Below are 112,202 nucleotides of genomic sequence, written 5' to 3'. Positions count from 1 at the left end.
CACAGGTGGTGGAATAGGCATGGCACAGATGGTATAGGCATGGCACAGGTGATGGAATAGGCATGGCACAGATGGTACAGGCATGGCGCAGGTGATGGAATAGGCATGGCACAGATGGTACAGGCATGGCACAGGTGATGGAATAGGCATGGCACAGGTGATGGTATAGGCATGGCACAGGTGATGGTATAGGCATGGCACAGGTGATGGTACAGGCATTGCACAGGTGATGGTACAGGCATGGCACAGGTGATGGAATAGGCATGGCACAGATGGTATAGGCATGGCACAGGTGATGGAATAGGCATGGCACAGATGGTACAGGCATGGCACAGGTGATGGTACAGGCATGGCACAGGTGATGGTATAGGCAGGGCACAAATGGTACAGGCATGGCACAGGTGATGGAATAGGCATGGCACAGATGGTATAGGCATGGCACAGGTGATGGAATAGGCATGGCACAGATGGTACAGGCATGGCACAGGTGATGGTACAGGCATGGCACAGGTGATGGAATAGGCATTGCACAGGTGATGGTACAGGCATTGCACAGGTGATGGTATAGGCATGGCACAGGTGATGGAGTAGGCATTGCACAGGTGATGGTACAGGCATTGCACGGGTGATGGTACAGACATGGCACAGGTGATGGAATAGGCATGGCACAGATGGTATAGGCATGGCACAGGTGATGGAATAGGCATGGCACAAATTGTACAGGCATGGCACAGGTGATGGTACAGGCATGGCACAGGTGATGGTATAGGCAGGGCACAGATGGTACAGGCATGGCACAGGTGATGGAATAGGCATGGCACAGATGGTATAGGCATGGCACAGGTGATGGAATAGGCATGGCACAGATGGTATAGGCATGGCACAGATGGTACAGGCATGGCACAGGCGATGGTAAGGTCATGGCACAGGTGATGGAATAGGCATGGCACAGATGGTATAGGCATGGCACAGGTGATGGAATAGGCATGACACAGATGATGGTATAGGCATGGCACAGGTGGTGGAATAGGCATGGAACAGATGGTATAGGCATGGCACAGGTGGTGGAATAGGCATGGCACAGATGGTATAGGCATGGCACAGGTGATGGAATAGGCATGGCACAGATGATACATGCATGGCGCAGGTGATGGAATAGGCATGGCACAGATGGTACAGGCATGGCACAGGTGATGGAATAGGCATGGCACAGGTGATGGTATAGGCATGGCACAGGTGATGGTATAGGCATGGCACAGGTGATGGTACAGGCATTGCAGAGGTGATGGTATAGGCATGGCACAGGTGATGGAATAGGCATGGCACAGATGGTATAGGCATGGCACAGGTGATGGAATAGGCATGGCACAGATGGTACAGGCATGGCACAGGTGATGGTACAGGCATGGCACAGGTGATGGTATAGGCAGGGCACAGATGGTACAGGCATGGCACAGGTGATGGAATAGGCATGGCACAGATGGTATAGGCATGGCACAGGTGATGGAATAGGCATGGGACAGATGGTACAGGCATGGCACAGGTGGTGGAATAGGCATGGCACAGATGGTACAGGCATGGCGCAGGTGATGGAATAGGCATGGCACAGATGGTACAGGCATGGCACAGGTGATGGAATAGGCATGACACAGGTGATGGTAAGGTCATGGCACAGGTGGTGGAAAAGGCATGGCGCAGGTGGTGGAATAGGCATGGCACAGATGGTACAGGCATGGCACAGGTGATGGAATAGGCATGGCACAGATGGTACAGGCATGGCACAGGTGATGGAATAGGCATGACACAGGTGATGGTAAGGTCATGGCACAGGTGGTGGAATAGGCATGGCACAGGTGATGGTACAGGCATGGCACAGGTGATGGAATAGGCATGGCACAGGTGATGGAATAGGCATGGCACAGGTGATGGTAAGGTCATGGCACAGGTGGTGGAATAGGCATGGCACAGATGGTACAGGCATGGCGCAGGTGATGGAATAGGCATGGCACAGGTGATGGAATAGGCATGGCACAGGTGATGGTAAGGTCATGGCACAGGTGGTGGAATAGGCATGGCGCAGGTGGTGGAATAGGCACGGCACAGGTGATGGTACAGGCATTGCACAGGTGATGGTACAGGCATGGCACAGGTGATGGAATAGGCATGGGACAGATGGTATAGGCATGGCACAGGTGATGGTAAGGTCATGGCACAGGTGGTGGAATAGGCATGGCACAGATGGTACAGGCATGGCGCAGGTGGTGGAATAGGCATGGCACACATGGTACAGGCATGGCGCAGGTGGTGGAATAGGCATGGCGCAGGTGGTGGAATAGGCATGGCACAGATGGTACAGGCATGGCGCAGGTGGTGGAATAGGCATGGCACAGGCATGGCACAGGTGATGGAATAGGCATGGCACAGATGGTACAGGCATGGCACAGGTGGTGGAATAGGCATGGCACAGATGGTACAGGCATGGCGCAGGTGGTGGAATAGGCATGGCACAGATGGTACAGGCATGGCGCAGGTGGTGGAATAGGCATGGCACAGGCATGGCGCAGGTGGTGGAATAGGCATGGCACAGATGGTACAGGCATGGCGCAGGTGGTGGAATAGGCATGGCACAGATGGTACAGGCATGGCGCAGGTGGTGGAATAGGCATGGCACAGGTGATGGAATAGGCATGGCACAGATGGTACAGGCATGGCGCAGGTGGTGGAATAGGCTTTGCACAGATGGTACAGGCATGGCGCAGGTGGTGGAATAGGCATGGCACAGATGATGGTATAGGCATGGCACAGGTGATGGAATAGGCATGGCACAGATGGTACAGGCATGGCGCAGGTGATGGAATAGGCATGGCACAGATGGTACAGGCATGGCGCAGGTGGTGGAATAGGCATGGCACAGATGGTGCAGGCATGGCGCAGGTGGTAGAATAGGCATGGCACAGATGGTACAGGCATGGCGCAGGTGGTGGAATAGGCATGGCACAGATGGTACAGGCATGGCGCAGGTGGTGGAATAGGCATGGCACAGGTGATGGAATAGGCATGGCACAGATGGTACAGGCATGGCGCAGGTGGTGGAATAGGCATGGCACAGATGGTACAGGCATGGCGCAGGTGGTGGAATAGGCATGGCACAGATGGTACAGGCATGGCGCAGGTGGTGGAATAGGCATGGCACAGGTGATGGAATAGGCATGGCACAGATGGTACAGGCATGGCGCAGGTGGTGGAATAGGTATGGCACAGATGGTACAGGCATGGCGCAGGTGGTGGAATAGGCATGGCACAGATGGTACAGGCATGGCGCAGGTGGTGGAATAGGCATGGCACAGGTGATGGAATAGGCATGGCACAGATGGTACAGGCATGGCGCAGGTGGTGGAATAGGCATGGCACAGGTGATGGAATAGGCATGGCACAGATGGTACAGGCATGGCGCAGGTGGTGGAATAGGCATGGCACAGATGGTACAGGCATGGCGCAGGTGGTGGAATAGGAATGGAACGGTTGATGGAATAGGCATGGCACAGATGGTACAGGCATGGCGCAGGTGGTGGAATAGGTATGGCACAGGTGATGGAATAGGCATGGCACAGATGGTACAGGCATGGCGCAGGTGGTGGAATAGGCATGGCACAGGTGGTGGAATAGGCATGGCACAGATGGTACAGGCATGGCGCAGGTGGTGGAATAGGCATGGCACAGGTGATGGAATAGGCATGGCACAGATGGTACAGGCATGGCGCAGGTGGTGGAATAGGTATGGCACAGGTGATGGAATAGGCACTTACCTGGTGACGGCTCGGATCCCGGCGGCGGCTTCTCCCCTCCTCGCGACTCCGACGTCCGTCCTCTTCTGCTCGGCTCCTGGCGGCGGCTTCTCCCCTCCTCGCGACTCCTCTTCTGCGGCGGGAAAGTGACCGGGCGGTGACGGTGAGTGACTGATGCACGCACCGGCACCGCCCCCAACGAGGTCACCATGGATGTCCTGAATCATGATTGGTCCAGGCTGGAGTCTGGACCAATCATGATCCAAGACATCACAAAAGGGGGTGGTGTAGCGCATTGCTCTGCGCTACAGTTACGCCCCAGAAGGCCGCCAATTGGCGCCTCTGCTGGTGGAAAACCCCACCCCCCATCGGCACCAATGCGGCGGACGCGAAAAGGGGGGTGGTGTAGCCCAGAGTTCTGAGCTACAGTTACGCCCCAGAAGGCCGTCTATCGGTGCCTCTGCGGGTGGAAAACCCCACCCCCATAGGCACCAATGAGACGGGCGCCCCTTGTGGGCAAAAACATTTTTTTTTTTAAATCTTTTTTTTTCTTTTTCTTTTTTTTTTGGGGGGGGGGGGGCGGTGCCCCTGCGCCCCCTATGGGCCGGCCGCCACTGCTTTTCTGCTATCTCATGTTATTGTTATTGCCACCTGGTGGCTATAATGCAATATTTGTTTTTAAATACCTCAATCTATTAAAAAAAAAGGAATTTTGGCCATTAGATGGTGCTTACTCCCCTCTCCACTCTGGAGATATGGCCGGCTGGTGAATTTTTTGAATTCACTTCCTAAACCCATACGGAATGATTCGGACCTTAATCCGGTGGAAGAAATACTTCAGGCCCAACAGCCACTTAAACATGCCATATCAGTTTTTTATAACGTATTATTGAATATGTACTATCCCGAGGAGCCAAGTTATTTGGCCAAATGGGAAAAGGATCTGGGGAGTTCCTTAACGGAATGTCAGAGGAGGAGAATTCTCCAGGTGGCCCTGTCCTCATCACTATCTTCTAAAATAGCCAAGGTTAATTATAAACTCTTGACAAGATGGCACTACACACCATCAAAATTACATGCGATGTTCCCTCTCCGATCAGCCCTCTGCTGGAGGAAATGTGGTCAAGTGGCAACACATGCCCATATTTGGTGGACTTGGCCGGCTATAGAATCGTATTGGGAAAAAATATTATTTACTATAAATAAGATAACGAGCTCTAATTTAACACGAGACCCCTGGAGTGTTCTCTTTCACTGTACTACAAAGCCTCTGAAGGCATATAAACGCTCTATTATACCGCACCTTTTAAACGCGGCAAAAGCGGTAATCCCAGCTAGATGGGGAGAATCAGAACCACCTACTTTTAAAGAGTGGTGTATCAAAGTGAATTCTATAGCGCTTATGGAGGATCTTACTTATATCTCTAAGGGGCGGATAGATAAAGGATATAAAATATGGGATGTTTGGAAAAAATTTAAGACAGAATGTAACCCGATCTGATCTGACAAGTAATAATTTTAGCTTGAGGGGTGTGAGTTATGGAGATACGATTTAGTGAAATAAGAAGAAATTGATAAATGTTTAGTAAAATTTTTGGTAATACCACTCCGCCAGGTGGGTTTTTTTTTTTTTTTTTTTTTTTTAGATGTGAGGGTTTTTTATGTTATGTTCTGTATGTTTTTTTTTTTTTTTGGCTTTGTTATTTGTATATTATTGGAAAATTAATAAAAAGTTATTAAAGAAAAAAGAAAGATGGTGCTTACAATCACATGAAATAGTTCAGTAACGCAGAACATGCTCAGATTTAGTTGGAACTTTGTGAATTTGTGAGAAATGTGAATGTGGGTAAATGTGCAGTGTTTATGTAACAAAAAAATATCAATAAAAATTCATATGGTATATTCCAGAATAGCAGCTGAAAGTGAAGAGACCATATGAGGAGTGCTGGGAGCAGTGTGAGTACTGAGGAGTACTGGGAGCAGTGTGAGTACTGAGGAGTACTGGGAGCAGTGTGAGTACTGAGGAGTACGTGGAGCAGTGTGAGTACTGAGGAGTACGTGGAGCAGTGTGAGTACTGAGGAGTACGGGGAGCAGTGTGAGTAATGAGGAGTATTGGGAGCAGTGTGAGTACTGAAGAGTATGGGGAGCAGTGTGAGTACTGAAGAGTACGGGGAGCAGTGTGAGCACTGAGGAGTACAGGAAACAGTGTGAGTACTGAGGAGTACGGGGAGCAATGTGAGTACTGAGGAGTACGGGGAGCAGTGTGAGTACTGAGGAGTACGTGGAGCAGTGTGAGTACTGAGGAGTACGGGGAGCAGTGTGAGTAATGAGGAGTATTGGGAGCAGTGTGAGTACTGAAGAGTACGGGGAGCAGTGTGAGTACTGAAGAGTACGGGGAGCAGTGTGAGCACTGAGGAGTACAGGAAACAGTGTGAGTACTGAGGAGTACGGGGAGCAGTGTGAGTACTGAAGAGTACGGGGAGCAGTGTGAGCACTGAGGAGTACAGGAAACAGTGTGAGTACTGAGGAGTACGGGGAGCAATGTGAGTACTGAGGAGTACGGGGAGCAGTGTGAGTACTGAGGAGTACGTGGAGCAGTGTGAGTACTGAGGAGTACGGGGAGCAGTGTGAGTACTGAAGAGTACGGGGAGCAGTGTGAGCACTGAGGAGTACAGGAAACAGTGTGAGTACTGAAGAGTACGGGGAGCAGTGTGAGCACTGAGGAGTACGGGAAACAGTGTGAGTACTGAGGAGTACGGGGAGCAATGTGAGTACTGAGGAGTACGGGGAGCAGTGTGAGTACTGAGGAGTACGTGGAGCAATGTGAGTACTGAGGAGTACGGGGAGCAGTGTGAGTACTGAGGAGTACGTGGAGCAGTGTCAGTACTGAGGAGTACGGGGAGCAGTGTGAGTAATGGGGAGCAGTGTGAGTACTGAAGAGTACGGGGAGCAGTGTGAGCACTGAGGAGTACAGGAAACAGTGTGAGTACTGAGGAGTACGGGGAGCAGTGTGAGTACTGAGGAGTACGGGGAGCAGTGTGAGTACTGAGGAGTACGGGGAGCAGTGTGAGTACTGAGGAGTACGGGGAGCAGTGAAAGTACTGAGGAGTCAAAATATAAAGGCACCTCCTCTCGGAGGGAAGTGATCAGACTATTATATGCATTCCTAATATAAAGGTGGCTGTCACAATAGTGCCCTCTAGTGGTAATTTAAAGCGGTATGAAAGATTTTGCTTTTAAAGAAACAAAAAACAATCGTGTCATACTTACTTGCTCTGTACAATGGTTTTGCACAGGTCAACTCTAATCCTCTTCTTCTCGAGTCCCCGGCTGGCGCTCCTGGCTCTTCCTCCTTGACCAGTGCCCCAATTAGCAAGCCAAAATTTTTTTATCATGAGGTTTTTTTTTTTTTTTATCCTATTTCTGACAGGTACTTGCTCCACTTACCCCCGGATACCCTAGGCGATCTGAGCAGAAGTTCGTCCCACCTCCTCCTGTCTCCAAGCTTCTGGGGCACATCATGGGTCTATTGAGAAAGTGCAGCACTACTCACGTGTACAGTGGGAAGCACCAGAAAATGACAGCTGTCTTTCCACTTCCAAGCTGGCAGCCAGACCTGAAGACCGGTGAAGAACCGTCCTGCGTGAGGGCAACATTGGTTCCCTGGACTGGTAAATGTCCTTTTAACAACAAGCTGTTTGGTTGGCCTTTAAGTGCCACATCCCTAGTTCAAATATTAGAGTTCAAAAAGTGTTAAAAAAAAAAAACCATAGGTATGGTAGGGATTTTAACGGCACACTGAAGAAATTACACTTTGCTACAATGTAAAGTTGTGAGTGTACAGCTTGTATAACAGTGTAAATTTGCTGTCCCCTCAAAATAACTCAACACACAGCCATTAACGTCTAAACCGCTGGCAGCAAAAGTGAGTACACCCCTAATTGAAAATATCCAAATTGGGCCCAAAGTGTCCACATTTTGTGTGGCCACCATTATTTTCCAGCACTGCCTTAAACCTCTTGGGCGCACTGGAGTCCTCTTCCACTCCTCCATGACGACATAACTGAGCTGGTGGATGTTAGAGACCTTACACTCCTCCACCTTCCGTTTGAGGATGCCCCACAGATGCTCAATAGGGTTTAGGTCTGGAGACATGCTTGGCCAGTCCATCCCCTTTACCCTCAGCTTCTTTAGCAAGGCAGTGGTCATCTTGGACGTGTGTTTGGGGTCATTATCATGTTGGAATACTGCCCTGTGGCCCAGTCTCCGAAGGGAGGGGATCATGCTCTGCTTCAGTATGTCACAGTACATGTTGGCATTCATGGTTCCCTCAATAAACTGTAGCTCCCCAGTGCTGGCAGCACTCATGCAGCCCCAGACCATGACACTCCCACCACTATGCTTGACTGTAGGCAAGACACACTTGTCTTTGTACTCCTCACCTGGTTCCCGCCACACGCTTGACACCAACTGAACCAAATAAGTTTATCTTGATCTCAACAGACCACAGGACATGGTTCCAGTAATCCATGTCCTTAGTCTGCTTGTCTTCAGCAAACTGTTTGCGGGCTTTCTTGTGCATCATCTTTAGAAGAGGCTTCCTTCTGGGATGACAGCCATGCAGACCAATTTGATGCAGTGTGCGGCGTATGGTCTGAGCACTGACAGGCTGACCCCCCATTCCCTTCAACCTCTGCAGCAATGCTGCCAGCACTCATACATCTATTTCCCAAAGACAACCTCTGTATATGACGCTGAGCATGTGCACTCAACTTCTTTGGTCGACCATGGCAAGGCCTGTTATGAGTGGAACCTGTCCTGTTAAATTGCTGTATGGTCTTCGCCACTGTGCTGCAGCTCAGTTTCAGGGTCTTGGCAATCTTCTTATTGCCTAGGCCATCTTTATGTAGAGCAACAATTCTTTTTTATACATCCTCAGAGTTCTTTGCCATGTGGTGCCATGTTGAACTTCCAGTGACTAGTATGAGTGAAAGCGATAACACCAAATCTAACACACCTGCTCCCCATTCACATCTTAGACCTTGTAACACTAACGAGTTACATGACACCAGGAAGGGAAAATGGCTAATTGGTCCCAATTTGGACATTGTCACTTAGGGGCGTACTCACTTTTGTTGCCAGTGGTTTAGACAATAATGGCTGTGTGTTGAGTTATTTTGAGGGGACAGCAAATTTACACTGTTATACAAGCTGTACACTCACTACTTTACATTGTAGCAAAGTGTCATTTCTTCAGTGTTGTCACATGAAAAGATATAATAAAATATTTAAAAAAATGTGAAGGGTGTACTCACTTTTGTGAGATACTGTATATTCATGTACAAGCTATTTTTTTACCTGGATAGGACTGGGTACGTGAAGAGCCAGGCCTAATGCTCCTAGGGGGACAAAACAGGTTTACCCCAGAACTGGAGAAATGAAGATCCACACAGCTGTTTATATATAAAAGATTTATAAATTGTTTTTATGATATGTGATTCACATAGAGTAAAGCATCTGTAAACAAGAAAAATGGGGGGGAAATAAGCAAAGCTAATGAGTTGAAAGCGCTAAGGCAATGCCTATGATATACTAATACTGATATAACATTCAGACCTATGAATCACAGCCCATATCACCGCCCACAAAATCACAATCAAATCACAGCCCACAAGCAGTAGGTAGAAAGGAACAAAAGCAAGATCTATTTATTAAACAGGCCAAGCCAATAGCTGGAGTAGTAAATGGCCATTCCTTTAGCAGTGTTTTATCTAAAAATGAAATTCAGTCCCGCATTTCCTTAGTACTCTGTTTAAATATTTACCTCCCTGTTACTTCGTTAGTATATCCTATCAAAACCAGAAATAAGGAAAGGGTACAATATATATTCCTTTACCTGATGTATTATTGCGTGTGCCAAACAAATGTGCATTAATTCACATAGCGTGTCATTAGAGGGCCTTTAACCTAAACGAAGAGATAGACTAATACAGTATGCACATAGGAATAGTAGCATAGGCCAAAATGGACTTACAACAAACGTAACAGGACTTAAATATAAATGGTCAAAGAGTACCTACCCTCCTTAGATGTTTAGAAAGTCATATGTACCTCGTGCAAGAGTGCAGCCAGAGACTCTACATTCTATGATTTTCCCCAGCACCAAAATCTCCATCCTGGGTCACCTATTTATATATCTCCCTGATTGGTCGCCCATTGGGGCCCTCTGGGTTGGGGGCCGATGATGCAAGCACTACCACTGACCCCAAATTTTAGTGCGTTTGTGGAGGGGGGGGGGTGTTCTCTGGCTTTCACTACCACGGGGAGTGGGGTGGGGAAGGGTTAAATTGTAATGATATCAGGGGTGTTATTGTTGCACTCACCGACACCAGTGTTGGGGGTTGTTTTTGCATCTACTGACACCAATGCTGAGGGTTTATGGCTGCACTCCCTGACACCAATACCGGAGATTATTGTACTCCAACTTCATTGTGCACTGTGATACACTTTATAAAATGCAGCAGGACTAACATTTTTGGGCACTGACGTACGAAAATGTGCTGCTATTGTGCGGCCCGCCTCTGGAGGTGTCAAGGGCTGCACTTCAAGAACTCAGGTTTCAGGCTAACCACCACTGGTTTAGATATACTTTAATATTCATCTTTACCTCTCCATCCATCAGTACAATATGCGCCAGCTAAAAATCGATCGACAAAGACCGCGCATGCTCAGAAACACTAAAATAGCACGGAAAAAGCTTGGCTGCCATTGTTTTTGTTTTGCACCATCTGATACGTAGCTAAGCTACCAGGAAGCTTTTCCCGAATCGTAGGACAAAAATCATACGGTTTGTATGCATTGTTGAATTCGATGTTAGTATCATGCAACAAAATGCGAATGATAAGTCGTCCGATTATCTGAACGTGTGTACGGAGCTTTAGTGTCAGTGTGAATTTGCTATTCTACCTCCTCTTTGTGCAAGGGCCACTCCCCACACGGATTTGGGCCAGCAAGAATCCCCTGCGTTTTAAGTACAGTTGTCCTTTTAGTGGGTCTCTATCCTGTTTCATCTTTCATGCATTGGGGAGAGAAATATAAAAAATCGCATCCAGACATAAAGGAACATACCCAAAAGAGGAGCTGGGAATAATGCAGAGAGAACCACTAGGAGGACATCTGTACTCAAAACGCAGGGGGTCCTTGCTGGCCCGAACCTGTCTGGGGAGTAGCCCTTGCACACAGAGGAGGAGGAATAGCAAATTCACACTGACACTAATGCCCCATACACACGATCCGAAAATCGGACGATGTTTCGTCCGTTTTTGCTTGGTTGCTAGTACACTCTCAATTATATTGCAAATGGGAGAGGTTACTTACAATACGAATTTTCTCGTACGATGCCCCAAAAGCTTCCGGTATGCGTAACCACGCCGTAGCGTGTGAGGGGAAATGATGTAATGTGCATGTGACCCCTCTAGCCACGCCTTGAGCGCCTTTGTGCCGAGCTGTTTGGAATTTTCGTGTCTGGTCACGTTTATTCTTCACTAAAAATAACTTTGCAGTTTTCAGTACTGCCACACCATAGAACATATAACATCATTAACATAGAGGTATAAAGTAAAAATTTAAGGCAAAAATGAACATTATTATCATAATTTTGTATGAAACGTTACAAAATCACAGAACAGAAAAGAACAGAAAACCTCCTAATTTACTCCTATAAAATGTAATTTTGTGTTTTAAACTTATTTTTCTGCTTTCCCTGGTTTTTCCGGGTCGTTCTTTCATTTCCACTCATGCGCTGTCTATTGCTCACCATTTTTTTTGTACGAACAACATACTGATAATACGATTATCGTACGATGTGTTATAATACGATCCAAATTTTTTTGCTCGCACGATCGATTAATATCGGGCGAAATATCGTGTACTAACGATCCGATTATCGTCCGATCTTTTCCAAAGTGTTATTTTTTGTCCAATTTTCGGATCATGTGTACGGGACATTAGGGTGAATAAACTGATTGCTGAGACAAGCACTGCATCTATGTGTAGGCATTTTTGTCTATCAGTACCTAAATGATGTACAATTTCTTTAGTATATTATTTTTTGTCAGTGTGCTCCCTTACATAAAGTGTCCCCATCAGAGTGCCCCCATACCTTTTACTCCCAGGGCAGCAGAGAGCTGAAACCAGAATGTAGGGCAGGCTACAGATCTGGGTGGAGGAAGTCCCATTTCCGCCCTACTGTGATGCTTGGAGCTCAGCATGCACATGACATGATTGGGTGTTAGGACGACGCACGGTCCTAAGAAGCAATCACCGCAGAAGAGGTGGGGAACCTGCAACCATTGCGTGATGTCTGGTGTAGAGTATTGGAAGCAGACGAGTTGCCTGGGTTAAAGCACAGCACTGTTCTGTGTGTTCATAGTTCATATTCCCCATTAAGTTTTTAAAGCGTGAACTTATAGTACTTGGGGCAGAAATACATTTTGAGACATCACTTTGTGTACGACAAAGCTGAGACATTAAGCAACAAAAATCCAATTGCTTGCTAATTGAGGCTCAGTGGTGGAATATTTCCTGTAATCCATAAACAGTTATTGAAACAATAATTCATTGCTAAGCATATTTGTCTTTCGGGTCTTATAATGTTAAGCAGGTGTACAGTAAACACAATGCAATACAGGCAATATTATATTGCCTGTTTAAAAAAAATAAACATTTATATTCACCTAGGTGGTTGCAGCATCGATCAGATCCTGCATCTGTCCTCCACCAACTCTGCAGTGAGAACTGAGCGATCAAGCACCGTTGATCGCTCCGTTCTCCTCCTTCGCTCTGAGCAGAGGGCTGTCAGTTTTTGAAAATATTTTATTTTATCTTTTCATGTGACAATACTAAAGAAATGACACTTTGCTACAATGTAAAGTTGTGAGTGTACAGCTTGTATAACAGTGGTAATTTTCTGTCCCTGAAAACTGAGCTGCAGCATGGTGGCCAAGACCATACAGGTGTTTAACAGGAGGTTCAGCATCATATTCAGAGGTTGTCTTTGGGAAATAGACCTATGAGTGCTGCCAGCATTGCTGCAAAGGTTGAAAGAGTGGGGGGGGGGGGGGGGGGGGGTCAGCCTGTCAGTGCTCAGACCATAGGCCGTACACTGCATCAAATTGGTCTGCATGGCTGTCATTGGCTGTCATGGCTGTCATCCCAGAAGGAAGCCTCTTCTAAAGATGATGCACAAGAAAGCCCACAAACAGTTTGCTGAAGACAGACTAAGGACATGGATTACTGAAACCAAGATAAACTTATTTGGTTCAGATGGTGTCAAGCGTGTGTCGCAGCAACCAGGTGAGGAGTACAAAGACAAGTGTGTCTTGCCTACAATCAAGCATGGTGGTGGGAGTGTCATGGTCTGGCGCTACATGAGTGCTGCAGGCACTGGGGAGCTACAGTTTATTGAGGGAACCATGAATGCTGACATGTACTGTGACATACTGGAGCAAAGCATGATCCCCTCCCTTCAGAGACTGAGCTGCAGTGCATTATTCCAACATAACGACCCCAAACACACCTCCAAGACGACCACTGCCTTGCTTAAGAAGCTGGGGGTAAAGTTGATGGACTGGCCAAGCATGTCTCCAGACCTAAACCCTATTGAGCATCTGTGGGACATCCTCAAACGGAAGGTGGAGGAGCACATGGTCTCTGACAACCACCAGCTCCATAAAATCGTCATGTAGAAGTAAAAGAGGACTCCAGTGGCAACCTGTGAAGCTCTGGAGAACTTCATGCCCAAGAGGATTAAGGCAGTGCTTGAAAATAATGGTGGCCACACTAAATATTGACACTTTGGGCCCAATTTGGACATATTCATTTAGGGGTGTACTCACTTTTGCTGCCAGCGGTTTAGACATTAATGGATGTGTGTTGAGTTATTTTGAGGGGACAGCAAATTTACACTGTTATACAAGCTGTACACTCACTACTTTATATTGTAGCAAAGTGTAATTTCCTCAGTGTTGTCACATGAAAAGATATAATAAAATATTTACAAAAATGTGAGGGGTGTACTCACTTTTGGGAGATACTATGTGTGTGTGTGTGTGTGTATGTGTGTGTGTATATATATATATATATATATATATATACAGTATATATACAAGCCCAATTCCAAAAAAGTTGGGACACAACAAATTGTGAATAAAAACAGAATGCAATAATGTGGAAGTTTCAAATTTCAGTATTTTATTCAGAATACAACATAGATGACATATCAAATGTTTAAACTGAGAAAATTTATCATTTTAAGGGAAAAATAAGTTGATTTTAAATTTCATGGCATCAACACATCTCAAAAAAGTTGGGACAAGGCCATGTTTACCACTGTGTGGCATCCCCTCTTCTTTTAATAACAGCCTGCAAACGTCTAGGGACTGAAGTTGCTCAACTTTAGGAATAGGAATGTTGTTCCATTATTGTCTAATACAGATTGTTCCAGATTCTCTGAATATTATGCACTGTAGATGATGATAACTTCAAACTCTTTGCAATTTTTCTCTGAGAAACTCCTTTCTGATATTGCTCCACTATTGTTCGCTGCAGCATTGGGGGAATTGGTGATCCTCTGCCCATCTTGACTTCTGAGGGACACTGCCACTCTGAGAGGCTCTTTTTATACCCATTTATGTTGCCAATTGACCTAATAAGTTGCAAATTGCTCCTCCAGCTGTTCCTTATATGTACATTTAACTTTTCCGGCCTCTTATTGCTACCTGTCCCAACTTTTTTGGAATGTGTAGCTCTCATGAAATCCAAAATGAGCCAATATTTGGCATGACATTTCAAAATGTCTCACTTTCAACATTTGATATGTTATCTATATTATATTGTGAATAAAATATAAGTTTATGAGATTTGTAAATTAGTCCATTCCTTTTTTACTCACAATTTGTACAGTGTCCCAACTTTTCTGGAATTGGGTTTATATATATATATATATATATATATATATATATATATATATATATATATATATACTGTATATAAATATATATACACAGGTACACATATATACAAACAGACACACTCACACCACTGCTTGCCTGCGCATTTCTCCTCTCTTCATGAATACTCATGGATCTCTGCAGTCTCTTGTTATATCTCCCCTCATCCAGCCCCATCCAGCTCTCCTTGGCTTTCCTATGACTAATCCCTCCTCCCTTGCTGGCAAACTCTCACAAGAGCGAGAGAGCTGTGCATGATGTCGTTAACTTAGGCTTATTACCAGACAACAAAGAGGAAGTAGGCTGTATAATATATACATTATATATACAGCATATAAAACCAGACACATTCATTATTTACAACATATAAATCTAACTACATACATTATATACAGCATATAAATCCACTTTGTCTGCACCAGTATAGTGTTAGCAGGGTGAATAAGCAGATGACCCAATAGTAATAATATCTGTAATAAAGGAGGTTTCCGGGTGTTGTCTTCTCAGCAGAGTGTCTGCCTGGCTTCAGAGTGTGATGGAGGTATACAGTAAAAGCTGCTGAACAAAATCCTTACAAAACCTTTGGCCGGGGAAACATTTGACATTCGTAATTTATTTGTGTTTAGCTGCTTGCCTGGAGCTCTTCTTTAAAGATTTGTTAAAATGTATGTAATTATTGCATTGTAAATATGTCAAAAATAAAACTTCTTATATAACATACTCGGGCTGTATGCGTTATTGCCATTCTGTGTCTATGAATTTAAAATATTTTCACTTCCTCCCTGAGTTCTTTTAGGCTGAATGTATACTGTTGCATTGTGGCAATGCATGGTTATGCATGTAGATGCGATTCAGAGACCTTCATTCATTCTGAATGACAAGCAAATGGTGCTGCAGCACGCCACAATGCATGGTCATGTGCTACTGTGCCTTGTGTTGCGCTGCATTGCTAAAGATGCGGGAACCTTTTTTGTGTGTTCCAGTGAGTATAGGCAGCTCAATTCAATAACGAGGCTGCTGAAACGCAGTGCATGTTGATGCGAAATATAATGTGTTAAAGTGCAAAACCATGTTTGCTCTCACTGCAGAATATTTGTTTGGGACAAGCTGGCCCAAGCAAACTATTACCATACCTAAGTTACTCTGCAGCTGTCAGTGCAGCATTATACGGTAATAGAATCAACTACACACAGTGTTCCAGCAGCATCACTGGTGACTTTCTGTGGCCTGCTGGGTCAAAATTGAGTCGGGTGAATGTTTTTCAACCATTCAAAGAAAAACTTTTATTTTTTTTTCCCTCTGATTGTCCGAGATGAGGAGGCAGGTGAATGACATCACAAATTCCACCTTGGCCGATAAGAGGAAGCCTTGTGCTCATTATAAAAATATGAAGCTTCCTCTGATTGGCTTAAAATAATTTAGCCCACTGCCAATTTAATTCTGGCAGCAGATGGGAAGTCAGAAACAATGCTGCATACTGTAAGCAGCTGTTGCTACTACAGTATAATGCAGCGTTGATGGGGCAGAATAACTTGGTTGTGGAAATAATTTTGGGCCAGCTTGGCTCCAACAAACAATTTTAAATGACAGGAAACATAGAGTTAGGCTTTAACGCGCCACACAGATATAAATGGACCCTAAAAAATAAAGGTTGTGTAAACCCTAACAAGAAAATTCTCTTATTTCTTCCTTTTTGGTCTGTTAAATTTATAATTGAAAGCATCTTTGTTAAAGGATAAGTCCAGTCAAATCTAACGCTAAACCTGCTCTTTGCCACATTCTAAGACTATTCTATCTAACCCTGTAAAGCAAAAATCACTGTACTTACCTTTTCTACACCCGATCTGGCCTGGTCTCCAGCGACGGATGCTCTGTGCAGTAGAAGACCGACAACTGGTTTGAAATTAATGGGAAGTGACGTCACTCAAAGACTTACTATGGGGCTTCTGTTATCGAGTGCCTCTCTCTAGATCGGGTGTAGAAAAGGTACAGAGGTTTTTGCTTTACAGGTTTAGATAAAATAGTGTTAGAATGTGGCACAGAGCAGGTTTAACGTTCAGTTTTGAGTGGACTTATCCTTTAAGTGCGATAAAAGTACCTGTCAATCCTGATAGAAAGAAAGAGAGCGAGGTATGATGGCGTTGCCTATTCAAAGTGTGTATATATCCTATTGTGAAAGGGGTTAAATATCAAGCAATAGAAATGTACAAATGTAAAATACTGTGAGTATAAATATATTGTGGAAGGGATTAAATATCAAGCAATAGATACTAATGTGCAAATGTAAAATAGTATGAATAAAACTCTATAAAATCTTTGTATAAAAAAATATGATCCAAAAATTAATATAGAAATAAATATGAAATTTACACACAAATCGTGAACATAAAGTGATGTGTGCAATAATAATAAGAAAATATCAAAGTGCCAAAGTGATAATATCCAGTGAAAACACCAAAAATATTAAGGTATATATATAAATTCAAAAAAGTCCAAAAACAGTCCATAAAGTGTTTGCAACAAAGTGTTTCCTGAAACCAAATAGTGATTCAATATTGATCGGGAAGTGATTCAGGTGATAGGTGTAGGGTGAATGAAAACATGCACCCCTCCGATGTATCCCACACTCACCAGAGATATATACCCCTACAGGGGTACTAAGCTTTAGGGTAATAACCTCTCCTCTGTAGATCCTAGCGATGGGCTCTTAGGTAACAAATATCCCTGGGTGCCTCCTCTCAGTGCGATCAAATATTGCCAGCAAGCAAGATCACCATAATGTTCCACTCTCACATATGGGGAGATATCCCGAGGTAGTATATGGAAAGGAAGACCTCATATAGTGATGTACCGTTTGATATATTTATTGGGCATAAAAGATCAAAAAACGTACTCACATTTAAACGAGGTAAACAGGCATAGGAAGCAGTAGGGGCCGCGAGTCCCTCGTTGGCGGCTACTTCCGGGACGCTACGATAACCAGCGACCGGATCTGCGTTCCAGTGGGGCGGAAATGATGTAACCACGCACGACGCGTTTCATCACAGCTGACGTCATCAGGTGCGTGACCAAGTGGGCTAAGCTTTTACGTCGTGACCTGGAGGGAGAACAGCTCCCCCCTGCCTTTGCTGAGCTAGCAGACCAGCTGGTCCAGGGGCTGCAATTTATCTGTGATGCCTCTTAGCATGGGGCTTCCCTAGTGGCGCGGCCTTCTGTTTCGGCAGTAGTCCTTCGGCGTGTCTTTTGGCTCAAATGCTGGTCTGTGAATCAGACTTCTAAAAAGGTCTTGACTGAGCTTCCCTTTCAAAGGGAAGATCGCCTGTTTGGCGCTACCCTGGATGACATCATAAAAGGACTCACAGGGGGGAAGAGTACCTTTCTCTTGCAGGCTACTAAGGGCAAGGGACCTCATCATAGACGTGGGCCTTCCTTATCGGCTCATAAGAAGTTTTTTCGTCCCTCAGGTCCACTGACAAGGGCTCAAAGCCTTTCAGGGCCTCCTCTGGAGGATCCAAACGAACCTGGTCTGGCAAACCAAGAGCGGGCCTCTCCAAACCCGCTGACAAGACTCCTTCAGCATGAAGGTGCGCCCTCACCCGTAGTGGGGGTGGGGGAGGTCTTCACTGGTTTCTGGACCCATGGATTTCCCTGGTACAAGACAAGTGGGTCCACAAAGGCATTCAGTCCAGCTACAAGATCGAGTTTTGCACTTTTCCCCCGTCAAGGTTCTTTCCTTCCAACTTGCACCTGTCCCCGGACCGCTTACAGGGTCTGTTTGGGGTGGTACAAATCCTGTTGCTTCAAGTGCATCCAATCTCGGATCTTAAGGTGCTGAAATGCTTTGTGTGGGTGCAGGAGTTCCGAATGGAGTCCATTCGCACAGTGGTGGCATCCCTGCATTGGGGATTTTCTTGCTTCTGTCAACATCAAGGATGCCTACCTTCACATTCCAATATGTGCCAGTCACCAGCGTTTTCTCCACTTTGCCGTGGGAGAGGAGCATTATTAGTTTGTGGCGTTGTCCTTTGGTCTCGCCTCCACTCCTCGGGTCTTCACAAAAGTGTTAGTCCCTGTGCTAGCTTTGTTATGCCAACGGGGATCGCAGTGCTGGGCTACTTGGATGATCTTCTGCTAGCGGAGTCTCCTACTGCTCTCGTGGAAAACCTGGAGATCACAATACAAACTCTGCAGGAGTTTGGCTGAATTCTGAATTTTCAAAAGTCTGAGCTAGTTCCATCCAGAAAGCTGGACTCTCTGGGCCTTACTCTGGACTCGGCCTTAGCCAGAGTGCTCCTTCCTCTGGACTAACTCCAGAAATTTCAGGCTGCAATTCATCTCCTGCTGTCCAGCAGATGGTCATCCCTCCAGACTTGCATGCGGGTGCTGGGCCTGATGGTGTCTACCTTCGAGGCGGTTCCGTTTGCACAGTTCCATATGAGGTCCCTGCAAAGGGAGATTCTGGCCAAATGGGACAAGACTCAGCAGTCCCTGGACAATCAGATCTGGCCAAGTCTGGGAATGAAGGAGTCCCTGATATGGTGGCTTCGTTCTCCGGCGCTTCGGCTGGGCAAATCCTTCCTCCCCTTGTATTGGACAGTGGTCACCACGAATGCCAGCCTGACTGGCTGGGGAGGCGTCCCCGGCAAGCATTTTTCTCAGGGGATCTGGACACTGGAAGAGTCCAGACTACTGATCAATGTCAACTCTGAGCGATCAGACTGTGCCTGGACCATTGGACGGACCGTCTCCAAGGATGTCCGGTGCGCATTTAATCGGACAATACCATGGCCATGTCACTCACCATAGGGGCACAAAACGTGTCCTGGCAGCTCTGGAGGTAGCCGGCATTCTAAGGTGGGCAGAACGGTTAGTTCCTGCCCCCTCCACCGTACACATTCCTAGGTGGAAAATTGGTAGGCGGATTACCTCAGTTGGTCAAGGGGAGTGGCCCCTTAATCAGGAGGTGTTTCATCAGCTGTGTCTCTGGTGGGGCATCCCCGTGGTGGATCTGTTGGCGTTTTGGCTCAACAGAAAGATGCAGAGATGTGGCTTGGTCACAGGATCCTCTGGTGGCCGCCACAGACGCGCTGGTGGCCCCGTGGGGTTAGTATCGTCTGATTTACGCCTTCCCTCCTCTCAAGCTTCTGCCAAGACTTCTACGCAGGATCTAGGCAGAAGGAACTCCAGTCATCTTAGTGGATCCGGACTGGCCTCACCAAGCTTATTATGCTGATTTGGTGCGGATGGTCGCCGATGTTACTTGGAAGCTTCCTCTCAGGGAGGATCTGCTGTCCCAAGGACCGATCTTCCATCCTGCTTTAGTCACTTACTTTGATGGCTTGGCTGTTGAACGCCAAGTGCTGAAAGGATAGAGGTTTACCTGAGTCAGTGATTCCTACACTGCTAAAAGCTATGAAATCTACTTCTAGGAAGATATACCATCGTACGTGGAAGACGTACATTGCGCGGTGTGAGTCTCTTGGGTTATTCCTCGCTCCTTCTCGGTGTCTCAGATCTTGACCTTCCTTCAACGGGGGGTTTAACAGAAATTGGCCTTGAATACAATCAAGGGCCAGGTGTCGGCTTTGGCGGTTTTCTTCCAATGACCTTTGGACACACACTTCCTGGTGCGTACCTTTCTTCAGTGTGTCCAACATTTGGGTACTCCAGTGTGGTCTCTGTTACCGCCTTGGGACCTCAATTTGGTGCTTTTAGCCCTCCAGAAGCCTCACTTTGAGAATCCTCTGGAGATTCCCCTGCTTACGCTGTCCCAGAAGGTGGCCTTTTTGGTGGCTATCACCTCTGCGCACAGGGTGTCGGAACTTGTGGCATTATCCTGTCATTCATCTTAGTGCTTCTAGTGATTCACGGAGAGAAGTTGGTTCTTCGCACCTGTCTGTTGTTCCTTCCAAAGATAGTCTCTGATTTTTATTTGAATGACTCGATTGTGTTGCCTTCCCTGGGCCCCCCTAAACATCTGAAGGAAATTGTCTTGCATGCCTTGTATTTGGTCTGGGCAATTAAGGTGTACCTGACAGCTATGGAGTCTTTTAGGAAGTCAGACTTACTATTTGTGCTCGCGGATGGGCCTCGTAAAGAGTTGTCCGCTTCCTCTGCAACCATTTCCTGATGGATTAGACAGACAGTAATTCAGGCCTATACTATCAAGGGTCAGGTTCCTCCTTCCCCTGTTAAGGCGCACTCTACTAGGGTGCATAGTGCCTCCTGGAATTCCGTCATCAGGCTTCAGGGACGCAGGTTTGCAAGGCTGCCACCTGGTCGTCGGTGCACACAAAGTTTTATAAAGTGGATGTGTTGGCATCTGCGGATGCTTCTTTTGGCCTCAAGGTTTTGCAGGCTGCTGTTGAGAGGACCTGATCCTCTTTGAGGGTGTAATGTTTTTTCAGGTGGGCTCCAGTTGTTTTGGTTGAGCTCCTGTTGCCTGGTTGACTACTGCTTTGGGATGTCCCAATGGTTAAGAATATCAAGAGCTGTGTCCGTCAAAGAATGAAAGAGAAAATGGGATTTTTGGCTTACCATAAAATCTATTTCTCTGATGTTCATTGACACATACAGCACCCACTCCTCTGTGGAGTTGTAATTCTTCTGACACTGCTTGTAACAAAACTGAGTACCTATAGCAGGGAGAGGGAGTATACCCCCTGGGACTGCCCAAAGGCATAGCCAGACTTTTTTTCTGCCTAGTGTCCTACTCCTGTAGGGGGCAGTGTAACTCAGTGTTTAAGAATATCAAGAGCTGTGTCCGTCAATGAACATCAGAGAAATGGATTTTACAATAAGTCAAAAATCCCATTTTTGATTGATGACTACTATTGTCTGTAATATTTCTTTGATTTTCTATTATATTGTTTTGTGGTGTTGGGAGTATTGTACTCACAGCGCCCAACAATGGCTAGTAATACTGCAGCTCTACATTTGTGTTATTCGTTAGTTATTCATATAATACACTGCTCAAAAAAATGAAAGGAACACTTTGAAAACACATAGGATCTCAATGGGGAAAAATATCATGCTGGATATCTATACTGATATGGACTGGGTAATGTGTTAGGAACAAAAGGATGCCACATTGTTTAAATTAAAATGATCAACCTACAGAGGGCTGAATTCAAAGACATCCCAAAAATCAAAGTGAAAAAATGATGCAGCAGTTAGTCCACTTTACTGAAATTTTAATGCAGCAACTCACAATGGTACTTAGTAGTTTGTATGGCCCCCACATGCTTGTATGCATGCCTGACAATGCCCGGGCATGTTCCTAATGAGACAACGGATGGTGTCCTGGGGTATTTCCTTCCAGATCTGGACCAGGGCATCACTGAGCTCCTGAACAGACTGAGGTGCAACCTGGTGGCATTGGATGGACCGAAACATAATGTCCCAGAGGTGTTCTACCGGATTTAGCGCAGGTGTGCATGGAGGCCATTCAATGGTATAAATGACTTCATCCTCCAGGAGCTGGCTGCATACTCTCACCACATGAGGCTGGGCATTGTCGTACACCAGGAGGAACCCAGGACCCACTGCACTAGCGTAGGGTCTGACAATGGGTCCAAGGATTTCATCCCAATACCTAATGGCAGTCAGGGTTCCAATGTCTAGCCTGTAGAGGTTTGTGAATCCCTCCATGGATATGCCTTCCCATACCATCACTGTCCCGCCACCATTCACTCATTTGTGAAAAGCACAGGGTGCCAGTGGAGGACCTGCCAATTTTATTGTTCAATGGAAAGTGCCAATCGAGCTGCATGGTGCCAGGTAGTGAGCACAGGGCCCACTAGAGGACGTCGGGCCCTCAGGCCACCCTCATGAAGTTTGTTTCTGATTGTTTGGTCAGAAATATTCACACCAGTGGCCTGCTAGAGGCAATTTTTTAGGGCTCTGGCAGTGTTCATCCTGTTTATTTTTGCACAAAGGAGCAGATATCGGTCCTGCTGATGGGTTATGGACCTTCTACGGCCCTTTCCAGCTCTCCTAGAGTAACTGCCTGTCTCCTGGAATCTTCTCCATGCTCTTGAGTCTGTGCTGGGAGACACAGCAAACCTTCTGGCAATGGCACGTATTGATCTGCCATCCTGGAGGGGTTGGACTGCCTGTTTAAAATCTATAGGGTCCAGTTATCGCCTCATGCTACCAGTAGTGACACTGACCCTAACCAAATGCAAAACTAGTGAAACACAGTCAGAAAAGATGAGTAGAGAAATACATTTCAGTGGCCTTCACCTGTAAAACCATTCCTGTTTTGGATGTTGCCTCATTGTTGCCCAACTAGTGCACCTGTTATTAATTTAATTAACACCAAAGCAGCAGAAACTGATTACCAACCCCCTCTGCTACTTAACTGACCAGATCAATATCCCAGGAGTTTAATTGACTTGATGCTATACTCTGATTTAAAAGTGTTCCTTTATTGTGTTTTTTATGAGTGTATAATGATGCTTACCTAATTTAATTACATCAATCCTTAGGGCAGCCATTCTCAACCAGGATCCCATGGAACACTAGGATTCCTTCATGGGTTTCAAGAGGCTCCTTGAGCTGTGGCTGCTTGACCTCCTATGGTGTTGCCTGGATAGGTCTTGGGCCAACACCACTTGGCAGAGGCTGCAGCATGACAACAGTGATCTTTATAATTGTATGTAAGTATGGGTTCACACTATTGTGTTGCGGGAAACAGCGTAATTCCAGTGCGGGTTCCCGCATCGCATGTCTCTGGCAGGCGGTTCACGCTGCTCTATGCGAACCGCTACAGGTGTCAATACAAAGTTAATGTGACCCCCAGATCGGTTTGCAGATCACAGTGCGAACTGTCAAATGGAGCAGGAATCAATACGATCTGATTCCAGTGTGGACCAAAAAAAGGGTCCTGCACCATTTTTGTCGGAATGCGATTCAAATTCAGCCATATAATCCGTATGACTGAATTTGCATTGCACGGACATGGCATGTGATCTGCACAGCAATGCAGTGTGAATCACATGCAATGTCTGACATTGCAATAGTGTGATCTCAGCCTTAAGGAGGCATTTCTTTTCACTGACTCCCAAACAAATGGTTTTAGCTGGGGTTCCTCAACATCTGACTATTATGTTCAGTATTCCTCTAGAAAAATAAGTTTGAGAAAGGCTATGCTGATTAAAGCAGGCCATAGATGATTCGATTTTCTTTCCTTTCACCACGGGGGGGTGTGGGGAACCTTAAAAAATAAATTTTATGAATGTTTCTTACCTGTAAAATCCTCCCTTGTGTATACATCCAAAAGCCCTGAGACTGCTCCTGGGTGCTGCTGTCTTAGATATGATGTCAGGAGCCCCATCAGACTCAGAGCTATCATGCTCCTCCCTCCGTAAGCTACATAAACAATTATGTAGTGAAGCGAGGGAAGGGGTGGAGGAGCTGGGCCAGCACAGAGACAGTACCAGAAGAGGAGAATGCTATGATGTGCAAGGGGTGGACGGGGCTGTACCAGAGAATTATATCTTCCTGGAGAAGTCAAACTTTGTTTCCAGTTCAAATTTTTTAAATTGGTCAGACTGAGTCTCTTTTAACTGATTTCAGTGTGAGACAATATATGTTGACATTGTGTTAGCAAAGGGAAACGGGTGTGCTTCCTGGATATAGAAAGTAGGCTATCTATGGAGCCCTGTTGAGAAAAAACAGTTTTTTTTATGACAGTTCTCACAATGTGTTCATTCAGGATATTTAAGTACACATCAGGATGGGACAAGACAGGACAGGAAAGAAGTATTGAGTGAAGGATATTTACTTTAACAATTTTGCAGACATCCCCAAAGACAAAATTAACAGATGCCTTATTTAGACATATAAATCAGATCAGACTTCATATCTGGGGATTTATTTAGTAATAAAAATATGTTGCGCAGAATGAAAAGAGGCTAACATACAGTACATTTGTCACCAAAAACAGACCTTGTCACTTACCTAAAACATTCATATAAAGCAAAGAAAAATCAAGTATTTTAAATGCTTTCCTGCAGTGCTTTTTATTTCTATAACTTTTTATTGACTTGCAATTACTTTCTTTTGAACTTGCTAAGAAACTGACTCTCCAGAATGTAAGGCCCTTAACCCCTTGGGAAAGAGATCATTGACTGAGAGAAGTATTGACCACAGCAGTGGATGTTCTTAATATGGCAGTTAGGCCTTACCCATTTGACCCCTGGAAGGTTTACAAGACCATGCCATTTTTTGGGATACGGCACTGCGTCACTTTAACTGACAATTGCGTGGTCCCTGTAATGCTGAACCTAAACAAAGTGTATCTTTGGATGGTATTTGACCATCTCTTAGCTCTCCCTATCACAGCACAGTGCAGCCATGCATGCACCTCCCGCAGCACTCTACCATCCAGCAGCACCATCCTCCATGGCTCCATCCAGGGCCGTCTTTAATATTGATTGGACCCTGGGCAAACATTTTCTTGAGCCCTCTTGAATCAACTATTTTTGGCCACTGATGGCTCAAGGGGCAGCTGCTTTGGGCCCCACAACAATGACTGGGCCCAGGGCAGCTGCCCCTTTTGCCCTGCATTAAAGACGGCCCTGGCTCCATCCATTGCCACTTGCCAGCACTAGTACACAGCCAGGCCCAACTTAGCTCTCCTGATAGGCACAGTCAGTGCATGCACCTCCCACCCGCCGCTCCCGGACCCGGTCCCGGTGCCTTCTCTTACCGTCGGAGACGAACATTTCGGTGACGGTCCTCCGGACGGTCCGAGTCCAGGTCAGGTGCCGTGTCAGGTGGTCACCTCGCGTCAGGACAGGAGGTGTGCTCAGCTTCTTCTCAGTCGATTGCGGCCGGTGAGAGAGCAGCGAGATTGCGAAGATAAATTCGGAATCGGGTGGCTCCTCATGCGGCTCTCCGTCTCCTCTCTAGTCTGCGCCAGGGGCGGGAAGGACGTGACGCCGGGGCGGTGCACCGCCCCCATGCGTCACGTCACCACAGGACCGTCCCGGGATGTCCTCCTGTGATTGGTCCAGGCTGGAGTCTGGACCAATCACAGTCAGGAGTCCAGTAAAATGGGGAGTGTCGGGGCGCATTGCTCTGCGCCCCGATGACCCCCAGAAGGCCGCCAATCGGCGCCTTTGTTCGGCTCACGTGGGGTCAAAAACCCCACCCCCCCATACCCACCACTAGGTCTGCCGCCCCTAGTGGGTGAAAATGGACAATTTTTTATTTTTTTTAAATCTTTTTTTCTTCTTCTTTTTTTTGGGGGGGGGGGGAGGGGGGGCGGCCCCCTATCGGCCGGCCGCCACTGCTTACGAGTATGGTTATTGTTTTAGGCCTATATTTCTTTTAACTTGCCTAGCAAAGTCCCTCCCTCCTTGCATGTCTTCAGCAACAAGTTTTTAAAATTTTCTCTGCTGTCCTGATACCTACAACTAATTTGTTTGAAATACTCATCAACACCTGCCCTAGGCTCACTCCAAATGCATTTTTTTCTCTATCCTGAATGCAGGGTCATGTGGGCGCCATTGTTAACCAGGAGGGAATGCTATGGGCAGCCAGAGGGATTGAAATAAGCATCAGTACATAATAGGGATTGACCGATTATTGGCAAAGCCGATATATCGAGGGCCGATATGCACTTTCCCCGATATATCAGAATCGGCTACCAAGGTGACCGATATTGCCGATATTTCGGGAAAGTGCTTGTACACGAGTGATGCCTGCAACTAGAGGCATCACCCCGGTACCGGCGTCCATAGCGGACGGTTGGCTGTCTTGTAATGACAATCGATGCGGCTGAGAAGCCACTTGGCTGTCATTACAAGGAGCTGGAGGGGACGTCCCCCCCTCCTGTTGCCTTCGGCGGCTCGCCCTAAGACCCGATCAAAGCCGCATTCGGCTCTGATGGGGTCTCCATGCAAAAACCTGGAAGTCCGGGTAGTACTGGTGCCAAACTTGGCGTTTTGAATGCTTTTAAGTGCAGAGGAGGGGTTTGAGGTCTTTTAGACCCCCAGATCCCTCCACAAGAGTACCTGTCAAAGAAAAAAATAAATGTATGAAAATATTGGGTATTTAAAGTGAACAGGAATTTGTTTTTCACATAATTGGATAATTGAAATACGGTACATTTTTCAATTATATAATTTAAATCAACCCATTAATCACCAAACAGCTAAAGGAGTCTGCTATATGCTGAGTTTAAGTGGACTAAAGGGAAGATGAATGTTTTTATCTACATGTAGTTTCAAGGTGTTCCTGTTTTCTCTTCCTCTGAGGGAGAAACTATAGGATTTATAAAGACCTTCCAGAGGTTAAACGGTGCTAACTGATTTTATGAATTGAGTTGAACCCAGCACCCTAATATATATTAAAGGAGAGGTGTGGGATTTAAAAAAAACCAAACAAGCAAGCGGCTTTCTATGCAGGCACTCGGCAGGGAGGGGGGCCAGGATTGCCGACGGGGGACCCGAGAATTGGATGATCAGAGCTGCTCTGTGAAAAGTTGCTGTACAGAACAGATAGGTAATGTACTGTATGTTTTTTTTAAAAAAAATTAAAACTGTGATTTTACGTTTTAAAGACCAGGTAGTGCTTTATGGTTAGCAAGAATATGGTTTGGACTCTGAACTGGACTCTGAACTCTCCTATCGGCCCCGCATCCAATCACTTTCCAAAGCTTGCCGCCTCAACCTCCTCAACATCTCCAAAATATGACCCTTCCTAACCAATGACACCACAAAGCTCCTAGTTCACTCCCTGGTTATCTCTCGCCTTGACTGCTGCAACTCCTTCCTCATTGGCTTACCTTTAAATAGGCTATCCCCTATTCAGTCCATCAGGAATGCTGCTGCCAGACTCATCCACCTTACAAATAGCTCAGCATCTGCTACCCCTCTCTACCAATCCCTTTTTTGGCTGCCACTCACCCAACAAATTAAATTCAAAATACTAACAATAACTTACAAAGCCATCCACAAATTGTCCCCTAACTACATCACTAACTTAGTCTCAAAATACCAACCAAATTGTTTTCTTCATTCCTCCCAAGACCTCCTGCTCTCTAGTTACCTTGTTATCTCCTCCCAGGCTTGCCTCAAGGACTTCACCAGCCTCTCCCATCCTTTGGATTTCCCTACCCCAATCTGTCTGACCTACTTTATCCACTTTTAGGGGATCCTTGAAAAGTTTTCTCTTCAGAGAAGCCTATTCATAACAATTGTACTTTTATTTTCTCCATCAGCTCATCCCCCACCGTTATTACCTTTTTGTATCACTTGAACCCCCCCCCCCTTTTAGATTGTAAGTTCTATTGAGCAGGGACCTCTGATTCCTCCTGTATTGATATGTATTGTAACTCTAATATTTGGACTAATGTTGTAAAGCGCTGCAAAACTGTTGGCGCTAAATAAATCCTAAATCCTAATATTATAATAATATTAATCCCACTCTTAGCACTAACATTACGCTGCAGAAATTTACTCTAATTCATATGTATGGGGTGTCACCCTGGCAGAGTAAAAAAAAACTGTAGGAAAGACTTCTACCCCCACTTTGGCTTCTAACGCATTTGAGTTTTTTTGTACCCTGTACCGACAGGGAGCTGGTACATTATTTGACAGTTACCCAATCCCATTTCCTTAGCTCTCGCCTTGGCAAGAGTGACCTTACTCTCCCTGCCTGCAGCCTCCTGGGACAAATCACACATCCCAGAAGGCTGCAGGACCAGCTGCACTGCAATGTGCCAGCTGTAAGTCATCAGGAAGTCACAGCCACCTCCAAATACAAGCTGGTGGTGCCAGGGACCTGCAGTAATGAGAAGAATCAGCTGTGGTAAGGCGACACTGGACTCCATGAGCTGGTAAGTACCTCATTTTTAAAAGGCAGCAGCTACAATATATATATATATATATATATGTATATATTGTAACAGGAAGTCAGCTAAATCTGGGAATGTAGTCACAGGAAGGAGATACATTTCCACCTGATTTAGAAAGTCCATTAATTAATTTAGGGTGTTGGCTACAGAGCTAGCCAGCAGGAAGTTGAAAGGCCTTCACCTGTTCAGAATGAGGGAGTTAAGGCTCTATAATTTGTTCAGAGAAATTCCTATTGTTTGCTGCCTCCAGAAGCTGCATCCTGAAGCCATGTGGGCTGGGAGCAGGAGGACAGTCAGCGTGTGCCTCCCGACAGGATGTGTGGGCCTGGGAGAAGACCCCCCGGAGTGATGTGTGCCCGGGACGGTAACCAAGGGTGAATACGTCTCAAAGGTGAGAAGACGAACTGTTGATGTGAAAGAAACAAAAGGACTGTGTTGCCCTGTGAAGCTATTATAAAAGGACTATTGAGTGTCCGCTGTAGGACAAGGAAGTCTGCCCGACGGTAGGTTGGAGACAGACACTTAGGCAGGTTCCAGTTGTGAGAAGGTAGCCGCCCACAGAGGCAAGGATTTATTTTCTGTTTTATTTTATTTTGGATGTTTTGCTGCATACAGCCTGGTGAAGAAAACACCATTTAATAAACCACACTGTTTGTTTGCAAGCACTTGTCGGCTACCTCTCTGGGAAAACGCACCCCCCAAGGGGTCATCCACACCCGCCACCGAGCTAATCCCTTACATATGGTGGAGGTATGCAGTGGGCAGAAGCGAAGATCCCTGCAAGGAAGTGCAAATGTTTGATGAACTTTGTCTGGTGCATGAGATTGCACAATCTATGTGTGCAGGAGAGAAGATCCTGACAGAAAAAAAAAAAAAAAAAAAAAAAGTGTTTTAAAGAGACAGGGGTCTCAAAATTTTTTGATGAACTTTGTTGTGTCTGGTGCAAGTGACTGCACAAACTGTGTGCGCAGGAAAAGAGATCCTGCAAGAGAGAGAAAAACTACATGTGTTGAAGAGACAGTGGTCTGAAAATTGTTTGCTGGACTGTGAAAAATTTGTTTGTGGAGTTATTGAAGATGGGGCGGTCCAAACGCCTGAAAAATGCAAAGATAGATGAAATGAGAGACCGGATTCTATGGATGGAGGGGATGTTGCCGTCTGAACCAGCCCCATCCATGCCTAAAGAGAGTCTACTAAAGAGGAAGGTTGTTGTCCCTAGCAACACTGATGAAACTGCTATGGAGACTCAGTGTGCTCAGATGAAAAGTAAACTCAAAATGGAGGAGATGTTGAAACATCTGATTATATCAAATGCAGCTCAACAGCAAGCAAATGCAGCTCAACAGCAGGCAAATGCGGATTTTCAGCAGAGCTTTGCAGCTCAACAAAAGGCTCATCAAGAGAGCATGGCAGGCTGGAAACAGAGACGCCAGCAGCCAATGGAGGCCATCGGTTTGGAGGAAACCGAGTATGTGTGCAGGGCTGAGTTGGATGCCTTGCAACGGAAAATGGAAGAAAAGGAACAAGCCTTGGAATTGCTTAAAATGGAGCATAGAAACTTGCAGGAAATGAATGAACTACTCAAGTCTCATGTGTTACAGTGGGAAGAATCCACTGCTCTTCTTTTGGTCGAGTTGCAAAAACGCAGAGAGACTATAATGGAGAAAGATACCATCCTCATGGAAAAGGAAAGTGAAATTCAGACTTTGCAGAAGCAAAGTATGGCTGATATGTTGGAGTTGCGTAATCAGCTGGAAAAAAGTCTTCAGTGTTTGGAAGTTACAAAAATAGACCTGCAGGAGTCGCAGGAACAGAATGTCGCTCTGAAAGCGACATTGTCTCTCAGCGACAAAGAGAAAAGTGAAAGAGAAGCTAAATTACTGAGTACTGTGTATGAGCTCACTACTTTAAGCAATGTGGTAGATGAATGGCGTGCGGACTGTGAAAGTTGGAAAGGGGAAGCCCAACGTGTCCAGCAGCAGTTAAAGGAGAAAGAAGCCTGTGTGGCAGAATTACATTCTTATTCCCAGATGCTAGCCAATGAGGTGAAGGCTCTTATGCAGGGAAAAGGAGATTGTGAACATAAGAGGGAAAAAGTAGAGGCACAGCTTCTGGAATCGCAAGTCAAGGTGTCAGAAGGTGACCGATTGTGTGCTAAGCTGTCAGAGAAGGCAAACCGACTGCAGGTTGAGTTGGACAATGTTACAAATCAGCTTTCTCAAGCAGACAGCAAATCTAGAGAAATTGCGGAAGATTTTTCTATCTTGGAATCGCAGCTGCAAGACACGCAGGAACTCTTACAGGAAGAGAGGTGTCAAAGGCTGAGTTTTAGCACAAAGCTCAAACAAATGGAAGATGAGAAAAATGGCTTCCTGGAACAATTAAAAGAGGAGGCGGAAGCAAAGAAAAACCTATCAGAGCAAGTCGCAACATTGCAAGCTCAGATAGCGGATATGAAAAAACGCATGGAAGAAAGCGTTGGTTCATTACAGTGTGTTGAAGATGTGAAAAAGAAGTTTGATCACATGCTTGGTGAAGAGAAGACTGTGTCTGCAAAATATGCAGAAGAACGCGCCCGTGCAGAAACGGAGGTGCGTGATAACGAGAGCAAAGCCCTGTTCTTGGCTCGCTCTTTGGAGGAAGCTCTAGAGTGTAAGGTTGAACTAGAAAGAGTTAACCAACAGCTGTGTACAGAAATGGAAGATTTGGTCAGCTCCAAGGATGATGTTGTGAAAAGCGTTCAGGAGCTAGAAAAGTCTAAGCGAGCCTTAGAACAGCAAGTAGAAGAGATGAAGATTCCGTTGCAGGAACTGGAAGAGGAATTCCAGGCAACAGAGGATCTGTCCCAAAGAGGGGATAGTGTGCCTGATGCAGTTTTTAAAAGGATCAGTGTTTTGGGGTCTGTCCTGAGTGAGCCTCAGAAATGTGATGACACGTGGCTTGAATCACCCCTTTGGAATAAACCGTTCCTTCAAAAACTTCAAGCATTGGAAAATGTATCATTAGAGCTTCAGCAAACAAAGGAGCTGAGTAAGAAATGTGGTGATTTCTCAGTTCAGGCTGAAAACCTAGTGGAGAAAACTAAGGCTGTTGGTGAAAACGTGAAGCAAATGAATAAGTGCCTTTCAGGGAGTGTTTCCAAAATGGAACTGGTGAAAGACGGGTGGCAGAAGTTTGATCGTGATCTTGAGATGCATTCCATGTGGAATTCAGATAGAGAAAAAGAACTAGGTGACCTTGAGCGGTCAAATAGTTCAGCAGAAAGTGCATTGAAGAAACCTGTAAAAGAATGTGTTGCAGTTCCATGCTTCTTCACTGATGCAGAGAGGAGGTCTATAATGGATACCACCCAGATCGCTGGGTTCAACTGTGTTGTTGCCTTTGACCCCTATGTTGGTGGAAGGAAAGTTGATGATGTTCTGGTTGGCTACTTCTGTGAAGAGTTTGGCAAGAAATATAAACTGAATATCAAATCAAATAGTAGGCCTTTACTGCGACTCGCTCAGGAGGGCGAAAAGTTTAAGAAGTTGATGAGTGCAAATGCTTCAGATCTGCCTATGAATATGAAATGTTTGAATGATATTGATATCTCTGGGAAAAGGAACAGGGGTCACTTTGAAGAAATGTGTGACAGCCTGTTGTCTCAATTGGAAAATCCTCTGCACAGCATCTTAGAGCAAGCAAAGCTCAAGAAGGAAGATCATTCCCTTTTACAACAAAAAGTCAATGATTGTGTACAGCTGTATGGAGAGGCAACTCAAGTCACAGAGGGATGTCAAGAGTCCCTACTTGGAACAAAGCTTAGTGAAGCAAAGGTTCTCAAAGTTTTGTGGAAAACATTTATGGATTGCAGAGAGAGGCGTCTTAAGAATGTTGAAGACATTAAGACTAGCCCAATTGAGTTGCCTATGGATCACGGTCCTCCGTGGTGGATTGGACAGACGGTTATGAGGGACAAGCTGTCTGACATTTATGAGAAAGCTGTCAATGAAGATGACAGAAACGAGAAGGAGCGAAATGATGCCAAAAATGCAGTTGAAGAATGTGTATATGAGATGAGAGACAAACTGTGTGGCATTTTTGAGAAATCCGTCAATGAAGATGACAAAACAGTTTCATCCGGAAGCTTGAGGATAATAGGAGGCTTATCAGTGAGTCAGCAGTGCTTGACACATGCGTGCCTGGAAATCTGTGTCCCAACCCTAGGGTTGAAACAAGAGGGGGGGGTATGTAACAGGAAGTCAGCTAAATCTGGGAATGTAGTCACAGGAAGGAGATACATTTCCACCTGATTTAGAAAGTCCATTAATTAATTTAGGGTGTTGGCTACAGAGCTAGCCAGCAGGAAGTTGAAAGGCCTTCACCTGTTCAGAATGAGGGAGTTAAGGCTCTATAATTTGTTCAGAGAAATTCCTATTGTTTGCTGCCTCCAGAAGCTGCATCCTGAAGCCATGTGGGCTGGGAGCAGGAGGACAGTCAGCGTGTGCCTCCCGACAGGATGTGTGGGCCTGGGAGAAGACCCCCCGGAGTGATGTGTGCCCGGGACGGTAACCAAGGGTGAATACGTCTCAAAGGTGAGAAGACGAACTGTTGATGTGAAAGAAACAAAAGGACTGTGTTGCCCTGTGAAGCTATTATAAAAGGACTATTGAGTGTCCGCTGTAGGACAAGGAAGTCTGCCCGACGGTAGGTTGGAGACAGACACTTAGGCAGGTTCCAGTTGTGAGAAGGTAGCCGCCCACAGAGGCAAGGATTTATTTTCTGTTTTATTTTATTTTGGATGTTTTGCTGCATACAGCCTGGTGAAGAAAACACCATTTAATAAACCACACTGTTTGTTTGCAAGCACTTGTCGGCTACCTCTCTGGGAAAACGCACCCCCCAAGGGGTCATCCACACCCGCCACCGAGCTAATCCCTTACAATATATATATATATATATATATATATATATATATATATATTTTTTTTTTTTAATGTGTGAAGTACCCCTTTAAGTTCTATATGTATCACTTCTATTTAGCTCAAGTGCCCCTTTATGCTTTGGGCAACATTTTAAAGTTGATATTCTTTTAGGTCTGCAGAATTGTATGATAAATATGTCGTAATCCATCATCTCCCTCTCCTGCATTATTTCTTCTTCATCCCAGGCATTCCAGGAATACGTTTCTTTCAAACAAAGTTGCGTCACTGTATGCAAAGAAAGTTGAGCACAGGCCAATTCATGCCTGGGGCAATGCTTAATCACTTCCATTTCCATTCCAGCCTGATAATAACCACAAAGCTTTTTGTAATTTTGCTGGGAATGTCTCCCTTGAGGCCTCTGAATGTTCCAAAGAACAGTGAAAGAATGCTTGCCTGAGGGGCTGCAATCATTTACAATGCAACATTAAACAAGCCGTGCCAGTGTTTACATTACATAGGATGCTTTGACACGCTACGCAGCATGATCAAAAATAAACGCTTTCCCAAAAAAAGGCATATTAGAGGGACTGAGCTGAGAGTGCAGGATGGTTCTATTATGGATTTTCATACATATTCTGCTGATTCAGGTCTATGAGGCTGAGCTTGTTCAACTAGATGAAGATCTATTTGGACCCGATGAATGGGTAGAATCAGTAATTGAAGATGTAACTACCGAGGACCTAACAGAAAACGACTTGAAGAAAGCACAGGTAACTATGCAAAGGGCATATCTGCGATACGCCTAGTTTCCTAAAGTACAGGTAAACCCTAACTAAATCACATTTAGTTTTCTAAAGCAGTGGTCCTCAACTCCGGTCCTCAGGGCCCACTAACAGGCCAGATTTTAAGTATTACCTTAGGGAGATGCAGACTAGAGTACTGCAATCACTGAGCAGCAAATTATATCACCTGGGATGGATTCCAGTTATCTTGCAAACTTGGCCTGTTAGTGGGCCCTGAGGACCAGGGTTGAGGACCACTGTTCTAAAGCATTATGTTTTAAGAACAATTTCCATTTTGTAAATGTAATACTTGTTTTCACTTTTTTTTATATCTTTTTAGTGCTTCTGATGGCCTGCAGCTTCTTTTTAGCCATTCCCTGTGCATTTGCGCTGCAGCAATGGCTGCATGGTATTTCTCAGAATGAGTTCACTGATGCTGACAACAGTAGACTGTGTGTGCATAATTTGTGTTGAAATAGCCACTTGTATTCCAAATCTAAAGTCTGTGTAACGAGGTGTTGGTACAGGAGCGCAGTTTAGAAGAAAGGCACAAAGCGTCATCACCCTATAAATTAAGTGCCTAAACAAAGACCTTCATGGCAGCAGGGTTAAGGGTATTTTTTTTTACTAAAAGCTGCAGATTTAAAAAGATATAAAATTACTTTTGCAATAACATCTTACAGCTTATACAGTATTAGAATTTAGTGACTGGGTTTCCGTATTTAAAGGAGAAGCATAGCCAAAGCTCTTTTGGCCATACTGCTCCTGTGGATCACAGGAGTTCATTAGCTCTGCACTCCTGTGACCAATGTTTAGTCTGCAGCAGGCTGACATCACAGAGCCAGTCCAGGCTCTGCAGGGATCCTGACAGTAATGTTGAGATCCGCTCAGATGCCTGACCAGCAGCTGGTTTAGTCTCTCAGCGTGCTGCTGAAAGTCTGAGCCAACTGCTCCCACCCCTTCTACCTCCCAGTGAGTGCTGGGGGGGGGGGGGCAGAGTGGTGACTGACAGTCACTGCTCTATTCTAAGAACATACCCAAGAACCTAGCAATCTTTGATTGCTCAGGTCTCAGTATAAAGCCAGCGGGAGATAGCTGCAGCATGGGAATGATGCTGCAGCCATCTAGGGGAGTATGTGTGTTTGGTTTTTTGAATTCCTAGACTTCTTTTTAATCACCTCCTGCCCACTGTATTGACAATTGATTGGCGCAAGGTGTCTCTCTCGTTCTGGGAATAAACACGAAGAAAGCAGCGCTGATCTAAGTGCAGTAGGAACCAGTAACAGGGAATAAACTTTATTAGATGCACCTACAAAATAGCGGGGGAGTAAAGGCGTTTAATAGTCCTCATCATCCTGCCGATCCATCTTGGTAGAAGGCTGGGGTCCTCTGTGTGTCATGTAGCCGGCAGCGCCATTAGATTCTGGGGCTTCGGGTCAGTGGGTGGAAGGAGGAAGCCAGGTGTCTCCTATGGGAGGTAGAGCCGTAGCAGAGAGTGTGTTGTAGCCTGGAGTCAGCGGTGCGCGTTCGGAGCATGCGTGCCCCTTCATCAGGCCTCCCGCTCAGCCATCTTTGCTCTGGTTAAGTAGCGTCGGCGGATAGCAAGTCCCAGCACACCGGCTCCATCTACCCTCCACAAAATCCAGAGCCAGTGGCAGCCACGAGAAAGTAAAGTACATGAGTGCATGGTACATTTGGAAAAAGATGCTGCAGATAGAGTCTAATTATAAAATACATATTTGGGGGGAGTAGTTTAAAAGTCAAAGGAATAAAGCCTACTTAAAGGAATATGTATGGCCAAATGTAAAGATGTATAGATGTTATAAAAAGTTGTAAAATAACTTATAATAGTTTTAGTATTGTCTATATACATATGGAGACTGGAAGGAGTAAAAAAACAATTTTGTGTAGATAAAAGGGCTATAGCTAAAATACCATAAATTAATTATATAGAGTTCTACTGAATGGAGGTATCTGTACACATACTCACTACTGGTGGCTCTTTATATGGGTGTAGTTGACCATAAGGGTCTTGTAAGGTAAATGGACGATATAAAGTCAGGAACACTATACATTACAGTACTTATGAGCTATATTTATATGTATCCCTATATACATACACATATATACATATTCATACATATACAGTATCTCACAAAAGTGATTACACCCCTCACATTTTTGTAAATATTTTATTATATCTTTATATGTGACAACACTGAAGAAATTACACTTTCCTACAATGTAAAGTAGTGAGTGTACAGCTTGTATAACAGTGTAAATTAGCTGTCCCCTCAAAATAACTCAACACACAGCCATTAATGTCTAAACCACTGGCAACAAAAGTGAGTACACCCCTAAGTGAACATGTCCAAATTGGGCCCAATTAGCCAATTTCCCTCACCGGTGTCATGCGACTCGTTAGTGTTTTAAGGTTTCAGGTGTGAATGGGGAGCAGGTATGTTAAAATTGGTGTTATCGCTCTCACTCTCTCATACTGGTCACTGGAAGTTCAACATGGCACCTCATGGCAAAGAATTCTCTGAGAATCTGAAAAAAAGAAATGTTGCTCTACATAAAGATGGCCTAGGCTATAAGAAGATTGCCAAGACCCTGAAACTGAGCTGCAGCACAGTGGCCAAGACCATACAGTGGTTTAACAGGACAGGTTCCACTCAGAATAGGCCTCGCCATGGTCGACCAAAGAAATTGAGTGCACGTGCTCAGCGTTATATCCAGAGGTGGTCTTTGTAAAATAGATGTATGAGTGTTTCCAGCGTTACTGCAGAGGTTGAAGGGATGAGGGATTAACCTGTCAGTGCTCAGACTATATGCCACACACTGTATCAAATTAGTCTGCATGGCTGTCGTCCCAGAAGGAAGCCTCTTCTAAAGATGGTGCACAAGAAAGCCCGCAAACAGTTTGTTGAAGACAAGCAGACTAAGGACATAAATTACTGGAACCATGTCCTGTGGTCTGATGACACCAAGTAAAACTTATTTGGTTCAGATGGTGTCAAGCGTGTGGGGCGGCGACCAGGTGAGGAGTACAAAGACAAGTGCATCTTGCCTACAGTCAAACATGGTGGTGGGAGTGTCATGGTCTTGGGCTGCATGAGTGCTGCCGGCACTGGGGAGCTACAGTTCGTTAAGGGAACCATGAATGCCAACATGTACTGTGACATACTGAAGCAGAGCATGATACCCTCCCTTCGGAGACTGGGCTGCAGGGCAGTATTCCAACATCATAACGACCCCAAACACACCCAAGACTACCACTGCCTTGCTAAAGAAGCTGGGGGTAAAGTTGATGGACTGGCCAAGCATGTCTCCAGACCTATACCCTATTGAGCATCTGTGGGGCATCCTCAAACGGAAAGGTGGAGGAGTGCAAGGTCTCTAACATCCACCAGCTAAGTGATGTCATCATGGAGAAGTGGATGAGGACTCCAGTGGCAACCTGTGAAGCTCTGGTGAACTCCATGCTCAAGAGGGTTAAGGCTGCGCTGGAAAATAATGGTGGCCACACAAAATATTGACACTTTGGGCCCAATTTGGACATTTCCACTTAGGGGTTTACTCACTTTTGTTGCCAGCAGTCTAGACATTAATGGCTGTGTGTTGAGTTATTTTAAGGGGACAGCAAATTTACACTGTTATACAAGCTGTACACTCACTACTTTACATTGTAGCAAAGTGTCATTTCTTAAGTGTTGTCACATGAAAAGGTATAATAAAATATTTACAAAAATGTGAGGGTAGTACTTTTATGAGATACTGTGTGTGTATGTATATGCATATGTATGTATATATATATATATATATATATATATATATACAGTATATATATATATATACACATATGTATATACCTACATACACATGTACATGTGTATATACCTGGGGAGGGAATGGCAAAGTGGATTGGTGAATTATATATAGGCATAGTTTGGTGCAGAAGAGGATATGTAGAAGTTAAGTAACTGGAGGAAATGTGGTTGGGGGGGGGGGGGTGTTTACTGTATTTCTAGGTCTTCTTTCATGCCCCCTGGTGACATGGCATCCAGGGTGTATGTCCAAAATATCTCCCTCTCGCAGAGGCGTTTGAAGCGTTCCGCTCGAGGGAGACTGTTTGCGATGGACTCTATGACCCAGATATGGAGACCTGTGGAGGATTGTTGATGAAACTCTTTTAAGTGTCTAGGGACACTAAGTTTTTATACTTTCCTTCTTCCACTACGCGTGGGTGCTCTCCAAAGCTTTTCCGTAGAGTCCTAATGGTGCGGCCCACGTAAAGGAGGGCACATGGGCATGACAAGCAATAAATTACAAACTCTGTGGAGCAGGTGTAGAAAGCCTCTAGTAAGTAAGATTGACCTTTTGTATTTAGCACCCTCCTAGGTAGGTGCTAGAGAGTGAGTATAGTTTTTGGCTCTGTCTGCCCATCAGAGAAGCAGCAGGTAAATTCTATATTTCTCTCTGCTTAACAGGGAGCAGGATCTGTGAGTTAGGTCTGCTCAATGTGCTCAGTGTGTGATTCATGTGGTCTGGGGGAGTGTCCCCACTGGTCCAAGGGGGAGGCACATTGGACAGTGGAGGAAACCTGGCCAATGAGTACACAGGCTTTGATACATCCCCAGTGATTGGCACAGACTGGTTGTCTCGGTGCATTGTGGGGTGTGGTATAAAAGGCAGGAGCACATGTGCTCCGGGTCTTTGGCTGGTGAGCAGAGTCCTCTTTTGCAGTGGTTGGTGTATGGTCATAGGCAGTCGGCCTGGTGAGCCAGGAGTGAGGAGCTGAACCCAGGTCCAGAAGAGCTGACTAGGAGGAGTTGAGACACTGGAGAACCTAAAAAGCAGTATTGTGAGTAAAGGGGATTGTGTCTAAGGGCCTGACCAGGAAGGGGGCCATTCTGGAGTAGTCAGAGGAGGATGTCAGCTGGTGGATAGAAAGGGGGTGATAGGAGCGAACCCTGAAGATAAGTGCTTAAAGAACATTACCTCAGATTCATATAGTGGAAGGATGAAGCTGCGGCCTTGCTGCATTCTCAGATAGAGGTCCTCAGCATTGTGAATAGTTCAAGTTTGGAGTATCCCACTCTTCCCTTCTCCCATCCCCATATAAAATAAAACATCAAAAACAACAACCCCTAGACTGATCATTGACTGAGCCGGAAAGTAAAGTGTTAAGATTCTGTATGCAGTTTGTATCGGTAACCCAGGGGGACCTGAAAGGTGATAAATCCAGCAGCCCTCAAGGGGGAAGTGCTACATGTAGTAAATGATTTTGATCCGTGTTGTACATGTTTACAGGTAAGGCATTTGAGTTTTCTACATTGGAACATACCTTTTAGGTCGGAAAACGTTTGGTAGCGGCTCTTAGTGCTTATTTGAGATTGAATTCTGCTTAGGGATATCTTGCTCTTAATATTACGTGCTCTTCTGTATGTTATCTTGGGGATGTCAGAGATAGAGTTTTTTAGATGTGGGCCTTCTAGGAGGATTCCCCAGTGTTTCCCGGAAGATCTGTTCCGTCCTTTTATGTTGGGTTTGGAAGTGATGAATTTTGTGACTTGAGATTGCGAATCATTTTGTTTTTTGGTGGTGGGGAGATTTGTCAGGAAGGTGGAAAAAGCCTCTTGGACTAGGGAGGCTGGATATCCCTTTTCCAGAAATGTAGTAACAATGTTACATGGTTACATAGTTAGTCAGGTTGAAAAAAGACACAAGTCCATCCGGTTCAACCATAAAAAAAAAAAAAAAAAACCAGTATTGAAAACCCTACCATACAATCCCATATACACAATCCTATACCCACTGTTGATCCAAAGGAAGGCGATAATAAACCCCAGCAAAGCATGATCCAATTTGCTACAGCAGGGGAAAAAATTCCTTCCTGATCCCCCGAGAGGCAATCGGATATTCCCTGGATCAACTTTTCCTAAAAAAAAATTTTAGTACCCATTTATATTATGTACACCTAGGAAAGAATCCAGGCCTTTTTTAAAGCAATCTAGTGAGCTAGCCAGAACCACCTCTGGAGGGAGTCTATTCCACATTTTCACAGCTCTTATGGTGAAGAAACCTTTACATATTTGGAGACGAAATCTGTTTTCCTCTAGACGTAAAGAGTGCTTCCTTGTCCTAAATACTGAGCAAAGGGTCTGAATACTTAGGACCATGTGATATTTCAGTTTTTCTTTTTTAATAAATCTACAACAATGTCAACAATTCTGTGTTTTTCTGTCAGTATGGGGTGCTATGTGTACATTCATGAGGAAGAAGAATGAACTTAAATGATTTTAGCAAATGGCTGCAATATAACAAAGAGTGAAAAATTTAAGGGGGTCTGAATACTTTCCGTACCCACTGTATTTATACATGTTGATCATATCCCCCTCCTTAATGTCCTCTTCTCAAGAGAGAATAAATTCAGTTCCTCTAATTTTTTCTCATAGCTGCCTCTTATCAGTTTGGTTGCCCTTCTCTGCACTTTCTCCAGTTACCCAATATCCTTTTTAATAACTGGTGCCCAAAACTGAACTGTATATTCCAGATGAGGTCTTACTAATGATTTGTACAGGGGCAAAATTATACCTCCCTCTCTCTGGAGTCCATGGCTCTGTTAATACAAGAAAGGACTTTGCTTGCTTTGGAAACAGCAGCTTGGCATTGCATGCTATTATTAAGCTTATGATCTACCAGAACACCCAGATCCTTCTCCGCTATGGATTCCCCCAGTTCTACTCCACCTAGTATGTATGATGCATGCATATTCTTAGCCCCCAAGTGCATAACTTTACATTTATCAACATTAAACCATTTGCCACATAGTTGCCCAATGAAACAGTGCATTGGAGGTCAGATTGTAAGTTGGAGACATCCTGTAAAGAAGTTATTCCACTGCAAAGCTTGGTGTCATCTGCAAAGACTGAAATGGTACTTTTAATCCCAGACCCTATATCATTTATAAAGATATTAAAAAGTAAGGGTCCCAACACTGAACCTTGGGGTACACCACTGATAACTTTAGACCATTCAGAGTAAGAATCATTAACCACTACTCTCTGAATTCTATCTTTTTAGCCAATTTTCTATCCAATTACAAACCGATCTTTCCAAGCCTGTAGACTACCTTACACATTAGCCGTGTGTTGGGAACTGTGTCAAACGCTTTTGCAAAATCCAAGTATACTACGTCCACAGCCACCCCTCTGTCCAGGGTTTTACTTACCTCCTCATAAAAAGAAATCAGGTCTGTTTGACAACTTCTGTCTCTCATGAATCCATGCTGTCTGTTGCTTAAAATATTTTTTTCCAGCAAGAACTCATCTATGTGGTCTTTTAATAAACTCTCCAATATCTTCCCGACTATAGAAGTTGAACTAACAGGTCTATAGTTACTTGGCAAAGACTTTGATCCCTTTTTAAATATAGGCACCACATTGGCCCTACGCCAATCCAGTGGTACTATTCCAGTCCTTAACGAGTCCCTAAAAATTAGAAACAAAGGCTTAGAAATTACAGCGCTCAATGTATTAATGTAACAGATGGCCCTGTGATATGTAGTCCTCGTTACATGTACAGTTATGGTGGAGGCGGCAGAATTGGCTTTTCGGATGATATGTAGTCCTCGTTACATGTACAGTTATGGCGGAGGCGGCAGAATTGGCTTTTCGGAATATTGGAGATCCATCTGGGGTGGTGACAGCTTTGGAAATGAAGTAAAGAATTGCAGTGGATTTGATGTAGTTTTTAGCGTATATCTGAGTATTGGTGTGGCATAGTTCTAGATTCAGGAAAGCTAGGTGTGGGGGTCACAAACTGACATGAAGGATAACCCAAGCATGTTGGAGTTGCAGTATGAGACAAAGTCCTCTACCAGTGTGCGGGGCCGTCCCAGATGACGATAATATCATTGATGTATCTGCCGAAAAAAAAAAAAAAGGTCTGGAGAATGGGTTGTTGTGCCAAACGGATTGGTGTTCCCATAGACCCATGGTAAGGTTGGCAAAGCTTGGGACAAAATTTGCCCCCATGACTGTACTTTGAACTTGCAGGTAGTAGTAGCCATCAAATAGAAAGTAGTTATGGGTAAGGCAAAATTGTGTGGCTGATGTGTAAAATGTGATTCCTGCGCTATCTTGGAAGGGTTTCGCTAATCACCCTAATGCTGCTAGTACATTAACTGATACCAAATAAAACAGTTTAAACATATAGTGTGAAAGGGGGTTGTACTGCGCTTTAGGAATTTCTCAACCAGAAATTTAGATAAAAATATGGTTATATATTCACTCTTCTTAAATCACAAATACTAAAATCCTCCTTCCATTATTGATCCATAAAAAATAATAAAACAATATATGTATATTTCTTCAACAGTGAATTACCTTGATATTCATATCTTAAAGTGCTGATGTGACCATTTATCTGTATAGAGGGTGAGGAGGGTAGTGTACGTGCTCCAAAGTGATTATTGTGCATCAAATGATATCCGTATCTTTATACTGCTAATTACAAAAGTGCTAGTGTTCTAATTATAATAAATTATAAAGTACTTTTATCATATAAAGTGAACCAGTGCATAAATCAATATACCTCTGTGTATAGTGTTGAGATTGCTAATATTCCTGTTCTCATAAAATTCAATCATACAGTAAAAATAAATGTCTATAACATAATCTATATAAAACAAGTATTAATAGTGTCCAATAAAGCTTCTGTGCAAAACAAGCCAATATGATAATAGTGCTCCTTGGTGGATAAAACTCTTCCTCCACCTTTTAACTCTTCGTGTCCCAGATCTTTTCAGTGCAATCACTTCTAGGTGTTCTAAATGCTCACCTCAATGAGGTCAGTAATACACCAGTATCACTTGAACATTAATGGTTATGGTTATGGCTCCTTTGTTCCAACGCCGTCCACTCCCTCCTGAGGTGATCCTTGTGTCTCCTAGTTTTTTTCAGTCCTCTCTCCTGGGGATTCGTCAGCACCGATTTCTTATGGGGATTTCCTAGGGTCCTTCCTCGCTTTCTTAACGGTATGCACTGTGCCTTCAGGCTCATATAAATAATGGGACCATCATGGTGCAGTATATCAAACTTTTATTAGGATAAAATATATAGCCAACTCACATTTAAAACCGCTGCTGTCTGTGTAGAGTATTCGGGGATCTCCGTCCCGCTCCGTCACGTCACTTCCGGGTATTTCCTCCTACGCGTTACTACACGAATACCACGTGACTTCCTCAGGGAATTACCATACAAGGATGTGACGTGTTATTTATGTTGGCGGAGCCGGAACTGTTCCGGTCACCATTTTTAAAATTCTATATGGGCATATATCACGGCGGATGTCTAAGTCCCGCCATTTTACAATTTCTTTTGCCCATTATTCATTTTTAAAGAAGTGTATTACTTGATTTTGCTTTCATAAATTAGTAGTAGTAGTAGTAGTAGTACTGTCCAAGTGGGGATCTAGGGGTGGATGCTCAGGCTGGTGCTGGGGATTACGAGTATCGTGGTGTCCAGCCATATTGGAATGGGGACCCTGGTGGGGTGGTGGCTGTGTATGGGATAGACATCATATGACGTTGTCCCACTCTCTCAGTGCTTGCGTGCCGCCAGAGCGCGCAGCGATTGGCGGTGTGCTGTGTCCCTGGGACATAGCGCCTCACTGATCTTGGTAAAGAGCTGATGACGAGGCTCTTTACCCATGTGATCAGCTGTGTCCAATCACTGGTGATCATATGTAAACATGGAAATGCCGGTTATATGCATTCCTCTACTCACATTGACAGCGTGATAGTACTGCATATTATTCCCTACTCATCAGTGCCCTTCAGTGTCATCTCATCAGTGCCCATCAGTGCAGCCTATCAATGCAGTCTCATCAGTGCACATCAGTGAAGGAGAAAATCACGTATTTACAAAAAAATTTTAACAGAAACTAAGAAAAACTTTTTTTTTTTTCAAAATGTTTGGTCTTTTTTAATTTTTTTGTAAAAATTATAGATTGCTTTGCAATGAGTGCAAAGTGTTTTCCTGTTTGGATGAGATGGAAAGGTTGGGCAGTGATATCACACCCTCCACCTTGTCCAATCAGGAAATGCTTTACATTCATTGAGAAAATGTGAAGCCATCTCTGAATGGGGCCCTCGCTGGGCAGCCAACCTCCTGTGTTAGCAAGGCATTCGCTTGCCATGTGACCCAAAAACTAGTGGAGATCACTGGAGTAGCGGTGTCTACTCCAGTGATTTCCAGATTCTAGAGGGGCCCACAGGTATGGTATATATAAAGTTACATTGGTCCAAGCTGTGTCTATGGGTCTGTGTTCTCGCTAGCGGTGTCTACTCCATTGATTTCCATATTCTAGAGGAGCCCTACAGGTATGGTATATACACAGTTACATTGGTCCAAGCTGTGTCTATAGGTCTGTGTTCCTACTGGGGAGATTTATTCTCACTATTTGGCCTGGTTGTTATTTTTTCCTTTGGAAAAATCTTTTTATTGTTTTTTAACAAAGCATACATTAATACAAAACATACCAATCACTACCTAGTACACAAAACAATGTAGAAGGTGTACAGAGAAGGCATATCTTAATCTACAATATAGATCCACTCTGGCTTAGCCAGTGGAAAAACAAACAGAAATAGAACACAGTACCTCCACTGTAACGGTGTGGAATCAATGCAAGGCCTGGTGGTGATTATTATCAGCAGAACTGAAAGTGAGAAAAAGTACAAAAACTTTACATTTTCATCATACAAAGAACAAAAGGAAAATCCTGTTTGGGCGACAACTGCCTAGGAAAGATATTCCCTTACTTTTCAGAGATTGCCTTTCACGTTCTGTTGTTTTCCAGATATATAATTTTAAACCATTTTTGGTGCTGATGGAAGAGCTTATGTGTCAACAGCTATTCCTTGCTGCTTCATGCTACAGAGAAGGGCATTTCTTCAAATGTACACAATAGAAGAGAAGCAAAAAGCGCACTGGCATAGCATGATACGCAAAACACTTTTTTTTACTTAAGAATGAAAGTATTACATTCCCAAAGCAAGAAGGTGGTAGAGCATGTCACATAGGGTCCAAAGTGGGGATCAGGTCTATGGCCTTCAGTTGTCAGGTTCAGTCTATTCAGTGAACAGAATAAGTGGTAATTGTCCTGCTCAGGAATGCGCCAGGTATCATACTGTATGCTGTCACTACTTTGAAATTATGGCTTACATGCTCTCTATCCTGCTTTGTATGATAGTGCAATACTTTTATTTATTCACAAAAAAGTTTTAACCTATTACACTAAAGCCTCATGCACATTGGAGTAAAAAAATTGGCAGTTTTTTTTTTACTAATCTGAATATCCATGCATAGTTGTCTATGAAACAATGCACATAGCTGCTTTAAGATCAATGATAAATACAGAGCTGTAAGACAAAAAAAGAAAATGTTACATTGGAGTGCAGTAATTCACTGCATACTTGTGTTTACACATCTGTACCCATGTATACGCACGTACAGTACAACAATGGCTCATGTACGCGCATGATGTCTCTCTCTTTCCGGAGTCTATACCTCTTTTAGTACAAGAAAGTATTTTTCTACCTTAAAAACTGCAGCTTGGTATATTTCTAGCCCTCAAGTGCATAACTTTTATCAAGTTCATCTTCTAGCTCATCCAATAAAAAACAAAAAACAAAAAGAAAACACAACCATACAATCCTATATACACAATCCTATACCCAGAGTTGATCCAGAGGAAGGTGAAAAACCGCAACATAGCATGATCCAATTTGCTACAGCAGGGGAAAAAAATCCTTCCCGATCCCCCAAGAGGCAATATGATATTCCCTGGATTAACTTTACCTGTAAACATTAGTACCTGTTTATTTTATGTACACCTAGGAAAGAATCCAGGCCTTTTTTTGAGGAATCTACTGAGCTGGCCAGAACCACTCCTGGAGGGAGTCTATTCTACATTTGTGAAAAAACCTTTCCTTATGTGGATGAAATCTCTTTTCCTATAGATGTATAAAGTGCAGTGCCCCCTTGTCTTCTGTGATGACCTTAAAGTGAATAACTCAACACCAAGTTCACTATATGGACCCCTTATGTGTTTATATATGTTGATCACATCCCCCCTTATCTCCTCTTCCCAAGAGAGAATAAATTCAGTTACTTCAATCCTTCCTTATAGCTGAACTCCTCCATGCCTTTTATCAGTTTGGTTACTCTTCTCTGCACTTTCTCCAGTTCCCCGATATCCTTTTTGAGAACTGGCCCCCAAAAGTGAACAGCATATTCCAGGTGAGGTCTTACTAATGATTTGTACAGGGGCAAAACTATATCTCTCTCTTTGGAGTCTATACCTCTCTTAATACAAGAAAGGACTTTGCTTGCTTTGGAAACCGCAGCTTGGCATTGCATGCCATTACTCAGCTTATGCTCTACCAGAACACCCAGATCCTTCTCCACTATGGATCCCCCCCCTTGCACCCCCCCTACTATGTATAATGCATGCATATTCTTAGCCCCCTAGTGCATAACTTTACATTTATTAACATTAAACTTCATTTGCCACAATTAAATTAAATAGTGCATTGAGGTCGGCTTTTAAGTTAGAGATGTCCTGTAAGGACGGTATTCCAAACCAACACCATTCAGAGTATGAATCATTAATCACTCTCTGACAATGGTCTTTTATCCAGTTTTCTATCTATTTATATACTGCATTTTCTAGGCTTGTAGACTTTACATTACACGTTAGCCGTGTGGGGGGAACTGTGCCAAATGTTTTTGCAAAATCCAAGTATACTAGACCTGCAGCAACTCCTTTGTCTAAGTTGTTGTTTCCTTCTTAAAAGAAATCAGATTTACATGACAATTTCAGTCTTTTGTGAATCCATGCTGTCTATTGGCTAAAATATTGTTTTCTAGCAAAAACTATCCTATCTGGTCTTTTATTAAACTCTTAGGCTGACCATAGATGGATCGAAATTTGACCGGTTAAGCAGGGACCAGCTGAATTTCAAACATTCCATAGTCAGGCTGGTTGAACAGAAGTTGATCTCTCCATCGACTCCAGTACAACTAGCCTGTCTTTTTTTTGCCCAATCAGTACTATAGCTGGCAACCCTAATCATTGTATTCTGATGGTGGGGAATTCCCCCCACCATCAGAATACAGTAGCTAGGTGGGAGGGATTCCCCCTTTACCACACTCAGTATTGAAGGGGGAATCAAATCTTTTCTTTGTTTTTGTTTTTTTGTTGTCCAACCTGTCTGTAGTTACTTGGCCTGTAGTTAATTGTAGTGTAGTTAATCGGCTTAGGTTTAGTTATTCCAAGAGCCATAGCGACTTTACTTATCAGGTTCCAAAAGTTAAATTTTAGTGGCATTGTTGGCATTTAGTTGGCATTGCAAGAAAAATTGCTACTAAAATTGGTACTGCTACCCTGCCTTTTACATGGGCGTAGAAAGCAAATCCTTAGCCATAAGGCACCTATATGGGCTTCGTTTACTTCATGCTTCTGAATGATGTGGTGGGGAAGCATGGGCAAAGCACAATAATGTATACAGTACATTAGGGCTACCATCAATCTGCAAAGAGGGAAGATGACTTTACAGATCTTGAACCACCAAGCATCCATGACTTCTCTCTACAGCTACCCTACACCTTTTCTCTCTATGTCTTCTTCTTCTGGACTAACTCTAAAGTGTGAAAGGGTGACTAACTGACTACATTAGGCAAAAAATACAGTACAACACAAATAAGAAAGGTTGTACGTTGGTGCTGCTTTTCGCATCTCCCTATAGGGCTGTGTGATAAATATGGCCCTGCTAGGTCTATTACTAAGCGACATGTGCACATTAATCATAGTAAAATTATGAAAACAAATATTTGTACTTTTTTTTAAATGTTCAAATGCTTGTGCTCTTTATTTATTAGGATTACATAGATCAGTTTTACAGTGATATTCCTGTGAGGAAAAGAATGTCTAACCCAATGGAGGAAAAAATCAGGGCCATGCAGTCATTTTTTGGCCTTCAAGTCACTGGTAAAATAGACAAGGAGACAATGGAGGTTATGCTAAAACCCCGGTGTGGAGTGCCAGATGTGCACAGATTCAGCCACTTTCCAGGAAAACCAAAGTGGGAGAAGACAACGCTTACCTACAGGTATGTTAGTGGCAAAATGGCTCCGATTTGAGGCTGTGCAGTTGACGGATGGGCTGATGGTCTTCCATTTGCTGAAACCAAAATATTAAAAACATTTCCTATACACATACAGTACATATAATCTCACTATGGGGCTTGTGCTAAAGTGGATACAAAATCTCCAGCTGCAATGTGAAACTGAACTCTGGCCACAAATACTTTTCCTGTCAGGGGTACAGAGTCCACTTCACTGGGTCCCGAGATGTCACACAACTTTTTTGCGTACAACAGAATGTCACCAGCGCTGTCTTTTCCCCCCGCACGCACTGTTTTGGGCTTCGTACCTGTATCTTTCTGCCTGTCAGGGCCGCGGGATGAGTGCTGCGGAGTCCCCCCGGCGCCATCTTGACCGGCCGAGCCAGGGACAGAGCCGTCCTTCTGCTTGCTCCCACGGGTCATAGCAGCGCCCGATCTGGACATGCAGGGTGTCAGGAAGAGCCTAGGACAAGGGACAGTCCAGGGAGAGCAGCGGGCAAGGGATGGAGTGCAGCCGATCCAAGTCCGCCCAGGCGCCTCCGCGATCGGCCGCCCGCGGTAGGAAAGGCCGCGGCTTCCACCAGCGACTAGGCCTCAATCCGGATCTCCACAAAGTGCGGTCCTCCGCAAAAAATAAAGGCAGGATTCCTATGCAGGGATGATACCAAGCCTCCTGGAGGCGAGCTGGAGCCCGATGATTGCAGGCAGAGGCAGGATGGCAAGGGATTGGAAGCCAGCGGAGCGGAGCTCTACCCACGACCTGGGACCTCCGGATTGCAGGTACTCATCTGGGAGCAAAAGGCGTCGATGGACTCAGGGGGATCCCCTGAGAAGAAGCAGTCCACGGAATAGGGCAATCCGGCCGGGAAAAGGATCTATTTTAAGGATAAATGACGGGAGCTCCGTGAGCTGAGTCCACTCACATGCCCGGTCCGGCCACGCCCCCCCACAAATACTTTTCAACTGTGGGAAAAACAATATTTCAACAGTTGCTTTGTAAAAATGAAATGCCTCCATTGAGTGTTGTCCTGTATCTAGCTGCTGCTCCCTTTGGTTAAAAACATACTATCATGAATCCAGTCCACCACAGTAAGCAGCTTACTTCCGACACTGAAGCTTACTATTGCAGCTGCAGTAAAGTTCTTATAGCTGGTTGCTTGTTCTGTACTTTAGCGGTTTATAAAAGTTCTTCTTGTACTCTTTTCACAGACTACAATGTGTTCTGTGATCAAGAGAGTTGGTGGCATTCATCTGCTCCTTACCTCACATAACTTCCATCAGTGTGGAGGTCTAAGGAACTCTACAACACCCTTTATGAACTCCCCACTGACGTATATATATAATTTGTGCATTTTTCAGTTTTCCTTGAGTTTTGCTTTAATGGAGCTTTAAGAGAGTTAGGAGGCTAATGAAGGATTCAGGACACTTTTTTTTTTTCTTTTTTTAAATGCCACCTTTATTTTAGTGCACCACAAATGCAGGTACAAATCTGCAACTATTGCAATTATTATTATTCTGGAGGAAAAAAATAAAGTTCTTACTGTTAAGATGGTAGACACAGTAATCACAATTTTAAATGATCATATAAACCAGGAGTGCTCAACCTGTGGCCCATGGAGCCCCTTTAATGTGGCCCTTGACCTCACACTAAATGCAGGAGTTTTGGTGAGCTTTCAGAAAGTGCACCACACCTGCAAGATATAATAGAAATCTATGGCAAAGAGCCGCTAACCCAAAGGAAAGGTGCAGGTGCACTCAGCTGCACCCGCACTGCGGGTAAATGGCAGCGCATCAGTGTGAAAGCAGCCTTATAGGGGGCTCAGGACAGTAAGGGCTTGTTTACATTTGCAGTTTGGGGGGCTGTAAAACCTCATAGTTGAGACTTGTTTTTACCACACACCCCCAACCACTGACCTCACCCCTCCCTATCACTTGGACAGGAGGAGTGGCATATACAGGAACCGTATAAATGTAAATGGTGTTGCTCAAGTTCTCTAATGAATCAATACATACGTTAAATAACATCAATCAATAACCTGTGTTATACAATATCTCACAAAAGTGAGAACACCCCTCATATTTTTGTAAATATTTTATTATAACTTTTCATGTGACAACACTGAAGAAATGACACTTTGCTACAATGTAAAGTAATGAGTGTACAGCTTGTAAAACAGTGTAAACTTGCTGTTCCCTCAAAATAACTCAACACACAGCTATTAATGTCTAAACTGCTGGCAACAAAAGTGAGTACACTCCTAGGTGAAAATGTCCAAATTGGGCCCAAAGTGTCAATATTTTGTGTGGCCACCATTATTTTCCAGCACTGCCTTAACCCTCTTGGGCATGGAGTTCACCACACAGGTTGTCACTGGAGTTTTCTTCCACTCCTCCATGACGACATCACGGAGCTGGTGGATGTTAGAGACCTTTCTCTCCTCCACCTTCTGTTTAAGGATGCTCCGCAGATGCTCAGTAGGGTTTAGCTCTGGAGACATGCTTGGCCAGTCCATCACCTTTACCCTCAGATTCTTTAGCAAGGCAGTGGTTGTCTTGGAGGTGTTCGGGGTCGTTATCATGTTGGAATACTGCCCTGTGGTCCAGTCTCCGAAGGGAGGGGATCAGGCTCTGCTTCAGTATGTCACAGTACGTGTACACATTACATGTTGGCATTCATGGTTCCCCAGTGCTGGCAGCACTCCTGCAGCCCCAGACTATGACAATCCCACCACCATGCTTGACTGTAGGCAAGACACCCTTGTCTTTGTACTCCTCACCTAGTTGCCGCCACACACGCTTGATACCATCTGAACCAAATACGTTTATCTTGGTCTCATCAGACCAAGGGACATGGTTCCAGTAATCTATGTCCTTAGTCTGCAATTCATAAGCAAACTGTTTGTGGGCTTTCTTGTGCATCATCTTTAGAAGAGGCTTCCTTCTGGGACGACAGCCACGCAGACCAATTTGATGCAGTGTGCAGTGTATGGTCTGAGCACTGACAGGCTTACCCCCCACCCCTTCAACCTCTCCAGCAATGCTGGAAGCACTCATATGTCTATTTCCCAAAGACAACCTCTGGATATGACTCTGAGCACGTGCACTCAACATCTTTGGTCGACCATGGCAAGGCCTGTTCTGAGTGGAACCTTTCCTGGTAAACAAACCGCTGTATGATCCTGGCCACCGTGCTGCAGCTCAGTTCAGGGTCTTGGCAATCTTCTTCTAGCCTATGCTATCATGTAGAGCAACAATTCTTTTTTTCAGATTCTCAGAGAGTTCTTTGCCATGAGGTGCCATGTGTAACTTCCAGTGACCAGTATGAGAGAGTGAGAGTGAAAACACCAAATTTAACACTCCTGCTCCCCATTCATAACTGAGGCCTTGTAACACTAACGAGTCACATGACACCGGGGAGGGAAAGTGGCTAATTGGGCCCAATTTGGACATTTTCACTTAGGGGTGTACTCACTTTGGTTGCCAGCGGTTTAGACATTAATGGCTGTGTGTTATGTTATTTTGAGTAGACAGCAAATTCACACTGTTATACAAGCTGTACACTAACTACTTTACATTGTCATTTCTTCAGTGTTGTCACTAGGGATGATCGAACTTTTGAAAAGTTCGGTTCGACCAGAACACCCGAACTTCCCGAAAGTTCGGCCCAGATTTCAGAACCCCATTGAAATCAATGGGACCCGAACTTCGGTAATCAAAAAACACCATTTTGAAGCCCTAAAACCCAATAAATGCCCCTAAAAAGTGCCTAGGGTTCTGGGTCATGCCCCAGGGACTATTAATCACACAAAAAAAAGTTCTTAAAAATTGTCATTTTTGATAGAGAGCTAATTATTGAAAAAATGATTGAAAAAAAAACAAAATTCGATTTCTTTGGATTTGGTGTCTGGGGGGTGTAGAAAGTGTACCTGTGAAGTTTCAGCTCTGTAGCATGTCCAGAACCAGAAAAAAAAAGATTGTTTGTATTAGAATTGCAGTAGAGCAGGATAGTGGCTCCGCTATTTTCACACCCGGCCGTTTTTGTTGCAGGCGTTTATTGGGCTTTTTTGTGGACGTCTTTGGAGGCAGGCATAACATCTGAACTTCTGTGTAGGGGTATATATAAACACACACATATATGTATTTATACACATACACATATATAGGTGTGAAAGTAGCAGAACCCTATGCCTGCGCTAATGAAATTATATGCAGGCATAGGGCTTCGCTCCTATGACACCTATATGTGTGTATGTGTATAAATACATATAAGTGTGTGTGTATATATACCCCTATACAGAAGTTCAGATGTTATGCCTGCCTCCAAAGATGCCCAAAAAATGCCCAAAAAAACACCTGCAACAAAAACGCCCAGGTGTGTTGTTGCAGGCGTTTTTTTGGGTATTTTTTGGGCGTCTTTGGAGGCAGGCATAACATCTGAACTTCTGTATAGGGGTATATATACACACACACATATATGTATTTATACACATACACACATATAGGTGTGATAGGAGCGAAGCCCTATGCCTGCAAATAATTTCATTAGCGCAGGCATAGGGTTATGCTACTTTCACACCTATATATGTGTATGTGTATATACACATACATGTGTGTGTGTGTATATATACCCCTACACAGAAGTTCAGATGTTATGCCTGCCTCCAAAGTCGCCCAAAAAATGCCCAAAAAAACGCCTGCAACAAAAACGCCCAGGTGTGTTGTTGCAGGGGTTTTTTTCGGGCATTTTTTGGGCGTCTTTGGAGGCAGGCATAACATCTGAACTTCTGTATAGGGGTATATATACACACACACATATATGTATTTATACACATATAGGTGTGATAGGAGCGAAGCCCTGTGCCTGCAAATAATTCCATTAGCGCAGGCATAGGGTTCTGCTACTTTCACACCTATATATGTGTATGTGTATATATACACACATGTGTGTGTGTATATATATATATATACCCCTACACAGAAGTTCAGATGTTATGCCTGCCTCCAAAGACGCCCAAAAAATGCCCAAAAAAACGCCTGCAACAAAAACGCCCAGGTGTGTTGTTGCAGGGTTTTTTTTCGGGCATTTTTTGGGCGTCTTTGGAGGCAGGCATAACATCTGAACTTCTGTATAGGGGTATATATACACACACACATATATGTATTTATAAACATATAGGTGTGATAGGAGCAAAGCCCTGTGCCTGCAAATAATTTCATTAGTGCAGGCATAGGGTTCTGCTACTTTCACACCTATATATGTGTATGTGTATATATACACACACATGTGTGTGTGTATATATATACCCCTACACAGAAGTTCAGATGTCATGCCTGCCTACAAAGACGCCCAAAAATGCCCAAAAAACGCCTGCAACAAAAACGCCCAGGTGTGTTGTTGCAGGCATTTTTTTTGGGCATTTTTTGGGCGTCTTTGGAGGCAGGCATAACATCTGAACTTCTGTATAGGGGTATATATACACACACATATATATGTATTTATACACATACACACATATAGGTGTGATAGGAGCGAAGCCCTATGCCTGCACATAATTTCATTAGCACAGGCATATGGTTCTGCTACTTTCACACCTATATATGTGTATATATACATACATGTGTGTGTGTATATATACCCCTACACAGAAGTTCAGATGTCGTGCCTGCCTCCAAAGACGTCCACAAAAAAGCCCAATAAACACCTGCAACAAAAACGGCCAGGTGTGAAAGTAGCGAAGCCACTATCCTGCTCTACTGCAATTCTAATAGAAACAATCTTTTTTCTATGGCGGTCACCCTGACATGGAAGGGTTTGGTCACCCTGCCATAGCAGTCAGAGTCAGTTAACCCTACACTACACTACAGTCACCCTGACACTTAACACTTTCCCTACAGAAACTAGATTATTAAATCTAACTATAGTGGAAAATAGTACCCTAACTACACTAGATATCCCTTTCCTCACACTAATAATTGCTAAATGACACTTGAAGCAGGAGTAACAGAGCTGCTTCCACTCTCCTCCACATCCCTGAATTACAATGCTAGAGATTTGGCGGGGCTATCTTATATACTAGGGGGCGTATTCACTACTGATTGGCCTCTGGACCCCCTAGTCACTCCAATCACATTCCTAGCATCCTCCTGCCCCCTCAATTGGCTTTTACCGATGGTTCTGGTCCAATCACGGGCTTTTAAAGCCCAGTTCCTGTCCCATTGCATTTTGGTCGGTTCTGGTTGCCGAATTCCAAACTTTTTCAACAAAAAGTTCGGAATTCGGCCGAATTTCGAACAGTCAATGTTCGGGTCGAACCGATGGTCGACCCGAACCGTTCGATCATCCCTAGTTGTCACATGAAAAGATATAATAAAATATTTACAAAAATGCGAGGGGTGTACTCACTTTTGTGAGATACTGTATATCAAATATAGATCAGATAAATAAATCAGAAATGAATCACATTTACAGTGCATAGTAATAGTGCAGTCCATATTAGAGTGCATTTAGTATGTTAAAATGTATAATAGTTCATTCTCCAATGGTGGTATAACATGTGCAATCCACTTTCTTTAAAAAAATCAATTCCTGCGTGATAATGTGAAGACTATTGGTGTGCTACCACCTCCTTGTGACATCTATGTGCTCGCAGAACTCTCACCCTAATGAGTAATCAAGTGTGCCTTTTGATTGCAATAGGACAATGCTCCACCGATCTTGTCCTGGTCCTGCCAGATATATCTATGTAATCTGTGGTAATGGTCTCTTTAAGTCACAGTACACCAAAATTCAGAACCATTACATTTCATTGTTGCCCGCGACTGGTTACCAAATCTCTTAAGTGGCCCTTGCTCTTCAAAAGGTTGAGCACCCCTGACATGAACTATGCATTTGTATAGTACAGTTATCTAAATGTCTTTAATCTTTTTTTATTATTATTTTTTTTTTTTTTTTAGAATTGTCAACTACACACCAGATATCACCAAATTGGAGGTGGATTATGCTGTGGCTCATGCTCTGAGGCTATGGAGTGAGGTCACACCTTTGCAATTTATTCAGGCTTACAGTGGCGAAGCTGACATCATGATTTCATTTGGATCTAAATGTAAGAGCAGGGGAGTACCCATGCGAAGGGAAACTGGTCAATAAACCTTTTCTGTTAACAAGCATTTCCCATGAATGGATGATTTAGTGTTACATATACATATTAAGCATAATAGTATGTGATCCCTGTGCAGAATTGCTAAGCCCCTGTTTCATTGATGTTCCAGGCCTACAGACAATCAATTTACTACAGATTTCAAGAAACTACAAGCCAAAACTATGTTATGGGAAAATTAAAACTGTTAAACCATCATGTTTGCTATCTCTGCATTCATTTTGTGAATGAAGCCTCCTTTACAATAGAATAAGCAAATGATTTTGTCACAACCAAACTTCACCTTCACATTTTTAGTTGCCCTTTGATTTGATATGCCTTGATGTTTACAAGGTAAAATTGTTCTTATGTGTGGCCTCGTGTTTGCCACTAATGTGTGCCTTGGAACTTTATAGTGAACATCAAGCCAAAAACATTTTTTCTAGTTCTGGATAGGTTTGGGTTTTGGGTTTTTATTGATATTCAGGAGAGAGAGGTGTGTGTGTTCTATCTTTACCATGCATCTGAGAATCCATCTTTAGGAATATAAGAAACAGAATGTTCTCCACTGGGTAAGAGAAAAATATCTTTACATTTTGACAAGATGCATACTGACTGACATCTCTCTGCAGCCCATGGGGATTTCTTTCCATTTGATGGACCATTGGGCGTTTTGGCCCATGCTTTTGCACCAGGTCAAGATGTCGGTGGGGATACTCATTTTGATGAAGATGAGAATTGGACACTGAGTGGCAAAGGTGAGAGTAATCTCGTTCTTTTCCTAGTTGTAGTCACTAGTAAGATTGAGTAGGATATAATGTTTCAGGTTATGAATATTTATTTTACCCTGCATGGTCACTAGGCGGTGATGTGGTCTAGAGCATTAGTCACAAATCTTAGCCACTAAACTTTCAATTTTGAATCCCACAGACCACTAACATTAATTTACATGCCTTCTACACACATGCGCTCTAGTCAGCATTGGATCTCACCTCCTTATTCAGCCATGTGCTCGAACTTCATGTTCCCTCCCACAGTCTTTGATCAGTGATGCCATTGGAAGCCCCCTCCTTCTTCACCTCCCACTCTCTGCACTACTCCTAGTGCCTCCCTCTGAGTTCAGAGGAGCCAGAACTACAGAGGAGACATAATTTGACTGTCAGCGCACATTGGGAGGAACACTGGAAACAGCATTGGGTGGTATACACCTGCCACAATGTTGATTTGAGGCAGAACCCCTGGGAACCACATAAACGTTCTTGTGGACCACGGACCAAAGGTTGGCGACCCCTGGTCTAGAGAGGGCGATGAATATTTGGAGAAACTTTCTAGAATGGTTTTTGCCTCTCAGGACCTGCCTGGTGATGATGTGTGTATATCAGGGAAGAGTTTTGCTCCCCAGGCTTGCTGTGTGTAGAGGGAGTTGCTGAGAGAAACTAGGGGCCTGAGCTTGGGCCTAAAGAATCTGAACTAGCCTTTGCTAGACATGAAGGTGGCTGTCATTAGGCAGCATTTTCAGAAAAGTCTGCTATTGTTACGACTGTCCTGGGAAGCTTCGGGAGGGGAGGAGTTATATAGGGGGTCATCAATTCTGATTGGTTGCCAGGGTCCTTCCCCTATAGGTGGCTATATAACCCATATGTTAAGATTTATGGCTCTGTGTCCTGTGATGTACTTCAAGAAATGGATTTTAAAGTTAAGTATGAATAAAAAATGTATTTATTCCTGGTGTGGTTTGAAGTTATCATTATTCAATCAAAGCTGCATTTCTTTTCTTTGTAAAGTTCTAAAGGACACTGCAAACCCAAAGTTGCTAAAATTATCTCAAACAAAGCAAGAAAAAGAGAAAAGAGACTGTCTCTGATTGTTTATTATACACATTTTTCTATTATTTACTGTACAAAGATATACTGTACTTTAGAAACCTTGGTGATCTTAAATACCATACTCTACAAAAACCCTCCTGTATGCCCATTAAATAGCTGGTCATCATAATAATCAGTAATTAGATTGGTACAAAACCAAGTTATGATAAGGGCAACTGTATTTATGATGTATATACTCTAAATACATACATGTCTACATCCAATTATCCTTAGATCCAGTAAAGTAATACAAATGGTTATATATGCATTTGAAGCTTGCTAATGTACAGAAAAAAAAATTATTTGGACACACGGAGAGTATAATGCTACTCTTTCCTTAGCATTACACTTGAGTACTATCCCAGTGTAGTGTTTTATTTTTATTTTTTTCTTAGAGATTGTCTTACTTAACATTCTGCTAAAACTTGTGTATTAGTACTGCTTGGCCCTTTAGAAGAAAGGGATACACCCCAAAAGCTTGTCCTGAATTGTGAAATTTTATGCAAATACAAAAACACAAAAAGTATCACGGACAGTACTCAGTCACTTAGTATTCCATATCTTCCAGTAGGTGTCACTGTTCCATTATCATGGTAAATATGGATGGGCTCTGTGTTCGAGTCGAACATAAGTTCTACTTGAACATCAGCTGTTCGTGTGTTCACAGAACACACAAACAAATGGGGAGCTCAGCAGGAAGTTTGCCTGCCGATGAGCGCCCCATAATGCACTGAGCCATAGAAGTGCATTTTTTTGCTGATGATCGACCAAAGAATGCACCTGGCCTATATGCTTTGGCCAATCACAGCACAATGTTCTGTCAGAGCCATGATTGGCCAAAGACAGGGTGCCTTTGTCTAATCATGGCTCAGGGGCTAAGTCCACGCCCCACACTATATAAGGCTGCAGCTTACACAGCAGCCATGTATAGTGTGTTAAAAAGTAGAGATTAAGCAGGTAGTTAGTGGATAGTGAGTTCAGTCAGATTAGTGCAGTCAGTGTAGTATACAGGCATGCTCCACTCCAATGTATGGATATGTTGAAGTCCTGGGTCCCCTCTCAGTGCTCCCCAAGTTTTGTGTCCCTGTCACTTATAGTTTGGGAGCAGTGCCATGCCAAGCTGACCAATATTTCCTGTAGACATCAATGTTAAAGACAGGGAGCAGTGCCATGCCAAACTGACCAATATTTCCCATAGACGTCAATGTTAAAAACAGGGAGCAGTGCCATGCCAAGCTGACCAAGATCTCCTATAGATGCCAATGAGCACTGAAAGCTGAAAATTGGTCTGGGTAGGAAGGGGGCGAAAGTGCCCTGTATTTTAGTGGTTAAGGGGAACGCTCTGACAGAATAAAAAAAATTTAAAGGATAACTCCAGGCCAAATTAAAAAAAAACGTGGGGGTCCCCCCCCCAAAATCCAACCCAGACCCTTATTCGAGCATGCATTTGAGCATGCAGCTGGGCAGGCAAGGAAAGGGGGGGAGGATAGGGACAAGGGCCTCTTCCCGACAACTCTGGGCTGTGGTTGTCAGGGTTTGCGGGTGGGGGCTTATCGGAATCTTTGAGCCCCCCTTTACAACGCTCGCCGGACCCAAAAAATAGCAAAAAATTTAAAAACGCTTCCGCCTCTTAAGAGGCTTCCTGCCCTCTGCCCGATTCTCAGCTTTAACAGTTCTTTTATAGGCGAAGGGTGGGGCCACCCGGGTAGATCACCCAGTGGCACCGCCCCCTTCTGACCTCACATGACGTCACATGACGTCAGAAGGGCGCGGTGCCACCAGGTGACGTAACCGGGTAGCCCAGCCCACTGCCTATAAAAGAACTGTCAAAGCTGAGGATCGGGCAGAGGGCAGATAGCCTCTTAAGAGGCGGAAGTGTTTTTGCAGGCATCGTGATTGACGATGGATTTATGTCGAGGGACGCTATTTTTTTTTTCTTTTTAATCAAGGACTTGTCAAAAACTGTGTTCTGTGGTTTTTACTTTTTTACACTTTTTTTGTGAATGGGGAGGGGTACTATGTACCCGATACCCATTCACTTGGGGGGGGGGGCGGGATTTGGGGGCCTTCTTGTGAAAGGGGGCTTCCAGATTCCGATAAGCCCCCCACCCGAAGACCCCGACAACCACAGCCCAGGGTTGTCGGGGAGCCCCCTCTGCCCCAAAGCACCGGCTCCCCATGTTGAAGGCATGTGGCTCGCTCGCCCCTCCCCTTCCTGACCTGCCATGCTGCATGCTTGGATAAGGGTCTGGTATGGATCCTGAGAGAGATGGTCAGTCTGGGAAGACTGTGGAGAAGTTAGCCAGGAAGGCTAGTGAAAGGGGCAGCTGCAGCCAGGCGAGCTGGCAGTGCCTGAAGAGGTGGTGCTGGGATCAGTAGCCACATGGATGTAAGCTGGACACTGGACTTTGCTACACAACCAAGGGGCCTGGGGTCCCTGCTTGTAAAGGGCTTTTGCTTTAATCTGGCTGAGTGCTTTGGCAGATTCACTAAAAGTGACCCAGCTGAGTTTGTTTTGCAAGCAAGTGAGTGCTGGAGGAAGAAGAGGAGGAGTGTACATAGAGACTGTATATAGCTATATATAGGAAGCGTTGACCCTAAAGAGTTTTTCTGAAGTCAAGCGGGCATCCCATAATTTTCCCAATTTCTATCCAAGTTCTAATCCCTCAATAAATAACTAAAACAAAGCACTGGGCTGTTTCCTGACTCAAGTGTGCCTGTGAAGATACGGTATGCCTGGCTGTGCAGGGTGGGGGATCCAATTTCACCTGGGTCCCCTTAGAGGTGCACTAAAGGTAAAACAACAGATCTACTGCCAGGATCAACAGGCAATAACAATATACAGGGTGAGTTTTAGTTCGACTCGGGTTTTGGGAATGACTGGCACCAGATTGGCTAGGCACTGACAACTTCCTTCCAGGTTTGACCTAACATGGGTTTGGATTGAACCCAAGCTCACTCCTAAAACTATGTTACAAGAAATTCCAAAAAACAAAAACAGCTTTGTGAATGCTATTGACAGACTGCAGCATACATGTATTTTCTTTATTTTCCCATAGATTCACTTTAATGTTACAATATCTATTATTTCAAATGTCGTTTTCTTCTGTGTGCATCATGGTGTAATATCCAAAAAAGGAAAAAAAGCTTTATTAAATTAAAAGATGAGCATCAGCATTGAGTTTTGCTATCTCACAACAATATAAAAATTCCTCTTACATGGTATCCTTGTAAGAAGACTATATAGCTATATACTTGGGTTACATTTATGGGGCTACACAAATTACTTAAAAATTGCTTAGGAAAATTTACAGAAAAATGTTCTTTTTTTTTTTTTTAATGTTTTCCATTTATTTACCTAAACATAAACATGATCCATATTTGCTACCATATTAAACTTCTAGCTTTAATGGATATAAGAAACCATTAACTGGTTCATTGATTGTACTGTCAATCACCTGCTAAAACGTGAAGTACTGACTCAGGTTTGGGTGGATTGCCTCTTTCACATTCACATTTCTATTGCCCAAGCTTGCAAGTTTTATTGGAGAGGAGTGAGCAGACAACCCTGTACCTGGCATTATTTCGAGAGAAATATGAGTCTCTAGTTGAAAAAATCAAACCTGGGTAATCCATTTGTTCTCCAGTAATGACTTTTGTCTGCTGGCAAGATCAGACAATATTCATCTTACAGCTTTGGTTACTTTTATAACGTAATTAATCTTCCTGAGCAGGGCCGACTCCCTGCTTCAGCATTGAAAACGCCATTGATTAAAACAGTATTGAGATTGGGAAGGAAACTTGAAAAGGACAACTGCACACTGCAATAGGATACCAAAAGTAGACTTCTTTATAAAAAGCACAGGAATCCAGGGATATTGTTGTTAACGTGTTTCACACAGCATTGTGCCTAATCATAACCCTGTGTTTTTTATCTGTCTATATTAAAATAAAGAAGTCAACTTTTGGTATCCTATTGTGGTGTGTGGCTGTCCTCTTCAAGTTTCCTGTTCATCGCGGTGGCAAACCGAGCCAAGGCTTGTTGGGAGCACCTGTTGCTGTACTAATTTCCCTGTTTCACCTGGAGCGGTGATTCCTCTTCCTGCATTGAGATTGGGAGGTGTTTTCAACCACTGAAGCTCAGAAGCTGTTTTATGTGAGAGGGTTATGGTCCAGTTCCCCTATGTGCTGCCCCAGAGGGTATTTTATACCTTTGCTGTTTTTATTGCTGTATATTCAGTCCGGCTGTATCACAGTAATAATTAAGGAGGGTTCAGTTGGGATTTAACACCTTCATAAAGTTCAGGAAAGTCATTAAAACACCATGTATATGTACACATCTACCCATGACAACTACACGAGAACCTTAGAAGTTTATACCTACGTTTGATAAATAACCTTTTTTTTTTTTAATTGCAGGCACCAATATCTTCCTTGTTGCTCTTCATGAGCTGGGACATGCTCTAGGACTGGAGCACTCAAAAGACAAGCGTGCCATAATGTACCCCACCTTGCTTGATAATTCAGTTGTGGATCCAAGCAAGTTTAAACTCTTTTCGGATGATATTGCTGGAATCCAGGCTCTTTATGGTATGTTCTTTTATAGTAAACTTCAGTTTCTCTTTCGTTCATTGATGGACACAGCTCCAGAATCTTCTTAACCATTGGGTTATGCTGCCCCCTACAGGAATAGGACACTAGGCAGGAAAAAGCTTTACCACACCTATGGGGCAGTCCCAGGGGATATACTCCCACACTCTGCTATAGGCATTCAGTTTTTTTTTGCCTAGTCAGGAGTAAGGACCTAGTTCCTTGCTGGGATCTCTGGTGCTGACCACTTTTTCTTTTTACATAGAATTTTTTCCTCTTTTTATTATTTTGTTCTTGTGAGAGCTACAATTAACTGCTGGACTGGGCAACGGAATGGATATTCTAGATCCTTAAGGTCTTCCCAGTCCAGGCAGTGAGCGCGTGCAGGCCTCAGAACAGCGCTAGGTCGGACACGACATAGCCCCAATGGACAGGGGCTGACTTGCGAGTTAAACGTCTTGCGAGGGCACATACGACCTGGTCCCGGCCTGAGTCGCAGCGTGCCTTTTGGCCCGCAGCACCTCCATTCCGATGATGCGGTGGTCTGCCCAGAGCGGTGCCCACACGGTTCCATGGTGTGGTAGGTAGTGTCCCCCCCTCTCCCCTGGTGGTCTTTTGGGGTGGACATGGGCCCCTCCCTGGGATGGTTGGACCCCCGGTTCCCATTCCTTCCCCCCGCCCCTCTAAACAGTCACTGTGGGTCTTTTGCCAGGGGTTGGCTGTAGTTGCTGCTGACCGGGCTGCTGGCCGAGCTGCTGCTGCTAACTGGGCTGCTGACCGTGTTTTTCCTGGGGAACAACAGGGGAAGGGGGGCGGGGGGGGAAGTGGACCCGTGGCTTTGCGGCCTACTCAGTGGAACCTATGTGAGGCAGACCCTGTGAGGATGACTAAAGCTACTGCTTCCCGTGTGGGCATCCGCCTTCCCCTCCACTGCATTTCCTTTCTGGAATGCACCTGCCCTTAGCTCAGGCATGCAGGCAGGAGGCTTAGCTGAGAAAACCCCTCCTTCCCTCCTGAAGACTCCTGGAATGTATGACATCATTTGACTAGACCAGAAATCAGGAAGTAACTGAAGAAAATAAAAATAAAAAGTTTAAAACTGGTAAATATGATATACTTTCCTATCCTTTTACTAATGGTAGCAGTATAAGGATTAAAATGGTCATTGTTGATCGTGAGAGCGAAGTTCTGATTTATTTACTAAAGACTTTTGTTAAATAAAGTTTTTAAAAAAATCACTATATTTAATACATTATATGTAGTGTTTTTATTTACAGTGGTTTAGTAATTTTATAGACTTTAGTGGTTTTTTTTTAAAGGCTTTAGTAGTTTTATTTATAGACTTTACTATATATTTCAAAAACAGGAAGAAGAAATACAAACCCCAATCCAACAAGGTCACCACAGCCAAAACCAACAAAAATTCCTAAACCCATTCCCACAAGGAAACAGCCTAAACCAACAAGAATCCCATGGCCTATTCCTACAAAGAAACCTCGGCCAACGGCCACCAAGAAGCCTAAGACAACCGATGCACCAAAAAATCCAGCAGTTCCAGAAAGGTGTAACCCAAGTTTAGAGTTTGATGCCGTCACCAGCATGAGGGGGGATTTACTATTCTTCAAGGATGAGTAGGTCTAAGAGATTTTTATTTTACAAGAAAATGTATTTTTCTACAAGCAATCACAAAAGGAAGTCTGGAGATCTTAAAGCTGAACTCCATCTTTTGTTAGATTTTACATAGTTTGTTTGGACCAGCTTGGCCCAAACTAACTATTTCCCTCACTTACTTGTGAGGCCACTGGATGTGCAGTATAAACTGTATTTCATACCGCATTGTGTTCCAGATTCCAGGCAAAACTTCCAGTCTTATACCTGGAACACAGTAGAGTCAATCACATCGGTGCTCAGCCATTTACAGAAAGCGGTGTATTCTATCAATGAATACAAAGCTTCCTCTGATTAGCTGAGTCTGAGAGGTGGGCTGATGATGTCACAATGCCTCTGGCTCTTGGAAGGAGTTATGCAAATGTAAAAATGCATGCAGACTGCCCTAGATAACACCCACATGTGAAGCTAAGCCTTTATGATTGAAAGAACTGACATCTAAAGATTGAAAGAAATTGTCCAGGGGCAGTCAGGCAGAGGTGTAAAAAGCTAGACGATGCTGGATATCCTTCAGAAAGAAAATGAGGAGAGCTCTATCTGACTAGCTTTTAATGCATACTGTGAAACACTCAAAGTAAGCAATTTCATTACAAGATAGCCAGTAAAAATGTACAAGCCTGATGGTAAGGCTTTAAGACTAGACACCTGCAGTTTGTTTCGTTCCAAATTTACATTCAGACAAATTCCTCGTTATTTGGAAATTTGGATGTATCCAAATTTCTGAATTACAATAGTAACGAATTTAAATTAATCCGAAATAACGAAACAAAATTTAAGACCGATTTGAATAGTTTTCGAATTTCACAAGAGAATAAAATTGAATAGAAAATAATATAATAGAATAGAAAAAAATATAATAGATTATAATAGAGTAAAACAGAACAGAATACAAAAAAAAAAACAGAAAAATAATAATAGAAAAAAAAAGGGATATCATAGAAAATTAAAGAATAGTGTAAAACAGAACAAAATAGAATAGAAAATAAAAGAATAGAATAGAAAATAAAGGAATGGAAAAAAACATAAAATAAAATAGAAAGAATATAACCATCTTTTTAAATTCGAAGTTCAAATAGATACATTTGAATACAATAGAAAATAATAGAATAGTTAATTTTAACAAATGTGGAAAATATAAAGCTGTTATTAGATTACAAATATTAATCTAATAACAGTGGGAAACAACAAAATTTATAAAAAGCAAAAGACTGCATACACTTGAGCACATTAGCTCTTAATTGTTGCAGCACAATATACTGAAATTGCAGGTATACTGGACAGCCACGCAAATATCTAGTGAATATTTAAAATGAACAGACACACCAAGAACAGTTTTAATAAAAAACATAAAACAAAACTTTACTGGACATCAAAATACATACATTTCCTTACACATACAATTTACCATAAACATTACACAAAATACCATATACACTCCTATTCCCAATATCCCAAAATATCAAATAATACTTTGCTCTGGTAGTTGAATGTCAACAGCTTACACTGGATAGCTGGAGGAACAGGACAATAAGAAATCCTGGCTGCATGCTTGGTCTTTCCACAGCTCCAAAAAACAGGCTATTCCTATGGACCCTTTTTTATAGTCCTGCATACCAGAGACCACCCACAGGATGTAATAATTTCTCTTAAACACTCACAGGTCATTTTGTGAGTGAGATCAGCAACAAATGGTTGCACCCCCCCCCCCCCCCCACAACCAGATGGTCAATTGGATATGCGGCAGCCATCTTTAAATACACAACGTCAAAAGCTCACTAAACCACCTTTGGGTGAGAGATAGCATTACACATATATAGGGACAATTGTCATGAATCCGTTAAAAAAATATCCACAACTGATACATAAATGAAAGAGTAGAATAGAATTTAAAAAAAAAACAATAGAATAGAAAGAATATAACCATTTCCTAAAATCTGTATAAAATAAATTTGAATAGAATAGAAAGGAATATAATAGAAAATAAAAGAATATAATTGTCTAGAATAGAAACGAATAGAACAGAATGGAAAAAAACCAATAGAATAACATAGAAAGAATATAACCATCCTCCATAATTAGAATTTTCAAATAGAATACATTTGAATAGAATAGAAAATAAAAGAATAGAATAGCAAAGAATAGAAAAGAAAAATAAATAAAATAGCAAAGAATAGAATAGAATAGAATAACCAATAGAATACAATAGAACATAACAGTATTTAAGTTTTCCTGAAATTCGAGTTTCAAACAGAATAAATTCAAATAGAATAGAAAAGAATAGAATATTATATAAAATAATAGAATAGAAAAGAAAAGAATGGAATAGAAAGAATATAATCATCTTCCAAAATTGGAATTTTGAATAGAATAAACAACATTTTGAATGGAATTCGATTCAAGTGCAATTCGAGTGGAATTCGATTCAAATTCAAATGCAATTAGAATCAATTCACATTTTCCAAATTCGAGTTCAATTTGACCTAATTCAGAAAATGCAAATTGATTCGAACAAACAAAACAAATCCTGAAAAGGATTTTAACGAATGTATGTAAATATCGAAACAAAACAAATGTTTTTGTTCTGCACATGTCTATTTAAGACATGCACGTATCTGCATTGGGCATTACAGCAAAAAATGTGTGCATATTTCCCTGCCCGGGAGCCACAGGTGCTGCCATAGAAATCAGTGCAGGTATTAAACACGTGCATGCATACAGAGGTACACCCCTAGATATAGACTGTAATGTAATATAAATCTCTGCACTTAAAGAGAATGTATATTGGCTTTACACATAATGTATTTCTTTATTTAGGTCAGACTATTTAAATAATTTTGTTTTTGGTAAATGTGAAATATAGCATATAATATTTTGCATTATTATTTTTGAACAGCAGGTGGAGCACTAGGTTCTATTTAACATTATCAGGCCCTGTTCACACCTAAATGTTTTTCAGCTTGTAAAACACTCATCTGTGAAGTTCAAAACACCCAACAAGCAAAATCCTATTCATTTTAATGGCCCATATGAGCGTTTTGTCGCCTTAAGCAAAACGCCTGAAGCTCAAAAAAGTACATAAGCGTAGTTTTTCGCAGATTACAAGCATTTTTGGTCAGATTTCAAAGCCTGCCACCAAACACCTGCAAAAACCGCCTGAAAAATGCCCAAAAGAATGCCAGAAAAAGAATACGCTCAGGTGTGAACGGAGCCTAAAGGTTCTCAATTTGCTTCTTTAACCTCCCTGGCGGTATGATTATTTCAGATTTTATGTGCTGAAAGCGGTACCATTATTTTGCATGTAATTCTTAAGGACGAGCAGCCCAAACCAACTATTTACATATGATTTTTTTTTACTGTGCGTTCTTTATAACATCTCGGGTATGATACATTTTGAAACACAAAATCATAAATTATAATATAATAAATAACTATAAATAAGTTAAAGTATATTTATATATAAATGTGTGTATATATATATATATATATATATATATGTGTGTATATATATATATATATATATGTATATATATATATATATATATATATATATATATATATATATATACACACACACATATATATATAGTACAGTAAAACTGCAGGCAAGGGCACTGGAGAAAGCACTGGGGGGCAAACTAAGGTCAATTTATTTTATTTAGTAATATATCAGTGTGTTTGTGTGTTTTATTTTTTGAATTTGCCGCCGGTTCCACCCCCCTGCGACGCGATGTTCGCAGGGAACGGAAGCCGGGGCACACAGCATCAGGCGGAAGATCCGGCCGCCGTACACTGCCGGAATACATCGCGGGATCCCGGGGACAAGGTAAGTAACCTCTTCCAGGATCCAGCGATTTCTCCCTAGCGGTACATGAGTGTGGCTCTGGGTTACCGCTAATGGTACTGAAATTCCACCCCGAACCACACACGGGAATACCGCCAGGGAGGTTAATTAAAAAATTCTGATGTTTACACAGGCAGAGACTTACCTTATGTATTACTTTCCCATTTTTGCCTTTCCTACTGCTTTAAATCGGCAAATATTACATACTATAGTAATCCCCCGCTCCATCGCGGTTCAGTTTTTGCGGTCCCGGTAATTCGCGTTTTTTTTTGTAATGTTATTTTACTATATAAATCATTAAAAATTAAATATTTTTGTGTTTTTCATAGCTCTGTCTCTTAGTATCTTTTATGTGTTTAAATTGGTTTCTATTGTTTTAAAAGTGTGTTTAAAGACCTTAAAATGCTTTTACACGTACAGTGACAGTAAAAAAACATGCCTACAATGCATTTTAATAGGGTTTTTCTATTTCGCGGATTTTCACTTTTCGCGGCTGGGTCCGGAACGTAACCCCCGCAATGGAGGGGGGTTTACTGTATACCCTTTTCCACATAAACTAAGGCTTTCCAATAAATTAAAAGATGAATGAATATTGGGATTAAAGCTGGCCATAGATGGATTGAAATTTGGGCAGTTCAGAAGGCACATGCTGAATTTTGTTCCATCTGAGGCTGTTCTCCCTCGTGAAAAGTAAATATAATGATCGACTTCTCACGAACGGGGTTGTTGGAAAATTTTCGTTTGATGATTTTGATGCTTATCAGTGTATTCTGTCAGTGGAGGGGTCTCCGCTGTCAGAATACATTTTGATTCATGCATAGATGCAAGATGATTCCATTCCGTTTTTTTTGATCAGCTGCTGGCTCTCGCCCCCGCCCCCGCTCGTTCCCTAACATTTCCGCGCGTGTGACCGGCGGACCCGATGTCTGCCGGTCACTCGTGATCTCCCGGTGGAGAGGGAGAAAGGCAGGCGGCTGATGTAAACAAAGCCGCCTGTCATTCTCCCTGATCTAACTGCAGAGACCATACGATCCTGCTATGTAGGATCGTATGTCTCTGTGGTTACATCACTAGCCACACCCCTTTACAGTAAGAAGCAGCCCCTAGGGACACACTTAACCCCTTGATCACTAATAAAGTTAACCCCTTCCCTGCCAGTGTCATTTTTACAGTAACAGTGCATATGTATAGCACTGATTACTGTAGTAATGTCACTGGTACCCCCAAAAGTGTCAAAAATGTCAGTCAAGGGTCCGATCTGTCCGCCGCAATGTCGCAGTCCCGCAAAACAAATCGCAGATCGCCGCCATTACTCGTTAAAAAAACCCCAAAAATGACAAAAATCTTTCCCTTAGTTAGTAAACGCAATAACTTTTGCGCAAACCAATTAAAATATGCTTATTGCGATTTTTTTTACCAAACATATGTAGCAGAAAACAAATTGGCCTAAAATGTTAAAAAATTTAGATTTTTACCTTTTTTGGGGGGGAATTTCATATAAAAAAATTTGAAAAATATTGTTATTTTTTTCAAAACTGTCGTTCTTTTTTTTGTTTATAGCACAAAAAGTAAAAATCGCACAGGTGATCAAATACCACCAAAAGAAAGCTCTGTTTGCGCAATTGTCCGTTAAAGTCACGCAGTGCCGAATCGCAAAATAGGGCCTGTTCAGGAAGAGGGTAATATCTTCCGGGCTTAATGAGGATTTTTTAAATACTGTAGCTGCTGACTTTAAAAAAAAAAAGAAACGTACCTGTCCATGGATCAAGAACTATCCTCACCCAAGCCAATTCTTCACCAGTCTCCAGTTTCCTGGCACTGCCATGTTGACTTTGGAAAGCCGGCTGTGACTTTTTGCTACTTCACAGCTGGCCTCTCACTGTGCATGCGCAGTCCGTGCTGTGTCCTGGGAATAGTCCAACAGCCTTCTGGGACCTGTAAAGTGTCCCAGAAGGTTTGGGACAGGAAGGGGAGGCGAACCTCTGCTTGGATCCTCTAGGCCTGATCGAATTGCCTGTCAAAACTAGGTAGCAATTCTCCAAAAGTAAAAAAAAAATTGAATTACTGTCCGAGGAGGTGGGGAGGAATAGAAACAGCGGAACTTCCATTTTTAACTGAAGTTCTGCTTTAACCACTTGCCGACCGCTCACTGTGCTGCTACTGCGGCACAGTGGCTCCCCTGGGTCCAGCGACGTAGACCTACGTAGTTTAGACACGGCAGGAGTCGGGCTAGAGGAGGAGAGGCAGCGATCACCGCCTCTCTTCCCCGATCATCGGGGAAAGTGTGAGAAGACCCGACTGCTTGTGTAAACAAAGCAGGCGGTTCTTCTCTGTGACAGACAGGAAGAGATCACAGGATTCAGCATAGCTGAACCTGCGATCTGTGTCTGTGTCACACAATCCCCTCCCCCCACACACGTCAGTAAGTATGAGGCATACATTTAAACCCTTGATCACCAACAGTATTAACCCCTTCTCTGCCAGTGTCATTATTACAGTAACAGTGCATATTTTTAGCACTGATTACTGTAGTAATGTCACTGGTCCCCCCAAAAGTGTTAAAAATGTCAGTTAGGGGTCCGATCTGTCTGCCGCAATGTCACAGTCCTGCAAAAAAATCGCAGATCGCCACCATTACTAGTAAAAAAAAAAAAAACAATAAAAATGACAAATCTTTCCCGTAGTTAGTAAACGCAATAACTTTTGCGCAAACCAATCAAAATACGCTTATTACGATTTTTTTTTACCAAAAATATGTAGCAGAAATTGGCCTAAAATGTTAAAAAATTTTGATTTTTAATTTTTTTTTTAGGGAATGATATATATCAGAATGTGAAAAATATTGTTTTTTTTTTCAAAATTGTCACTCTTTATTTTTAAATTAAAAATCGCACAGGTGATCAAATACCACCAAAAAACCAGCTCTATTTGTGGGGAACAAAAGGATATCAATTTCATTTGGGTACAGCATTGCACGACCGCGCAATTGTCCATTTAATTATCGCAGTGCTGAATCGCAAAATATGGCTTGATCAGGAAGGGGGTAAAATCTTCCGGTCTTAAAGTGGATAAAAATACGCTCATTGAGAATTTTTTTGTCAAAGACATGTAACTAAATACATTTTGGCCTAAATATATGACAAAAATGTAATATATTGGATATTTTTAAAGTAGAAAATGTAAATTTTTCGCTTTTTTTATTAATATCGCAAAAAATAAAAAGCGCATAGGTGATCGAATACCACCAAAAGAAAGCTCTGTTTGTGGGAAAAAAGGACGTAAATTTTGTTTGGGTACAGCGTTGCATGACCACGCAATTGTCAGTTAAAGTCGCGCAGTGCCAAGTTGAAAAAAGTGGCCTGGTCATTGAGCAGCAAAATCTTCCGGGGCTAAAGTGGTTAAGGGCTTGTTCACATGGGCAGCCAGGGGACAGTAAGACCAGATGGTTGAGCTGCAGTTTTACCACCCCTGACTGCTCACCTAAACACAGACATTTAGCCACTCAGGGATGTACACTTACCAAAAATGAAATGGCATATCATTTTCGGCTGGTGGTACCACCATTGAACGTAACCCATTCAGTGAAAGAAGTAAGTATTCAAGTAAAATATTGCCAACTGACTGCCTGTCAACTCCCTCTTCCCCTAAAAAATCATCCACTGCAGACCACTTTTCAGAGAGATGGCAATAATAGCTGCCCATTTAAATGAGACTTGAGGGATTCTTTCTGTTGGTTCCCATGTAAAGAAGTATACATGAACACGTACACGTACACGTGCATGTACATGTGTATGCCACCGTGCAAACTGAGTAGGGCAGGTAAGTCCCTGTTCTTCATTCTTGGGGAAAAGCTGCCTGTCTGCAGCCACCCTGTATACTAAAGAAAAAAGAGAAAAGTTCAACAAATTACACACTGCAATCAATCTATGTGTGTATAAATGCCCTTAACCACTTAAGCCCCAGCCCTATTTCGGACACTTTTTGTTTACAAGTTAAAATCAGTATTTTTTCCTAGAAAACTACTTAGAACCCCCAAACATTATATATATTATTTTAGCAAAGACTCTGGAGAATCAAATGGCGGTCATTGCAATATTTTTTGTCACACAGTATTTGCGCAGCGGTCTTTAAAACGCAATTTTTTTGGAAACATTTTGAAAAATCACATTTCACTGCATTTTAAAAATACTAAACAGTAAAGTTAGCCTATTTTTTTATATATTGTGAAAGATGATGTCACGCCGAGTAAATAGATACCCAACATGTTACAGTTTAAAGTTGCGCGCACCCGTGGAATGGCGACAAACTACGGTCAATAGAAATCTCAATAGGCGACGTTTTAAATTTTTTTAACAGTTACCAGTTTAGAGTTAGAGCTCTGACGATTGCAGCGATACCTCACATGTGTGGTTTGAACAGCGATTTAATTCGCGGGTTGACTTCCGTATACGTTTTTTTGTGCATGAGCTAACGGTGACGGCGACGGCTAACATTTTTTTTTTCCTATTTATTTTATTATTTTTTTACTTTTTTACAGGTTTTAATAAAAAAAAAAAATCTGATCACTTTTACTGCTGTCACAAGCAATGTAAACATCCCTTGTGACACCAATATGTAGTGACAGGTACTCTTTATGGAGGGATCGAGGGTCGAAAAGACCCTAGACCCCTCCACTACACTTCCATGTATGCAAAACGCCGAAAACTGCATTTTTGCATACAGCCGTTTTTTAAATTTGCCGCCTTTTGCAGCACAGTAACCCGGAAGTAACATCATGGACGCCGCCTCCGGGTTACGTCATCGGAGACCCGATCGAAACCGTTTCCGGCTTTGATCGGGACTCCATCCAGCCAGCGGATGTGCCGGCAGGGTGCTCGGGTCTCCCGGTGGGAGGGGACGCCCGTTAAGAGTCACGGAAGGCGGTGGGGGGGGGGGGGATGTCCCCTCCCGCTCACCCGGGTAACGATCGAGCGGCTCCCGAGCCGCATCGGTCGTTACCGACGGAAAGCCGACCATTGGCACTAAACCACGGTACCGTTACCCGACGTACCCCTACGTCACTTTGCGGTAAGTGGTTAATTTTCTACCTCCTCTTCCTCCATTGCCTCTACTGAATCTTCAACTCAGGAATCAAATTCTGCTTTTTTAGCTACAACCACAGGCCAAGAACCAGGAGGAGGGGGTTGGCAAACGATATCGGAGGTCAAAGACCCCGAGGTGTGCCAACAAGACCGAGAACTCGATCCAGGAGATAAAGAATGATGTGGTATACAATATTTCATCTGTTCCCCGGTCTAAACCTGAATTAGAAGTTTTAAATAAGGGTTTAGGTTTTTGTCCTAAAGAGAAGATGAACAAGTTTACACTAAGACAGGATTTATATCGCTTCTATCGGCAATTGCGCTTGAAAGCATATTATTCCATGAAACCTGATATTAAAACTGTACAGTCAGGGCCACTATCAGTCAAAAATCTGAACCTGTATGTTAAAAGTAAAGTGACTCCACCCACCTCGTGTGCAGCGGTGGAAGTATTTATTAATAAGGTTGATCAAGACATTGGTTAATTTTTGAAAGATGGTGGCAAAAAAGAGTTTGTTCCAAAAAATTTGTCTAAATCTGAAATGGAAGCATTATCATCCTTGTCAGCTCGGCATGATATAACATTTAAGCCGGCTGACAAGGGTGGAGCAATAGTGGTAATGGACACTTGTAAATATGAGGCTGAGATAAGGAGACAGTTATCAAATAGGGAAACCTATAAACCATTAGACATCAGTCCTGTTTTCCGTGTACAAGCTAGAATAAAAAAGATCTTAGCATCAGCTGTTCGAGCAGGTATTATTGATAACGACACACAAAACTATTTGGTTAATGAATATCCAGTTACTCCAGTAATTTATATATTGTCGAAAATTCACAAAGATCTTTTGAATCCACCCGGAAGTCCCATTGTTTCTGGGATGGAGTCTGTCACAACACCCCTGGCAAAATATTTAGATAAATGTTTAACACCATTAATTATGAAGACTGGATCATATATCCGAGATACTAGTGATTTTTTGTTTAAGATACGTGGGGTTAATGTTGTGCCAGACTCCCTCCTAGTAACATGGGACATAGGTAGTTTATATACCATCATTGAAAAAGAGAGAGAACAGAGCAGCGCCACCTGAGTGTAGTATTAAAACAATACTTTATTGGCATAAAAGGTAATGCACTCACATGAGTGATAGGAGCAGGCTTTACAGCAAGTCATCCGATCCACTGCAGGGGAGGCAGGAGAGGTGTAGACAGCCCTGGGTCCTGGCTGTGTCAGTGGCTTCTGGCACTACCTGGTGTCCTGTTGGTGTCACAGCTTCTCCCTCATCACATCCGGTGGAAGCGGGGTGGTGCTAGCGTTCGAGGCATGCCCCTTCGTCAGCCGTCCATCTGTACATAGACTCTACTCCGTGGACTTTGTATCTATATACACAAATATTTATCATTGTGTTTTTTATCAATATTTTTTGATTCTCTATATCTGCTTTTATATCTATTGTTTACATTAATTTTTATAATTTTATAATAACACTGTGGGTTCAATAGCGCTGATCCAGCATCTGTCATATATTTCTATATACTATCATTCCACATGAATTGGGGATTGAGGCATGTTACCGTTTGTTAATACACTCGGGTTTATACAATAGTGATCAGGTTTTGTTTTTGTTGGATCTGTTGAAGGTGGTATTGGAATAAAATTTCTTTTTGTCTAAAGAACAGCACTTTATGCAACTCAGAGGGGCAGCGATGGGTTCTAATGTCGCACCCCCATACGCTAATGCATTCATGGATATGGTGGAAACATCCTTCATTTATAATAATATACAATTTATGAAGCACTGCAAGTGCTGGTTCAGATTTGTGGATGATGTATTTGCAGTGTGGGGTGGCGACATTGGTTCCTTATCGCTGTTCAATGACTATATTAACCATTTGATACCTGATTAGAATTTAGTATGACATACAGCTCTGAAAAGATTCCATTTTTGGATACAATGTTAACCTTGGATGACACACGCATTATTATTGATTTATACAGTAAGCCAACAGATAAAAATTAACTTCTGCATTACAATAGTTTTCATCCAGTTGGTGTTTTCAAATCTATCCCTAGAAGCCAATTTACACGAGTTAAAAGAATAGTAACTAACCCACAGACTTGTGCAATCAGATTGAAAGAGATGGGTGAGAAACTGACAGAAAGGGGATATCCTTCTGAGGTAATTAATAAAGAACAGAAACAAGTAATGACATTTGCAAACTCACGAAGTGTTCAATGGAGGATCCCCTTTGTGTCACAATTTCACCCATTCTCCACTGAAATACAGAAAATTGTTAAGAGACACTGGTCTATATTGGGAGAAAATGATCCCAATATTCCGGAATTTCATGCACCCCCACTACCATCATACAGAAAAGGCAGAACCTTACGTGACAGGTTAGTGAAGACTGACCAGTATGTTGATCCTAGTCCTATTGTAACATTTTTAGGACCAAAAAATACAGGCTCTTATCCATGCCTGAGTTGCATTCAATGCAATTCAATGATAAAAGGAAAAAACTTTACACATCCACACAAGGGATATGATATAAAAATCAAGGATCATTTTACATGTCAGTCTTCATATGTTATATATATCATCAAATGCCCTTGTGGCTTATATTATGTTGGTGAAACCACCCAAAAAGCCACCGCATTGCCCGACATAAATACTCAATAAAGGACAAACTAATTCAGTTACCACTAGCGAGACATTTTTTGTAAAAAGGACACTCAGTGTCCCAATTGAGATTTATGGTTATTGATAACATACCTAGAAATAGAAGGGGAGGAAATCGTGAACTACAACTTAGGAAACGTGAAGTCCAGTGGATCCATTTTTTAGACACTTTACAACCGAAGGGGTTAAATTCTGAACTCGACTTGTATTTATTTTTATAAATTGTATCTTTATAAATGGACCTTTTGGTCTGATATGTGTCTTACACCCTCAACAGTGACAGCTATATCCAATACGGCAATATATGATTAATTGTGTTATTTCATTGATTGAAATACATGCTTTTGTGGAGTCTTTTTTATTGATAAATATTTTTCCATTCCTTTACTATTAGGACAGAATATACTGGATATGACTAATTATACATAGGGAAGAATCCGTGCTTTGTAACCTTATCTCAGTCCTCCTGATGATCAATTGGAGACTCCTGTGTGAATTAACTAATGATTGATGACTTGTGGATTCTTAATTGATGTTTGAGCATATATAAGCCTTTGTATTTGTATAGAGATTTAGGCAGCTTTTACACAGGCGGACCGTTCAGATCCGCCTGTTCGTTTTTTTGGCGGATCTGAACAGCCCCCCCCATGCATTCCTATGGGGCATCGGATGGCAGCGGAGACATGTCCGCTGACATCCGACTCGATCCGATCCGTCAAATCTGGACGGATGGAAACCCTATTTTTCATCCGTCCAGCGGATCGGATGGGATCGGATGAGAACGGACCGACGGTCCGTTCCCATCCGATTTCCCCCATAGAGATGCATTGGGAACTGACAGCTGTGTCTCCGCACACAGCACGGAGACACAGCTGTCATCCTCCTGCTCAGCGGGGGATCGGCGGCTCGATCCCCCGCTGAGAAAAACGGCATCCGTCCGACGGACGGATAGTGTGAAAGGAGCCTTAGATGTATTTCTGTATGAGGAAGGACGTTAACTTTGGAGTCCGAAACTTGACTACTATCGAAATACTCTGATATTGTACTGGTATGTACTTTTGGATGTTTTTCTAATAAAGAAAGAATATTTGTGCAGCGATCCCTGTGGACTTTTTCTCTTATATATATATATTGTGGGGACTCGCTCGGTGGTAGGCGTATGGGTGACCCCTTTGGCGGGTGCGTTTACACAAATAGATAGCCGAGAAGTGGTTGCAAACAACAGTTTGGTTTAATCATGCGATTTTCTTCTTTCAAACTGCATGCAGCAAAAACATCCAAAATAAAATAAAACACAAAATAAATCCTTGCCTCTGTGGGCGGCTACCTTCTCACACCAGAACCTACCTAAGAGTCTGTCTCCAACCTATTGTTGGAGCAAACTTTGCTGATCCCACAGCAGACACTCAATAGTCCATTTTTATCTTCACATAACAAATGTCCATTCAACATGTCCCTTTTCCTTTTCACATTGAACATGTCCCTTTCACATTGAACATGTCCCTTTGCTTGTCTCTTCACATGGCAAACATTCCTTTATTTCTTCCACATAGAAATAGTTCAGTTTCTCACCTTGAGAAGTCTTCACACTTTGTACCCTCCTTAGTACTCATCACTTCAGGGGGTCTTCTCCCATGCTCACACAGCTTGTCGGGAGGCACACATCTGTCTGTCCTCCTCTCCCAGCCCACACGGCGACAGGAGGCAGCAGTCCTTCTCCCAGGCTTCCTCAGCGTTGGGAGGCACACATCTGTCTGCCCTCCTCTCCCAGCCCACACAGCGACAGGAGGCAGCAATCAATAGGACTTCCTTTGGACAATTTATAGAGGCCTTCATTTCCTCATTCTGAACAGCTGAATGGTTTTCAACTTCCTGCTGGCTCTCTCTGCAGCTGACACCCTATAGTAATTGGTGAATTTTCCAAACCAGGTGGGAATGTGTCTCCTCTCTGTGACTACATCCCCAGATTTACCTGACTTCCTGTCACAATATATATACGTATATATATATATATATATATATATATATATATATATATATATATATATATATGTGTATATATATATGTATGTATATATATATATATATATATATATATATATATATATATATATATATATATATATATATGTGTATATATATATGTATGTGTATATATATATATATATATATATATATATATATGTATGTATATATATATATATATATATATATATATATATATATATATATATATATGTGTGTATATATATATATATATGTGTGTATATATATATATATATATATATATATATATATGTGTATATATATATATGTGTGTATATATATATATATATATATATATATATATATATATGTGTATATATATATATATATATATATATATATGTGTATATATATATATGTATACATACATACATACATACTTTAACTTATTTATAGTTTTTTATTATATTATAATTTATGATTTTGTGTTTCAAACTTTATCATACCCGAGATGTTATAAAGAACACAGTCAAAAAAAAAATCATGTGTAAATAGTTGGTTTGGGCTGCTCATTCTTAAGAATTACATGCAAAATAATCAGCACCTAAAATACGAAAGAATCATACCGCCAGGGAGGTTAACTTCATGCTGAGCAGCTGATACTGAATTTTCTACATATGGGGCATATGGACAGATTTTACTGCCAAATTATCACTTTAGGGTAGAGCTAAGCTAAAGCTTATCATCAAACCAGTAAACACTTTAACCACTTGCCGACTGCCGCACGACTATCTACGTCGGCAGTCACCCCTCACAGGCAAAGTGATGTAGGTCTACGTCGCTAGCCTGTGAGGGTTTAGGGAGCGAGCGCGCGCCGCCGGAGGCGCGCTCCCGCGTGGTCAAGGACCCCCCCCCGCGCGTGTGACCGGCGGACCCGATGTCCGCCGGTCACTCTGCGATCGCCGATGCAGAGGGAGAAAGTCAGGCAGCTTGTGTAAACAAGCCGTCTGTCATTCTCCCCTGTGTAGAAACTGTGATCACACGGTTCTACTATGTAGAACCGTTGATCACTGTTTCTACAGCTCAATAGACAGCCAATCACAGTTAGAATCACACCCCTAGGGACACACACAGCCCCTCCCTCTCAAATAAAGTTAACCCCTTCACTACCAGTGTAATTTTGCAGTAACAGTGCATATGTATAGCACTGATTACTGCAGTAATGTCACTGGTAACCCCAAAAGTGTCAAAAATGTCAGTCAAGGGTCCGCCGCAATGTCGCAGTACTGCAAAAAAAATCGCAGATCGCCGCCATTACGCGTTAAAAAAAAAACAACAAAAATGACAAAAATCTTTCCCTTTGTTAGTAAACGCGATAACTTTTGCGCAAACCAATCAAAATACGCTTTTTGCGATTTTTTTTTACCAAACATATGTAGCATAAAACAAATTGGCCCGAAAATGTTAAAAAAATTTGATTTTTACATTTTTTTGGGGGGAATTTCATATAAAAAAATTTGAAAAATATTGTTATTTTTGCAAAATTTACGCTCTTTTTTTGTTTATAGCGCATGATCAAAAAATCGCACAGGTGAACAAATACCACCAAAAGAAAGCTCTGTTTGTGGGAAAAAAAGGACGTCAAATTCGTTTAGGTACAGCGTCGCACGACCGCGCAATTGTCCGTTAAAGTCACGCAGTGCCGAATCGCAAAATACCCCCTGGTCAGGAAGGGGGTAAAATCTTCCGGGGCTTAAGTGGTTAATGTAGTTTAGAACCAAGAGTTAAAGTATTATTTATTATTCCAAAAAGTTCTCAATAAACATAGGGATATCTATCTATCTATCTATCTATCTATCTATCTATCTATCTATCTATCTATCTATCTATCTATCTATCTATCTATCTATCTATCTATCTATCTCGCTCTTATTTAAAATCTTGTATTTATTATCCAAGGGTTTTTTGGAGGAAAAGTGCAAGAACACGCGATGTTGACACCTTCTCCATCAAAACTGTATGGCCAAACTTGGGAAGAGTTGATGCAGCCTATGAATTTACTGGTAGAGATGTTGTCTATCTCTTTAAAGGTGAGTGACTCATTTGTTTTGACATCTAAACTCAGCCTAATATGTTACAATCGATTGGTATGTGTACCACTATCCCCCCAAAAAAGCTGCTTGGTAATTTGGCTCCTTTGTTCTGCGCCTCAACTCCAAGAACACCTTCACCCCTTCTGACACACCTGCCTGAATGAAAGTTACTACAAGCACTTAGAAGAACACAAATATAGATACCTTTGCAGCTCACCATCAGATCACACACAGCGATTAGTTCACTGTCTGCTCTGCACCCAGGTGATTCTGGCTGTTGGCACATAAGCTCTCCAGATCCTGCTCAGGCCATGATTATGCAATAGTGGTGATGCACACTGGACAGCAATATGCACTGTCTGTGCTCCCTCGTGGCAAGAAAAAGCTGTGTTCTGTACAGCTTGGGGAAATGCAGCTCTTTCTCCTCACCCTGGCAGTCTCCCTCTGGGAATTGCAATTCAAAAGCTCTTGATTACAGTAGTCTCTCTCCTCTGGACTGCAGTTCCCACAGTACATTGCTGGCTGACTATTGAACTCTCCCTGCTCAGCAGCTCCCTTCTCTTGCTGATATAGCTGTTAACCATTTCAGCACTGCAGGGCAGCAGCTACACAGAGCAGCTGCTCCATTCTTAGCCAAACACCTGGCTACATATCATAGAAGATGAATCACAAAGCAATATTGTCAACCTCTTCTAAGAGCATCTTTGGGAAAACCAGTTTGGTAAGGAAAGGGTTTTCTGGAAAATTAAGGCAAATTTTACACTGGATCTCATGTTCTTTCTCCAACTGTAGGCTTAGGGAAACCTTGAAGCTGTAGTAAACCGCTGAATGAATCCCCATTATATTGTTCTATTTGGGCACTGCCAGAATACTCAAGTTCACATGATCCGATGATGCATCAAACACTATGGCTATCCATAAACATACATGAGCTTTAAAACCCTGACGTTCGTCACTGGGCTCCTATGCCTAAAGAAGTCACGTGACAAGTGACGCAACGCATTGGGTGGAGTCAGTGACTTAATTTCCAGTGTCTCCGATATCTGGAAATGTGGTGAGGAGGCGACCTATCAAGTCATGTTTTGTCTTTATGCAATGTTTAAAGAATTTCTAAATGTGAGAATGTCACGGAACCATGAACCAGACGTACAACAACAGATAAGTGAAAATAGAAAGCTTTATTGAAAAACAAGCTGTAAAGCAAAAGTCCAAACGGATGGCGTAACTGATACAGAGTCTTTTGCGAAGCCAGGGGTCAGGAACCAGCAGGGTAGTCAGACGAAGCCAGGATCAGGAACCAGCAGGGTAGTCAGACGAAGCCAGGATCAGGAACCAGCAGGGTAGTCAGACGAAGCCAGGAACAGGAACCAGAAGCAGCAGCAGTCTTAGAAGCATGTGAACACAGGAGGACCAAGCAGGGAACTGAAGCCACAGACCTCCTATATATATGAGCTAGGCATCCAGCTCCTCCCAGTGGGAAGGAGGAGCCGCAGGGTGGGAGGCTACAAGAAACCCAGAAACCAAGATGGCCACCAGCACATGTCAAACGAAGGAGAACAGCAAGAAGGTAAGACCATGACAGTACCTCCCCCTCAAGGGCCCCTCCTCCGCGGAGTAAAGAACGGTTTCTGAGGGAAGCGTGCGTGGAAGGCTCGGAGCAAGGCAGGAGCATGGACATCTGCGGAGGGAACCCAGGAACGCTCCTCTGGACCATAACCACGCCAATGAACCAAAAACTGCACCCGACCGCGGACCAGGCGTGAGTCCAGGATATTGCTCACCTCATACTCCTCACGATTGCCCACTCGGACCGGACGAGGCCGAGGAACCGAGGAAGTGAAACGATTACACACCAGTGGCTTCAACAGGGAGACATGAAACACGTTGGAGATCCGCATGCCAGGAGGAAGCGCAAGGGCATAGGCTACCGGGTTTACCCTGCGAAGCACTCGGAAGGGACCAACAAAGCGAGGCGCCAGCTTGGGAGTGGGCACTCGAAGGTTGAGGTTGCGGGTGGACAACCATACACGGTCTCCGGCCTGGTAGGAAGGAGCAGGCGCTCGTCTGCGATCAGCCTGGAGTCTCTGGCGCTGCGCAGAGACCTCAAGGTACCTCTGGATCTGTACCCAAGAAGCACGTAGGACGGAAAGGTGATCCTCCACAGCCGGAATATCCTGGGGAGAGAATACCTCCGGTAACACGGCAGGTTGGAACCCATAGTTGGCCATGAAGGGAGACGTCCCAGAGGAAGAGTTCACCGCCGTGTTCCTGGCAAACTCAGCCCAAGGCAGGAGGTCAACCCAATTGTCTTGGTGATCGGAGACATAGCAACGAAGGAATTGCTCCAAGGCCTGATTGGATCGTTCTGCGGCCCCATTGGACTGAGGGTGGTAGGCCGAGGAGAAGGATAGATGAATCCCCAACTGGGAGCAAAAGACGCGCCAGAACCTGGACACAAACTGACTCCCCCGATCCGACACAATCTCCTTGGGCAAACCGTGCAACCGGAAGACCTCCCTGGCAAAAATCGTGGCCAACTCCTGTGCAGAGGGTAACTTCTTGAGAGGAACACAGTGGCACATTTTGGAAAACCGATCCACAATCATGAGAATGACCGTATGGCCTCGGGATGCAGGGAGGTCCACAATGAAATCCATCCCCAGGTGTGACCATGGGCGCTCCCCGGTGGCTAAGGGTTGCAGAAGGCCCAACGGAAGGTGCCGAGGAGACTTACTCTGGGCACAAACGGAGCATGCCGCTACATATGCGGCGATGTCGGAACGTAGGGAAGGCCACCAGAACAGACGTGAAACAGCCCAGGACAGCTGATTCTTTCCAGGATGCCCCGCGGTCTTGGAGTTATGGTAGGTTCGCAACAACCGAGTGCGCAACTCCTCAGGCACAAAACATCTGCCGTTGGGTCTCCCAGAGGGAGCACCAGATTGAGCCGCCAAAATCTGCTCTCCCAGGGGAGAGGTCAGGCTGGTGCGAATGGCGGCCAGGATCTGATTCGGAGGTATGACCGAAGTCGGAATCGACTCCTCCCTGGACAGGTCGGAGTACTGCCGTGATAAGGCATCCGCCCTGATGTTCTTGGAACCGGGTAGGTAGGAGACCACGTAATTAAAACGTGACAAGAACAGAGCCCATCTGGCCTGACGTGGTGTCAATCTCTTGGCCTCAGAGAGGTAGGTCAGATTCTTGTGGTCCGTCAGGATGAGGACCGGAACCACCGAACCCTCGAGCAAGTGCCTCCATTCTTTAAGAGCCTGCACGATGGCCAATAACTCCCTGTCACCAATCTGGTAGTTGCACTCCGCGGAAGACAGTTTCCGGGAGTAAAACCCACAAGGAAGCAGAGGACCCTCTGGTGTTCTACGCTGAGACAGAAGGGCGCCTACTCCCGTCCACCTCGAGGACAAAGGGCAACCCAGGGTTGGGATGCGACAGAATCGGAGCTGACACAAAGGCGGACTTTAGAGCCTCAAAAGCTCGGATGGCCTCGGGCGGCCAGACCTGGGAATTACTGCCCTTCCTGGTCAGATCCGTGAGAGGCTTGGCTAGCATGGAAAAGTCCCTGATGAACTTCCGATAATAATTGGCGAAGCCCAAAAAGCGCTGCAGGGAGCGAAGACCACTGGGCTGGGGCCACTGTAAGACAGCCGAAACCTTCTCAGGATCCATGGAGAACCCCTCAGCGGAAATGATGTAACCTAAGAAGGTTACCTGGGATCGGTGAAATTCGCATTTCTCAAGCTTACCGAACAGCTTGTTCTCTCGTAACCGTTGCAACACTCGTTTGACATCCAGAATGTGGGTCTCCATGGACTCAGAATATACCAAGATGTCATCCAAATAGACCACCACACACTGCTGCAACAGGTCACGGAAAACATCGTTGATGAATTCCTGAAAGACTGCGGGCGCATTGCACAGCCCAAAGGGCATAACCAAGGATTCATAATGACCGGTCCTGGTGTTAAACGCGGTCTTCCACTCATCGCCCGCCTTGATCCTTACGAGGTTATATGCCGCCCTCAGGTCGAGTTTGGTAAAGACCGTGGCCCCTTTAAGGCGATCGAACAGCTCGGAAATCAAGGGTATCGGGTAAGCGTTCTTGATCGTGATGCGATTGAGACCCCTGTAATCGATGCAAGGCCTCAACTCACCGCCCTTCTTTTTCACAAAGAAAAATCCAGCCCCTGCCGGGGACGAGGATTTGCGAATGTGTCCGCGTGAAAGCGCCTCCCTCACGTACTCCTCTATGGCCTCATTCTCCGCTACCGACAGTGGATAGACTTTGCCACGAGGAGGAACGGCACCAGATTGTAACTCGATGGCACAATCGTATGGGCGGTGCGGAGGTAGGGCAACCGCGCGCACCTTATCGAATACATCCCGGTACTCCTCGTATTCAGGGGGCAACAGAGAGTCCGAGGAAGTACACAGCAACTTGACAGGCCCATGGATGCAACTAGCCCCACACTGCGGTGACCACGAGAGGATCTCGGCCGATCTCCAATCGAAAATCGGATTATGCTTCTGGAGCCAGGGGTACCCCAAGACCACCGAGTAGTGTGGAGACGAAATAACCTGGAAGCAGACCGACTCTCTGTGGACGGCACCAATGGCTAACCCCACTGGAAGGGTCTCATGAGTCACGTGTGGCGGCAGAAGGGGTCTGCCGTCTATCGCCTCAAGAGCCAGAGGAGAACCTCGAGCCTGCAGAGGAATGGAATTGACGGCAGCGAACACACTATCAATGAACAAACCACCAGCACCAGAGTCCACCAACGCCTGGGTCGTCACCGAGCCCCCGACCCAGGAGAGGAAAACAGTGATCAGTGGTTTGTCAACACGGGAAACCGGGGACGAGGAGACTCCACCCAAGATCTGCCCCCGACAGGATCTCAGGTGCGAGCGTTTCCCGGACGGTTCGGACATGCCAACCGAAAATGCCCACCGAGACCACAGTACATGCATCGGCCCTCGCGTCTCCGGAGTACCCTCTCCCCCTCGGACAGGCGAGCAAACCCCAGCTGCATGGGTTCACCCCCAGACAAGTCATCCCCAGGAGGCGTGGGAGGAGAGGGAGGCACGGGTGGGACAACAAAGGTAGGCGCCAATCTGTTAGGAGGCCTCCGCAGACTCTCCTTAAAGGAAGGTCTCTCCCTGAGTCTGGTGTCAATCAAAATCAGGAAAGAAATAAGAGACTCGAGCTCCACTGGTAGGTCCTTAGCTGCAACCTCATCCTTCAAGGCATCCGAGAGACCATGAGAGAAAGCAGCGACCAGAGCCTCATTATTCCAGCCCACCTCTGCTGCCAGGGTACGAAACTCAATGGCGTATACAGCTACGGATCGTGAACCCTGTCTGATGGACATAAGGAGCTTCGCAGCAGAGGCAGCACGAGCCGGCACATCGAATACCTTCCGAAGAGAAGCAACAAAACCGGAAAACTCGGCAACCACCGGATTGTTGTTCTCCCATAAAGGGCTGGCCCAGGCCAAGGCCTTGTCCGAGAGCAGCGAGATTAAGAAGCCCACCTTTGATCTCTCAGTAGGAAAGGCATGTGGCAGCAACTCGAAATAAATGCCCACCTGGTTAAGGAAACCTCGGCACAAAGCGCTGTGGAAGGGGGGCAGAACCGGACATACCCCGAAACACCGCAGGCGCAACAACAGGTGTCGGGGTAGACTCTGGCGCAACAACCGCAGCGGCAGTAGGAGCGGGCCCAGGAGCGACAACCGACCCATCGGCAACGGGAGCGAAATGAGCCGTGCGTTCAAGCAGGGTTTGCAACGCCACGGCGAACTGACCCAACAGGTGATCCTGCTGATCAAGTCTGGCAACCAGCGAGGGTAGTGAGGATGGCCCTGTACCGTCAGAATTCATGGCCTGTGGTACCGTGCGTTCAAGCAGGGTTTGCAATGCCACGGCGAACCGACCCAACAGGTGATCCTGCTGATCAAGTCTGGCAACCAGCGTGGGTAGCGAGGATGGCCCTGTACCGTCAGAATTCATGGCTTGGTCCTAATGTCACGGAACCATGAACCAGACGTACAACAACAGATAAGTGAAAATAGAAAGCTTTATTGAAAAACAAGCTGTAAAGCAAAAGTCCAAACGGATGGCGAAACTGATGCAGAGTCTTTTGCGAAGCCAGGGGTCAGGAACCAGCAGGGTAGTCAGACGAAGCCAGGATCAGGAACCAGCAGGGTAGTCAGACGAAGCCAGGATCAGGAACCAGCAGGGTAGTCAGACGAAGCCAGGAACAGGAACCAGAAGCAGCAGCAGTCTTAGAAGCATGTGAACACAGGAGGACCAAGCAGGGAACTGAAGCCACAGACCTCCTATATATATGAGCTAGGCATCCAGCTCCTCCCAGTGGGAAGGAGGAGCCGCAGGGTGGGAGGCTACAAGAAACCCAGAAACCAAGATGGCCACCAGCACATGTCAAACGAAGGAGAACAGCAAGAAGGTAAGACCATGACAGAGTGGTTCTATTTATAAATAAAAAGTGGGTGTTTTTAGCGTTTTTGCGCTATGAACTTTTCCTTATATATCCTGAGCAAACGGGAAGCATGAGAAAAGGATCTAGATAGCCCCAGAAAGGGGACCGGTGGAGAGAGGTGTGGATTGAGATAATCCCGACCGCTGGTGACACGGATTGTATTAGGTGGAAGTTTGCAGAATCTGAAGACCATATATAGATGTCAAAAAGCGCTATCTAACCGTTTTGGTCATTCCCTAAGGTGAGCGGCCAATTCACTTTAAGGTGGCTGATGGAGGTTACTCATTAAACTTATTATCCAAGAGTTTTTGGTCGAGCACACCATTTATATATTATCATCATGTGCTAGTATGCATCGCATATTAGCACATTATGAAATACCTTAGAACGAAGCTCTTCCAGTGGCGCCTGATCACCCCTGAGAGGGTTGGCATGTTCCCCCGGCTTGTCAGTGGCCAGAGCCGCGATGACGTCACTCCTGCGCATGCGCACGGGAGCCTTCAGTTCTGGCAAGAAGCTAATATGGCATAATGTGAAAAGGAAACTAGCGCTTAACCTACTGCTTATATAAAACATTACATCAAATTAATAATTTGTGTTTTAAATGTATTTGGCTAAAAATAGAAAAAAAAAATTCCTTTTTTAAAAGAGAAGTTCAGGATTAAAAACAAACAAACATTTTATATTTACCTAGATATTTACCTGTAGGTAAAAATAACAAAATGGCATTTTCAACTGCTTTAGGCTCTATGGAGAGATACTGTGTGGGGCAGCAGGTTTTTACAGGTTTTACCAACGGTTGAATCCAGGCATACAATGCATTCGGAAAGTATTCCGAAAAAATGCTTCACTTTTTCTACATTTTGTTATGTTACAGTCTTATTACAAAATAGATTAAATTCATTATTTTCCTCAAAATTCTACAAGCAATACCCCATAATGACAAGCTTTGAAATCATTGCAAATGTATTAAAAATAAAAAACTGAACAAAAAATCACATGTACATAAGTATTCACAGCCTTTGATCTTTGTTGAAGCACCTTTGGCACCGATTAAAAAGTCTTTTTGAGTATGATGCTACAAGCTTGGCATACTTATTTTTGAGCAGTTTGCCCCATTCTTCTTTGCAGGACCTCTCAAGCTCCATCAGGTTGGATGGGGAGTGTCGGTGCACAGCCATTTTCAGATCTCTCCAGAGATGTTCAATCGGGTTCAAGACTGGGCTCTTGCTAGGCCATTCAAGAACATCCACAGAGTTGTCCCATAGCCACTTCTTTGTTATCTTGGCTGTGTGTTAGGGTCGTTGTCCTGTTGGAAGATGAACCTTCGCCCCAGTCTGAGGTCCAGAGCGCTCTGGAGCAGGTTTTTTTTTTATCAAGGATGTCTCTGTACATTAATGCATTCATCTTTCCCTTGATCCTGACTAGTCTCCCAGTACCTGCCTCCCAGTACCTGCCACTAAAAACATTCCCCACAGCATGATATTGCCACCACCATGCTTCACTGTAGGTATGGTATTGGCCAGGTGATGAGCGGTATCTGGTTTCCTCCAGACATGACGCTTGCCATTTAGGCCAAAGAGTTCAATCTTTGTTTCATCAGAGAATTTTGTTTCTCATGGTCTGAGAGTCCTTCAAGTGCCTTTTTGCAAACTCCAGGCAGGCTGTCATGTGCCTTTCACTGAGGATTGGCTTCTGTCTGGCCACTCTAACATACAGGCCTTATTGGTGGAGTTCTGCAGAGATGGTTGTTCTTCTGGAAGGTTCTCCTCAGAGTGGCCATCAGGTTCTTGGTCACCTCCCTGACTAAGGCCCTTCTCCCCTGATCACTCAGTTTGGTCGGGCGACATGCTAAAAAAAGAGTCCTGGTGGTTCCAAACTTCTTTTTTTTTTACAAACAAGGTTGCTCTTTATTGAAAAAAAAAATTAAATGAATACAGTATACAACAAGTGTGTAGCCAGTGGCCACCATGAGAACAGTCAGGAGGAAACGTTCCCAGGAAAACAGTAAAAAAAATAAAAATAAACGATGCATAGAAAGGCTCGGTCGGAGCACAATACAATAACACTACAACAGTGTGTGAAGAATCAAAAGAATCCATGAGAAACTCAACTGAACAGGCTGCAATATTGCAGCCAGAGGAGGAGAGATTAAGATACATTGTCCACCCATGGCTGCCAGATTTTTTCAAACTTGCGGGGGCAGTTTCTGCTAATGTAGGTAAGTTTATACATGGGGAGGGCCCCGTTAACCAGGGCCTTCCACGCCCGGCAGCGTGGGAGGGGAGGGGGAACCCCACCGCAGTATTATCTCCTTCCTGGCGTAATACAGTAATAAAGATATCAGCAGATTTGACCGGGAGCCCTCAAACCACCAATGGACGGTGACCAAGACAGCCGCCCAAAAGTAGAACTTAAAGTGGGGAAGGGCCAAGCCCCCCGACGACACTGGCAACTGCAAGGTAGAACGTGCCAACCTGGGGTGCGAGCCGGCCCACAAGAAGGAACCAACACAAGCGTCCAGATCACGATAAAAGCTGACTGGGATCCACACCGGGGATTGGCGGAAAACATAGAGGAATTTCGGCAAGAAAATCATTTTAATGATATTGATACGGCCCAGCAGGTTCAAGGGTAGGGACCCCTAGCTTGCGCAGGGCTCACGAAGACGGTCCAGTATAGGGTTAACGTTGCGGGAGAGGTAGTCGCCGTTGTTTTTAGTGATCCGGATCCCCAGGTATTTAAATTCGTCCACCCACACCAAAGGAGAAGGGGCTGCCAGGGTCCACGCATCCGAATCGAGGGGAAACAACACCGATTTGTACCAATTTATACGGATCCCCGAGAACCCGCCTAAGGATTCAAAAATGGCCAGGGCAGCCTGCAGGGACGAGGACGCATCCGCCAGGTATAGCAAGGTGTCATCAGCGTAGAGGGACACCTTCTCCTCGAGGGAGCCCACCCGCCAACCACGGACAGCCTCCGAGGAACGAAGCAGGGCCGCCAGCGGTTCCAACGCCAGGGCAAACAACCCCGGGGAAAGTGGGCAACCCTGTCTCGTCCCCCTACCCAGAGAAAAGGGCGCAGAGGCGACGCCATTCGTGCGGACCCGAGCCGAGGGGCGGCGATAGAGTAGGCGCAACCAACCCAGAAAGCGAGGACCGAATCCGAAACGACGGAGCACCGACCAGAGATACAGCCATTCGACCGAATCGAAAGCCTTCTCCGCGTCTAGAGAGGCCACCACCCGCTGCCCGGGGTTGAGATGCGAGGCAGAAAGGTTAAGGTGAAGGCGACGGAGATTAATATCTGTCCCCTTCCCCGGCATAAAACCAGTCTGATCCACATGCACCAGATCCTCAATGACCGAAGTCAAACGAATGGCCAGAACCTTGGCCAAAAGCTTGGCATCGGCGTTCAGCAGGGATATGGGGCGATACGAAGAGCAGTCCTCCGGGTCCTTACCAGGCTTGAGGATGAGCACTATAAGGGCCTCAGAGAAGGAATCCGGCAAGGCGCCCAGGTCTGTAAATTTAGCCAATAGGTCCACCAGGCGAGGCGCCAGGGGCTCTTGAAACGTGGAATAAAATTCCACAGGAATTCCATCTGGGCCCGGAGCCTTGCCAGGTTGCATTCTCGACAGGGCCGTCTGGACCTCCTCCAAAGTAGTGATGTACCGAACGGTTCGCCGGCGAACGGTTCCCGGCGAACTTCGAACGTTCGCGTTCGCCGCTGCGGGCGAACATATGCGATGTTCGGTCCGCCTCCTATACATCATCATTGAGGCAAACTTTGACCCTGAATCTCACAGTCAGCAGACACATTCCAGGCCAATCAGCATACCTCCCTCCCACACCCTCCCACCTCCTATAAATAAGCAAGGGCAGCATCCATCTTAGATCATTTCTGTGTTACTGAGAGCAGGGAAAGTGCTGCTGCTGCTGCTGTTATAGCTAGGGACAGTTAGTCAGTGTTCCCGGTCTTGTTAGCCAGTGTTCTTGGTACACTCCTGCTGTAAGGACAGCACCCCAAAAAGCCCTTCCTAGGGCTGGTATTTGAGTTTTTTTTTGGATATATATATATATATATATATATATATATATCTATTGTCCCCAAAAAGCCCTTTTGAGGGCTGGTATTTGTGTAATTTTTTTTGTTCTGTGATATATATATATATCTATTGTCCCCAAAAGCCCTATTTGAGTATTTTATATATATATATATATATATATATATATATATATATATATATATATCTATTGTGCACTGCAGTTACCTGCCCGCTGTGTGTGAGAGGCCACAGACCCACCACAGACTGTACTGTGTGCACACCACACTCATTTCGGGTGGCACAGGCACAGTACCTTGCATTTTAAAAATTTTTTTTTCTTTTCCTCTGTCATAATTGCAGTGAGTGCTGTGTCAGGTCCACAGAGTGTACTGTACCCACTGCAGTGCACTGCCCACCACTGATATATATACGGTGGCACAGCATCTTGTTGCAAATTGAAAAAAAATATATATTTTTTATTATTGCAGTTGCCTGGGCTGCCAGTGACTGTCAGGTCCACAGAGTGTACTGTGCCCACTGCAGTGCCACTGCCCACCCACCACTGATATATACGGTGGCAGGCATGACTTTTTTTGGATTAGTGTCTGGGGGGGTCTAAAAAGCGTACCTGTGAAGTTTCAGCTCTGTAGCATGTCCAGAACCAGAAAAAAAAGATCATATAGGTGTAAAAGGGGTTCCCACCATCCCTGCTCTACTGAAAAATGATCTTTTTTTCTGGTTCTGGACAGGCTACAGAGCTGGTACACAGGTACACTTTTTAGACCCCCTAGACACTAAATCACACAAAAAAAGTTCTTAAAAATTGTCATTTTTGATAGAGAGCCAATTATTGGAAAAATTAAAAAAAAAAAAAAAACTTAAAAAAAAAAAATGTATTTGGATTTATTGTTTGGGGGGTCTAAAAAGTGTACCTGTGAAGTTTCAGCTCTGTAGCATGTCCAGAACCAGAAAAAAAAGATCATATAGGTTTAAAAGGGGTTCTTACCATCCCTGCTCTACTGAAAAATTATCTTTTTTTTCTGGTTCTGGACATGCTACAGAGCTGAAACTTCACAGGTACACTTTTTAGACCTCCTAGACACTAAATCACACAAAAAAAGTTCTTAAAAATTGTCATTTTTGATAGAGAGCCAGTTATTGGAAAAATTAAAAAAAAAAAAAAACTTAAAAAAAAAAAATTCTTTGGATTTATTGTCTGGGGGGTCTAAAAAGTGTACCTGTGAATTTTCAGCTCTGTAGCATGTCCAGAACCAGAAAAAAAAATAGAATTAGGGTTAGGGCTAGGGTTAGGGTTAGGGTTAGGGTCAGGGCTAAGGTTAGGGTTATTTTTAGTGCTTAGGGTTAGACGGTTAGAGTTAGAGGGGTAGGGGTAGGGCTACTAACTCTAACCCTAAGTATCTCACCGTAACCCTAACCCTAGCCCCTAACACTAAACCTGACCCTAACCCTTAAAGCCCAGTTCCTGTCCCATTTTGGTCGGTTCTGGTCTGTTTGCGGTTGTTTGCGGTGCGTTAAACGGGGAGTTTGGTCTGTCACTGTGAAGCGGGCGTAACCCTTACACTACCTGATCGATACAACATCATACCTGATCGTATACACACACTGGATGATTTAAAGCACGTTATTCCAAACAATTTAGGAATGTTAGGTGATTTATGCCCTTTATGGAATAAAACCCGACTCTGCGTCAACTACGTAATTTTCCATGGGAGTTTTGCCATGGATCCCCCTCCGGCATGCCACAGTCCAGGTGTTTGTCCCCTTGAAACAACTTTTCCATTACTATTGTGGCCAGAAAGAGTCCATGTGGGTTTTAAAATTCGTCTGCCTATTAAAGTCTATGGCGGTTCGCAATGTTCGCCGGTTCGCGAACATTCGCCGATGTTCGCGTTCGCCATTCGCGAAAGGCGAATTTTATGTTCGCGACATCACTACTCCAAAGTAATTGGCCCATCTAAGCGGACCCTAGCCTCCTCACCCAATTCCGGGAGTGAGACACCAGCCAAGTAGCTCTCCAGGTCGTCTGCTTCATAGTGCACCCTAGAAGTGTAAAGAGCTCGGTAAAAATCACGGAAGCAATCATTGACGGCAGTGACATCAGACACCATGTCGCCAGAGGGGGAGCGGATCCGACCAATGTGCGTGACGGCAGTCTGTTCTCTCGACAGCCAGGCCAATAGACGGCCATTTTTGTCCACATGCTCAAAAATACGTTGAGCCGTCGAGAGAAGGGACTTCTCCGTGGCAGCAGCCCTGCACACTGAGAGCTCCCGCAACGCACGCCGGAAGGATGCATAATGGGCCGCATCAGGGGATGCCACGTAAGACTCCTCCGCCAGGCGGAGTGACGCTTCCAACTGCTTCAGAGACTGCACAGAAGTCCTGCGGCTGCCGCAATACGTGTAATATACACACCTCGCAACCAGGCCTTAAAGGCATCCCACAGGACCAGGGGGTCAGGGTGCTCAGCATTGCGCGACCAAAAAATGGACAATTCAGTCGGCATGGCATCAAAAATAAAGGGCTCCATTATCCAATACCTAGACAGCCGCCACCCGCCACTCGGCCTCCCATCAGTCAACCGGAGAGAGAGCAATAAGGGAGCATGGTCAGAGATGCCCCGGGGCAAAATAGAAGCAGCGGTAACCATTTTAACAACCTCCATAGAGGCCAACGCTAAGTCTATACGGGAGAAGGTCTGATGAGAGGCCGAGTGACACGTAAACGCCCTATCCGACGGGTGTAAGCTCCGCCAGACATCCACCAGAGAAAAGGCGGACATCCAACGGGCCAAGGCGTCAGACCAGACCGAGGGAGGGCGGAGGCGGTCCAGGTCCGGAGTGGGAGACATGTTAAAATCACCCAACAGTAATACATTGACAACATCAAAAGAGACAATCAATTGCATAAGAGTGTAGAGGAAGGCATGGTCAACCGGGGGAGGCAAGTAAAGACCCACCAGCTGGAAAGGCACGGAATGTATGGTAGCATGTAACAGCACATACCTCCCGGCTGGGTCAGTCCGAAGTCCAGCAGCTGAAAAGGCAGAGAGCGATGAATAAGGACACTAACCCCCCTGGCGTAACATGAATACGTGGCGTGGTAATGGGAGCCCACCCAGGCCCGTTTAAGGCCCCGGGTGCGAGAACCCAACAGGTGGGTTTCCTGTAAAACACAAATGTGCGGGGCATATCTGCGCAGGAAGTTGAAAACCAGGGAGCGTTTAACAGCAGAATTCATACCCCGCACATTCCAGGAAAGCACATCAACCTTCGCCATATATACCTAGAAAGTCCATCAATACGGGATAGGCACACATCACCACGCCACCGACAGCAGGGAGGCCAGGCCACCCGCCCACCGTCCAGACCCCCTCGAGGGCCGCACACAGGGCCTCAGCCACACCAGAGATATCATAAAGAGCAACCATAAGAACAAAACAGTGAACAAATAAACCCATGCGCTCGCAAAATAACCCAGAGTGAACAGTAGAAATCACAGTGTGCGAGTCAGAATAAAACAACCCCCGGTTCCCCCCTCCCCCCACCCCACCAGACCCCAAAACAGAGGCAGGCATGGATCCCCTAACCCCACAACAGTCAAGTCAGAAAGGGGACGTGAAACCAAGGGCCAACGGGCACCCGGTCAAGGCAACGATGCAAGGCACAACCGGTACCAGTTCAGTGCAGCTGCATGGTGCAGCCGAGAGCGATAAACACCGGATCCGAACAGTCAAACAAGAGGGGCCCAGGTCAGCCAGCCAGCCAGCCAACATAGGGTGCAACACATCCATCCGGGGACGATAATGAGCCGGGCCATGGTCCAACAAGAGCAAAGTAGGCCACCGCCAGCATGGCAGCTGGGGCACAATAAAGTCAGGGTGGAAGGAAGTGCAGAGGCCAGCGGTGGCATAAAGGACGGGTGAAAAAACACAGGGCGACAAACAGCATAGAGATTACCCACTCAGCCACGGGGGGGAAGCCGCTCCAGCCAGTCTGATGCGTCCCTAGGATCCGTAAAGAAACTAGTGGATTCTCCATCAATCACCCGGAGTTTAGCTGGAAACAACATATTGTACTTGATGCCCCGGGAACGGAGCGCAGCCTTAACCACATCAAAGGAGCGACGTTGCTTCTGGGTCTCCACGGTGTAGTCCGGAAAAACCATTAGCTTAGCATTGAGGTAGGACAGCGACCCCGCCGCCCGAGCCGCCCGCAGGGTTTCATCCCGGTCTCGGAAGTTTAGAAGGCGCAGGATCATGGTGCGGGGCGGAGAGCCTTCCGGGCCCGGGCGAGGAGGGACCCGATGAGCCCGCTCTACGGTGTAGTGCTGGGAGTAGCGGGCCGCAGGCAGCACCGACCGTAGCAGCTCCTCCACGAATAGCGTCGGGTCCCTACCTTCCGCCCCCTCCGGGAGTCCCACTATCCAGAGGTTGTTGCGCCGGTTACGATTCTCGGCGTCCTCGGCACGGAATTCCAACGCCCTCACCTTGGAATGCAAGACTCGCAGGGAGGCCGTGTGTTCAGTCAGCGTGTCCTCCACCGGCCAACGCGCTGCTCCACCTCCGTGAGTCGGGACCGGATCTTGTCGAAGTCCTGCCGCATCAGACAGACATCCATCTGTACCGCCTCGATCTTCGTGGTAAGTGCCGTCTGACAGGCCACTATGGCCGCCATGACCTCCGGGATGCCAGGCAGCGGGACGTCGGCAGCAGGCTGTTGCTCCGTCTGAGAGGCCATATTGCTTGAGGGGCGAGGCGGCTGCGGCCTAGGCTGCGCGGGAACGGATGCCCCAGGGGATTGCACCGTCTGCGGGAAATGGAGCTTCTTCGCCCGCTGCGGTCGGGCAGAAGACCGGCTGGGCATGCAGAGGACCGAAATCGGCAAAGGTGAGTCAAAAAGGTGGTCACGGATATCATACAGGATAAATCGCTCTCGGAGCTCTCAGCAGGCACGTCTGCTCAGGTCGCCATCTTGGACACCTTCCAAACTTCTTCTATCAGGATGATGGAGGCCACTGTGCTCATTGGGTCCTACAATGCTACATAACTTTGTCTTTACCCTTCCCCAGATCTGTGCTTTGATAAATCCTGTCTTGGAGTTCTACAGACAATTCCTTGGACTTCATGGCTTGGTTTGTGCTCTGACATGCACTGTTAACTGTGGGACCTTTTTCAGACAGGTGTGTGCCTTTCCAAATCATGTCCACTCAACTTATGTTAAAACAGTTGGACGCCAATCAAGTTGTAGAAACATTTCAAGGATGATCAGTGGAAACAAGATGCACCTGAGCTCAATTTTGAGTGTCATGGCAAAGGCTGTAAATACTTATGTACATGTGATTTTTCCCAAATTGACTTTCAGGACAGTACCTGGAGAGAGTGCAACTCCACCCAATTTTCCCAGGAAACACTGCAGCCTTTAAAATCCCTCCTCTTCCAGAGTGTTCCAGATCCTCTTGGTTTTAGCGTGAACTGTTAGATAGGACAATTAATTTGGTTTGATGCAGCCTGGCTGGTAAGTGAACTGGAAATTTTTGTCTGTCATTGTCTTGACACACCACAAAGTTGGGACACAAATCTGTGTATGTATATATATTTAAACCCCAGGAAAAAAGACAGTAGTGTATGCAATTTCCACTGAAAGTGATACTAAACACACACTGTTTAATTTACATCGTCCCTTCTATTTCTGTATATGAATTATTGCACTGTAATTATTTTAATGAAAAAATCAAAGTACCTTTTTCTTAATCGATGTACAGTTGTCGCATGACCCAGATCTTTCCCAGCCTGTCTGCAGGGAAACATAAACAGTAGGAGCTTCTAGTCCTCTGCTGCTGGTCACATGTTAAAAAAAACAGCCTTTGGAATACAGAGTAAAAATAAATAATATCAATAAACTGTTTTAAATTGTCATAAAAATATGTATTTGAAATCAAATCTTTATTATTTTTTGGCAATAACATGGTGTGGGAGGATTTCTGCGGGTCACAGGCTGTGCCATGCCCCTCCAGCCTTTGTCTTAGAATAAGGGGGAGGTGAAGCCTCCATCAATCTACATCTAATATCCTGCCCAATTTTGTGTTTAGCTTGTTATTGGGTGTGGAGGAGGAGGGAGGGATGGGGATGTAATTTACCACTGTGCATATGCCCACATGTGTGACTCTAAAGTTACATGGGCTGCTCAGATGTGATGAGAGGAATGCTCAGCATAGAAACTCACTGAAAACTGAGCATGTGCAGAGTTGCCACAACAGCTGCAAAATCCCTAGCTGCATTGGGGACATGAACAGAAGGTGGAGAGCGGCAGCATCAACCAGGTTTATTGCAGAATACAGAAAATGAATCTCATAGTGACTGAATGAGTATGAACAGTATGTAATACAGCAATTATTGATAGCTTTTTAAAATGTGGGTTTAGTGACACTTTAATATAATTCAAAGCTTACCTGCAGTTTCCATGGATTTTTCTTAAATAACTGGTAAATTTAACAAAAACTTTTAACAGGTCAACAGTATTGGGCAACAAGCGGCTTTAAAATGCTCTGGGGATACCCTCGGCCTATCACCAATTTTGGGTTTCCAAGGACTGTGAAGAAAATAGATGCTGCTATGTTCTTAAAGGATGAGAGAAAGGCAATTTTCTTTGTGGAAGACAAATATTGGAGGTCAGTTGGTGAATGTACCACAAAATATGTTAATTGTATCTGTATCATATTTAATATTAGTGAATTTAAGGTAAAGCATAGTGTTTATTTTTCAGTAAGTACACATTTTGAGGTATTATTGTGATGTCTACCTTAAGATTATTTTAAATGAGATTTCCACATTTTATTTGTTTGCTGTTCTGTGTTTTAATGTTCAAATGTAGGGATGCGAATGTACCTGGGTTGGTTTCAGGTAGGTTTGCCAAACATTACTAAAGTTTAGGTGCCAAATCTGAACCCCCATGAAGTCAATAAGAGCTGAATGTTAAATAACAGTAGTGACCATTTCCTAGCATGATAGGCAAAGGATTGTCAAACAAATGGCAACTGGAGGGCTGGACACTGCCCTGGGGAACATAGTCCAATGCAAACCTTTTCTAAAAAAATGTTTGGCAGGGAGCAACGATTTTTATAATGCTTAAAGGATAACAAATAAAAATTCAAAAGTCCTTTAAAAAACACACCTGGAAGATGCTCTGAATCTGCCTGTAAAGGTGTGCATCTAAAAAAAAGAAAGAAAAAATGCCCTTTAAATTGCCAGTAAACAAAAGGCCAAGGATTCCCTTTATTAATTATACCAGACCCATATCCTAGATAAGGGTTTGGTATAGATGTTTATGGGGGACTGTAAGCAAAAGAAAAGACACATGGTTCAACCTAATACCATATATATAAAATACATACCAGATCTTTATCCTTGATGATGTCATAAAAAAAAGCGTGGTCCCCCTCAATAATTATCTTACACCTTAACATCTTAAGTTCTGGTATAGTTTTTGAGGGGATCCTCTTGCAAAAAAACAGGAAAATAAATGTGGGATCCCCTTAAAATCTATACCAGACCCTTATCCGACCATGTAGACTGTTGACTAGTAAAGGGAGGTGGGACAAGTGTGGTCCCCTCCTGAACCATACCAGGCCACATGTTCTCTCAACATAAGGGCGTTACCTTGCCAGAGTAAATCTATCATCAGTCTTGCTGTCCAGTAATACAGTCACGTCAATCACGAAAAACTATGCCTGTTGACCCACCCAAAAAAGATCCTGTCAACCGCTGACACTCACTCGCCACCAAATGCCACCTCTGTGTCCCTGCCGCTAAATGTTAACAAAGGGATGGGAACCCAGGTGACATCAATGGCTATATATGGACATAGCTATTGTGGTATTTTGAAGGGGGGGGGGGCTGGTATATTAGCAGGGACCCCAGAAGAGGGGTATCGGGGCTACTCTGTAAAAACTTTTAAACAGAGCAGGTAAGTATGACATGTTGAAAAATATTACCTTTACATTTGCTCACAGGTAGTAAAAAAGATGCATTTCTGGAAAGACCAACATGTATTTTCTGTATTTGCTGAAAATGTTATTAGCCAAAAAAAAAGAAAACTAATGCAGCCACCACATGTAAGGACTTATAAGCCAATAAATATCAATTGTTTCAACTTGGGGTAAGTTATTTTTAAAATTTATGAAAGGTAATAAATAAAAAAGTGTCCACAATTTTGTTTTTATATTAATGTCTCTGCTCATTAACTTTATTTTTTTTTTTCCATAAACAATTTTATTAACAAAATATAAAACAGACAATGTTCACAGTAAAGTATACTGAGAGCCAATGATCCCACAGTAAAGCAGAGTATACATAGGTATGAAAACTTATGAAGTCATGTTTACAGACACAGTAAGGCACAATATAATTCGCAGTGTGAAAGCCCCTTACAGGGTAGAAAGTAAATCACGGGGCAGGGGAGAGGGTGAGGAGATAAGTGGAGACATCAATTTGGAGCAAAGACGGCTAGGGGTATAACGTACGAGTCTCCAAAAGGGGGAGAGGTTTGCGATAATATTAATCCATCAGGAAGGGAGAAAGTGGAGTGTTTCCTGGGGCGAGCATCAATCATGTGTCTGAAACAGGGATGTTAACATCCTAAATACAATCAGTGGGATTATAAGTAGCAAGCTTAATAAAAAAGAAAAAAAAAAAAGGGACAATAAAGGATAGAGAAAGTAGAAGAGCAAGGAGAGAGAAGGAAGAAGGGATATGGGAGAGAAAGAGAGAAGAGAGGAAAAAAAAAAAAAAAAAGAGGGGGGGGGGAGGAAGGGGTGAGGGGGGGAAGGGGGGGGATTCAGAAAGGACTGAGCTCGGTGATGTGATGAGGCTGCGCGTGGACTCGCCTTCCTTCTTCCCTATGGCGGGCCCAGTCCAAGTGGGGTGGTACAGTCACAGAGGACAAGTCATGAAGAGCGAGTGATAGAGTTGTATTCATCTGTCTCCTTATAGCGGAGCCAGTCCAACCATTCTGCGGAAAATTTAGAGATGTTTTCCTGTGAGATGGCTATTAATTCTTCAATTTCCTCAGTTTTGTTTAGCCTGCGGAACCATTCAGTGGGCGAGGGAATAGAGGAAGAGCGCCAATGACAAGGGACGCAGAGTTTGGCGGCGGTCATCATATGACGAGCCAGGATGGTTTGAAACGAGGGCGCATTCCTGGGGGAGTAATTCAGCAGAAATCTTTCTGGGGTGTAGGGGATTTCACTAGACGTGACCTTCTTCACCGTTTCGTGAACGAATTTCCAAAAGGGTTGTAACACCGGACACGTCCACCATATGTGGAGCATGGTACCAAAAGATGCATTGCATCTCCAGCAGGAATCGTCAACAGCCGGCGCAAATTTGTGGATTTTCGCTGGGGTTCTGTACCAGCGAGTCAGAATCTTGTATCCATTCTCCTGGGCAGTAACATTAAGCGAGGAGCGGTGGGGTGAGCGGCAAATGGACTCCCAGTCCCCTTCAGTGAGGGACAAATGTAGGTCTGTAGACCAGGCATGAGCGAACGTTGCGGAAGATGCTGAAGGAGCATCGAGCAAGTGCCCGTATAGCTCTGAGATTATATGGCGTTGAGGGCGTGTACGCTCGCATATGGATTCCAGTGGGGTCCGGGGTCTTGTCCAGTTGGTGGGAGTATGTCTGGAGGAAAGAAAATGACGAATTTGGAAGAACGTCCACAATGGGAGGCCCGGAGGGCGAAGAGAAGAATTAAGCTTTTCCCAGGTGATGGGTGCACCATTCTTGTAGAAGTGTTTGGCCAGAACTTCTTGGTGCGGCCAGCAGGAGTGAAGAAAACCACTGGACATCCCCGGCGGGAAAGCTGGGTTGAGCCGAAGGGACGTTAGGGGACCACAGTGAGGGTCGATTTTCATTTTCTTGCGCCAGGTATCATGCATCAGTAGTGGAGGTCCAATGAAGGGGTGCGATCTAAGAGATTGTGGGACATCGGATATAGGTAACCACGGAAGGAGATGTAGCGGGGTAGTCGACCAGGTATTTTCCAACCCGACGACCGCTTTTTGGTCTGTATGTAGATTCCAGTCCACTATTCTGCTGAAAAGACACGCTTTGTAATAACTCAGTACATCCGGCAAGTTCAACCCACCTCTGTGCTTGGGAGCCGTAAGGCGCGAGAACTTAATCCTGGGAGGTTTACCTTGCCAAATAAATGTCCGCCACAGAGCGCGGAGAGAAGAGAAAAAGGCGGGGGGTATATGTATGGGGATTGTTTGGAAAAGGTAGAGTAGTTTGGGGAGAATGGACATTTTTAAAATAGCGGCCCTCCCAAACCACGAGATCTGGAGATTCCTCCAGGATTTCAAATCCGCCCCAATAGCAGACAGTAGAGGTTGGTAGTTAGCGGCAAAGAGACTCACAAGGTCTCGCGGGATATGAATACCTAGGTATGGAAGTGGTGAGGTTGTCCATACGAAAGGAAAATTGGATTGACACCGTTCCACCTCTGAATGCGGAAGGGAGACGTTAAGAGCCATCGACTTTGAATGATTAACTTTAAGATTGGATAGGGAACCATAATACTCCAGGTCTTTCATCAAATTCGGGATGGTTATATGTGGTTGTGACAGGAAAAGGAGCATGTCGTCCGCGAAGGCCGCTGCCTTATGGGTAGAACCACCCACTTGGACGCCGTGAACATTAGGGTTCTGACGGAGCATATTCAGGAAGGGTTCGAGGGATAAAACAAAAAGGATAGGGGACAGGGGACATCCCTGCCTCGTGCCATTCGTTAAGCGAAAGGCGTCCGACAAGTGGCCGTTGACCCGAACCCTGGCAATTTGGTCCGTGTAAAGTGCCTGGATGCTGGAAAGCATCCGAGATCTGAATCCGATGGATTCCAGGGTCTGCAACAGGTAATCCCAGGCCACTCTGTCGAACGCCTTCTCGGCATCCAGAGAAAGGAAAAAACCGGGGATTTTCTTTGCGGTCAGCCAATGATGTATGTTAAGGGCTTTTGTAGTGTTATCTCTCGCCTCCCTGCCAGGGACAAAGCCCACCTGATCCAGGGAGACGAGAGATGGTAGGAAAGGGAGAATCCTATTGGCCAAAATCTTGGCGTATAACTTGGCATCAACGTTTAAAAGAGAGATCGGTCGATAGCTCGTCACTAAAGAAGCGTCCTTTCCTGATTTCGGGATCACCGAGATATGCGCCTCCAGCAGAGAAAGAGGGTGGGAAGGGGATGTGGCAAGACTCCCAAAGGCACGAAGAAAATGTGGTGTAAGAGTGTCGGCAAAAGAGCGGTAATACTGGAGCGAAAGCCCGTCTGGGCCCGGGCTTTTCCCCGGCTTCGTTTCCTTTAGAGCGCGATGTAACTCTTCTCCAGATATGGGGGCCTCCAGGGAGTCAGCGTCCGCTTCGGAAAGAGGGGTCATGCCATGCGACTGGAAGAAGGTATCCAGTTGGGCTTTCCTGGTTTCTGGAGAGGGTTGAACAGCAAGGGAATCAGAAAGGTTGTACAGTTTCCTGTAATAGGACTCAAACTGTTTGGCTATAGCTGGGTTAGAGTGGTGAGAGGTGCCAGAGGCATCCCTGATAAGATGTACTGAGGACGAGGCTCATTAACTTTATTAACTCGTTAACTATTTATATGTTATATGGTTTTCAATATTTAATAACGATAATGTGTTATTAATTTGTCCAGCTTTGATCATCACAAGAACAAAATGGACTCCAAATCACCAAAGAAGATAAAAGACGGTTTTCCAGGAATAGGGAAACATGTAGGGGCTGCTTTCCAGAATATAGGTAAGCTTTTAAATATGGTGGGATCCATGTGTGACAAGTAATATCATTCTATTATATCCATCCAATATTACATATTTTAATTTTGATTAAAGCAGTATTAAACCCAAAAGCATGCAATTATATTGAAGCTAACCAATTTGTATGGCTACATTACTTTTCTTTTTTAGGCTTTCTTTCTTCCATTATCATCTGGTGATCCAGCCAGTAAGTCTGTTGTTTCTCAAAAGAACAAGCAGATTTGTTAGTTACAGTGATGAGGCAAATCATTTAACACTGGCAGGGGTGCTTATAATGATCAGCTTTTATTTATTTATGTAAAAACTTTATTCCAAAAGGAACAAAAGCGTTTGATATAACTCCTTACACAGGGGTTGATTTACTAAAACTGGAGAGTGCAAAATCTGGTGCTGCTCTGCATGGGTGCCAAACAGCTTCTAACTTCAGCTGGTTCTGTTAGTTTTGCTCAGCGGGGGATTAATCTGCCGATCCCCGCAGAGCAGGTGGATGACAGATCCGTGTCCGCTCTCTGTGCCGAGACGGACCTGTCAGATCCCCGCTCTCCTCTATGGGAGATCGGATGAAAACGGACCACCTGGTTTCCATCCGTCTGGATTTCACAGACAGGATCAGATCAGATAGCAGCGGGTGTCAGCGGACATGTGACCGCTGACATCTGCTGCCCCATAGGGGTACATGGAGCATCCGATCAGGTCCGCCTGAAAAACTGACAGGCGGACCTGATCGGAAAGCCCGTGTGAAAGGACCCTAGAGCTTTTAAATAAATCCTAGAAGCCGACTGGTTTTCATACACAGCTATACCAGATTGTGCACTCTCCAGTTTTAGTAAATCAACCTCACAGTGTTAGCTGGAGTCACAGCTTCAATTTGTTAGTTCATTAACATCTGCTAATGTACTGTGGGGGCACTCTAATACAGGAAGAAGGGACATTTACTAAACTGGAGCACACAGAATCTGGTGCAGCTGTGCATAGTAAACAATCGGCTTCTAACTTCAGCGTATTCAATTAGGCCCCTTTCATACGGCTCCATTCCGTCGACGGAGCTGTGCTGCTCAGCGGGGGATCGATCCGCCGATCCCCCGCTGAGCAGGCGGATGACAGCTCCGTCTCCACTCTGTGTGCAGAGATGGAGCTGTCAGATCCCAGCTGTCCTCTATGGGGGAAACAGGCGGTCCGTTCTCATCCGATCCGATCCACCAGACAGATGGAAAATAGGGTTTCCATCCGTCCGGATTTGACAGACAGGATCAAATCGGATGTCAACGGACATGTCTCTGCTGACATCCGATGCCCCATAGAGATGCATGGGGCATCCGTTCAGATCCGCCTGAAAAACTGACAGGCGGATCTGAACGGACAGTATTTGTGAAAGGGGCCTTAAGCTTTGACAAACCTATAAGCTGATTGGTTACTATGCACAGCTACACCAGATTCTGTGTGAACCAATTTTAGTAAATTACCCAACACCCCCCCTCCCCCTGCTGAAGTGTGTTACTGGCCAGACCACCAGGGAAAAGCATTAGAGAAAAAGCCGAAAAAAAAAAAAAATGCAGCCACTACATTTAATGCTTGGTAAACTGTAATATAAAACATTTGTGTTTTTTGGTTTTATAGAGCTTTAATTCATTACATTTAAATAAATGAATTATAACCAATTATTCTTCCAAAAAATGTTTGTGTCTTTTACCTGTTGGATGTTTCTCTCAAATTAAAATCTCCATTGAATATGTCAATAAAAGTTAATAAATGCACAGTGTTCCAATGGACCTAAAAAAATGCTGAAAAAAGTATTAGGTCACCTTTCGATCGACTAGGTTGCATTGAAAAGATTTTTATTTAAAACAGAAAGCAGAAGAAACAGTTCATTGTGCTGAGCGCAGCGTACGGCAAACTCAATGTCTTCCGGCAGCCACAGATGCTTAGGTACAATGGCAGAAAGGCAGGCTGCCTATGTAAACAAAGCAGATCTCCGGTCTGTCAGTACAGAAGACATGGATCCTGTGTCTCTGCAAAGCAGGGTCACCGATCCATGCCTTCTCCTAGTACAAGCACCTTCCCCCCAGCTGGGCACACAGTTAACTCTTTGATCGCCCCTGATGTTAACCCATTCCCAGGCAGTGTCATTAGTACAGTGACAGTGCATATCTTTTAGCACTGATCACTGTTCTAGTGTCACTGGTCCCCAAAAAGGGTAAAAAATGTCACTTAGTGCCTGATTTGTCTGCCGCAATATCGCAGTCCTGTAAGTCATTACTAGTAAACCAAAAAATAAATAAAATTATCCTATACTTTGTAGAAGCTATAACTTTTGCGCAAACCAATCAATATACGCTTATTGTTTTTTTTTTTTTACCAAAATTATGTAGCAGAATGCAAATTGGCATAAATTTATGAAGATATTAGATTTTTTAAATTTTTTTAATTGGGAATGTTTTATAGCAGAAAGTGAAAAATATATATATTTTTTTTTTTTTCTAAAATTGTCGGTCTTTGTTTATATCGCAAAAAAAACAAAAAAAAAAAAAACGAAGAGGTAAGCAAATACTACCATAAGAAAGCTCTATTTGTGGGGAAAAAAATGAAAAATGACATTTTTTTGGATATTGTGTCGCACGAACACGCATTTGTTAGTTAAAGTAACGCAGTACCGTATCACAAAAAATGGCCTGGTCATGAAGAGGGGGAAAATTTTTTCCAAAGGTCAAAAGGTTAAAGCAGGGGTAGGGAACCTTCCAGAGGTTGAGATCTATCTGGACAACATGGAGGAAATGTAAGCAGTGCGGCGCTCTTTTAAAAAAAACAAACAAACTATCAAGCCCCTAAAAAAACGACAGCACAAAGAACACATAGGGGTTGATTTACTAAAGGCAAATGGACTGTGTAATTTGCAAATTGCGGTTTTGTCCTCTGCAAGTGCAGTTGCTCCAGAGCTTAGTAAATGAGGTAAAGCTTGACTTTGCAAGGAATACCCAATCATGTGCAAGGACAAAAAAAAAACAGCATTTTGCTTACACATGATTAGATGATGGAAGTCCGCTGAGCTTCTGCTCATTTATTAAGCTCTAGAGCAACTGCTCTTGCAGAATGCAACTGCACTTTACAAAGTGCACAGTCTATTTGTCTTTAGCAAATCAACCCCAATGTGTCACAGCAGCAGTGTCCTCTGCTCTTCCACTTCCCTAAATGCAACAATAGCACATAAAGTATAGTAAATATGGTGAATGATGTATACTAAATATTGCACGATTGCAATGATGTCACAGGGAACAGTTCCTCAGAGTTTCCTGCCCACCTGACACAGCTGCCAGATCAGATCCTGTTGGGCATTGATTCTAAATCAGTTGGAATATTAAAGTGGTTGTAAACTTTGTTACACCACGTGTACCTACAGATAAGCCTATAATAAGGCTTACCTGTAGGTACTGTGAATATCTTCTAAATGTAGCACTCTACAGGTAGGTGCTAGGTAAACATATAGTTGGCCTTGTCTGCCTAACAGCAGGGCTGTGATTTGTTTATTTAGGGTGTCATGGTTTCCAGGTGTGCCTGCTGAAGGGGGAGTCTCCCCACTGGCTCCTGTGAGAGGTTTCTCATAGGGCAGTGGAGGAAACCCAATCAGGGGACACATCCAGGCTTGTAACTACCCCAGAAGGCAGATTATGCTGCAAAGGATTCTGGGAATGGGTATAAGTCTGGGGGTGGCTAATTACACAATGTCTTTGGCGGGAGCAGAGTCCCAGGAGGGAGAGAACTCACAGGTTGTGAGTACTGAGGATTGCCCCTGGTGGTCTGCCTGAAGTTAGAGCGGACCACTCCAGTGGAGGTTCGGGGATCCAGTGGCAGCTAGCTGAAAGGAGGGGGTACCTAGGTTGAGAACCCTGAAGTGACAGAGGGCGTACATAGTTAGTGGACCCTGAAGAGTCAGGTTTAAAGGGGGCACTTGCAATTGGGCCCAGACTAGTACAGTTGCAGCTTAACAGAATTCTACAACATACTATCTCAAACCAGGGAAGTATTCAGTGACTTTACAGTGCAGCAGTGTCAGCAGTTCTACAATTCACAGTCCTGGATCTTCTGGACTTCAAGTCGAGGATTCAGCACTTCTTTTGCTCTTAGAGTTAGTGAGAGTTAAAAAACAAGAAAATGTGCAGCGCTAATATCAATGAAATGTGATTAAACAAATAACACATATAAATGAAATATAAAATGTCCAATCATATAAACCAAATGGAAATCAATAAAAAGTCCACCAGGATATGAAAGTCCCAAGTGAATAGTGTGATGAAGAGAATCCAACATAAGAAACGTGATCACAATGTGCAGCAAATCCCAACACCGATAAAGGTTAATAGATTGCGCTCACCAGATACATAGGACCCAGACACCATATAGCATATGGGTCATACAAGCTGTTGGAATGTTAGGTGGATGTCCCAGCTGGATGTAAAGACCTCAATGGAGTCCATATGGATCAGCAACAAACATGGATAAACCAAATCCCAGCTCCAACACGGATATAGGTAAAAACCAAAGAGGGACAAACATAGTGTAATATTGCTAAAATCAATTTATTAAAAAGACATAGCCGATACACTTACAAAGCGTCCCAAGGTATTGTGCATATCAAGGGTATATAGCAGGGCTGACTGTAGTCCTCTAAACGCGTTTCAGCAGAAATGCCTTTATCAAAAGATTAGTGAGCGTTGACTGGCACCGGCCTGCGTCAAGGAAGCGCTAACGGGCATTTTTCAGGAACAAAGTCCCAAGTGTATAAAGTTGAAGCCTAAAGGAGTATCCCACTCATTCCCTTCTCCCATCGCCTTTAAATAAAAAAAAAAACAACAAACAAAGATGCCGAAGTTGTCAATGTCTCAGTGCTCACACCCAGGGTCACAGCTCACATGGGCTGGAGAGGTAACCAGTACCGATGGCAGACCCACATCAGGCCACACGCCTGGTAAACCTGCTACATAAACTTACGCAGTTTAGGAGATATTTAGAGTGCATGCAGCCGATGACGTCCGTGCCGGACCTTCAGAGCCGGTGCCCCAAACAGACAGCTCCCATAGGCGCCGGAGCCTGCGAACCCGGAAGAAACCATGGGAGCTTTCAGCCGTCTCAGCGTTGAGCGGGTGCTGCTGGAAGGGCTTCATTTCTAAGGTAAGTATTTCATTAAGGGGCTAGTCTGCAATGCATATTAGCTCATTATGCCTTTGTCTTACAGTTTTTTTTTTTTATTTTTGTCTGGGGATTTACAACCTCTTTAAAATAATATTTTCTTTCTATTCACAAAAATACTCCCAACCAATTAATTTTACTGGTTATTCAAAGAGTTTGTTGCAACCTAGAAGACAGGTAGTTTGCACATCATCTCCCTTATACCAACACCCCTTTCCTTAGGATAGGGATGAGTGCCCTTCCATGGGGCACTGGAACTTTTAGGGGAACTCCTCATAAAACACACTTTCCAAGCTAAAGGACATGCAGGATAGGTTCAACTGTTAAAAACAAAGGACATGCAGGCTGCTGCTATCAGTGTGGTAGTTGGCCCACATCCCCTTGTTCTAAACAGTTAGCCTCAGTGGGGTAGGGGTATACACATTTTAATCTTAATAACAAAAAGTCATAAGTGTAATGCCTCGTACACACGATCAGATAATTGGACGACTTATCGTTTGCATTTTGTTGAATGATACTAGTATCGAAACAACAACAATGCGTACTAAACATATGATTTTTTTTGTACAATTCTGGAAAAGCTTCCTGGTTGCATAGCTACGTATCGGATTGTGCAAAACAAAAGCAATGGCAGCCAGGCTTTTTCAGGGTTATTTTCCTGTTTCTGATCATGCGTGGTCTTTGTCTATCGATTTTTAGCAGATGCATACTGTGCTGATTAAATGATTGTCGTTCAATAGACTATCGTACAACAAAAGTTTTCGTGTTCGTCCCTTTCGGATTTTGTTGGATGAAATGTCGTGATCGGCTGTGGAAAGCTGTGTACTAACGATCAGAGTATCGTGCGATCAATTCGAAAGCAATTTTTTTCTTACAATTATCTGATCGTGTGTACGAGGGAAAACTCATTATGTGCAGAACCTGTGTAAAAGTGCTATTAATACTATTGTACTTCAAAACATTTCCTAGGTGACCAATGCAAATAGACATTTGCGGCTTTTTAAGTGGCAATGCCACTGACAAATACAGCCTGGCAAGTTTCCTTTTGCCAGCCTTTTACAGTGGGTACGGAAAGTATTCAGACCCCCTTAAATTTTTCACTCTTTGTTATATTGCAGCCATTTGCTAAAATCATTTAAGTTCATTCTTCTTCCTCATGAATGTACACACAGCTCCCCATATTGACGGAAAAACACAGAATTGTTGACATTGTTGCAGATTTATTAAAAAAGAAAAACTGAAATATCACATGGTCCTAAGTATTCAGACCCTTTGCTGTGACACTCATATATTTAACTCAGGTGCTTTCCATTTCTTCTGATCATCCTTGAGATGGTTCTACACCTTCATTTGAGTCCAGCTGTGTTTGATTATACTCATTGGACTTGATTAGGAAAGCCACACACCTGTCTATATAAGACCTTCCAGATCACAATGCATGTCAGAGCAAATGAGAATCATGAGTTCAAAGAAACTGCCTGAAGAGCTCAGAGACAGAATTGTGGCAAGGCACAGATCTGGCCAAGGTTACAAAAAGATTTCTTCTGCACTTAAGGTTCCTAAGAGCACAGTGGCCTCCATAATCCTCAAATGGAAGACGTTTGGGATGACCAGAACCCTTCCTAGAGCTGGCCGTCCGGCCAAACTGAGCTATCGGGGGAGAAGAGCCTTGGTGAGAGAGGTAAAGAAGAACCCAAAGATCACTGTGGCTGAGCTCCAGAGATGCAGTCAGGAGATGGGAGAAAGTTGTAGAAAGTCAACCATCACTGCAGCCCTCCACCAGTCGGGGCTTTATGGCAGAGTGGCCCGACGGAAGCCTCTCCTCAGTGTAAGACACATGAAAGCCCGCATGGAGTTTGCTAAAAAACACCTGAAGGACTCCAAGATGGTGAGAAATAAGATTCTCTGGTCTGATGAGACCAAAATAGAACTTTTTGGCCTTAATTCTAAGCGGTATGTGTGGAGAAAACCAGGCACTGCTCATCACCTGTCCAATACAGTCCCAACAGTGAAGCATGGTGGTGGCAGCATCATGCTGTGGGGGTGTTTTTCAGCTGCAGGGACAGGACGACTGGTTGCAATCGAGGGAAAGATGAATGCGGCCAAGTACAGGGATATCCTGGACAAAAACCTTCTCCAGAGTGCTCTGGACCTCAGACTGGGCCGAAGGTTTACCTTCCAACAAGACAATGACCCTAAGCACACAGCTAAAATAATGAAGGAGTGGCTTCACAACAACTCCGTGAGTGTTCTTGAATGGCCCAGCCAGAGCCCTGACTTAAACCCAATTGAGCATCTCTGGAGAGACCTAAAAATGGCTGTCCACCAATGTTTACCATCCAACCTGACAGAACTGGAGAGGATCTGCAAGGAAGAATGGCAGAGGATCCCCAAATCCAGGTGTGAAAGACTTGTTGCATCTTTCCCAAAAAGACTCCTGGCTGTATTAGATCAAAAGGGGGCTTCTACTAAATACTGAGCAAAGGGTCTGAATACTTAGGACCATGTGATACTTCAGTTTTTCTTTTTTAATAAATCTGCAACAATGTCAACAATTCTGTGTTTTTCCGTCAATATGGGGAGCTGTGTGTACATTCATGAGGAAGAAGAATGAACTTAAATGATTTTAGCAAATGGCTGCACTATAACAAAGAGTGAAAAATTTAAGGGGTTCTGAATACTTTCCGTACCCACTGTATACATATGCTCCATGTTTGGTATGTTGGCACCTAGTGCATTTTGTTTTAAAAAGAATTGTAAAAATGTCTGAAAAGATTCAGCAAACCTATTTGTTCTAACTCAATGTTTATCTTTTAGATTACCTATATTTCTCCAATGGCGCAAACCAGGTTGAGTACAGCCGAAGGAGAAGACTTGTTCTTCGTTCCATTGCCAACTATCGATGGCTGAACTGTGACTGAACATAAATTCTTTACCAGTTATGTTACATGCAATGTAACTAATGGCAGGCTGAGACAGCAGAGTGCACCAACCTTTATAATTCTGACTTTTCTCTGCAGTCTTATCTTTTCAGTCCTCAGGTTCATTGTAGGTGCACTGTCTGTCCTACTGGTACTTCTACTATCACAAATGAAAAAGCAAATTATTGCATGTAAAACATCCTTGTATGAAAACATTAAAATACATATTTCTCTGTAACATATTATATTGTATGTTAAAATAAGACTGACTATCCTTTTTGGGAAAAAAATGTATTCAGGCAGGGCTGTTTTCAAGGGTCAGTCCACCAAAAAGTAATATCCTACTGTAGCCTGGTGGGCAGTGATCTTCCTGCAATAATTCCCTACTCTGTTCCTTTGCACATTTTGTTCTATAATTTGCATAGTTCAACACTTTTTGTTTTATTCTTTATAATATAAAATAAATTATGAATTTAACGGAGAGTGGAAACCATTCATAACAGTAGCAGCAGACATTTTTCCTATTTTTGCATACGCTCATAATCTGTTTTTGTATTTACGATTGAGCCACAATATACAGGAGAATGCACATCCATTCATGTCATTGACAGGCTGTATGCTGCACCTGGGCTACCTGGATAATGATTGTGATCATCTGAAAAGCCTCTGATAACAGTGCTGACATATACACTGATTATCTAGTTGTTGCTACAGATTTACATATATTTATATGCCTCTGGAATTTAATTCTAAAACAATTCAGCATCACATACCATATTTATCGGCGTATAATATGCACCGGCGTATAACATGCACCTCAATTTTAAGAGGGAAGTTTCAGGAAAAAAATCTTACATTTGAAATAAAGAACTTTTTTTAAAATCAAATGCAGCCTCCCCAGTGCCCGTAAATGCAGCCTCACCAGTGTCCATGAATGCAGCCTTACCAGTGCCTATGAATGCAGCCTTACCAGTGCCTATGAATGCAGCTTCACCAGTGCAGTGCCCATAAATGCAGCCTCACCAGTGCAGTGCCCATAAATGCAACCTCACTAGTGCAGTGCCCATGAAGGCATCCTTACCAGTGCAGTGCCCATAAATGCATCCTTACCAGTGCAGTGCCCATGAATTCAGCCTCATCAGTGCAGTGCCCAAAAATGAAGCCTCACCAGTGCAGTGCCCATGAATGCAGCTTGACCAGTGCAGTGCCCAAAAATGCATCCTCACCAGTGCAGTGCCCATGAATGCAGCCTCATCAATGCAGTGCCCATGAATGTAGCCTCACCAGTGCAGTGTCCATCAATGCAGCCTTGCCAATGCCGTACTCATGAATGTAGCCTCGCCAGTGCAGTGCCCATAAATGCAGCCTCGCCAGTACCCATTACACAGGGGAGATTACACAGAGCGTGGATCTCCCGCTTACCCGGCGGTCTCTGTCACATGAAGTCCTGCCTCCTAGACCGGCACCTGTGATAGACATCACACATCCGGGGATTGGGCCACTGGGCTGTCTATCATAGGAGGCGAGACTTCATATGACAGTGACCGCCGGGTAAACGGGAGCAATCCAACTGCGCTCGCCCTCCCTTCCCCTCGGCCCGGCCCGGCCTGCCCCCCCCAGCCCATTCCCCCTGTGCACCCGCCCAGGATCAGCCCTGCCTGGTGCCCTCCCCCAATTGGATTTTTCTTCATTTTTTTATATCGGCATATAACACGCACGCATGTTTTGCACTTTATTTTCAGGAGGAAAATGTGCATGTTATACATCAATAAATACGGTAATTAAAAGTAGGGATATGTCAAAATATTATTCAGATTCATAAATCTGTGTCAAATCTTAAATAATAAGTCATTTTGAGCAGGACCAAGTTGATTATTTTCACAATTTTATGCATGTGGAATGATATATAAAGTGTAACTAAAGGCAAACCCTTTTTTAATTTTGGATATAGGGGAGAGGGATTAGAGTGCTTGTCAGTTTTTATCATAGGCGTGCGCAGCCTATTGCATTAGGGTGTGCACCCCAAAGCTCAAACACACATGCGTGTGTATATATATATATATATATATATATATATATATATATATACATATATACACATATACACACACTATATATATATATATATATATATATATATATATATACACACACATACACACTTGTCAAAAGTATTGGGACACTAAAAGGTTTTTGCACTTAAGTTAA

General features: G+C 44.0%; 1 protein-coding gene across 1 annotated transcript; it reads left to right on the top strand.

Annotated features, from left to right (window-relative positions):
- The first annotated feature begins 33,995 nt into the window (after positions 1 to 33,995).
- On the top strand, positions 33,996 to 110,052 carry LOC309545254 (stromelysin-1-like). The gene is made up of 10 exons (XM_082244391.1): positions 33,996 to 34,336; positions 48,298 to 48,527; positions 55,497 to 55,645; positions 56,311 to 56,436; positions 61,963 to 62,133; positions 63,500 to 63,764; positions 79,353 to 79,483; positions 96,582 to 96,741; positions 101,772 to 101,875; positions 109,891 to 110,052. Exons 1-10 carry the CDS (start codon positions 34,172 to 34,174, stop codon positions 109,992 to 109,994), a joined length of 1,605 nt encoding a protein of 534 aa, XP_082100517.1. The 5' UTR covers positions 33,996 to 34,171; the 3' UTR covers positions 109,995 to 110,052.
- The last annotated feature ends 2,150 nt before the right edge of the window (positions 110,053 to 112,202 follow it).

This window comes from Pelophylax lessonae (assembly GCF_965119305.1).
Source record: "Pelophylax lessonae genome assembly, chromosome: 2".
Classification (NCBI taxonomy): Eukaryota; Metazoa; Chordata; class Amphibia; order Anura; family Ranidae; genus Pelophylax; species Pelophylax lessonae.
Note: the sequence above shows the minus strand (reverse complement) of the source record. Positions and strands in the feature narration are given on the sequence as shown.

Excerpts from the sequence above, each read along its gene's own strand:
- LOC309545254 (XM_082244391.1), top strand. The coding sequence starts at position 34,172 with ATGGTTCTATTATGGATTTTCATACATATTCTGCTGATTCAGGTCTAT. Across the intron at positions 56,437-61,962 it reads TTGGACACTGAGTGGCAAAG|GCACCAATATCTTCCTTGTT; the intron begins GTGAGAGTAATC and ends TTTTAATTGCAG. Across the intron at positions 96,742-101,771 it reads GTGGAAGACAAATATTGGAG|CTTTGATCATCACAAGAACA; the intron begins GTCAGTTGGTGA and ends TAATTTGTCCAG.